The sequence below is a fragment of the Callorhinchus milii genome, unplaced genomic scaffold, assembly GCF_018977255.1.
Source record: "Callorhinchus milii isolate IMCB2004 unplaced genomic scaffold, IMCB_Cmil_1.0 Scaffold13, whole genome shotgun sequence".
In the NCBI taxonomy this organism is placed as follows: Eukaryota; Metazoa; Chordata; class Chondrichthyes; order Chimaeriformes; family Callorhinchidae; genus Callorhinchus; species Callorhinchus milii.
Genome location: NW_024704754.1, coordinates 13,267,630 through 13,411,808, shown reverse-complemented (window position 1 = coordinate 13,411,808; position 144,179 = coordinate 13,267,630). Strand labels below are relative to the sequence as shown.

At 42.4% G+C, this 144,179-nt stretch overlaps 4 protein-coding genes across 7 annotated transcripts; 1 reads left to right on the top strand and 3 right to left on the bottom strand.

Moving 5' to 3' along the window:
* Positions 1-33,620: 33,620 nt before the first annotated feature.
* LOC103177386 (matrix metalloproteinase-21-like) lies at positions 33,621-46,138 on the top strand (the record flags this gene model as incomplete). The annotated part of the gene is given in 7 exon segments (XM_042340073.1): positions 33,621-33,689; positions 37,593-38,295; positions 39,477-39,616; positions 41,143-41,284; positions 41,721-41,975; positions 42,774-42,946; positions 45,830-46,138. Coding segments are annotated over 7 exon segments (1,791 nt in total), but the record flags the coding sequence as incomplete, so codon positions are not given.
* Positions 46,139-55,885: 9,747 nt separating this feature from the next.
* On the bottom strand, positions 55,886-74,694 carry ublcp1 (ubiquitin-like domain containing CTD phosphatase 1). Of its 4 annotated transcripts, none has more exons than XM_007891410.2 (12): positions 74,557-74,694; positions 71,607-71,779; positions 69,833-69,924; positions 68,446-68,531; positions 67,414-67,529; positions 66,065-66,163; positions 64,956-64,993; positions 63,859-63,957; positions 63,220-63,354; positions 60,064-60,180; positions 59,355-59,482; positions 55,886-56,236 (listed from the first exon to the last, which is right to left on the bottom strand). In XM_007891410.2, the coding sequence occupies exons 2-12, from the start codon at positions 71,758-71,760 to the stop codon at positions 56,209-56,211; spliced, it is 1,092 nt and encodes a 363-aa protein (XP_007889601.1). In that variant the 5' UTR covers positions 71,761-71,779; positions 74,557-74,694; the 3' UTR covers positions 55,886-56,208. The 4 variants fall into 4 exon arrangements, with proteins under 4 accessions (XP_007889601.1, XP_007889603.1, XP_007889600.1 ...); XM_007891412.2 differs by having other exon boundaries at positions 74,599-74,694; XM_007891409.2 differs by lacking the exon at positions 74,557-74,694 and adding an exon at positions 73,991-74,058.
* A 6,890-nt stretch (positions 74,695-81,584) lies between these two features.
* LOC121850052 (extensin-like) lies at positions 81,585-85,958 on the bottom strand. Its single transcript, XM_042340072.1, has 5 exons — positions 85,936-85,958; positions 84,658-84,739; positions 83,863-84,123; positions 83,376-83,527; positions 81,585-81,806 (listed from the first exon to the last, which is right to left on the bottom strand). The coding sequence occupies exons 1-5, from the start codon at positions 85,956-85,958 to the stop codon at positions 81,791-81,793; spliced, it is 534 nt and encodes a 177-aa protein (XP_042196006.1). The 3' UTR covers positions 81,585-81,790.
* Positions 85,900-143,319, bottom strand: adam19b (ADAM metallopeptidase domain 19b). Its single transcript, XM_042339960.1, has 19 exons — positions 142,768-143,319; positions 140,479-140,597; positions 137,078-137,148; positions 109,606-109,684; positions 106,447-106,523; positions 105,852-106,041; positions 104,132-104,197; positions 102,339-102,410; positions 101,273-101,439; positions 100,609-100,693; positions 94,045-94,184; positions 91,938-92,115; positions 90,984-91,073; positions 90,345-90,540; positions 89,994-90,102; positions 89,561-89,765; positions 88,691-88,768; positions 87,348-87,456; positions 85,900-86,211 (listed from the first exon to the last, which is right to left on the bottom strand). Exons 1-19 carry the CDS (start codon positions 142,886-142,888, stop codon positions 86,060-86,062), a joined length of 2,304 nt encoding a protein of 767 aa, XP_042195894.1. The 5' UTR covers positions 142,889-143,319; the 3' UTR covers positions 85,900-86,059.
* Between the last annotated feature and the right edge of the window lie 860 nt (positions 143,320-144,179).

Sequence of the window (144,179 nt, the reverse complement as noted above, 5' to 3'; positions counted from 1 at the left end):
TTATTATTATTAACACTAATAATATAATAATATAATAATCCTTGCATTTGATATAGCGCTTTTCACGTCGGGAGGTCGTCCCAAAGCGCTTCACAGAACACACTGTAAAGTGAATTGACTGTATATTTGTGGGCGAACGCGGCAGCCAATTGCGCACAGCAATGTCCCACAAACAGTCGTAGATTGAAAATGACCAATTTATTATTGTTTTTGGTTTTGGAGGGATTACTAATAATATATAATTTAATAATTTTAATAATATATAATAAATAATTCTTGCATTTGTTACAGCGCCTTATCACTTCGAGACGCCTCAAAGCGCTTCACGGAATATACTGTAAAGTGTATTTGAAGAATATACCGCGTATTTTGCGAGCGCAATTATTACTTTATCTTTCATACGTAAATTGAAAGAAATATGTTTGGAGATCTGTCAGGGAGAAGGAGTGACTCTGATGTTCCCTTTTAAAACACGGTCCTTATAATAAAATGACTCCATCGAACCGCGAATTAATCCAGGAATGTTTTGTTGTTTTGCTAATATTTTTTGAGGACTCTAGATTTTTTTCTCAGCTCCCCCCCCAACCCCCACCCCCCTTCTTCATCCTCCCTTTTTAAAAAAAAGTCACTGTTACAATTTGAAATGACCAAAATCACTGGGAAAGACAGACAGAGAAATGTACATTTCACTCTCTGAAAGGTTAACAATGACAACACATTGGCTTATGGTTGTGTAAAAAAACTATGTGGTTGCTCACAGCAATCCAACTCACATCTGTTTCCCTCCAATTATGTGATCTGAAAGGGTGTGATCTGATTCAAAAAAAAGTTTACAGAATGAGAGGGGAAGTCCCGGGAAATATAGCTTCGAAATTATTTTCTGTAGGAGAGCCACTCCATAAACACTGCCATTACCTCCACCGTTTTCATATCACTCTCGGCAATTCGAAAAATATTTATTTATTTGCTTTTCGTTTTCAGTTCTGTTTTTTTTTCCCTTTAATATAAACCCAGAGGATCAGCCTGATGGACATCACAGGTGAAAGGCAACAGGTGAAGAAGCGACTGCGACTACCAGCGAGGAACATAGAACAAGGTCAGCAACACCATCTGAATGATTATTATAACCGATGTTATTATTAATAACAACATTATTCTTATATAATTATTAGTAATATCATTAGTAATGATTATTAACTGATGTTATTGTTAATGCTAGAATACTGTACACCATGAAGTCGTGGTATTGGTTAGATGTTAGTATTAGAATTCAACACGGATTATTAATAATATTAGAACAACTGTTATCTTTAGTCTTTAAACTGGCAAGATTTATAAATTGTGCGATTTGTGTTTATTAAACGGGAGAATGTGTATTTATTCAGAAACACACAGCAGCAACAGCATTTTAGTTACTTGGGGGATCTGATAATTCGATGCACAATTCTTTAACTATGGAAGTTTTGCCCTAATAGTATATAGTGACTGTGAGTACTGTCTGTCTCTGCGTTTTCCTCTTCTATGAATAAGAAGCCGAAATAACATAGATTCGTTCGAAGTCAATATGGTGTGTATTTCCAAGTGTGACATGTGCTCAGTCCACCAATATTCACTTGGATTTATGCGTCAATTGTGCATTCAATCTGATGGACATTAATTAGGGGAGAGTTTATTACGAGAATAGATCAAGTCTTCATCACTCAGGGAATAGAAATGCCTTGATTTGTAATAACAGCAAATACAGGATAAACTGATTTCTGAGAATAATATGTCAATTCGAGAGGAATGTTTAGTCTTTCAAAAGACTCAATTAGTTCATCTTTCCTCATTTATAAACTTCACTTGGAAGTATGAGTTCCCCAGACAGCTATATAAGGTGCGATATAAATGTAAAGTTCTATTGCACTGTAACTCACGATGACCAATAAATTAGAGCAAAGGTTTTCATTCATTAATAGGTGTCCCCAGTAACATAAGCGCAGATTGACGAACAAACTTTTTTTTAACATAAAAGCTAATGTGTGCAAAGTACAATTAGAATTCATTTCTTCAGTGTATTGGCTGCACTAAAAGTTTAAACAAATACTTTTTTTTTGAAAATAACACATGCTTTTGGCTGTCAAACGTGGCCATTCCTTGTTTATGTCTGTTACGTTGTGTTGAGGCTCTTTCTCTCTCTCTCTCTCTCTGTTGGTTAGTGCCAGAAAGAGTATGTAAAATTCCTGTTTTTGTGGTAACCCCCTTAAGCAATCCCATTAGTAATTTGCATACAAATCTTGGGTGTATAAAGGGAACGAGAGTGATGCACTAAGTGTAGATTGAAGCAAGGGACTGTTAGGAAACAAATAAAGGTAAGACTGACTTATATTACTTAGGGTTGAAATCGACCATCAAAATCTAGATGCATTCAAATAATTGTTGCTTTGCTTTTTCCTAAATCCTTTAATAATATTCCTGGCAAATACTATCGTTTTATATTAAACTTATATTTGTATTAATTTTTCCTGTTGATCCTTTAACAACTGTCACTGTTATAGCATAAAACGAGATTTTCTCCTGTGGAGAACTGAACGTTTGATCACAGAATTAATTATACAGCACAGAAGGAGGCTATTCGATGCCAGCTCTTTCAAAAGAGCTATCCAATTCAATCCCACCGTTCCCGCTTTCTCCCCAGAGTCCTGCAAACGTGTCCTCCCCAAATAATTATCTACCTCTCTCTTAAAAAGCTGTTATCGAATTAAACAGGTGATCGCGCAGGATTGAGGCAATGAAACGAAAAGAATATCTTTTGTTTTTAAAAAGAGTTTATTCCTAACTTGTTTTTATGTTTAAAAAAATTTATTTGTATTTACGTTGGTTAATACTTTTGGGAAAAAAAGTAATACTTAGTCGGTCTGGCTCAGTTGGTAGAACTCTTAATAATAATAATAATTATAATAATAATAATAATCCTTGAATTTGATTTGGCGCTTTTCACATCTTCTGGACGTCTCAAAGCGCTTCACTGTATGTTTGTGGGCGAAACGCAGCAGCCAATTGCGCACAGCAGTGTTCCACAAACAGTCGTGGATTAAAATGATCAATTTATTATTGGGTTTTTTCTTGAGGGATTATTATCAGGCGTGTGAAGTAAGGAAACTTGGCCAAGGTTTTGCCCCGTCAGGAATCGAACCCAGGTCACTCGCTTGCGAGGCAAGTGCACTAACCACTGAGCTACAGGACTCCACTCTTGCCTCTGAGTCAAAAGGTTTTGGGTTCAAGCCCCCAATGGTTGGGACATTGAACTCATGGACTAGGCTAACACTTCATTGCAGTGCTGGGGAAACGCTGATGTGTCAGAGATGTCGTCCTTCAGATAAGATCCCATTTGCCTGTTCAGGTGGATGTTAAAGATCCCATGGCACTATTCGAAAAGAGAAACTAGCTTCTCTCAGTGCCCCGGTCAACAAATTCCATCAGATAAAATAAGTCACTGAGTAACAAAGTGAAATTATATCCTTAAAGCACCTATATTTGGTCCTGATTATGTGATAGGGTCTAAAATGCAGATTGGGCTAATAGCCCATGTGTTAACCATTCTCAAGCACATTCGGGAAACCATAATTATGAGGTTAGCTAACAAAATAACTAGATTGTGAATTATATAATTAAAGACACATGCATGTTTATGAGCATGATTTGTCCATGGGCTATTAGGCCAACCTACATGTGAGATCTGTTTCATGGCCATGGTTTTTTTACATAATAAGATTATTGAATGATCAATAATTGCTGTCTCATTTGTACAATGATGAGTTAGCCATTGTGCTAATATAACCAATTTCTAATTATAATCAATACATAATTCATATTTATTATAGAACATTTCAAACCTTTGCCTTTGAAAAACAAATCAGCTGTACAACTTTATCTGTAAACTTTACAAAACTTTCATCAATGAATTGACAATAATAGGATAACATTGGTTATAAGCTATCTTATCTATAAAATGTACACATTCGGAAATATTAACATGCTCCAGCATTTTATAGCTATTTTGGGTCACCTGTATTTTTTAGAGGTAGATCGAAATTCATGCATAACATTGCAATTTTACTTTTTTCATTGTTGTTACTTGTAACAGTCTAATAACGTCCTGAAATTAGAATCCATATTCACTCTGATATCTGTATCACTTTGTTATTTCATTCTGATTCTGGATTTTACCTGGCCACGTGCCACATTAGAATAATAATAATAATCATTGCATTTGAAATAGCACTTATCATGTCTTCTGGCTTCACAGAATATACTGTAAAGTGAATTGACTGTATATTTTGTTATTAAACTCTCCCCAAGTAACAGTAGATATTATTATACATTCCTGAAATAAATAATAGTATTGACACATTTTATTACAAAAATCAACAACAACAAATGACATTTGTATAGCGCCTTTCACGTCAGGAGGACGTCCCAAGGTGCCAGAGAGTCAGGTATTTGGACCTGACTTCAAGCTCAATAATAATATCACTTTTTAATCTGCAAGTTTCATTTCACAAGCCCAGCTTGAACTGAGAACAAACATCACCAATTCAAAAGTACAGATTCATTCACTAACAGAAAAAAACTCAAATGTTTGATTTTTAATGTTTGGTTCTTAATCCATTAATGTATCTATCCCTTTTTCTGGCAGATGATTTGGCATTTGTTACTTTGTGTGTTACTTTCGTCTCTAAATGTGATGGCCAACGCAGTGTTTCATGGAAAGTGTAAGTACAATTTTATTTTCCCTATTTAACTCGCACCAAAACCAAAGTTGATCTCATCAGCATTTCAATTAAAAAGTAGAAGCTGCAATGTTCTGGTTCCTTAGGGACCTGTGACCAAAATGAATATAATGGTACTCTGAAGGCATTGAGACTAGTAGCTATTTGCCACCAGAATTCCTCTAAAAAAAAGCAAATTTCAAGATTAGCTCAGTTGGTAACCCTCTCTCTCACCTCTGCATCAGAGGTTTTGAATTGAAACCTGGGACCAGGCTTCGAGATGTAAATTCTGTGAAGTGCTTTGAGATGTCTCGAAGACGTGATAAGGCACTATATCAAATGCAAGGATTATTATATTATTATATTATTATTATTATCTTAAGAGGTATAGATTGGGAGAAAGCAAGGATTAGTATCACAGAAAAAATTACGTTCCACTATGACTGATGAAATTGGCATTACTGCTTGTAACGGTTGATTTCAATCTCACAGATCATGTTGTAAAGAAGGGCAGTTCAAAGATCATCAAGTGCAACACGTACACAGATGAGCCGCAGGAAGGCATTGAATGGAGGCTGAATAACATACCCAAAGCACATGGGAATAAACATGAGGTGGTAATGATTGACCGGCCAGATGCTGGCAATTACACTTGCTACCTCAATGGCAAACTGTTAGCTTACCATTACGTGCTGATCGATGAGCCTGAAGAGGCCAAAGAACAAGGTGAGTCAAATTATCCAAATCTCTTATGTTCTTGCAACCTGAACAGTTAGTTCCATTGGTTTACACTTACAAACCACTTACTTATGCCTAATGACATGTTTCTGCACATAAACCTTGTAAATGTTATGTAAACCTTTGGATACCAGCCAAATTTGAAATGAAATCTGAAAATGTACAGCAGATCACATGAGATGTTCACATTTTTAAAGTGCTGCCAAGTCAAATCTTGTCCTCGCCCCAATGTCCCTATGCACTTCGAGTGAACCTACCTGACCCAGGGAGATTAAGCCAATTTTAGTTCCAATTGCTCCCCCAGGTGAGATAAGATCCACCAACAGAGCATGTATGAACCTAAGTCTTTCTTCTCTGTCTGGGCTGGCACTGCACCCGGAGAGTGGGGAGATCTTTACTCACTAGGTCTTTGATCTTCGCAATGATTTGTGAATAGTATTGCATGAAAATGGTCTTATTGCCTATTTTTGAAAACCTTTTGCTTCTGTCTTAACCTTTGTACATCTTCTGTTTTCTTCCCTGTGCAGTAAAAAAGGACATCAGCTGTGAAGCTAACAAGTTTAACGGGACATTCACCTGCACCTGGTTCAGAGAAATTAAAAGTTCCCAGTTTTCAGCGAGTTTCTACAGAAAGTAAGGAAAACGTAGGAAATTGATCGATTGTCAACAGTTGAAACAACAAATCATTCGTTGGCTGTTTGACCATGAAAAAAATGTTTGTTCGTAAAGTTTCAGCTGTAATTTAAATTAACTGCTCCTTTCTTTGTAAATCATTGTAATCAAACTCTTAACCCCCGTTTGAGTTCAGCTATTGGTATGAGCAGCACCCTTGTTATCCTTTGAAGATTGCAAGAAATTTTAGGAACAGGAAAAGGGTTAAAACAATTGATAGATTGCAACTGTGATTACAATCCAATCTCCAAACTCCCACATACTTTACAAAGATTTACAAACATTGTACATCATGGAAACAGGCCACTCAGCCCAAGAGGTCTATGTCAGTGTTTATACTCCACAGGAGTGAGTGCAGTACAGTGAGTAGAGATCATTATGACCAGTGATCTTCAGTAGCTTTTCAATCAACCTGCATAACCTGCTGGTTCTTCTAACCATTTTGCCTGCTCCAAGTGCCTTCCCTGATAAGTTATTTCACAATTGGTCTTATCACCATTGCTCAACCTCAAGGTAAATCAAGCAGAATTCCTAATCACGATCGAGTGTGCTCCCCTCCACTTTTGTATACATGTCAGAAATGTACATGTTAGGTAGGACTCAAATTGCCGACTGACATGTGCTGCCTAGGATCACAAATACAATTTACTGGGATTTGCAAGTGTTTATGTTATAGGCACTATATCAATTACAATCTTTATCTAATTTGTGCATGTTGTATTGCAGAGGTTCAAGTGGTGAGATGGTGAGCTGCAAGATAACTGATGATGCCAAGTGCATGAACGCAATCTGCAATGATACCACCTATTCCCCATATGCGGAAGAGTTCCAACCGGTTATATTCATTTTAGAAGCAGCTACTAAGACTAGATACGAAAGTTACTCCAAGACTTTCTCTATTCGAGATATTTGTAAGTATTGACCCCCCCCCCCACCCCCACACACACACAGACAAAAAAAATCAATTCAGAGTTTGTCTGTTTTAATAATTGGGATTATTTTGCAGTTTTTTTTAATAGGGATAATAAGCAATCTGCCAGTATTCTTGTTGACCTGCAGGAATGCCACCTGTCCAGTAATGTCCTTTAACCTCTATGATGGAGATTTCAATGCAGTGCAGTAGATCAGTGCAGTTGACCGTTGCTCAGATTGGTAAAATATACTCAGTTATTGGAAGGTGTTCTCCCATTTGCACAGTACAGATTTTTTATTAATTAATCCTGTTAAGGAATACCGCAAATTAAGCTTATTGAAGACGAGGTTTGGCCAGCATGGTTGGCAGGTATGTGGAGCCTCATTCTGTGAGTGAATAGCGGCTAATCCTCATCAGCCACTTTCCATGCAAGTGATAGGGTGAATGATTCATTAATCAGTTCTAATGGTATAACTTTTGTTTTTCAGTGAAACCTCATCCACCAAAGGCAATAAAGGCAGAAGAAGTAAACAATAAAGGGAAAAANGTGTCTGTGAATGTCAGTTGGGAGTATCCTGACTCCTGGAACAAACCTCATTCCTACTTCCCTCTGCTCTTTAAAATGTACATAGAATTCCAGAATTCGGATGCGGTCTTACAAGATAAGGTACGTTCTAATAATTTAGCAGCAATATTGAAAGCTGGATGCTCTAGTGGTGAGTTGAGCATCCTCTCACGCTGTTACTTCTCAAGGTGCGGTGAGCAATGCTTTGGGGCAGTCTCCAAATTTATTATTTTTCCATAACTCGATGGAAAAATATCTGAAGACAAACTAGTTTCACAGGTTAAAACCAGGTGAATATGGAGCCTCAGGAGCAAGGCACCTCGGCTGATTTTCATGAACCTAATTCAGAGATGCCGAACTTAACAGCAGCCCTAAAGTCAACAGTCAGCAAGATTGAAACCAGCAAGCCTTTGATTTTACAGCCTAACAATGATTTCTTTACCCAGTGCCTATAAACCTGTAAAGAGATGTACCCTGTGGCAATTTAACTGAGATAGGATTTCCGCAATATTGTTAATTATAACCATATAACTGTTCACACACACACACAGACACTGTAAATGGATAACAACCCATTTACTGCACTGAAAAGAGATTTCCAGAATGATCCTGCCCCCTTTGGAGAAACAAAATGTATTTATTTTTGATCGGAGTACTGTAGCTCAGTGGTTAGAGCACTCGCCTCGCAAGCGAGAGACCTGGGTGCGATTCCCAGTCAGGGCATAATGTTGAGCACGTTTTCTTGCTCTACACACCTCTGTTTACCTAGCAGTAAGTAGGAACTCGGTTGTTTGTCGATTGGCGGATCGCTTTTCCAGGGGTAATAATTCCTTCAAAAAAATAAAATAATAACTGTGTGACACTGCTGTGTGCAATTGGCTGCCGCGATTTCCCTCACAAAATATACAGTCAATTCAATTTATAGTATAATTTTGTGAAGCACTTTGCGATGTCTCGAAGACGTGATAAGGCGCTGTATTAAATGCAAGGATTATTATGCGTAAAACTATACTTGCAAACAGTCAGCAGGTGGCACTAGGCACACATCAATGATTGCTAAGTGTCTTCTAATTTATGATGGGATTCCTTAGTTAGAAAGTTTCAATAATAAGGTTAGAATTAAAAACTTCTGTATGTCAGCTACTCTGGGGAAATAAACTTAGGCAGCCTGCCTCAGTCGGGAGTACACTTAACTCTGAATCAGAAGGATGTGAGCTCAAGGCCAATTTTGGTCATATGCAGTGCTGAGGGTGTGCTGCATTGTTCAAGGTGTCATCCATTAAAACCAAGGTCCCGTCTGCCTGTTCAGGTGGACATTAAAGATCCCATGGCATTATGTGAAAAGAGGAAGGAGTTCCTGCTGGTCACTTCAACCCAACTTCATGACTGTATGCAAACTGTAGCATTCAGCTAGAAAATATACAGTCACTACACTTCACAGTAAATCCTGTGAAGCACTTTGCACCATCCTACCAAAGTGAAAGGGTTTCAAAAGTGAATTGGATATATAAGTGAAAAGACTCAAAATTGCAAGGCTATGGGGAAAGAACAGTGTGGGATTAATTGGATAGCTCTTTCGGCACAGGTACGATGGGTCAAATGGCCTCCTTCTGTGCTGTAGGATTCTATGATTCTAAACATATTAATTGGTCATTCATCTCATTGCCATGGGCCAAACATTGCTGGCACAGATTAGTTGCTTCATTTGACTACAGTAGCCAAAGGGTACTCATTGTGTGGATTGCTTTTCAAGATGATGATAAAACACTGTATGAGATGAAGGATTATCTTGCATAAGATTCTTAAACCAATGTTTTTCTCCAATTTACAGCCTGTGGCCTTGTGCAGTGATGTCACCACCAAACTCCACAAACTGAAGCAGAATAGGATAAGCTGTCAGTCGGAGGACAGGAAAGTTGTGTTTACAGTCAACAAGAAGGAGGCGCGCAAGATCAAGATCTGTGTCCAAGCTAAGGAGATGTACTTTGAATCGTCCTGGAGTGAGCCCAACTGCACACAAGGTAAGAAAGGATCCGCCAATGTCAAGTGCTCTGGGACGCTACCCTGCTAGAGATGCGCTATATAAATGCAAGTTGTTATTGCTGTTGTTGTAAATGAGCTCCCTGAGTTGTGTTTGCACTTGGCACTGGAATATTACTTCCAACAACAGTAGAAGAACAGTGTAATTTCCTCGCAATGTATAAACTGAGTGTAAAACCCCACTAGGCTCCTTCTCCCTACACAACACCAAACTTTACAGTGAATACAATACAAATACAAATTTACATTTATATAGCATCTTTCACATCGGGTGGACAACCCAATGGGCCAAAGAGGGAGTGAGAGCCAATGGGGGGTGGTGGCAGGAGGTGGGGATAGTGCTTTGAGACGTCCTCCTGTCATGAAAGGCATATTACCAATTGTAAGGATTATTCCGACTATTTATGCTTCATTAACATTCTGGTGGCAAATCACTGTGTACATAGCAAGGCAGGGGAATTATATAGTGCCAGTTGCACTTAAACCTTGCTCCTAACTCAATATAGAAGAATTGTGTGATTCACTCTTAATCACATAAACTGGATGTGATTTGTACACAGCAGTGGCCCACAACCAGCCATGAAGTGAATGACCATTGAACTTGATCTGGCATTTCATTAAGTTAGGACAGAGTTTTTAATCCCATTCCCCGCCTTTTGTCCATACCACTTATTGCTTTTACAATTCCCCAAATAAAATTGCAGATCGAGGTCAATGGGTTGAATAATCTCCTTTTTGATGGTGTCAATGTTGTATTGATTACATCAGTAATTGAGTTTTTTTCCATATTAATTCTATCCCTGTCATTTTATTCTTACTACAATGTATGTAAGCACAACTTTGCAGCAAATCTCAAATAATGCTTTGAACAGAACAATATGAGGAAGTGCATGGCACATTACAGGAGAAAAATTAGATGCTGTATAAGGGTTTCATTTGCTCAATTTAATGGATTTCTTAATAAGAAACACAGAAAATTAGGGTCCATAATTTCTTTACTCTTGACTAATCCTTGTATTTATGATCAGTTTCTTTCAGAGGAAAAAGAGGAAAGAGACACCAGAGGAACAGATATTGAGCTGCATTCATGTCATCTACTGCTTTTAAGTGAACCCAAACACTACCCTCCGCACAACTGAAAATAAGCTAGAGTTCTGTCTTGTTAACAACAAGTTACGATTCTTATTAAATTAAATATATTTTGGGTTATTTGCTAATTTATTCAAAGTTTAGTCTATTTTGTAAATTTATATATTTAATGAAAACATGTACAGTACTTTTTTCTCCTAATTGTGGTGAACATAAACATCAGTTCAAGACTTAACTTAAACATGTTATTTCAAGTCAATTATTCTACCATACTGAAGTTGCAAAGTTCTATATTTATTCATCACTGTTTCCAACCTTAGGTCAAAAAACTGTAATTTCCAGATCTTTGTTGTTATGCGTTGCGTGGGATTGTGCTTAACATTGGAAGCTTTGTGAAGTCCTGTCGCTCAGTGGTTAGAGCATTCACCTTGCAAGTGAGAGACCTGGGTTTGATTCCCAGCAGGGTGAAACCTTGGCAAGTTTCCTTACTCCACACGCCTGATAATAATCTCTGAACAAAAAAAATAATAATTTGGTCACTTCAATCCACGACTGTTTGTGGGACACTGCTGTGTGCAATTGGCTGCCGCGTTTCGCCCACAAAATATACAGTCAATTCACTTTACAGTATATTCTGTGAAGCGCTTTGAGACGTCTAGAAGATGTGAAAAACACTATATCAAATGCAAGGATTATTATTATTATAAGCTGCTCGTCCCAATCTTTTGTGCCATCTACCTGGTTTCTGAAATAATTTAGGTCATGAATTGGAGTCTTTATAAACTGTATTTAATGTCAATGGATTTTAGGAGGCAAAAGTTATGCCTTGTGATATTTATTGCTAACCATATAAGGACCAGCATCTATTGTAATTTTTTAAAAAATGAATTGAATTAATAATAATTGTATTTAGTAAAAATATTCTGATATAATTTATTCTATTTAATTTATCCATATTTAATATGCTAATAAAAGAATTGCCAGAGAGAACTGTGTTGTTGTTTTGTCAATTAATAACAGGGAATAAAAAGCTTTCCATCTTTACACTGCTGTTTGCCAATCTTAGTGCTTTTTGTAAAGCACTTTGAGATGTTTCAGCTTAATGAGCTGCAACAAAAATGCAAGTTCTTTCCTTTCTCTCTTTCTCTATCTCTTCAGCGCCAGGACACGATGCTGTGTGAAGAATGCTATATAAATGCAAGTTGATTTCTTGTTTCCATTTCTCTTATTCTAAGCCATCCAGGCTCTCCCAGAAGTTAGGATCTTCCAGAATTGAGCTAAGATCACACATTGTGTTATTTATTCTCTTGCATGGAAAAACTACAGAAAATTGCTTTAGTTCTGTTCAGGTGTTGGTGTCCTTGGTGGAGAATAGTTATTAACTGACACGGAGAGGGATTGGTTTGTTCAATTGAATGGAGAGGAAATTGTGATTCAGCATGTGAGCTTTACACTGATTACAACAACAACAACAACAAGATTCCATTTATTGAGCGCCTTTCACGTCGGGAGGACGTCCCAAGGCGCTGTACAGTTGGGTCAGACCTGAGCAGGGGGGAAATGGTCAGGGTGAGGGGAGGGAGGGAGCGAGGAGGGGTAGAGAGTCGAGAGGGGAGCTGAAGGCACGGTCAAAGAGAAAGGTCTTGAGACCGGCCTTGAAGGAGGAAAGGGAGGAGGCAAGGCGAAGGCACTGGGGAATGGAGTTCCAGAGCCTCGGGGCTGAGAGGCTGAAGGCCCGGCCACCGATGGTAGGGCGGTTGGGGCGGGGGATGTGGAGCAGACCGGAGCCAGAGGAACGGAGGGTACGGGCAGGTAGGTAGGGGGATAGTAGGTCGAAGAGGTAGGGGAGCAAGGCCGTGAATGGCCTTGTAGGTGAGGATGAGGATCTTGAATTCGATTACAGGTATTCACAGCTCCGATGCACAGTTGGAAGGCCTGTTGCACGCAAAGGAATCAAATGCACGGAGAGTTCAGGCTAACACATTTCATGTAAGTGTAACACATTCGTGCACACTTAGCTGAATCCAGATTATGCATTAAACTCTGGTTTAACATCAGCTCCCAAATCAGTCCAATTGTCCTAAAGCAGCATTTTGACACCTGTATTTTCTAAAGAAACCTGTGCTTTTCAAATTGGTTAATCTGACAAATTAATATCAAGAATTATTCATAGATTCATAGAATGTTACGGCACAGAAGGAGGCCATTCGGCCCATTGAGTCTGTGCGGCTCTTTGACAGAGCAAGTCACTTTCACTAACCCCAATCACCAGCTTTCTCCCCATAACCCCGCAAATCCGTCTTCCCCAGATACCTATCCAGTTCTCTCTTAAAAGCTGTTATCGAATCTGACTTCACTACCCCTTCAGGCAGATCATTCCAAATTCGAACAACTCGCTGAGTGAAAAAAATTCTTCTAACCTCCCCTCTGCTTCTTTTGGTAGATATCTTAAGACTGTGACCACGAGTCACAGACACACCTACCAGCGGAAACAGCTTTTCCCTATCTCACCTGTCGAAACCTTTCATGATCTTGAAGACCTCTATCAGGTCCCCGCGTAACCTTCTCTGCTCTAATGGGAAAAGTCCTAACTTCTCCAGCCTGTCCTCATAGCTAAGTTTCCCATTCCTGGTATCATTCTCGTGAATCTCCTCTGCACCCTTTCCAGTGCCTTAATATCCTTCCTGAAGTAAGGTGCCCAGAACTGGACGCAGTACTCCAGCTGAGGCCTAACCAGTGTTTTGTATAGATTAACCATAACCTCCCTACTCTTATACTCTATGCCCCTACTAATAAAGCTCAGTACACCAAATGCCTTTTTTACTGCCTTATCTACCTGCCCCGCTACCTTTAATGATTCGCTTACTTGAACACCCAGATCTCTCTGTACGTTCACCCCCCTTAAGATTGAGCTACCAAGTCTATATTGCCTCCTATCATTTTTCCTACCTAAGTGTATCACCTCACACTTATCCACATTGAAATCCATCTGCCACATGTCAGCCCATTCCACCATTCTGTGTATGTCTGTTTGCAGTTGGTCACAGTCCTCCTCACTATTTACTACCCTCAACCCTAACTTGGTATCATCTGCAAACTTGGAAATAGTGCTCTCTATGCCCAAGTCCAGATCATTAATATATATTAGAAAGAGCAGTGGTCCCAATACCGATCCCTGGGGGACACCGCTGCACACCTCCTTCCATTTCGAGAAACACCCATTAACCACCACCCTCTGCTTTCTGCCACTGTCCCCTTAATACCGTGGGCCTCTATTTTTTTTATTAATCTCTTATGCAGTACTGTGTCAAAAGCCTTTTTGAAATCCATGTAAATAACATCCACCGCATTTCCCTCATCAACCCTCGCAGTCACCTCTTCAAAAAATTCTATTAGATTTGTTAGGCAAGATTTGCCTTTAACAAATCCATGTTGGCTGTCTCTAATTACCTCATGTTCCTCTAAGTAGAGATTTATTCTGTCCCGGATTACGGTCTCCAGTAGTTTTCCTATTACCGAAGTTAGGCTGACTGGCCTGTAATTTCCGGGTTTGTCTTTCTGCCCCTTTTTGTAGAGGGGGTAACATTAGCCACTCTCCAGTCTCTTGGCACCACTCCTGTGTCCAATGAAGATTGAAATATAATGGCCAAAGCCTCCGCTATTTGAACCCGTATCTCCCACAGCAACCTTGGGTGAAACCCATCTGGTCCTGGTGACTTATCAATTTTGAGCCCAGTCAATCTTTTCAGAACTTCCTCTCTGTCTATAGTAATCTGATCTATTTCCTCTACCCTCTCATCCAATACTGCGGCATTTGGGGCATCCATTTCCGTTGTGAAGACAGATGCAAAGTACTCGTTCAGTACATCAGCCATCCCTCTGCCTCCACAACAAGATTGCCATCATTGTCTTTGATTGGCCCCACCCTACCTTTAACTAACCTTTTTTCCTTTATGTGCTTGTAAAATATTTTAGGATTCCCTTTTATGTTACCCGCTAACCTCTTCTCATGCGATCTTTTAGCCTGTCTTATCACTCTTTTAAGATCACTCCTGCATTCTCTAGAATGCGCTTTGCTATCCTCAGTATCTTGCGTCTTCCAATTGTCGTACGCTGTCTTCTTTTTTTTCATCCTAGACAGAATATCCCTGATCATCCAGGCTGGCTTGGTTGTCACACATTTCTCTTTTGTGGGAATATATCTATTTAGACCTTGAGCTATCATATCTTTGAAGATCTCCCATTGCTCATGAGTCGTTTTACCTGCTAGTCTTACTTGCCAGTCCACCAACTCTAGGTCCCTTTTTAGCCCATCAAAATTAGCCCTTTTCCAGTCAAGTATTTTCACCCTTGACTGTACTTTGTCCCGTTCATGAGTAATCTAAATCTAATAATATTATGGTCACTATTACCTAGATGCTCCCCTACCGAAACCTGTTCAACCTGACTTATTTCATTCCCCAGGACTAGATCCAGCAATGCTTCCTTCTTCATATGACCGGAGACATACTGCTCAAGAAAATTTTCCAGTACACAGTTTATGAATCTTTCTCCTGCCTTGCCCTTAGTGCTGCTATTTTGCCAGTCTATATTGGGATAATTGAAATCCCCCATTATCACAACTCTGTTCGCCTTACATCTATCCGCGATCTGGTTGCAGATCTGATCCTCTATCTCCTTCCCGCTGTCTGGTGGTCAATAGTAAACCCCGATCAGTGTAACCACTCCTTTCTTATTTCTTATCTTTAATCAGATGGATTCTGTTGTCGGGCCTTCAAGAGCCTCGTTCCTTTCTGCAGCTATAATTTTATCCTTAACTAATATTGCCACCCCTCCTCATTTTCTTCCTTCTCTATCCTTTCTGAACACATTATATCCTGGAATATTTAACTCCCATTCCTGTCCTGGCTTGAACTATGTCTCAGTTACTGCCACCACATCGTAACCCCCTACGGCCAGTTGAACCTGCAGCTCATCAACCTTATTATAATAATAATAATAATAATAATCCTTGCATTTGATATAGCGCTTTTCACGTCGGGAGGACGTCCCAAAGCGCTTCACAGAACACACTGTAATGTGAATTGACTGTATATTTATGGGCGAACACGGCAGCCAATTGCGCACAGCAATGTCCCACAAACAGTCGTAGATTGAAAATGACCAATTTAATTATTGTTTTTGGTTTTGGAGGGATTATTATTAGGCTCTGTGTGGAGTAAGGAAACTTGCCCAAGTTTCGCCCTCTGCCTGGAATTGAACTCAGGTCTCTCGCTTGCAAAGCGAGTGCTCTAACCACTGTGCTACAGGTCTCCTGAATGGTCTGATGACTGGTTCAAATGTACAGAGGTACATTTAGCAAAGGTTTTAATGATGTTAACCTATTAAAATACTTTAATTGGGAGATGTGTAACAGGTCTTCTTGTATTAGTGAAAATATTATAGTTTTTCAATTGAAATATGTTTGTTCAAAGCAAATTCTATCGGATGATGTCTAGATAATGTGCCTCAGGGTAAAGACGGTTGATAAGAACAGCTAATAATCTGTTGGTGTCACAAAGGCAATAGCTTGTGTCTTTGATGAAAACTGTACCTTGTAAAATCTCTTCTTGATAGCTGGCATACTGTTTGCTTGATGACATTGATTCAAGTATGTTTAATGCCTGTTGTGCTTTGTTTATTCCCTAAGCTACGTGCATTTAGGTACATGCATTTGAGGAAATTATCCGCTTGTACCTGCTCTACACTTCCCACTTGTCTTTTTCCTCTAATCTCTAATCCATTGTTTATCCTTGGATACCCTCTCAACACTGGTTTAAATCCACCCCTACAGCATTTGATAATCTCTTGGCAAGGAAGCTCACCCCTGCCTTGTTTAAGTGCCTCAAGGTAAAGATCCCACCTCCCCCAGTAGTAGTCCCAATTGTCCAGATTGCCTGTTGCCCGAGGTACTGGGAGTAACCCAGAGATCACCACCTTGGATGTTCTGGACTTGAGTTTGCTCCCCAGCTTTTGATACTCGCCCTGGAGCATCTCAGCCCTACCAATATCGTGGGTCCCCACATGGACCACGACTTCTGGATATTCTCCTTCCCCCGAAGAATCTTGTCCATGCACTCTGTGAAGTTCACTACCCTTGGACCAGGAAGGCTGCAAACCATCCTAGCCTCACGATTCTGATTAAAGAAGATCCTGTCAGTGCCTCTTACTGTTGAATCCCCTATCACAACTGTATTGTCCTTGTGAACCATGCCCTTGTCCTGTTGGACAGAATGTCCACTGCTGTCCTCACGAGAGGCTTCCACGCTCTTGATAGCTAATGTTGAGTACTGATTAGAGACTGGTACTCTGTTGGGGATGCTCTGCCTTGAACAAGCCCTCTTCTTGCCCCATTGCACTGTCAGTCAATCACTTGTAGATTGAATGAAGGGTGGCTGTGTGGGAGTGGTCCTTTTCTTGAACTCGGTCCTCCCGATAGCTCCAGTATCCCTCTCTCATGGCTCCTATACAGCGATGGGATGCTATAACTGAGTCCAAGGGGAGTGAGGGTCTCCTCCACCATGCTGTCCAGGAACCTCTCACTGTCCCTGATGGAGCGCAGTGTCTTCACCTGAGACTCCAGCTCAGCTATTCTAAGTTGGAGCTTGCTCAGTTCAGATCCTGTGATACAATTACTGTGATATATCCATCAAAGTTAAGAACCAAGTCATTATCTAAACATTTCTAAAGTATTCCAGGAATAAGATCAATGGGTTTACAATTTATTATTGGACAGGGTCTGCTGCTGGTAGATTGATTGCCTTGGATCGTTTTCATATTACAAAACCACAAGATCAGTTCGAATAAAAAAGGTCTTCAGCCTATTTGACCTCATCCTTCCAGATTCCTCCCACCCCTCCATCCAACTTACAGCTCTCATCAAAGGATCAAACACCCTCACTGATTTACAATTATTTTAATTTCTTCTGGAAGTTATACCTCCTCTGGGTCAGAAAGTTATGGGTTCAAATCCAACATCAAGACTTGAGCTCACAATCTAGGCTGACTCTCCAGTGCAGTACTGGGGAATTGTTGGAAATGTCATCCTTCTGATGAGATGAGATCCTATCTGCTTGGTCAAACGGGTGTTAATAATCTGATGACAATAATTAAAAAGAGAAGGGTACTTCTCCTGGTTTCCTGGCCAACAATCCCCTGGATAAGATTTATGGCTGTTTTGGGACCATGCTCCAAAACTGGACTGTATACAATTTGGAATCCGGTAGCGTATTGGATAGAGCACTCGCCTCGCAAGTGAGAGGACCAGGGTTTGATTCCCGGGCAGAACGAAACATTAGGCAAGTTTCCTTAATCCACAAAATATACTGTCAATTCACTTTACAGTATATTCTGTGAAGCGCTTTGAGACGTCTCAACAACATGATAGGGTATTATTTGAAGCATTTTAAGATTTTATAACGTGTAGAGGCACTATACAAAACGTAAGTTCTTTCCTCAACAAATGCTTCTGTGTTAAGTACTAAGCGTGACTGAGCTGCAGCTGAGCTCGGATTAGTTTTGTGGGTTTGTAATTGAGGAAATGTAACTTGACACCAACTGTGTGATGCAAGAGCAGCTGAAGCTGTTATACTGAGGCGAGAAGAGGCATGTGTTGAACTCTCCAGTAAAGTCATCCCACATTTTGAGACAGAAATAAAATAAGTATCCTTTCTAAGACTTGAAACCGCCTTGAGTCTAGTCACGCAAGAGGAACAAGACTTCCACCAAAGGCATCTCTGCTCTTTGGCCTCTAATACTGTTTGTGAAGGATTAGAGGCATCCCCTGGGCTGCCTCCTCCTCCCCTCACCCCTCATGTCGCCTACCACCCCACCTATGCCTCGCTCACTACTCTCTCCTCCTACCGCAGCAAACACACCACTAGCATTTGCCCCCATCTCTCCTGCCTCTCTTTCCCCCACTATCATCAAAATGAAGCTCACCTGCCTCGACCCCCTCCCCATCCAGCTTCTGGTCACACAACTCCCCCTCCTCTGCCCACTACTGGCTGATATAATTAACCAGTCCCTCTGTTCAGGCTCTGTTCCACTCCCTCTCAAAACTGCTGTCATCAGTCCTCTCCTTAAAAAAACCCACCCTCGATCCTTCTAACCTCACAAACTTTACACCAATCTCAAACCTGCCATTCCTGACCAAAGTTATAGAGCACGTGGTTGCCAATCAACTTTGCTCACACCTCTCCCTCCACTCCCTAATTGAACCCCTCCAGTCCGGTTTTTGCCCAACCCACAGCAGAGATAAAGCTCATTAAAGTAACAAATGACGCCCTCACTCTCTCTGACCAGGGCTCCCTGTGCCTCCTCGTCCTCCTCGACCTCGCCACTGCATTCGACACAGTCGATCACGCCATCCTCCTCCACTGCCTCTTCTCTATCATCCACCTTAGTGGGGGTGCACTTACCTGGTTCAAGTACTACTTGACTAACCGCCAACAACTTATCTCAGGAAACGGATTCTCTTCCCACCCCCACCCGGTCACTTGTGGGGTACCCCAAGGCTCCATTCTTGGCCCCCTGCTTTTCATGATTTACACGCTCCCTCTCGGGGATGTCATCTGCAGATATGGGGTCAACTTCCACAAGTATGCAGATGACACCCAAATCTACTTCTCCTCCTCCAGCTGCGTCTCCCAGTTCGCTGATGTCCTGTCAGCTTGTCTGATGACATCAAAGCCTGGATGAATGCGAATTTCCTCCAGTTGGCAAGACAGAAGCCATACTCATCAGCTCCCATCAACGTCTTCTTTCCTGCAGGTCCGAACTCCTCAACCTCCCTGGGCTCTCCTTCAGACTCACCAAACCCGTGTGCAATCTGCCTAGGTGTCATGCTCGACCCACAGCTTTGCTTTCTTCCCCACATCCGTTCCCTGACCACTTTTTCGACCTCCGCCATATTGCCCGCCTCCGTCCACACCTCACACCCACAGCAGCCAAAACCCTTGTCCACGCCTTTGTCACTTCCCAGCTGAACCTTTCAACTGCCCTCCTTGCTGGTTTCCCCAATTCCACCATACATAAAATTAAATTAATTCAGAACTCCGCCGCCCGGATACTAAACGGCACAAAACTCCAGATCCCCATTACCCCACTCCTTGCCGGGCTGCACAGGCTCCCAATTTCCGAACGGATCAACTTCAAGATCCTCTCTCTCGTTTTCAAATTCCTTCATGCCCTTGCACCTCCCTACTTTTCCAACTTGCTCACCCCCCAACTCCACCACCTGCTGCCTCCGCTCAGTCAGCTCCGGCCTCCTGTTCGTCCCTCGCTCCCTCTGCTCCACCACAGGCAACCATGCTTTCAGTCACTATGCCCCTAACCTCTGGAACTCTCTCCCCCAATCTCTCCGCCTTGCTCCCTTCCTGCCTAGAGACCTTCCTTTTTGATTGTGCTTATGGTCACCTCCCCTCTCCCTCTCCCCGGCTCAGGGTCAAACTTCACTTCTGGTAAGCACTTCGGGACACTACCAGGCATGAGGGGCGCTATATAAATGCACGTTGATGTTGTAGATCAGATACTGGTAAGGTTTACAGTCATCAAAGGACAACGAGACAACAACAACACCAACAACAAATTGCATTTATAAACCGCCTTTCCCATCGGGAGGACGTTCCAAGAGCTGGACCGTCAAGGATTTGACCCCGAGCTGGGGTCAGCGCTTTGGGGACGTCCTCCTGACGTGAAAGATGCTCTACAAATGTAATTTTGTTGTTGTTGTTGGAAATAAGAGGGGCGGAGGGTTGGGAGGATGACCAAAGGCATGGTTAAAAAGGAAGGTCTTGAGATGGGCCTTGAAGGAGTCAAGGGAGGGACGAGGTGAAGGGACGCCGGGAGAGGAAAAAGGTGTCATTTGAAGACATCGGAGGGTAGAATGATAGTCAGGGATAGTCAGGGACAGTGCCTGACAGCATTAAATCTGACCGGGCCAGAAGCTGGTCTTTGTGTGTGCTTTTGTACTGCCTCTCAGTATTCTGTGCCAGAGCAAAAGAACATTTGTCTTACAAAATCAAGCAGTGGTGATCTCTGTGTGATCTTTACTAAAATGAACTGCAGGCTCTCATATTACTAATGCAACAGATATATCCTGCACAACAGCATCAAACTAATTCCTGTTGTGAGATCGGTAAATCCAGAGACCCTAAATTGCGACATTATGTGCACTATTCAATCTTACCCTTCTCCAACTTGAACTTAGTCTTTCCCCCTCCTTCTCCAGCTCCAGCTCCCAAGACCGTGTCCCTTGTAATACGCATGTTTCCTTCATTCTATGGCTCAGGTATCTCAGTCTTCTTCCTTGGATTATGTTGCCCAGTGTTCAAGCTGTTGTTTTCTTAATTCTGTCCTGACCGCTTTATTTCCTTCTGTTTCTCAACCATTGTGAGTGCGAAATTCTCTGAACCTCTTTCACTGTGCTGCTTAAACTGCTGGGATTCACTGTTGTAAAGACACGGGAGGGGCACAAATGCCACAAAGCACACTGGCTCACTTAACATTACTCTTCACACCAATATTATGTACTTTCAGATCATAAATTAGTAACAAACTTTCACATTCACTTCCTTACCATTAGCTATAATTAACTCTTCAAACTCTGATCTGCTGCTCGTTTCTCCTCTGTCTCACCATCAGTTGCTGAACCTCTGTCTGGTATGCCTCCACTCTCCTAAAATCCCTTTGCACCACACATTCTTTCTTTGCATTTAAAACCCTCTTAAAATATCTATTTTTGACCATGTACTTATAATAATCTTTGCATTTGATATAGCAACATCTCAAAACGTCTTCTAGACGTTCTCAAAGAGCATCACAGAATATATTGTGAATTGACTATATTTTGTGGGCGAAACCAGCAGCCAATTTCACACAGCAGTGTCCCAGAAACAGTCGTGGATTAAGTGACCAAATTATTATTATTATTATGTATATTTTGAAGGGATTATTACCCCCGGAAAAGCAATATGCCAATCAACTAACAACTGGGTTCCTACTTACTGCTTGGTAAAAACAGGCGTGTGGAATAAGGAACTTCCTCAATATTTTGCCCAGGCATTGAACCCAGGTCTTCTCGTTTGCAAGGAGAGTGCTCTAACTACTGAGCTACAGGACTCCTGTAGTCAACATCCACAAATTCACTCAGATTTCCCCCAAGCTTGGTCACCCCTATCATTGTTGTGAAACACTTTAAGATGTTCATCCTACATGAAAGGTAATATTCTAAGCACAATTTATCATTCTGATTCCCAGATGCTGATTTCTCGCTACCAGCTTTGTTATCTTCCTGCTGTCAAATAATAATCCTTGTAGTTGATATCACATCATCAAGATGTCTCAAAGCACCTCGCAAGATATACTGGAAAGCGTGTGTGTATTTTGTTGGCCACGCACAGCAACCGATTTGTAGGAGTTTCCAAAGAATTTTGAATTTCTGCTTGTGCAAAGCATGTGGAACTAAGTCAAAAGTATTCGTAGTTAAGTTTGTCCTATGTGGAAGGATCCATTTGAGCTACATTCCCACACCAAAGCCTTGACAATGAGATTTGTCAACTTGTTTGGCTATGGGGCCGAAACATATTTGAGGCCGACGCTATCCTTGCTCCACGTCCGTATACCTCACTTTCTAGCAGGATATAGGCAATTAGAGGAATAATAAACCTTATAATATTAGTCATTCTCTTAACATTTAAGATTGTACGAATTTTTTTTAAAAATCTTCAAAAGAACGGCTTCAAAGTTGCTTCCAAATTAAGATAGAATTTAAGAATATTCTGAGACTCTGCATGATCTTAAACTTTGAGACATTGGTTTTAAGACTAAACCTAAATCCACGAGAAATTTCAGAAACAGTTGAGAGTTTTATCAGCCAGGCTGATTGAAGCAAAATAATAATAATCCTTACATTTAATAGCACCTTATCACATCTTCGAGGAGTCTCAAAGGGCTTCACAGAATTTACTGTAAAGTGAATTGCCTGTGTATTTTGTGGACAAAAGCCGCAACTCAATAGCATTTGATTCCAATGTTTTACACTGGGTTAAAGTGACCTGGTTTTAATTGATTGTCAAAGGCCACATTTTGTAAGAAACTTCCGGGAACCGATTAAAAGAAGTTTCAATAGTTATTGTCCTGCTGCACAGCCTTTGACTGAAATTTGGTACATGCGTGCCTTAAGCCATCAAAAACATTCAGGAATACAATCATCATCATTGTCATTGCAGGAAAGAATCTATCAGAATGAAATTGTTGGTGCTATGGTATAATTTAATGCTGTGCAGAGTAAGTGTCAGTATCGAGGTACCATTGCATGCTATCTGAGGGAGGAACTGGGATTTTGGAGCCAATTTGGCCCCTTGAAACAATCAAAGTACTTTTAGGATTGTGAAACTGGATCTTTATTTAATTGCCATTCCTGTCAAAGGCTCAATGAAGGGTTGACCAGAAATTACCTTTCATTAACAGCATAATTCACGCAAGCGGTTCACAAAGTTGTTCCTGAGGTTATATAGAGTTAAAATGTTTTAGAGAGTACAGAAGTTACTCTGAAGCCTGATGTACTTGAACATTTAACTTTTTTTTAGATGTTTGACACAGTTAAGTCAATTTGATATTGTTCTGTTCACAATGTGCTCTAAGTAATCTTGATATTTGGCAAATTCCTGTTTGTTTGTCGGACACTGCTGTGCACAATTCCTGTTATGTTATGTGCTATACCAAATGTAAGGATGATTATTGTATTAAAAATGTTGGGTAGAGTTTCTTAGTGGCTAAGTACATCACATTGATATAGTAGAAAAATTAATAACTTTCATTTTTATGGCAGTTGAAACATCTCAAATTGCTTCAAAATAATTATTGTCATGTGTATTGTTTATTTTTGTAGGCAAACAAGACAACCGTTTTGTGCACAGCAAGTTTCCATTGCAGTCATGAGCTGATTGACTAGTTTATCTGGAGGTTTTCTTCTCTTTGACCGAGCCTTCAGCTCCCCTCTCGACTCTCTTTCCCCTCCTCGCTCCCTCCCTTCCCTCCCCTCACCCTGACCATTTCCCCCCTCCTCGCTCCCTCCCTTCCCTCCCCTCACCATTTCCCCCCTGCTCGGGTCATGACCCAACTGTGCAGCGCCTTGGGACGTCCTCCTGACGTGAAAGGCGCTTTATAAATGGAATCTTGTTGTTGTTGTTGTTGTTGTTGGCCAGGGTACCAGGAGAAACTCTTTCTCTATTCTAATATATCACTGGCTTCCTTAACCCCCATCTCAAGAACAGGGAGACATGACAGACGTGACAGTAACATTTCACTTGAAGGACACTTCCACTCACAATTAAGCAGCACCACAGATCTGCATTGGAGCATCAGCCTAGAATGTAAACTCAAGGTCTGGTGTGGGGATTCTTCTGACCGAGAGGTGAGAGTGCCACCAACTGACCCAAGCTCACAGTATATTATATAATATTGATCTATACCAATACACTGTCCTGGCCAACAATCTCTCAAATAAAATTGGTTATTCACTTCATGGTTGTTTGTGGGTCATTGCTGTGGGCAAATTTGCCAATGTGTTCGCCCAGAAATACACTGTAACTCCACTTCACAGTAAATGCCATGAAGCACTTTGGGACGTCCTCCCGATGTGAAAGGCGCAAATTCAAGGATTATTAAAAAGTCAGCAAAGGAATTTTAAAAATTGTCAATGATCCAATAAAATGGTGGAAGTCTTGATAGGCTACATGACCTACTCCTGTTTCTATTCACTATGTTACTATATAATTTGGAGTCCTGTAGCTCAGTGGTTAGAGCACTCGCTTTGCAATTGAGAGACCTGAGTTCAATTCCAGGCAGAGGGCGAAACCTTGGGCAAGTTTCCTTACTCCACACAGAGCCTAATAATAATCCCTCCAAAACCCAAAACAATAATAAATTGGTCATTTTCAATCTACGACTGTTTGTGGGACATTGCTGTGCGCAATTGGCTGCCGCGTTCGCCCACAAATATACAGTTAATTCACTTTACAGTGTGTTCTGTGAAGCGCTTTGGGACGTCCTCCCGACGTGAAAAGCGCTATATCAAATGCAAGGATTATTATTATTATTATTATAATTGTGACATTCCATGTACTAATGTGTATAACTTTACAGTTAGCTGAGTCAAGATCCACACCATTCACTAACCTGTTATTTTATCCACTTCTATCCTCTGAATACTCTCAATCACCCAACATTGTCCCAATTTACAAAATCTATGTTCATGTATAATGAAGGGTAAACTGGACCCAAGATCACTTTTTTCTGATGCTACTTTTGGGTGATGCAGCTCGGTGTGAATCCTAGCTATTGTATTAAAGATGGGATTTGTACTTGGTCTTATGAATTGAACTGGAATTGCACTGCACAATAGTTGTAGGAAAACTAATTACTTACACTGAACACAAGAACAAGACATTTATATAGCGCCTTTCATATTGGGCGATGTTCCAAAGCACTGGACGGTCCAGGACTTGCACCTGAGCTGGCAGTGAGGAACCTAAAGGTTAGGATGATGATCTTGAACTTGATCGCTGGGGGATGGGAAGCCAGTGGAGCTGGGCAAGGATGGGAGTAATAGGCTCGCAGAGAGCTAGTGCAGGAAAGGACATGAGCTGCAGATTTCTGGATCATCTACAGATTGCGAAAGGAAGAGTAGGGTAGTCTGGCAAGCAGAGAGTTGGTGTAGTCAAGCCTGGATGTGATGAATGAATGGATCTCGGCAGCTTGAGGGGGGAGGTAGAGGCAGAAGTGGGCAATGTTATGGAGGTGGGTGAAGGCTGAGCAAGTCAGAGCACGAATGTGAGGTTTAAAGGATATTTTAAAAGAGCTGCCCGAGACATGTTACTAAATGAATGGGTGTAATAGGGAAAGCAGTTTGAATTTCAGTGACCAATTAGCTGATGATTTTGATTCATGCAGAAGTTTAATTGCACCCCAGCATTTAAACATTGATAACAAGGTAACCAAAGAGCAATTTCATTGCTTTCACCGCACACTGCTTGGGAAGTATGGTTTACTGAGTATTATCTAATTTCGGGTTTAAAGCTAATTGCCCATTAATTATAAGGTCTATTTAGAAACAAGAAGACTTGAAGGAGATTATAGGTGTTATCCTGTTTCTCTTTGTCAGATACAGCGAGGTACTTATTACATTTTGACTGGTAGTTCGTGATCTATTCGAAGTCCAGCAGAGCACGCAATACACACCCCAGTAAATGCACTCATTCAGGTGAATTGAACAGGATGCAATTAATAGACAACAGTAATTGATCAATATTTAACGGATGCCTAAGCAAGAAAGAAATCATTGCACGCTTACAGCTCTGTAAACACAGGTCTGGAATTGCATCGGTTTGTATTTCCATTCGCCCTGCTCTGCTGTGCTGTCCGCCTGCCAATCCATCTATTCTGTGTTTTTTTCCAAGCAGGCTAAAGTCTATACAGTGTGAGGCAGCAATAAATCGGGCAAACAGATATGAGCTACATTGCCAAATTAGCTGTGTTCAGATCACCAGGAGTCATGTCTAAGATATACAGTGCAATTGCAAATATCTCAAACCCATGAAAAGGGTAATTACTGATAAGGTACTAAACAGATGAAATTCAGAAACAATACAGTTCTTTATTTGCAAGACACCTGTAGGATTACTCAGGCACATTGATTGATGGTGTCAGCTTGGTTCAGTGGTGTCAGCCTAGCTCAGTGGGTAGCATTCTTGACGACTGGGCCAGAAGATGGTGGGCTCAAGACCCATCAAGTGATGGTGACCTAATGACCTGAAGGTTGGCCATTGGAAGCTGAGTAGGCTGATCTGTCTTTTAATCATTCTCACACTTTCTTATTTTATTACCCAGAACATAGATTTTCTCTTATCAGAAGTCAGCCGTGTTCAGTTAGTAGCACTCTCGCCTCTGAATCAGAAGGCTGTGGGTTCTAGTCCTATGTCAGGACTTTGTACTCATAGTCTCAGTGCAGTGGAGGCAATGTAAACTGCCTGCACTGTGCAGTGACTCCCTGACACGGCTTGATGTACACAAACAGGTATCTCCTCCATTGACTCAGGCAGGACCACATGCTGAGACCATTAAAGTTTGTGGGGAAACACTTAACTATGAAAATGGGACTTCATTTCCAAGAATCCCAGATGTTTATTTTCATTTCCACTGGGCAAGTGTACATGATGACATTCTAAAACTAGTTTTTTTTCTGAATTGAAGACTGGTGCCCATTACATTTATCTGGGTTATTCATATTCTGTACTAAAATAAGATGACTGTTCCATACCGCGCAAAAGTCTCTACAGCTCATCTCTGACTGTTATACAATGAATGGAGAGGAATCCTTAGAGAGTTTGAGTGACCAATTTATGTTATTTACTCTCTTGGTTTCAAGATAGAAGCTGGCCCATCATGCATGTGGTCAGTTGTGGCTGGGAATGTGGTCCTTCATGTTAAACGAGGAACCTGAACCAATTCTTTGCTATTATGTTTAACGTTTAACTTAATATACTGGTACATCATATTATTTTTTAACTGTCCAACTGTTAAATGTGTCAAGCCTGAATAAGTACTTGAGGAAAAATAACATTGAAGGGTTTGGGGAAAGAGCAGGAGAATAGGATTAAAACAATAATTTGCATTTAGATTGTACCTTTTGTGTAGTGTCTTAGAGCCCAGCACAGTGAAGTAAATAGCTCTTTGATGCTATAGACATTGTAAACAGAAGAATTGTAAGAATTGTAACCTGATGGTTAAAATGAGATTAGAAACCTTCAAGTTTCATGTCGAGAGTGAACTGAACACAACAGTCTGAACTCTGGGATAATATTCCTCCAAAGTTGGCACTCAATATGTTCCTTTGCTTTGATTTGAACCACATAGTTTGCCTTTCACTTTGTTTATTTATGTTTCAACATATTTTCTGAAAGTGTCGTGGGAGGAAATAAAATTAATTTGCTTTTGTGGTTACACCAGTCAAATATTATTCATGGAATTGCATAACCGTAAAATGTTTTCCTTTTCTTTGTAGCAAAATTTAAATGGTCCATAAGCCTTGGGCAACTCATTACTCCTGCCATTTAGTGCAGCAGTGTTAAGGAATTGAATTGAACTTGCTTCCTGATTGTAACCAGACGGTAGGTTAAATTCACAACTGGGACCTAAAGTTGTGGGTTCAAGCATCATGTTGGGACTTAACCACATAGTTTAAGCTGACACTTTAGTGTAATAATAATAATCCTTGTATTTGATATAGCGATTTTCATGTCTTCTAGACATCTCAAAGCGCTTCACAGAATACACCTTAAAGTAAATTGACTGTGTATTTGTGGGCGAATCGCGGTAGCCAATTGTGCGCAGCAGTGTCCTACAAACAGTTGTGACCAAATTGAGTGTCCAAATCATTATTTTTTTTAGGGATTATTATGCCCAGAAAAGCGATTCACCAATTAACTAACAGCCAGATTCCTTCTTACTGCTAGGTAAACAGAGGCGTGTTCTCATAAAATGCTTCTCATCCCGCACCAGGCTCCACGACCCTATCACCCCCACCCTCACCCGGCTCCACTGGCTCCCCATCCCCCAGATGTTAATATTCAAAATCCTCATCTTCACCTTCAAAGTCCTCCATGACCTTGTTCCTTCCTACCTCTGTGACCTGCTAACACCATATCAACGTGTCGCTCCCTCTGCTCAGTAGGCTCCTGCCACCTCCACATGCCCCGCCCAGCCCACCCCACCATTGCCCAGTCGAGCCTTCAGTCTTTCTGCCCCCATCCTTTCAAACTCCATCCCACAGTCCCCTTGCCTCGCACCCTCCCTTGCCTTCTTCAAGGCACATCTCCAGACTCTCCTCTTCGGCCGAGCCTTGAGGGCTGTTCAAAATATGAAGTTAGAGAAAACTGGTGGTATTGATGAGCAATATTTTAAATGTTACAGACCGCCATTGGCATCAGTGTTTATTCGGGATGAATCATTGCAGGTGACCTTTCTCCATAAATCAGTATCTGGTTGTTTTATATGGACTCGAGCCAACCAGAGATTGGAATTCCAGACTATAGCTTTTCACCGGCCCCCAAACACAGCAGATACTTCCAGCTACACCATTTGCATCCAGGCACATCTTTAATATTTCCCAATCTTATTTTAGAGTTAACATTTGAACTGTGATATTAATAAAGTTGGCCCAGTTGCTCAGTTTATTTTCCCATTGAAATCGAAAGGCATACTGCTCGAATAAAAAAAAGCCACACTACAAAATGTAAAGGTCGGTGCACACAGAATTGGTTCCAGTGAAGACAAATTTCTCCCCTTTCATCCTCCTCTGATGAAAGTGTTTGACTCCTTTTTTCTTTTGGCTGGATTCCACTTCACCATATTATCATAGTGATAATATGTAATGTATCTTGACTGTGAGTGTTGACCAAATGGAGACCGCACAACCAGCCCTGTATTCATGAAGATGCTGTACGTAGAGTCTAATTTAAAGTTTCTGAAAAGATTTCTCAATACAAAATGTGCAATTGCTGAAACTGTTGAAAAGTTTGCGAACAAACTCAATATTTTAGAATTTTAAAAATTGCCTTCCTCTATTTCTTATTTGAAAACACTGCAAATTAGACTTTCATATCTGGATGCTGCTGGCTATGATTAAACCTTGACTTTTCAAAGCTATGTTGCTTGATTCACTGTTTGCTATGAATACTATTTGTTTCATCTCAGGAGTGATTAATTGGAAAACTGTAAATAGTTTAATCCTTTTATCAGTTAGTTGCATTTTAAAGACAAGAATTGTAACCTTCAAACATTGTAGGTGCTAACTCAGTGCACAATAAACGTAAGCCAGTTGTCTCAAACTGGTTGGCTTTATGTTACATTATGTGGAGTCCTGCAGCTCAGTGGTTAGAGCACTCGCCTTGCAAACGAAGAGACCTGGGTTCGATTCCCAGACAGGGCGAAACGTTGGGCAAGTTTCCTTACCTCCACATGCCTCTGTTTACCTATCAATAAGTAGGAACCCGGTTGTTAGTCGATTGGCGCTTCTGATGTTGCAGACCCTCTGGGCATTGGAATTGTAACCTTCAGAGGTTGTAATGGTGTACCTGGGAGTTGTGATATTGGCTCTAAGGACTGCAAGTGGACTTTCAGAGACACTGACAACAACACCTTGCATTTATATAGAGCTCCTCACGCAGGGTAGCGTCCCAGAGTGCTTTCAACAACAACAACAACAACAACTGGGATTTATATCATGCCCTCCGGCGTCTCAGAGTGCTTTACAGTAACTTTAAAGTAACTTTCCCAACTGACAGTTGTGTCTAAGGGTGAATGATATCATGGTCAGATTGAACTCTCTTGGAAAACAATGACTGACAGGCAGCAGAAACTCACAGATGTACATTTTCAGTGAGGAGATATTAATTCCTGTTGCGTTTCCATATCCTATTATTTGCCCACAAAATAAGCAGTCAATTCACTTTACAGTGATTCTGTGAAGTGCTTTGAGACATCTCAAAGATGTGATAAAGCGCTATATCAAATGCAAGGATTATTATTATTATGATTATGTAATTCTATATATTAATAGTTGCTACAAAGTGCCCATTGTCCCCCATGTGGGACATTTCCTTGAAGCCTGCACCAAAGTCATTTATTATTGATGTGTTCAGTTGAATTTAACATTGATTAAAGACTGAGGTAACAGAGAATATGGCAACCTTCTCATCCTCCAACACTCATTATCTTTGGCTGCCCTCTAGTGTCTCTAGGTATTGGTGCGTATCTGCTGCTTCACTAACGTAAATTGCACTCTACACAACTGAAGCAGAATATCCTGTTCAAAATATACAGGGTCTAATTTGAAGTATCTCTTTACGGGATTCCCTAATAAAAATTCCCATCGACCTGTGGGAACTCCATCCTGGAAGTAGAATGTATAAATGCAAGTTGTTGTTGTTGGTCGTGGACCCGAAACGTTGACTCACTTTCCTTTCTCCATAGATGCTGCCTGACCTGCTGAGTGTTCTCAGCCACTTCTGTTTTTGTTTTCAGATTTCCAGCATCTGCAGTATTTTGTGTTTTGTTTGTACAACCTTACAACAACAACAACTTGGCGTGGAAGGCGCTATATAAATTATTGGCTATGAAGATACTTTGTACTGGAATAGCAAAACCCAAGGCTCTCATGTCGGTTCCTATCAGCAGTGCCCCTTCACCTCAGGTGCTGATTGCATCAACCTCACCAGTTGCTCATTCCACAACTACAGCAACTTGCATTTACGCATGAATAGCATTTTGAAGTGCTTAACAGTGACATGGTTTGACGCCGAGCCAGAAAGGGAGGGGAGGTGACAAAATGCACAGTCAAGGAGGAAAGATTTCAAGTGTGATTTCAAGATGGGCAAAAGGGGGCAAAACGGAGGGATTGAGGCAAAGAGCTCCAGTGGTATTGTGCCCGAAAGAACAGCTGCCACTTGTAGAGCAGAGGGAAGGAGGGACTACAATTCATGAAGCTATGCAGAACCTTGGCATTTTGTTCAACCATCTACTCTCCTTTTAGTTGTTAATCTAGGCTCTGACCAGGTCCATTTTCCTCCATCTCCACAAGACTGCCTACCTCTGCCAATTATCTTACCCCGATCACAGCCAAAACCCTCATCCATACACTTGTCACCTCCAGATTTGATTAACATTCTGCCCTCCAGGCTCCACAAGTTAGAAATCATCCAGAACTCTACATTCTGTGTTCTCTCTGCCATCACGTTCTGTGCCCATCACCCTCATCCTTATCCAGCTCCCCTGATGGGTCAACTTTAATATCCTTATTCTCACTTTAATTGCCTCCACTGCCTTGTCCCCCTGACTCTGTGATCTCCTGTGACTCTATTCACCGGCCACTTCCTCTGCCCTGCCAACTCTACCCTATTTCATGCCCCTCACCTGTTCTGCTCCATTATTTTCTGGCAAGTTGTCAGCTACTTCTTACCTTTCCTCTGGAACTGCCTTCTAAAAATCCCCCATCTTGTACTTTCTCTTCCTCTCTCTCTCTCTCTCCAAGCATCAAAACAATATTAAAGTCTAAATTAAGCAGCACAAATGAATCTAAATATCTGTTCTACTTCCTCAGTCTAAATATATTTTAACAACCAGCTGTCCCTGGTCTAACTGCATTTAATTAAAGCAGAAATATTTTCTAAATATGTTCTGCATTTGAAGATTTTTGGTAAAGGAACACTGCACAGAAATTGACCTGAATCCTTGCACTTTCTAAGTATGGTTTGACTTCATGTTATGTTTGGAACTTTTCAGTGAATGAACTTTTAATAAATTCAGAGTGGTTCAACTGGAAAAGAGAAACAAACTGGTGACAAGAACAACATTTTTGATGGATCTCTGGATAAATCAACCATATAGCTATTTGGAAAGCAATCAAATTGTTAACATCAATCAGATTAATTGAAATAATTTAATAACAATAACAACAACCACTTGCATTTATACAGCGCCTCTCACACAGGGAGAGTCCCAGAGCGCTTAACCGTGGCGGAGCACACTGCTGAGCTGGGGGGAGGGGGAGGTGACCATAGCCACGGTTGAAGAGGAAGATCTTCAGGCATGACCTGAAGATGGGGAAGGAGGGGGCATAGAGGAAGAGTGTTCCAGATTTTTGGGGCATAGTGGCTGAAAGCACATCCACCGATAGTGGAACAGAGGGCACAAAGGACATCCAGAAGGCCGGAGCCAGTCAAACGGAAGCATCGGGTAGTGGGTTGGGGGTAAGCAGGTTGGAGACGTAGAGAGGTGCAGGGCATGAAAGGATTTTGAAAATAAGTGTGAGGATTTTGAAATCGCTCTATTTGGCGATAGGGAGCCTGTGGAGCCTGGCTGGAACTGGTGTGATGGAGGTACAGAGTTTAGTGCGGATGAGTATGAGGGCGGCGGAGTGCTGGATCTTGTGCATGGTGGAGCTGGGGAGACCAGCAAATAGGGCATTTGAGAAGTCAAGTCAGGAGGTGCCAAATGCATGGACAAGTGTTTCAGTCACGTCTGGGGTAAGGTATGTTCAGAGACGGGCAATGTGATGGAGGTGGAGGAAGGCAGAAGGAAGAAGGAGGAGGAAAAAATATTAAAGCAAATATCTTTAATCCAGTATGGTAGAATAACTGGTTTATAATCAGCAGATTTTGATATAAAAATAGCCTCACCTAGATTGGTTTCTCAATAAAGAATATTTTAAGTGTGATTATAAATTTCACTGAAATACTGTTACATAGAATTACACATGGAATGTTACAGCACAGAAACAAACCATCCATTCAGTTACCTCATGCCAGTGTTTATACTCCACATGTGCCTCCCCCTCCTAATTCCCTCTCCTTATCTCCTTTATTGCCTTCTCCATCATTATCAATGACTATCTCAAATAATTTAAGTAAGATACTCAGCTTGCAGTGGAGTCATGTAGCTGGTTAGAGCACTCGCCTCGCAAGTGAGAGATCTGGGTTCCATTCCCGACAGGGCATAACATTGGGCAAGTTTCCTTACTCAATACACCTCTGTTTACTTAGCAGTAAGTAGGAACTAGGTTGTTAGTCGATTGGCGAATCACTTTTCCGGAGGTAATAATTCCTTTAAAAAAATTGGTCACTCAATCCACAACTGTTTGTGGGACACTGCTGCCCACAATTGGCTAATGCATTTTGCCTACAAAATATACAGTCAATTCACTTTACAGTATATTCTGTGAAGCAGTTTGAGACGTCTCAAAGACTCCCCCAGTGCTGCAGTGAAGTGATAAGCCACTATATCAAATGCAAGGATTATTATTATTTCACTCTGTATCATAATAAATAATAATCCTTGCATTAGATATAGCGCCTTATCATGTCTTCTAGATGTCTCTAAGCTCTTCACAGAATATACTGTAAAGTGAATTGACTGTATATTTGTGAGCAAAACGCAGCAGTCAATTGCACACAGCAGTGTCCCACAACAGTCGTGGATTGAAGTGACCAAATTTATTATTGTTTTTTTCTTGAGGGATTATTATCAGGCATGTGGAGTAAGGAAACTTGCCCAAGGTGTCATCCTGCCGGGAATCAAACCCAGGTCTCTCGCTTGCGAGGCGAGTGATCTAACCAGTAAGCTACAGGACTTCTGTATCATGTTCGAATATCTCATAGAATGTCACACAGAGAGATCCACTTTGAAGTGTGTTGAGTGTTGTCATTTCAGCAAACAGGGCGGCCAATCTGCCCCAGCAAAGCTTCACACACAGCGGTGCGATGAATGAACAGTTTGAACTTTGGGTATATATGGTTGAGGAAGGACTATTGGGCAGAACCCTGGGAAAGACTCCCCTGCTCCTCTTCAAAATAAACCAGCTTTAATGTCCCCCTGGATCACTAGGGCAGGCAGATGGAAACTCAGTTCAACTTCTCATCTGATGATTGGCACCTGTGCACCTGTAGCACTCCCTCAGTGCTGCAGTGAAGGATCAGCCTGGACTGTGAGCTCACCTCCTGGGGTGGGGATAAGCTGGGTGTTGAATGTAACAGAGTCACCAGAGGTGGGGCCATCAGCCAATTTTTTTTATTAAAAAGTAGGCTTGGAGACACTGATCCGCAGAGCCCAGAGAGAGAGAGAGCGCAGTGGAGCTGAGCAGAGCAGAGATGGGGGAGCAGGTTTGCGAGAGGACCTCAGTGTTGACTCTCCTGGTTGCTGTAATGTTGAACCCAGTTTGGACTGAGTTGGATTTCCACAAGAGAGATCGTTCGGATATCCCACAGGGAAGTCAACACGTGAACTCCATCCTCACACAGCAAGAGGCGATGGTAAATGACAATATCTGCTATATTTTAAAAAAAAGCAACTATATTTCAGTGTCAGTCCATCCGATTATGTGTTTAATATTAATCTGAAATTGAACGAATTCACTCGGAGCTCAGTTTTGGAGAAGTGTTATTGACGTGTTATTGTGTGTGTGTGTGTGCGACTTGTTTAGCTGAATTAATAAAGGAGAGGAGAGAGAGCAGCTTTTTAACTTTCATTTGAGAATGCATTGATTTGAGAATGGCTTGTGGGCTCCTCTGTAGCTCCATGTACTGTACTGCACTGTATTTCTGGTTTGGTTTAGTGTGACACTGTGTTTGGGACCTGATGTGCGCAACTAAGTCTGAAATTGACCATCTCTCAGGTCAGTCAGTCAGTCAGTCAGTCAATCAGCTGGTCATTTCACTCTCCTTAAACTTTACTAGTGTAGTCAAGACAGATCAGACCTGCTAGACTTCATGTCTTGTGTCACCGCCAGGATTAAAAAAGATTCTGTGTTAAGCTTCGGGCTTTAAACACACAGGATTTTCTCATGGATGATGTGGAGAATATAGGACTGGTCCAACACTGTTGTAACTCAAAGTGAAATCCTGAAATGTTGTTCTGTAAATATTCCAGATAGCGGTGAAGTTGAAAGTGCCTTTACTCAACCCCAGGGTATTTTGATCAAATGACCCTCCCCTCATCCCCTCAGAAGAATATTAATTGTTGCCCCACACTGCCCTAAAGGCAGGTTGGGCTAATGTGCTCAGGGTAACAGGAGACATCTGTAACTGTGTCCCAGTGATCATTCCCCACTGGAAGTTTGGACACAAGATCACAGACAAAGTTCAGTTGGAGAAGCCCTTTGACCTGTTGGATTTCATCATACAGGACCGAATACCCACTCTACCATTTGCCATCACTGCATCAAGCTTTTTCTTAATAGATCCATCATCCTGTTTGTAATTTCCCTTTACAAACAAGTAAACCTGTTCTAGTTGTTAATTAATAATATTCCTTGCATTTCATATAGTGCCTCATCACGTCTTCGAGATGTCTCAAAGCGCTTCACAGAATATATTGTAAAGTGAGTTGACTGTATATTTTGTAAGCGAAACACGGCAGCCAATTGTGCACACCAGTGTCTCATAAACAGTCGAGAATTGAATGACCAAATTTTTTTTATTTCTATTTTTAAAGGATTATTAGCCCCAGCAAAGTGATCCGCCAATCAACTAACGGGGTTCCTACTTACTGCTCGGTAAACAGAGGAGCATGGAGTAAGGAAACTTGCTTAACGTTTCGCCCTGCCTGGGAACTGAACCCAGGTCCTCTTGCTTGCGAGGCGAGTGCTCTAAACAAAACGCTACAGGACTCTGAATTATCCTGAGTAAAAAAAATACTACCTGGCTTATGTCCTGAAAGTTCCCTTTCCCTACCCTAAACATGTGTCCTCTTGTTCTGCTGACTCAGATTATTCGAAAATATTTTTCTGGGTTTACTTTCTCAATTGCATTTAAAATCTTATATACCTCCATAATGTCCCGTCAGAAATGTCTCATTTCCACACTGAGGCGATTAGATTTCTTTGCTCAGGCAAAAAGACTCTAACTTTTTACTCAGCTGTCAACATATACACTTTCTAATAAGTGTTTACAATAGAGAGACCAGATATGCAAAGCAAATCTTACCTCTTCCCTAACTTGGATATTGAGATAAATTGTACTTTCTGGTAAACTGTATTTTGGTGACTTTTTATGTCCATCAATATGAAAGATGTATGTTCTGGGAATGGAACACTTTCTCATATTGGACATCCAATGTCCCAAGAAACACTCCCAAGTCATTCCCGAACTTGGGCGTGATGCAGAGTAAAGCAACAGTAAACAAGGCAAACGAGATGTTGGTTATAAGATGAGAGCTTTACACTGCTCTTGTGAGGCTATCCCTGAGGTACCTCCGTGCAGTGTAGCATCTCAGAGTGCTTAACAGTGGCGGAGTCTGACTCTTGTGAATGGTGGAGCTGGAGAGACTGGCGAGGTGTGCGTTTGAGTAATCCAAGTGGGAGGTAACAAACGCATGTACAAGGGTTTGGCTACATTTGTGATAAGGCACGTTTGGAGGCGGGCAATGTGGCAGAGATGGAAGAAGGCGGTCCTGGTCAGGGACCTGATGTGGGGGAGGAAGGACAGCTGGGGATCGAACAAGACGCCTAGGTTGCGCACTGGTTTGGTGAGTGTGAGGGAGAGCCCAGGTATTGCAATCAGCTCTGATCGCTGCAACATACCAGACTCTATGGGCAGTGCAGGAGAGTGCAACGAGGATGATCTCCAATGTTAGAGGGTTGAGCTCCAAGGAATGATTGGATTTGAGAGGCCAGTAAATATTTCTTCACAAAGAAGGTAATCAACAGCTGAACAGATTATCAGAATCATGGCTGAGGCCAGGACACTGAACTAATTTTAGGAAATGACTTGATGCTGTGATGGTCTTGCTGGAATGATGAGAATGTGGTGAAAGGCCATCTTCATCTGAACCTTTCTTATTAATTATTAACGGGTTGGCTGATATCCTGGAAAAAAAAATTAAATTGGACATTTTTACAAATTGAAATTCTGTTTTCACATTTTTATATATTTATTTTATATATTTTAAAAATCTACAAATTGAAAAAAAGTTTAAATTTTAAAATTTGACATTTCCAACTGCCCCCCAAAAAATTGGACTGATGGAAAAATATTACAAAAGATAATTGATGGTTATTTATTTTCAGTGCAAGGATAGAACAAAAATAATTATTTCTGAAGTAGTGTTTTGGAATTGGTAACTAAAGGAATTGAAAAAGCAATCATTTTATAATTGTAATAAATATATACAATATATATACACAATAGGGCAAATAAATTGTGCTCCATTGTGGTTCGTATATTAACTGCAGGAATACTTGAGAAGATTTGGCTGGTGTGACCCAGTTCCTTGGGACTTTCAAGGATATGGGAACATCTCAGCACCACAAGAGGAAGATCAGGAGCCCAGTGATTTGTCTCAGACCCTGATGGAAGGGATTTCCAGTGGTACGGTTGAGGAAATGAGACCCAATAATCTCACAGAGGATCCTTTATATGTTGAGGCTCTGAGTAAGTTCCAGAGTGCAAATAACCTGACAGTCACTGGCGTCCTGGATGAAGCCACCAGAGAAATCATGAACAAACCTAGGTGTGGTTTTCCTGACAAAACATCATTGCTGAACGATTCTTTCGCTAACGCACCATCATGGAATGGATCCTCCAACAGCTCCACCAACCATACTGAAGCAATGAACTCCACAGGCCCCAGCTCCAGCACTGAGCCAGAATCTGTCAGGAGGAAGCGATTCCTCGACAGGTTGATGTGGAATGCCAGAAGCAAGCGAGAACTCCTAGGTGAGGACAGAGCAGCAGCCATTGCTCTTGGGTTTGCCAAGAGGTCACTGAAATGGCGCCTGGTGGGGGAGGCCTACAGTGTACAGATGAGCATCAGCCAGCAGAGGACTCTCCTACGGCTGGCATTCCGAATGTGGAGTGAGGTGATCCCGCTGGAGTTTGAGGAGGATTTATTCTCTCCATCCAGTGACATTGACATCAAACTGGGCTTCGGAAGAGGTAAAAATGGTACATACACATAGATACACAGACACACACACATTCAGACATGTATAGACACACCTAGACATACAACAACAACAACAACAACAAGATTACATTTGTACAGCGCCTTTCACGTCGGGAGGACGTCCCAAGGAGCTGGATACACACAGATGCACAGATGACATCAAGTCATGGCATGAACCAAGATGGTTCATTGGCAAGACTTGGAAAGGCAAACCAGTCACTGGGGGCAGGGAGTCAATCCACTCAGCTCCTGTTAACCCTGCAAGCCGAAACCCTAACAGGTAGTGGGAAAGCAGTGGGAAAGCTTGCCAGACAGCAATATCAATGGCAAGCTATGCGGGTTTAGCTGGTTAGACTCCAGCTAACCCAACGCACATCTGGGGTCCCCACGCGTTGGCTCTTGCCAATCGGCAATTATTACTTTCCGCAATTAGGTGAGCAGGATGCGCACCTAATTCAATCCTTTTTTGCCTCATCCAGCACTTCCCTTTATCAGTTCTGTCACCAGTTCTCAGGTTTTGCCAACTGAGCTGAGCTGGCTACTAACCATCAATAGTTCTAAAGAGTCCCAAACTCTCATGTCCCCCTTTAGACCACTTTCTTTATGCAAATTAAGGAATCTGCCGGACTGATCCCATATCACGGTTGACCAACAAGATGGTAACACTGGCTCTCTTTTTTTCCTTTTAACTCCATTGTGTAATTAACGAAGAACAGTGGAGAAACTCACACACAAAACAGTTCATTCAGAAAAAATGTGAGAAGGGCATTCTCACTGCATGCACCACTGCTCTCAGGGCTTGTGGTAATTGATCTACCTGTGCAGATGCTGTCCCAAATCTTCCATTTAATACCCTCAATTACAGCACCCAACCAATTCTCTTTACAATCGGACAATGAACTGTGTAAATCGCTGTGAAATCCACTGTATAATAAATTGGTGCAGACCACAGAAAATCGTCGCCAGCAATTCAGTCTTCATGGAATAGGGCTCAAGACACTAACTATTTATTTTTCTTTGTGTTCTACCAACACTCCCAGCTTCCACACACATTTAGCCATTTGAGTTGGATTCCAAATGGTGCTTGGTGTCAATCAGCACCTTTGTGACAGAAAAAAGTGGTTTCTTATTCTTGTGTTTCAAACCCAATTGATTAGTGTTTGTTTTCTAGGGAAACACATGGGCTGTTCCCAGAGCTTTGATGGAATAGGACAGGTCTTTGCCCACGCCTGGCGCTTAGGGGACATCCACTTTGATGATGATGAACATTTTGTTGCCCCCAGCAGTGATCAAGGGATCAATCTTCTCAAGGTATTTTTTATTTGCTCTTTCTTATATGTGCTCTATGATCTTGGGGTCGAAGATGTGAATGTCTCATCCTGGATTCACATCATGTCATGGCGTGAAACTACTGCAAGCCAGAAACAACACTAATAATCCTTGCATTTGCTATAGAGTCAAAATACACCAAATGCTTCACAATTAATTCAAATATCATGACTGTGCATTTGTAGGCAAATGTGGCATCCATTTTGCACACATAAAGATCCCGCGACCAGTCCTGAAGTGAATGATTGATTTACCTGAAGGAATATTGGTCAGGAAACTGGGAGAAACGCCTTTTTCTTTTCAAATAGTATAATAAGATTTTTAATGTTCACTTGAACAGACCTCGATTTAACACCTGACACCTGGTGAAGAATGTGCCTGTACTTCAATAACTGTTTCAATGGAAATGTCTAAAAACTTTAAGAACAGGTATATAAAGTGTAATGGAATGATTGCTGGTTGAGAGGCCTCGATGGGCCAAATGGCTGTCTGTTCCAAAATTCCTATATATCCCTATAAATGCTCCTTATTTAAGTAAGGGCATTGGCTCCTGTCAATGTCTTCTGTCCTGCGGCTGTGATCTCAACCTCCACGGCTTATCCCTTAGACTCACCGAACCGGTGCACAACTCTAGGCTTTAGGTTTGACCTACAGCTGTCCTTCCAACCACACATGTGGTCCCTGACCAGGAGCGCCTTCCTTCACCTCCGCTACATTGCCCGCCTCCTTACCCTACCCCTTACCTTACCCCAGACGCAGCCAAAACACTCGTCCTTGCATTCGTCCCCGCCCGACTCGACTTCTCAAATGCCCTCTTCACCTGTCTCCTCAGCTCCACCGTCCACAAAATTCAGCTGATCCAAAAGTCTGCAGCCTACATACTGACCCATACTAAACTCCACACCCGCATCACAGCAGTTCTAACGAGGCTCCACTGACGCCGAACGGATCGATTTCAAGATCGTCACACCGTCTTCAAATCCCTTCATGACCTGGCACATCCCTACCTCTCCGACCTGCTTACTCACCAACCCACTGCCTCCACTCACCTGGCTCTGGCCTGCTGCATGTCCCTTGTTTCCTCCGTTCCACCGTCAGTAGCTGCACTTTCAGCCACTATGGCCCAAAACTCTGGAACTCTTCCTTTATCCCTCTGCCTTGTCCCCTCCTTCCTCATTTTCAGGTTGCTCCTGAAGATCTTCCTCTTTGACCGTGCCTTCGGTCACCTCCCCCCTTAACCCCGGTTCCAGCGCCTTGGAATATTCTCCCGACGTGAAAGGCACTATACAAATATAATTTGTTTTTGTGTTCCGTCACTGTCAAGCGCTCTGGGACACTTTCCTGCGCGAGTAACATTACAATGCTGGTTGTTGTTGTTGTAAACCCTGTTCTGATACCTTAGTTAGTTTTCATGATGCAACTGTAATGTAACAAACATAGAAGTTAGCTTCAAACCTTTTTGTGCTGAATTGGGTTTACAGACACTTTCTTTGCCTCCTGTGTTGAAGGTTGCTGTTCATGAAATCGGTCATGCTCTGGGCTTGCCTCACATCTACCGATCAGCCTCTGTGATGCAGCCAAATTACATCCCGCATGACAGATACTTTGAGCTGGATTGGTTCGACAGAAAGTCTATGCAGGAGATATATGGTAAGTATCTCTTACTCTAACTCATTTCCACATTTCTCCTTAGACACTGAGGTCTCATTCACTGATTGCGAACACCAACAGTTAATATAATGGGGGAGAAGCCTTGACCAAACAACCGCAAGAGCTAGAACCTAATATCCAAGGTTGGAGTGCTTGGAGAATGGGTTAGAAATAGAGACAGTTGCATTGAGTTTTTATTCCAATATTGTGAAGCTGCCAACACTCACTGCCAAGGTTCGCACACAAACAGTGGCCACTTGGGCAAGGTAGCAAAGGGTGACCAATGCAATCCAGTAGAAGGGAAAAAGGAATCCAATCACTTCAGGCAAGAAGGGAAGAATATAAGAGAAAATTAGCAGAAAAAAATATAGCGGTGTTGAGCTCAGTGGTGTGAAACCCTCTACAATATAACGTGCTGTTCTTCTTTACTTCACAGGCATTTGTGAGGGAGGATTCAGTACAGTGTTTGACTGGGTCCATAAGCGCTTAATCGCTGGTGTTGTTAGGTATCAGTTCAATACATACTTCTTCAGAAGTAGCTGGTACTGGATGTACGAAAATAAAAGCAAGCGAACACGCTACGGGGATCCACTGCCTATTAGCAGTGGATGGCATAACCTTCCCACAACAGATATTGAGGCCTTCGTCCACATCTGGACTTGGAACAGAAATGTGCAGTACTTCTTCAAAGGTACAAAAATACAATTACTTTAACATTCAGTGAAAAGGCCGAGACCCAAGACACCAGAAAGGGTCAAAACAGCAGGAGAGGAGCTGAAATAGACCAGAATCGATAGTTGGGGGTTGGGTTTAAAGCATATCGATTATAGGAGGAAGTGGAACCTGAGATAAGTGAAGTCTTGCAGCCTCACAGTCTTGAAGTCCTGAGAAACATTGGGATTTGGTAACCAGGGGAAGTGACCATAGTTACATTCAAATAATTAGTTTTTAAGACACATAAAGAGAAGCAAGACTGAGGGGTAGAGGGAGGGAGTTCCAGACCTTAGGGCATAATATCGAAAGGCTCAACTGCTGATAATGAGAACTGCAGCAAGCCCATGTTCTCCCTGGGAACGGAGAGAGCAGTGGGGTAAAGATAAGAGAGATAGGCAGGTGCTAACTACATAATTAAGGCCATTTTTAATTCCCTCTTTATACAAGTCTTTGCCCAAGTTTAACTCAATCTGCCACTGTGATCTGTGCTGATCTAGACATGTGATGCCTGATTGCTAATCTATGCTGAGCATTTATTGAGACGACCTTGATCAGGCATGGATATAATGCTCTCCATGGTTAAATACTAACTCTCTAGGCTTTACCCATGAGGAAAATGTTTAAAACAGAATTAGATAGATGCTGAAGAGAAGGAATGTGTAGAGTGTGAGGTGGAATAGGTGACTGATGTGGAGGAAAAGCATAAGCACAGATCTGATGGATGAATGGATTTGTGCTGTGAAATATTCTCAGATCCTGTGATTCTCTTTTGAAGGGACTCAGTATTGGCGATATGATTCCAACCGGGATATGGGTTTCACTGAAGATGTACAAGGCAGCAGATATCCCAAGCTCATCAGGGATGGTTTTCCTGGTGCTCCCAGTCCCATGGACACAGCCTATTTTGACAGAAGGGACAATAACATTTATTTCTTCAGGGGCGATCAGGTGGGCTAAATCATCATTTGTACGGCATCTATACGGTACACATCAGTTGTAGCTGCAAAAAGCGCTCTGGGACCCTACCCTGTGTGAGGGGTGCGATATAAATGCAAATTCTTGTTGCAACTTGGCATTTCATATGTTAGATAATAGCAAGTCTTTCATTTGATATAAGTGCCCATCAAATGGAAGTGCCTCAAGGTGCTTTTCAGCAGTTACTGTTAAGTGCACTGACATGTATTTGTAGAAAAATGTGGCAGCCAATTTGTGCATAACAATGTCTTGCAAACAGACAGAACGTTAATCATTAATTAATCTGGAGGATTGTTGGCCAGGAGAAACTTTCTTTTTGATAGTGTGATGGGTTGTTCAATGACCATTTGTACAGGCAGATGAGCTTCAACAACTTACATTTATACAGTACTCTTTACACAGGTGCTTGACAGTGGCAAGTTTGATAATAATCCTTGCATTTGATACAATGCCTTATCACATCTTTGAGATGTCTCAAAGCACTTCACAGAATATACTGTAAAGTGAATTGACTGTATATTTTGTGGGCGAAACATGGCAGCCAATTATGCACAGCAGTGTCCCACAAACAGTCGTGGACTGAGTGATCAGATTATTATTATTATTTATTTTTTGAAGGGATTATTACCCCTGGAAAAGCGGGCCAGCAATAATAATAATAATAATAATCCTTGCATTTGATATAGCGCTTTTCACGTCAGGAGGACGTCCCAAAGCGCTTCACAGAATACACTGTAAAGTGAATTGACTGTATATTTGTGGGCGAACGCGGCAGCCAATTGCGCACAGCAATGTCCCACAAACAGTCGTATGGATTGAAAATGACCAATTTATTATTGTTTTTGGTTTTGGAGGGATTATTATTAGGCGTGTGGAGTAAGGAAACTTGCCCAAGGTTTCGCCCTCTGCCTGGAATTGAACTCAGGTCTCTCACTTGCAAAGCGAGTGCTCTAACCACTGAGCTACAGGACTCCACTTGCTGCTGGGTTCCTACTTACTGATAGGTAAAGAGAGGTGTGTGGAGTAAGCAAACTTGCCCCACATTTCACCCTGCCTGGAATGAAACCAGCTCCTCTTGCTTGCAAGGCGAGCACTCTAACCACTAAGTGGTCGGAAGTGGTCTAAGTCGGAAGGTTGTAGGATCAAGCCCCGTGTCGGCATGTGGAACTCATATAGTCTTAAGATAATGCTGTGTTGCGAAGCGCTTTGGGACATCCTTCTGAAATGAAAGACGCAATACAAAGACCAAATGCAAGGAATTATTCCTATTGATTGGCTCAATTGGTAACTGTGTTACCAATCCCTGAGTGTGGTTGACATTACATTGCTCTTATTAAAGAGCCGGCACAGACTCGATGGGCCGAATGTCCTCTTTTTGTGCTGTATGATTCTATGAAGTTTCCATGGCCATGCTCCCCCTATCTCAGCGACCTCCTAACCCCCTACCATCCTGCTCGCTCCCTCCGCTCAGGGAGCTCTGGCCTGCTTCATGTCCCTGGCCTCGCTCACCCCACTGCTGGCAGGTGGGCCTTCTGCCAGTCTGCCCCCACTCCATCCTGCAGTTCCTCTGCCTTGCCCTCTCCCTTGCCTCCTTCAAGACCCATCTCAAGCCCTCCTCTTTGACCGTGCTTTCGATCATCCTGCTTCCCACCCCACCCTCCTCGATCTCAACCCCCAAAGCAGGTCTGAAACTCTGTCTGTCCAGCAGCTTGGGACATCCTCCTGACGTGAAAGACGCTATACAAATGTAATTTTGTTGTTGTGTTACATTGTTGGATGTGTGCGCCATCCTTCGGATGAGATGTGCAGTTGAACTTCCATCTGGTGTCAAGATTCAGGTGAATGTCAAAGGTCCCATGCACTATTTAGAAGTGTTCTGACCAATATCCTCACACTCATTACTAAATAACAGTTTTATTAGCCATTCATCTTACTGCTGAGTGTGTTGGATTTTTCTGGCATTGCTGTGTCTGCCTACATAGTAAAAGCCACTCTTCAGAGTAGTGCAATCTGCTTTGCGGGTTTTCAAGCTCTCTATCAAATGCAAATATTAGCTTTTATTCGTTGGCATATTGCATACTCTTTGTTGCCTTGTGGGATTCAGGATTAAGTAGAGATGGTTTAAGATTGTGACCAAAATAAGAAAGGGAGAGCAGAGGAGAATTTGTTTTACACACAGAGGATTATTGGGACATGGGACGTCTTACCAAAATTGATGGTTGACACAGATAATAGCTTTTATAAGGGAATTGAATAAATATTTGAAAAGAAAAAACTATAAAAGGATATGGGAAATGTAGGGAGGTGGTCAGACTAAATAGATAGCTCTTTCAGAGAGCTAGGACAGGCATGATGAGCTGAGTGACCTTATTCTGAGCTGTAAGATTCTGTGAACCATATTGCTAATTTCAAATCAATCAAATGGCTTCCGATAATTGCAAATCAGAAGTTGCAATCACACAGCAAATCTGGTTTAGAAATATCACAAATTCGAGCCCACTCGTAAGCTTGCATTTTGAGTACAGTAACAGAGGTTTGCCGGGGTTTGACGTAAGTACTTCAAATCTAATAATATTCATGTATTGTGAATACCCTCCACCTCTCTTGATTCCAACCCCAAGCTCGGGTGCAAACCCTTAACTGCCCAGCACTTTGGGACATCCTTCTGACACGAAAGGTGCATGTTGTTGTTGTTGTTTGTGAAACCATAGCACAGAGCAGAGAAAACGTGTGTCTGATGAGGCAGGGAAAAGTACTTTATGCTCACCAAAGCTTCAGAGGAACAAGGTAGTGATTCCAACATCGGTGAGCATTCTATGTTTCTTATCCATTTAAAAAACTTCTCCCTTTCTACAGGTGACTGCTTTCAGCGTGGAACTGAACCGAAAAATCAGTGGATATCCGAAAAAGATCATTGAGGTTTTTCCACCAGTAGATGCCAACGATCATCCCATTGGGAATATCAATGCCGTCTATTACTCTTACACTCACAGGGCCATCTTCTTCATCAAGGACAAATATTTTTGGAAGGTGGCGGATAAAACCGACCGACATCTAAAGCCTGAGTTGCCACAGAATGGTTTACATCCCAGGAGGAGAGTGGCTGAGCAGTGGGTCGACATTTGTGATGTGCATCCGTCAATGCTCACATTATCGAACAGCTAAGCTCATGTTTCTGAGCATCTGAAAGTTTTCTCCTGTTAGAGACATCTCCGCCGTGGTGAAAACTGAATGAATCCGACTTGAAATGCATCTCAGAAACAAATCTACTTGGACTATTCATCTTTTTTTTTGTATCATGGGTGAATTAATGGGTTTCAAGAGTGACTTAGAAAAACAAGTAGCAGTGGCACAGACTCAATGGGCTGAATGATTTCTTCTGGGTTGAAGTATTTTGTTTCTATGTTAATTACCAATAGGACTGAAGGCCAGGTGGCTGTGGTCAAGTCGTAGTATATTGTAGTGTTTAGAGCACTATTACTGTGCCGCATACACTCTCAGGATTCTAAAGTTCAGGCATTGAGCAAAATTAGTGCAGCTGCTGTTTTTACTTTTTGTACAATCCCCAACTTCCCACTGTTTGGTTCTGTGCACGCAGGTAGCTATATCATATGCACGGATTATTATTATCTTGCATCCCAGCCTGGTTCAGTTGGTAACACTTGAGTCAGAAGCTTGTAGTTCAAGTCCCTACATTGGGATTTCAAGCTCAGAGTCTCTGCTCACACTCAACTCGAGGGTTCTCCTGATATCATAGCCAACAGTCCCCAGATGAAGTTAGTTGTTCACTTCATGAAGGTTTGTGGGACATTGTGGTGCACAAGTTGCTACCGCATTTGCCGACCAGATGCACTTACACTCAGTGCACTTTACAGTAAATCTTGTGAAGCGCTTTGAAACACCTTCATGATATGAAAGGCACTATTATTATTTGGGGAGACCAAGTTTGCAGGGCTATGGGGAGAGAGCAGGGGAATGGGATTTGGGTAGCTCTTTTCAAAGAACCAGCACAAGACACAATGGGCCGAATGGCCTCCTTCTGCGCTGTATGATTCTATGATTATTACATCTGCCTACACTTGGCAGTCAATTGATACAAAGTGCTTTCAGATATTTCCTTCCTTCCTTTCCTATTCCCAGCTTATCTGGAAAAGTCTTGAGATCCAGGGTTACTCTACAGTCATTCTAGACCAAGGTCACAGCATTGGCTTGGCCTGGATTATTTTGTTCTCGCATAGGAGAGGTGTTCTGCTTTCTGTCTACCAACATCGCCACCTGGCAGTACAAGTAAGTAAGTAGAGGCAGCAACAATGTTTTCAATTTTGCTTTTGGTATGAGGCAAAAAATCAGAAAGGTACAGGGGAAGTAGGATAAAGAGGATGGAATGGAAAATATAGATGTAGAATTTGCTAAATATAAATTCCTTTAGAAGGAATAGGATTCTAAGCTTTATAATTTCATTATCCTGGGTCTTTTGATTTAAATTGGTCTTCTGGTTTGAACTCCTTTGTGATTCTGATGGTACTCTGCAGATGTGTATGGACTTGTTTTAATAAAATGGGTGGTAGGTGAGATCTCTCTGGAACAGAACTGGCTCTGAGGAAACAGCAATCCATAGCACTGTTGAACATCCTGACTAAATCGTCAATGAGACTTGCAGGAGTGGACATCTTGCCAAAATCTTAATGGACTTGTCCTTTTTGGACAAGTACCAAACTACGACACCTCCGCATGTGGTTTATGATCTCTGTTAGTGCATGCTGAACAGAGATATTTATTCCAGATTTGTTGATGTATTTACGTCTTGTTCAGCATTTTCCCTTATTACATTTGGATAATTTGCGATGTTAATCAATTGTCTGTCAGCTCCCATCTAGTACAAGTTACACTGACACGCTGATTGATTCCATCAGTTTAATTCACTGTTTAAGGTTACATTAATTCTGTTTTCTCCAGATTGCTGCAGCTCAGAACAGAGTCATCTGTGGGGGTCAGTGTGGTTTGAATTTACAACAAGTGACATGTCAGTCACGCCATCTGTATTTTTATTGTCTGATTGAAAGGAACTTTATTAAAGTCTTGCTTGGCAGCTATTGCGTGATCTCATATGGTCTGTTGGTCTATGTTTTGGATTTTGCATGAATGTGTTTACTTTCTGGAAGGTTCTAGATCAATTGGACAGTACAACTGTCTCTTGGGACGACCACTTTTTAAAATGCACAAGAAAACATTGGGTGAAGAAGACTTTTTGATACGTTTGATATCTTTCCAGAAAACCCATCTTCCCATTACACCATGACCCTATTTCTTAAATGAGTCCAATTCTGGCTCTCACTGCTCTCCCTGATTACCTCTTCCAGTTATTAATCAGCTTATGTGGGAATGATCAGTTCCTGGTTTCTGTCCTAAATGTCCTTCACACACCTGATCACGTGCCCGCTTGTCTCGCTGTTAATTCTGTAGCCCCAACACACCAGTTCCAGCCAGGCTCCACTGACTCCCTATTGCCAGCACCATGCAACTGTACTCCAGCATAAGTCAACAAGGTGGGAGAAAATTGATGATAATATACCTCCTGCTGCCTGCTATTTGATCTTCAGAATATAACTACTGTAAATGTTTCTCGGGGGGAGGGGAGATCTCTTGGAAAATATTTTTCTGTAGACATCATAGATAATCCCACAGGTAAGAGTTACAAAGATTCTGCCTAACTCACAAGAACCTAAGTAATGCCATAGCCGAATGAGCTAAGCTTGGCTTCCCCAAGGCAGTGTGTTTACATTCTCTCTGTCATTATTCCAGAATGAACCCCGTTCACCAATAGTTGCACAAGCCGGAATAGTCAATCGACTGTAAACGTCAATCTGGTATATAAGCATCCTCTTTCACGCTTCTCAGTCACAAAATCTCTCGGCTCACATTAGAACATTTCTCAAGAAAAACCTCCCCAAGCTCTTGTGTGTCTGTCCCTTTTGAAGTGACATTTCCCCAGTCTTCACTGAAGTAACTGATGAGAAATGACTGAGGCTACTTTACACATGGCTACCTTCAGTGTGGAGTCCTGTAGCTCAGTGGTTAAAGCACTCGCTTTGCAAGCGAGTGACCTGGGTTCAATTCCAGGCAGAGGGCGAAACCTTGGGCAAGTTTCCTTCCTCCACACACCTAATAATAATCCCTCCAAAAAAACCAAAAACAATAATAAATTGGTCATTTTCAATCTACGACTGTGGGACATTGCTGTGCGCAATTGGCTGCCGTGTTCGCCCACAAATATACAGTCAATTCACTTTACAGTGTGTTCTGTGAAGCGCTTTGGGACGTCCTCCCGACGTGAAAAGCGCTATATCCAATGCAAGGATTATTATTATTATTATTATTATAGTGTGAGCAACTCCCAGCCATTGATTCACAGAGTGATAGTTAACAGGAAGAGATCAATAAAAACACCTGAAATGCCACAAAAGAATGACTACACAGAGATACACAAGTTTTCTCTTTGTAACTCCCAGTCAATTCCAATCTTAAGCATTTGAATTAATTTTTGAAAATAGAAGATTTAATGAAATGCAGTCAATACCTCTCAGTTTCTAATGCATAGGGTGAGGTGATCAAGCTCAAGTGTGAAGATGCCAACAAAGATTTAATTCAAATGAGGTTAACAATTTCAGTGATCATTCTTGTTGTATTATTGATTATCAATAACTATACTTGTAACAATTAGAGCAGGTCTAATTTACAGGACTGTACACTTGTTTTTTTGGTGCAACGTGCCCAACTTGTATTCAGATGTTTTGCAAAGATTGCAAATGAAAGGGTGAAATGCAAATAGCAATTAGTGCTTTCACCCAGCTGCCAATATCGCAAATTAGAAAGAAGGTCTCATTTACAACAAGCATTTCACATCAATTACTGACTATTTTGTAGATATATTTGTAGATAAATTCTCTTTTTTTGCCCATTTACTCAATTCTTTGTATATTTAGTAATAATACTTGCATCTGATGTACCATATACAACATCAAAATATCTGAAAAACCTGCCTCGAGTACTACTGTTCTCACTCTGTCTGTGTAGGCAATCATGATATCCAATTAGTGCAAAACAGAGCCCGATAATCTGCCATGGAGTGCAGGACTCTGTGGAGTCCTGTAGCTCAGTGGTTAGAGCACTCGCTTTGCAAGTGAGAGACCTGAGTTCAATTCCAGGCAGAGGGCGAAACCTTGGGCAAGTTTCCTTACTCCACACAGAGCCTAATAATAATCCCTCGAAAACCAAAAACAATAATAAATTGGTCATTTTCAATCAACGACTGATTGTGGGACATTGCTGTACGCAATTGGCTGCCGCGTTCGCCCACAAATATACAGTCAATTCACTTTACAGTGTGTTCTGTGAAGCGCTTTGGGATGTCCTCCTGACATGAAAAGCGCTATATCAAATGCTAGGATTATTATTAATGCAGTGATCATTTCGTTTGGAGGTTTGCTGAGCAGGAAAATCCCTCCTGCTTTCAAATACTGTCCACTTGAAACTGGCATAACAAAGCAGCATTCCCAACACAACGCTCCCCCAGTTCTGCACTGGAATGTGAGCATAGATTAGGAACAAACATTTTGATGTGTGGCTTGTACCAACCTTACTGTAAACCATTGTCTAACTGATATACTCCCTGCTACTTTCCTCTACTTGATTTTTTTTATTACTTTCAATGCTCAGATTACACTGTGCACTTTATGACAACTTGGCAGGTTTTTTGTGTAGCCTTCCATAATTAGATGATAAAAATACAGCTCCTGAAATGTTATACTCATTATTTGTCACGGATTGTGTAACTCCACATGTCTGATTAAACACAAAGCCTTTAATTTGCCTTATCAGGTGACTGGTAAAGTGGAGTTGTGTTTATTTCTTATCCCCTTCAATTTGTGCAGAAGGTATCATTTCAATAGCCAGGAGCATTCATCTGAGCAAATACATCAATCATCAACACAATGGGCAATTTTGAATCTCTCACCCAAAATTAAGATCAGAGGAAATCAGTTTCAAAAGGGTTATGTTCTCAGGATCCTTTGAACTCATTCTAGTGAACTCAGAATACTATATTGCCATTGCATGTTGTCTAATTTATACTCACTAATGTCTATTTGGTATCCTATCTACCTTTGATTTAATGGAACTAAGAGCTAACCTTATATATTAAGTTTAGCCTATTGGTATTTGATCCAACGTTTGTTTGTTTGTTTGTTTGTTTGTTTGTTTGTTTGTTTGTTTGTTTGTTTATTGCACATGTGATTGGGGATAGATTGGTCTAGAGTATCATTTAAACTGTGAGCTCAAGTCCTGATGTACAGCTTGAACCCACAACCTACTGACCCAGTAGTGAGAGCACCACCAGCTATAATAATATAATAATAATCCTTGCATTTGATATAGCGCTTTTCACGTCGGGAGGACGTCCCAAAGCGCTTCACAGAATAGACTGTAAAGTGAATTGACTGTATATTTGTGGGCGAACGCAGCAGCCAATTGCGCACAGCAATGTCCCATAAACAGTCGTGGATTGAAAATGACCAATTTATTATTGTTTTTGGTTTTGGAGGGATTATTATCAGGCTCTGTGTGGAGTAAGGAAACTTGCCCAAGGTATCGCCCTCTGCCTGGAATTGAACTCAGGTCTCTCGCTTGCAAAGCGAGTGCTCTAACCACTGAGCTACAGGACTCCAGCTGAGAGAAGCTGAGCAGAAAGAGGTGATATAAGAAGCTGTGGTTAGGTGATACCACACCTAACTGTAGACTGTAGGAGGAAGGTATGATCGAGGGAGGTAAGAGTAGGAGAAAGTGCATATTGTCTTCTTGAATGTCAGCCTGACTCAATTGGTAGTACTGCCACTGAGTCAGAAGGTTATGGGTTCAAGGCCCTGTAGACTTTGAATTGAGTCTACTCTGGTACTCAAGATCCTCAACCTTACTTTTAAATCTCTCCATGATCTTGCCTCACCTTATCTCTGTGACCTCCTCAAATCCTTCCAACCCAGCCACTCCCTCCACTTGGCAGGCACAGGCCTGTTTCATGCACCCCACCTACCCTGCCATCGGATGCTTAGGGTTTTCCAGCGCCTTGGGACGTCCTCCCGACGTGAAAGGTGCTATACAAATGTAATCTTGTTGTTGTTTTCAGCCTCTTTGCCCCCATTGCGGAATCTCTTTTGTGGACTCACCACTTCCCTCACGGTCTGCCTCAAGATATTCCTCTTTGACTACATTTTTGGGCATATTTCTCCACCTCAGCTCTGTCCTCCACCTCGGGTGCAAATTCTGGACTGTCCAGCAGCTTGGGACATCCTCCTGACGTTGGAGGCACTATATGAATGTAAATTTGTATTGTATAGCACTCTGTCCGTGCTATGAAGACCTGATGGTTTAGTCCCATTCCCTATATAATATTCTTTTACAAATAATTGTTCAGTTGACCTTTAAAACCTATCATGGATTCTGCTTCAATCACCATAACCTAATTACCTTCTGTATAAAATGAACTCTCCTAATTATCATGGAAATAGTTTCTCCCTATGTATTTTATATAAAAAATATTTGAACACCTCCTCTCAATCTCCTCTCCAATCAAATGCTCTTGCAGAAGTTCACAGAGAGTTCTTGATACATACCATCCACCCAGTGAGGGCTCAAACCCACATTTGTCAGATGTCAAACAACCAACGAGTGACTATCCTCCTTGGTGGGGGAGGTAAAGGTAGTCTCCTTAGAGCTGAACTGGTTGCCAGATGACATGCCTGGCAACGGAATATTGGAATCGAGCCAGCCCTCTGTAGCGGTCTCAGTAGTCCGGTTCCTGAGTCAGGAGGGTCCGCAGTATCCCAGGGCACTGCTAATGGCAGCACAGCCAGCCTGGCTCATCTGCAGCATCTAGAAGGGCAGACCAGTCACTGGGGTCAAGGAGTCATCCCACTCAGCTCCTGCAAGCCAAATCCTGAAAGGGTAGGGTGGTCCTAGCTGGACAAGCAGCGGGAAAGCTTGCCATATAGAGCTATCAATGGCAAGCTATGCTGTTTTAGCTGGTTAAACTCCAGCAGTACCCCAACACACACACCTGGCTTCCCAAGTTTTAGCTCAGCCAGCCCGCGCCGAATACTTTTCGGAATTAAGTAAGCAGTGTGCAATCCAACAATCTATCTCTGGAATCTCTCATGTGTAGGTGGGATGCATGGAATTATCAGTTTGGTTTGAATAGTCTTAAGCACGATGATGGGTTTTTGCACGTGTCAGACACCAGGCTGACAAAAAAAAATCTTCTCCACTAAAAATAGCCCGTTTCTCTCTTCTCACTTCATAAAATTTTTTTCATCCACTTTATCCGTTCACCTCCAAAATTACGCAGTCACTACACTTCACAGTACGTTCTGTGAAGCGCTTTGAGATCTTTCGATGAGGTGATAAAGTATTATTTCAAATGCAAGGTTCATCATCATCCTCTGGAATCTCCTCTGCACCCTGTTTAGACTCGTTGTGAAACAAGTGGCTGAAACCCAGTCACTTGCATTGACTGCCATCTGGTGTTTCTTTTGGAAAAGGCAATTTAATTTCACAAATCGGGTTCCCCACTCTATCACAGTTCAGCTATGAAACTGTATATTTCTGAAAGCCTTCTTACTTCCTCCCAGGTGCTTTACAGCAGGAAAGTGGACGTTGATCAGGCGTGTAAATTCTGTCTCACCTGTTTCTTCCCTTTCTCTATCCTGTACCACAAAAGCTGACTCAGCACGGGTCAAAATATTAATCTTACCATCCACATGGCTCAACACCCCTCACCTTCCCCCTTCTGTTGTGTATTAAATCATTGTAAGTACATGTTTAAAACATAATTTTAAACATAAAGTAAAAATTTTCTGTTCTTATCTCAGATTCTCACTGTTCAGTGGAGCTATTGCTTTGGCAATTGGCAAATGATCCAATTTAATCTTTCCCCCAAATTTGAAATAATTGAATATACTTTGATTACAATAATGTGACAGGAATTTCCTTTGAATTAGCAGAAAGGAAGGACCCCAACTCCCAACAAGTTGATTTCCAAGTAAATATTTCCAAATATTGTCTATTTTGTGGGCGAAATGTGGCAGCCAATTGCGCACAGTAGTTTCCCTGTGCATAAGGTGGAGTGTGCATCCATGGATGGTGATGCTGTCAGCGCCTGAGGCGTGGAGGCGCTGACGGAAGCCAATCAGGAGAGCCTCTGTCTTGTTGACATTCAATTGTAGAAAGTTAGCTCTCATCCAGGACTCGATGTCTGACAGACATTCTGTCAGGACAGCAGTGATCGCGGAGTCGAGGATGGAGGCAGAGAGGTACAGTTGGGTGTCATCTGCATACAGGTGGAAGTTGACCCCAGGTCTGTGGATGATGTCACTAAGCGGGAGCATATAGATACTGAAGAGGACGGGAACAAGGACAGAGCCGTGAGGAACGCCACACGACACAATGCGGGATTAGAGAAGAAGCCGTTTCTGGACATGAGATGGTAGAGAGAGGTACGATCTGAACCATTCAAGGACAAACCATCAGGGTTGAGGTGAGAGGAGGCAAAGCAAGTTGGCGGCTAAGTAGTTAGTGTACACAGAACATATATATTGAAGTTCAATAAAAGGAAAAACATTGACAATGAACAAGCAGCAAGTATTGTACATGTGGGGCACATGAGAAACTGCCAGCCAAATGTTTGCCAAATGCATTTCTCTTCATCTCATTAAACACACATTCCTAATTGTCCTCTCTCTCTGGTGAGAATCCTGTTCTCAATTTCTACTGCTGTCAAAAATATCCAAGTTGTCCAGTCAGTTGGGTTTATAAAGAGCCATTAAAAAGCCACTTTTGGATCAAAGAACCTCAGCAGGTTATTTTATTTAATATTTACACCTTTGATATGTTCCATTGAGAATCAAGTTTGTGGTACAGAATTCAACCTGGAATGTCTGCTTTATGTTTTTAATGAATGGAAATAAGCACACACACTAGTAATACATGAAAGCCGAGAATGTGGAGAAGCCAACACAAACCATCAAGTTGGGCATTTGTGTTCTTTTAGACTGACTGGCTGAATGGTAAACAGGTTATTGGACCTCTTATTCATTTCTCAACAAGGTAGCCTCTAACTACAACACACATCATTGTTCAGTTCTACTGTTTGCATGGGGAGAGCGGCAGAGGAAACTACACAGCTGTTCACTCACCAATTGTCTGGCTGCTCACTTGCACAGATTTCTTATCTTTTTAAAAGGTTAGATTATAAATAATAAACCAACAGGACCGATGTCAGGCTAACATCGAGCAGATCAGGGTCAGGATGTGCCAATTCGGACTCCTGTGGTTATTTAATATGAAGTACCCTCGCAGTCTGCATTGCAGTAACAGTAACCAATAACATCATCAAAGGTAACGGATGGTTAGAAGCAGTGCGGATGAGCAATCCACAGGAATACGAGGCAGTGTATCCTCTGGGCTCAAGGTGTGCTGCTGCTATACCTGTAAATCCAGGTCTGATCCTGGTCTTTCAAAAGGCATCAATGGGAAATAGCTGCACCAAAACGAGGAAGGTTCTCAAACAGTCTGAACTCTGGCTGAAAGCAGGAGGGCTCCGCGACCTGGTCGCATTGGCCAATGAATGCACTACATATCCACAGATATTGAGGATAGTATGGATATCCATAGATATCACTGGTTCATAATGATTCCACTCAGAGGCAAGCCAATAAATAAAATCAAAACTCACTTAGGAACGCTCTGCTTTACATAACTGTTGGGACGTAACTTGGAGAGGGGGGCGAGAAACAAAGCAATTTACTGTTACGTGAGCAGAACCTGAATTTGATTGACATACTTGTGTTTTCAAGCCAGTTTTACTAAAAGGCAGTGGAGCTTTATTTAGACATCCGATAGATAAATGGTAACATTGAAGAATGCACACAGTATGAAAGGAATTTGCTGAAGCACAAGGTGTCTGTCCTATGTTCTATTTGCTGTCTTCACTGAAGGACTCGTAGTGCCGAAGACTGCGGAGAGGTGAGGTGGCAGGTAGCATGTGCATGTCAGTTAAGTCCCTTTGGCGTTTCTGATTGTTGCAGTGCTCAGCACTTGTCCCTTGTTCAATCACAGTTAAAATGTCCCCATGTACTTCCAAATTGGGCGTGGACCTACATCAAAAAGATCCACACTTGTTTTGCTCCTCACTGCCCTTGCTTCTTTGAGAGATACCTAGAAAAATGGGTAGTTAAAGAGAGAAATAAGTTATATTCTCTACTATAAAAAAGCAGACAAGTCCTGGAAGTTAAAATGATTCAGGGTTATTAGATGATGAAATAGATAGGAACATAGAAACAGGAATCAAACAGGAGCTATTTGGCCTGCTGAACTTATTCAACCACTAAGTTCATGGCAACATGGGAATTATTCTGTCACTATGGTACCACATTGTGCCACAGCCTTCTCTATCTGATTCTCTTTTACCTCAGTCTGTCGGGTTTTCCTCTTTCTTTCTGTGTATGCCTCTCTCTCTCACTTTCTCTCTCCGAGTCTCTCACTCTCTCCTGGACTATACCATACACTGTACCTGTAAAAACACTGCTTAACAAATCACTTACTCTGCATTACAGGTCAGCCACGTTGTGGAGCCACATTGCATATTCAGGAACCTTGTGGGCAATTCTTTTGCCCCAACTCTCACTTATGCACCTGACTCTGATGTGCATAAACCAACATGCAGATAGTCTGTGTGTGGACATGCGACATTCTATTGTACAATCGTTGCATTTATACAGAAACAATATTTACATTTAAACATTACCTGAAGTACAGAAAGACAAAATGAAACAAAAATAACTTTGTTATAGCACCTAGCACACTGAAATGTCTCAAAGAACTTCACAAAGCAATTAATGTCAAGTCTACTGACTGGATTTGCAGGCAAGCAAAGCAGCCGTGATGTCCCCCTCCCTAACAATCAAACAGCTAGGAGGGGTACATTGGGGTACATGGTACTGATAACTTCTGATTCCTAGTCCTGGCCACATGTGTAGGAACATTTGCCGACAGTGAGTATATGCTCACATTGGCCTATTTACCTGTCCATCAACCTGCACCATACTCCCGTTGGACTGTCCCCCTGTCCATTAACCATCCTGCACTCTCATGGATCATCCACCTTCAGTAGGATGAGAGCGCGGGATAGATTGATGGTGGGACAGGTACTCACTTCACTCATTAAAAGTTGCAGCAACTGTAAAAAGTTGTGGTTTCTGCCACAAATCGTGGCCCGCAATTTTCTTGCAGTTTTAATTATAAACATAGGAACAATTTCTCATCTTCAGCTCAACAACAACTTGAATTTATATAGTGCCCTTCACACAGGACAGAGTCTTGGAGCAACAAAGGCAAAAAGGAAAACGTCTACTAGGACTGGGCTTAAAACCCATGTGTCCATTAAATACAGTGAAGCTATGGATATTAAACAGACAGTAACTCTGACAGCTCACAGTATCTATACCGTACAAAATGTATGTAAAGCATTCACAAACAATGAAGCACAAAAATGTTCCAGAGTCAATCCCAAGATACATTTAAAACAGCTGATCTTCGGAATACTAGACGCCTGAGAGTGATCAACCTAATCCCAGGGTTCAGATGCCACCATTAAACCCCTTTAGCTCTGCTCACAGCTTCTGATAACCGTATCCACAAACCACAATAGTTGAGCGTTTTCAGAAACTCCATCTGAATTCACAGATTATGTTACAGGATTAAATTTCAAGCACCCATGCAAAATGAAATTTGCTCTTAAACGTTTCAATGTGTCTTTTTTTCCCCTTCTCTCTGTTTTCTCAAATTCAGATGTGATGTCAATGAAATGATGTCAAGCGTCAAGCCTGGCTCAGATGGTAACACCCTCTCCTTTGATCAGGACACTGTGGATTCAAGCCCTATGGTGGAGTTGAGACTCCACTACATGGCAGATCACTGCATTGTTAGGGATGTCATTCTTTGAATGAGTTGTAATTATAAAGGTCCAATCTGCCTGTTTAGGTGGGTGTTAAAAGATCCTGTAATAATATTTGAAAAAATAGAAAGGAATTTCTCCAAATGTCCTGACCAACAATCCCCGAGAGAAAATTAGTCATAATAATAATAATAATCCTTGCATTTGATATAGCGCTTTTCACGTCGGGAGGACGTCGCAAAGCGCTTCACAGAATATACTGTAAAGTGAATTGACTGTATATTTGTGGGTGAACACAGCAGCCAATTGCGCACAGCAATGTCCCACGAACAGTCATGGATTGAAAATGACCAATTTATTATTGTTTTTGGTTTTGGAGGGATTATTATTAGGCTCTGTGTGGAGTAAGGAAACTTGCCCAAGGTTTCGCCCTCTGCCTGGAATTGAACTCAGGTCTCTCACTTGCAAAGCGAGTGCTCTAACTACTAAGCTATAGGACTCCACTTCATTCACTTCATGGTTGTTTGTGGGTTATTGTTCTGTGCACACCGAATGTGGTGTTCATTTACAAAATAGTTCATCTATAAATAAGCGCTCTGAGCCACTACCCTGTATGGAGGGCGCTATATAAGTGCATGTTGTTGTTGTGCTGCAGTTACTACACCTTACAGTAAATTTTTGAAGTGCTTTGAGACATTGACAATATGATAAGACACTACACCAAAGGCAAGGAATTGAAGATCAAAAGGAGAACTTCTACATATAGAGGGTGATGAGAAGATGAAACTCACTGCCAAAGGCTGTGATTTTTTTTCCTTTAGTGAGAAATAACATTGGTTATTATTAATACTTGAATTTGATAGTTCAAACAATCGTGTAGTGAATGGCGATTTAGCTGGAGGATTAGTTATTGGCTCGGACATTGGGAGAAACTCCCTTCCCTTTTCAAATAGTACAATGGGATCTTTACCAACTACTTGAACAAGTAGACCGAGTTTCTGTTTAATGTCTCATCCAAAGAACAACATCGGTGACAGTGGAGGGATTCGTTCCCAGCCACACACTGGAATGTGGACATGGATTACCAGCTAAGCCAGAGCCACTCCATTATATTTGGGACGGGGAAGAATTGGAGACACACACAATGTCCAATCAGTAACGATATATGAATGATTCCTGATCTGAATCATTTCCCTGCTGGACATGATAACAAATGCAGCAAAAAGAAATCCAGTGCCAATCGTCTGGTGAAAACTGCAGCATAAGGTTTTCTGCTCAAGGCATAAATGCATTGACCACATTTGCACTGTACAATAGGTACATGGACAGAAATACTCGCATTAGCATTGGTCAGTCAAATACCAAGAACAGAATTCTTACTTTTCCCAGTGTTTATGATTGAGATCTGTGAAATCATCTAACTTTGCAATCTCCTTTAGATATTGGGACAGTTTCAGCAACTCCCGGTCTTTATCTCGATTCAGATGAGCCTTCATGAATGGTCTTATCTGCAAACAAATCATAATAAAAATAAAAGACTGTAGTAAGTTGTTTATTAGAGACTAAATAAAAAAACATTAACTCTCCCACAACAAACTTCCCCCGACAAATGCACCAAAACAAACAAGATATTTCATAGAAAGGGACATTCCAATCGCAAAGTATTTGTCCAATCAAATAATGTTTTCAAAGATTCAGAATTGTGGTAAATCGTCCGTCCTAAACGCAGAGAAAACATTGTACAGTGAAGACTCTTTAAATTTTAATTTGATAATGCATTAAAAATGCACTGCAGGCACTTTTCCAAGTTTAATAGCCTTGATGCTCTTTTAAAGGTGGGATGGAAATTTCAAGATCTGATGTGAGGTTTGAACCCACAACCTTCTGAATCAGAGGGGACGGTGTTACCACCTGAGCCATGCGGACACACAAAGACACACATTTACCTAATAATTAAATTTTACTGTTTTGCAAATAAATAAATCAATGTAAAAATATAAAATAAACATAATGTATATTGGAAAACAACCATAAAGCAAGATTTAGTTGTTCTTTTTGATATCTTGCTGCTCCAGAGGATAGTCCTTACCTTTAGCCCGTTCTGGGGATTCATGAGAAAGTTCCGGCCAATGTCGTCAAACATTATGGTGTTTTTCCTAGTATAGAACTCGGGAAATTTATCCCAGATCACTCCTAGTGGTTTGACCTGTAAATAAGAAGTTCTATAAGTTACTTTCCTACAACATCAATTCTTGGGAAGACCATTGTGATCAATCTGGACCGAAGTATATAAAAAATACCTTTGCACTATTCTGTACCTCTTACGCTCCTCATTCAAGTTCTTTGAGAAACAGTGATGTAATTCTCCATGAATTTGCTTATAACAACGTTCTTGCCAAATATTCATATTCCCCATATTCACTACACTATGTAAAATAATTACATTATGACCTCAAGTCTGTATCTCCTTGTTCTAGAGCTGTTGACTATATCAATCATAATACATAATCCACCACTGTCTATGGGACACTGCTGTACATAATTGGCTGCCACGTTTCACCCACAAAATATAGTCAATTCACTTTACAGTATATTCTGTGAAGCAATTTTGAGACAGCTAGAAGACGTGATAAGGTGCTATATCAAACGCAAGGATTATATTATTTCAGGGAATCTCAAATATTGTTGTTGGACTCCAGGAAATACCACCTGTGTTATACATCAGGCTCTAAACAGTCGCGGCTGATTACCGCTTCCAGTTTTGTGAAATCACCAATAATACACACACGAAACCAGCCTTTAGCTCTCTCCAAATTACTGCACTAGTCTTGTGATGGGCATCCTAAGCTACACTTGAAATCCATCCACACCTTGAAATCCATCCACACCTTGAAATCCATCCACAGTCTGGTCCTGTCCATCTCTGTGACCTCCTCAAACCATACTGAACTGGCTGCTCCCTTCACTCAGTGGGCTCCAGCCTGCTTCATGTCCTCTGACTGCGCCTTTGGTTATCTTTCCCCTCCCTACCTCCCTCAGCTCCCACCCCCAACTTGGGTGCCAAGCCAGAGCTGACAAGTGCCTTGGGACATCCAACATGAAAGGCGTTATATAAATGCAACTTTGTACTGATGTATTGTACTCGTGCTATTGTGGTATTATTTTGGGACATCAGGTCTTTGTGTGCTTATGTGCGCAGAAAACTACATCAATGGTGGCCGAATCATCTGAAAGTCAGCCACTTTAAGACAAATGCCAGCTGGCACACATACATACACAGAGAGACGCACACATACATACAGAGAGAGGCGCACACACTCACAGACACAGAGAGAGGCACACACACTCACAGACACAGAGAGAGGCACACATGCATACACAGAGAGAGGCACACATGCATACACAGAGAGAGGCACACATGCATACACAGAGAGAGGCACACATGCATACACAGAGAGAGGCACACATGCATACACAGAGAGAGGCACACATGCATACACAGAGAGAGGCACACATGCATACACAGAGAGAGGCACACATGCATACACAGAGAGAGGCACACATGCATACACAGAGAGAGGCACACATGCATACACAGAGAGGCACACATACATACACAGAGAGAGGTACACACGCTCACAGACACAAAGAGACATACACACTCACATACACAGAGAGAAACACACATACAGAATGGGAGAGCGACACACTCAGAGACACAAAGCGAGACAACCACACTCAGAGCCACAAAGAGAGACATATTCATAGACATAGAAAGAGACATACACACTCACAGACACAGAGAGAGACACACACACATACAAAGACACAGAGAGACACACACTTAAGACACAGAAAGACTGATTCTCAGAAAGACACATACACATACACACACACTCATAGACCCAAAGAGACATACACACACACAGAGAGACACCCATTCGCACAGAGACACTCATATACACACACATATAGAAGACACATACACACTCACATAGACACACACACAGACAATCACAGCAATAATTTGCTGCTTGTGCCGCCCTGTCCGGAGCTGCTCTGCCAAGTGACGTCAGGTAAACAGCGCGAGCAGCCCCTGGGCCAGAAACTACGTTTGTGGTGGGTTGTAGCGGGTGAGGGTCGTTGTGGCGGGAAAGGTGCAGCCGCTTTTCTATTGGCTCAGGTTATAACCAAACCCATGCTATCACAGTACTGCACTGTGCATACAAAGTCAATTTAGTTGCCCTTCACTGTATCCCCTCTAATGTCCAAGATCATATTCTCATAGCAAATGGATTATTCACGTTAACAATGGCTCAGTAAATCTCTGTTACGACATATTTGGGACTCATTTGTCATAGAGCCAGGATTATACTGACATATTCTTCACTGTGGGAGCCACTACCCCCTACTGTGCATTACCACACAGTCACGTTCAGGCTGATTCACCTCACCGACAATATATCAAATAGTTCTCTGATATCTTGTATTCAGAGTTCTTATTCAATACTTATTTGTGTTGGGTGGGGGGGAGAGAGAGAGGAAAGGGGAGAGAAATGTTTCCCTGGTAGAGGGCAAATGAATTTTGTGAGAAGCTGGAAGGCAATTAAATGGCACCAGTCCAGATGATCAGCTGCTTGCTATCAGCTACAGGACAGTGCATGGGACCAGAGAAACTGCAGCATTAACATTTCACAAATCCATTTTTCAAAGGCACAAAGGAAAATTGCTCACAAATGTTCATTTTAGAAACTGACATAATGGGACACAGCTGCATGTACCAGGAAAGCTTCTGCTGTCTATAGCTTATAAGACCGCTCTCTTTATTAAAGTATAATATCATGCAAAATTGTGGAAAATTAGTAAAGTCGGTCTTGAATTTGAAGCCAGTTCTTTTGAAGAACTACAGGTTTGAAGAACAGCTTCGAAATGAAATCTAGATTGAAGAAGTTTCTAAAATTCTGTACCTTACATTTTAAGATGAATTTTAAGGATGAGGCCACATATAATGTCAGGCCTCTGAGCTTCAACAGCATGCTGGATTAGTCTACTGGAGTGTCAATAGGCTTTGGTACCAAGGAGACACACCCCCCACACTCATCCACCATACCAGCTCCTGTTCCAATTTCTGTGGTGAAAGGAGAGCAGGCGCTTCCCCACAGCACTGCTGCTCATCCCCACAGTGAATCAGGTGCATGGCCTGAAGAATGGTGCAGGGAATGGCAAGAAAAAGAGGGAGGCTTACCCTCAAGTTGGCAAAGCCACCAGTCAGCGTGGAACTGAGCCACACAGCCCAGGAAGGTCCCCGCTCTGTGCTGAGTTTGCTGATCTCAACCAGGGCAGCGAAAGGGGCGCTAGGATTGGCCTCAGCAACCCAAGGCTAGGGAGGAGAAGAAAAAAATCAGCCAGTTTGCACACTGATTATTATCTAGTGGCGTTTGCTGTGCATGTGTGTATGGACAGACATGGGTGAGGATAGATTTGAACTTGGCTAGAACATCTCATCATAGTATCAGAGCATGTTGATATTTACTACCTGGGCTTTCACATTAAGACTGCTTACTGGAGGGCACTCAGTGCCATACACCAACATGCATCAACAGTTCAGGGAAGAAAGAAAATTGGGAGGAATGGTTGGTGGCAGGAAGAGAAATGCGACACTTTAGGGCATAGATACAATATAAAATACAATCTGCTGAGTTATGAAGTGAGTGAACAGTACCAACAGCAATGGATAGTTATCACCAGCTTTCTCTCCCTCCCCGCCCAACACACATACTTATGCCAAATACCTCAGTGGAAATGTGCAAAACTGTCAGTCTTCATCAGCTTAAGTATGTATAATTCTTCCACATCCTTAGCTGTTGATATATCTCCTCCTTACCTCCACCACTCCTCGCTTGGGTGTGTGCACTGTGATCATTGCCGCACTATCCAACATGAAGGTGATCTTGTAGCTAGAGTTTGTTGTGACTCCTAGTTCCTGAAAGCACAGCAGGAGAACAAAAATCAAACATCCACGTCTCTCACTAACACAATTGCCCTTTGATTGTCACTAATAAGTTCTACAACATCCAGACAGATGAACATTAAAGTGGCAGCAATGGCAGAAGGTTATCTACTGACATACAAGGTCATTTTGCAATTGAATAAAACCTAGGAACAATATAATAGAACACAGGGAACAAGCATGGGACTGGGTAGCTAACTTAAGAACATAAGAACGCAAGAAATAGGAGCAGAGTAGGCCATTCGGCCCCTCGAGCCTGCCCCGCTATTTAATAAGATCATGGCTGATCTTCTAACTTGATCGGTTGAACGTCTTTCTGTGCTGTAATTTCTATGATTCTATTATGAGGGTGGAAGGTGAGTTCTTTCTTCATTTAGCTGTTTAGAAATAATAATAATCGTTGCATTTGATATAGTGTCTTATCACATCGTCGAGATGTCTCAAAGCGCTTCACAGAATATACTGTAAAGTGAATTGACTGTATATTTTGTGGGCGAAACGCGGCAGCCAATTGTGCACAGCAGTGTCCCACAAACAGTCGTGGATTGAGTGACCAATTTATTTACTTATTATTTTTGAAGCAATTATTACCTCCGGAAAAGCGATCCACCAATCGACTCACAACCGGGTTACTACTTACTGCTAGGTGAACAGGAGTGTGTGGAGTAAGGAAACTTGCCAAACGTTTCGCTCTGCTGGGAATCAAACCCAGGTCCCCTTGCTTAGCGAGGCGAGCGATCTAACCATTAAGCTACAGGACTCCACAATTAATTCAATGTTAAGGTAAATAATGGCACGCACAAGAGGCAGAAACGTGTCCTGTGGACAGGGGTTCACAACTGGCTTGCAACACAATAACTCCAGAAGTGGAGCGCTTCCTACTGCCACAGCACACAAATTAAAACCATTCCACCAGCATCACTTTCAATCTAAATTCACACCAAAAGGAAAAGACCCGGAGACAAACTTACTTTCATTTTTACTTCAATCCACTTCATGCTGGTAGCAGCTGTGGACAGAGAAAACACAAGGTCAATCTCAACACACCACAGCTACCTCACAACCTGGAATAGAAGGAGGCACAACTCGAATTGCTTTAGTGAGAATTAAATTAAAAATATTAGCTCCAAATTGTTAATTAGATAATTTGCTCTGAAAACTTCATCATATATCATCAAAAATGTGCAAAAATGCTAGAATTATTATTATGAAATAATAAATGTCAGGTATTTGTTGTAAGAAGATTCTTGCTCCAAATTTCCCATTTCACAAGATCAATTGCCACTGAGGCTAGAGACTGTAAATGAGTGATAATCCATACATGCCTGCACTGCACTCGGTCTGAATGAATTCTATTCATGCACTTTCTAATCAAGTTAAGAGTGATACCAGAGATAAGGACTGTTCAAACCTCTGACAATCCAATCAAACAATTTCTTGATTCTCTATTGGTTTTTATGCAAATGATGTTATTGTACACTTACATATTAAATATTGCTGTTCATACAGCACAAAATAGACTATTACCAGTTTCACCAATAAGTTCTGGTTAATTTATAAGGTATGCAATGAAGGTCGTGCGCTGCCTCATTTTGCTGTAACTGAAGTACATTGAAATATAGCCCTACACTGAGCTTACGCCAATACTTCTTGTGGGAGTCCTGACTTCAGTGACAGTACTATTATCTCAAGGTATTGTCTCATCATTATGCCTCTGGAAGGCACTAGCTGAGGAAAAAGCATCCAGAGGTGTATACTCTTGTTTTTTCAAAGGGTGTTGGACTTCGTTATCAATTTGCTCTGACAGGACAATGTACTTTTGGCTCTGCTGTGCAGCCCAGACCTTGTCCAGAAACAAAAAAGAAATCAAACATTATGAAGTTGCACTTAAAATTGCACATACATAGTAGTTTCCAGATTGTAGCTGGATCCTTAGACTTTCCCCATAGTAAATGGGACAGTTTTCTGTATTACTTTTCAAGCATCGTTAACTGATATCCACACCTCCCTCTATCATGTGTTTTGTCAAGGGTTATGATGGGAAAGTGAAAGGATTGATTTTGTCCATCGGATTACTTACACCATATAACAATGTCATAATCTTCATACGCAGATGTAAGGAACTCGTGTAGATAGGGCCTCATTAGTTCATGTCCACTTTCAGCACAGGACCTGTGATCTTAAATCAGGTTTACGAAAATCAATAGCCAGATATAGTTCGATTTAAGAAGCATACATAGACCCCAGTTAGTAATCATAGACATAAACTATTGAGTTTCTGTGGCCTTTACTGAACACTCTTGGGGGACCAGGTGGAAGAGAAGGTTAGTACCCTGTTTTTTCACCTCTGCCATCTTCAGTTTCAATCCAGTCTTTTATGATATGTGGATCTTAACTGAGTTGAGGCAGTCTTAATGTACTTCTTTGTTTGCACGGGCCTAGAGAACAAAACTGAGCCAAATTTCGTAATTGCACTCAAAACCACATGAACGTGTGAGAAATGGAATTGTTTTAATGGTAAAATTAAGGACTCTTATTCTATGAGTATAAAGGAAACTTTATCTTGCATCTAAATGCATTAATAAAACAGATAGATTCACCATTTGCCTCACTGCTGTTTGTCGATCACTGCTGGTAAAAATTTGCTGCCACATACATGTATGTAACAAATCACTAAGCAACAAAGCAGCTTAGTATGTAAACACCTTGAAGGCACTGATGTGATCCAGTCCATCTGTATTTATGTAACCTGTGCTCTCTCTCTCTACCCCAGACTCCACACTGGAGTTTTGCATTACATCTAATTCATTGTTGTTATTGGTAATATTTACATGGGAAATGTCTCAAATAAGATAAGCTTCCGTTCCCCAATCACGACTCCAATGAGCAGCAATATAAAATCTCAAGTGCATTCTTCGAAAACTTAAAGGGCCATTTCAGCAGCAAGAAACAGACGGAGTCAAGACAATTACATTCTCAGAACATCACACACAAACAAATTGATTAGATTAAATACCATTAGAAATGTTCAGATGCGGAAATGATGAGATTTGTCGGATTTTGATTTTCTTTAATTTAGACGGATAACAGACATTTATTATGTTTTTATTTTTAGTGAAATTTGCCAGTAGAAAAATGCTGGAGTTTTGAGTCGTAAGATCACCACAGATATCACGTCCTGTGCAGTGCACAGGCAGCCCCCGCCCGCTCGGGTCCAAATCCCTGACTGCCCATGTCCAGTGCCTTGGGACGTCCTCCCGACGTGAAAGGCGCTATACCAATGTAGTTTTGTAATTGTACTGTCCTGCGCAGGAAGTGACATCGATGGCAACAAAGAGGTGATAATTATGCACTTGACAGCTGACAAAGTTCTGATTTACAGTTAATGTAAAAAAACAAATTATAGAACATAAAATGAACAGGACTTACCAAATAGTGTGTAGTCAACATCTAAAACGAGCAGCTTTTTTCCTTCACGAGGTGGATTTAAAATATCTACTTTGTAATCTTTTACTCTGCGTGCAATTTTAGCCAAGTTTTCTTCTCTAGAAATGAAAAACCAAGTAAAAATATTATTCCTGGCCATTCCTATTTCTGGGTTTCTCAATTCCATTTAGAATCTTATATACCTCAGTAAGGTTCTCTTTTTTATTTTGAACAACACCGGGAACATGCTAGTTTCTTGCCTCTAAATTGCCTCTAAGTCCTTAGCTGACCCCTTAAATCATGGCAAACAGAAATCCATGCAGTATTCTCGCTCTGGCCTGACCAAAGTACAGTGCAGTTTGCGCGTGATGTCTAGAGATCTGGACTCAACTAATTTGGGTCAGCCTGGCTCAGTTGGTAGCACTCTCATCTCCGAGTACCAGAATTTGTGGGTTCCAGCTTCACATCAGAATCTGAACTGAGTCTAGTCTGACACTCCAACATAGTTCTGGGGGCGCACTGCATTGTTGGAAGTGCTGCCCATCAGACGAGATATTAACCGAAATCCTGGCTGCCTGTTCAGGTGAATGTTAAAGGTCCTACAACACTATATGAAAAGGGGATTTATCCAGGTGTTCTAGTCAAGAATTCCCCATCTCAATGTGGTAAGGCACTATGTCAAATGTAAGGATTATTATTATAATATAGCGCAGCATTCTGCTTGCCTTTCTTTATTGCTGCCTATTTGGTGAGTAATGAGTCATTAAACACTTCTGCCTCTGTTTCAGCTTACTCCTTGGCGCATTCCAGCCCGTCCACATACACATGTGCTTCCTATTTTTACTTCCTATAGGTAGTTTATCTGCATTGAACTTCTGTTACCAATCATCAGCCCAATCGCATTACCTGACCTTTTTCTAAGACCTTTTCTGCCTCCTTCGATTCCACAGTTCGCAACAGCCTTAAACTAAATATTATCCTTTTAGTGTAAGATGCCCAGAAGGAGTAAACGATTACCAAACACAGAGAAATTACCTGTTTTCTACTTCTATAACATCTTCCTCGATATCAAAGTCATTGATAACATCATCATTGTCAGGGGGTGGAGCCAGTACTTCCTCCTAGCAAAGAAACAGAACCGTTTATTTAAAAAGACTAATCAAACCAACAACTCAAAAGTATTGCAAGCTGCATGAATCTATACTCTAGGCAAATTGTTCTATTGCTGGTGTTGAAGAAAGAAAATATATATGTTATACTGTTTTATCACATTAAAGTACAGTGGAATCCGCTTTTGCCAGGACGTTAACCCCAGACATCGGGTAAATCAAACAAAATGCCCCGTCCCGACTCATTCGTGAAAGGCGCTTTACAATTGGAATTTGTTATTGTTGTAGTATTCTTACCTGATTTAAATATGCCTGTTAATTCAGCCAAAAATCGGGTTAATCCGGACAGAATACAGCGTTGGTCTCCGCTATGTCGAACCTGTAGCCACGAGGGACTCCAGAATGGAGATGGGAGGAGTCAAATTGCAATTGACATTGGACTCCAGCCATTTACAAAGCGGCTGAAGTTGGGCTGTCAATCAGTGAGGGGGGGGGTGGGGGGGGGGCGAGGAATGGGGAAGAATAAGGGAGGAAATTGAGATTGATTGACAGCTGAGGCGTTTGTGAATTGGTGGAGCCCATCCATTCACAAGAGGCTGCAGGGTGTCTATCATCCCAGCCGCCGCTAATTGGCCCCCTTCTTGTCCAAGGGGAACGGCAATGGGAGGGAGGTAGCACCACCACTGGGCAGGAAAGTACTGCACTGTATTTGCAGTCAAACAAAGGTAACTATACTTTACTGAATTCTGTGAGAGTACTTAAAGTTAGTTAACATTGCTTCAAGTGAAACAACATTATTACACATTATTATACGGTGTTGGCAGCGCTCTTCTGCTGGATGGGAACGATATTTTGGTTAACTCGGACTCCTCTTAAGTCGGACAAAATGTCCGTCCCCGATGTGCCTGGCTTAACTGACTTCCACTGTACTTCAAAACACTTCACAGAAATTATTCACCATGCTACGAATGAAAAGTTAAACCAAAATCCTGTCTGCCTGTTCTTTACGTCAACATTAAAGATCCCATTTCACCATTTCAAAAAGAAACAAGGATTTTTTCCACAGTGTCCTGGCCAACAATGCTCCACATAATTTGTTCATTCACCTGATGACTGTTCGTGGAATCCATCTGTGCGCAAAATGTCTATACTTTTCTCCTACAGAAAAATACTCACTACGTTTACAGTAATTACTCCAAAGCATATGGACAATAAAATGCTACAAAAATGCATGTTTTTTTCTTTCTATTGCATGAAAAATATGTGAAGGAACTGCTGCAAATAGTTTTGATAGCTGAATATTGGTTCCCTACCAGGCTCTCCTCCCTGCTGCCCATCATCATGATTTTGGTATTTGGTTTCAGTTTAAGCACGCCAAGCTTCACATCATTTTCTGCAGGTTTACCTACAAGTAGAGATAGGGGAAAAAGTAAAAGGAACTCAGGTTTATCATGAAGCAAATTTTCTGGAACAGAGTATCGAGGCTCCCTGAAGGATGTCTCTTACACAAACACATTCTAATAAGAATCACTGCATTTGATATCATGCCTTTCAAAGTTAGGAGAATGTCTCAAAGATCTTTATAGGATTAACTGTAACATGTAGTGACAGGGTGTTTTGTAGGCAAACACAGCAGCCAATGTGTGCATAGTAATGTCCACAAACCGCCAATGACTTTTCTCTGGGAATTGGTGACAACGTCTGTTCGAGGTAACCAGTAGGGTGCAATCAAGTTATTTGGAAATAAAAATAGCTTGGGCATGCTAATACCAGGTGCTAACTAACACTGTGTACCCAGCCACAGATAATTTGTTCACTGAGCAGCTAGAAGCTACAAGGTTGATGTCACAGTGGCATCCTGTACCAAACATTTTGTAAATTCTAAAGAAACAACATATTTTATAGCACCTTCAAGTCAAACATCTCAAAACACTTCACAATAATTATTGTATAATTATTAGTACTTCTCCACTGCTAAACTGGGCTGTCAGCCTAGAGAATGAGCTCACTTTATAAGGCAGTTTCCAAAACATTGGCTTCATTTGGATAGAAATACCTTGAGGCTGAACAGGTGTGCAATCACATCAAAGGCAAGAACAACAAATAGAAGCCACCTTTACAATTGAGAAAGAGATCACATCCATCCAATTCACCTCATCCATCCAATTCACCTCAATTCCGATAATCTGTGTCCAGATCTTTAAACATGAAGGCTGATTTAAGGTACAAAGGTCAACAACTGCATGATATAGAATTACATCAGATATTTGCAAATGACTATCCAAATTTCCCAGGTCCATTTGGGATAGATCCAGCATGATTCAATAAGAATCTGCTACAGTTTGGATGCACTCAGAAGTAAATTACACTGCCTACAAAAACAAATGACTGCACTTAATAGTCATTAGAATCTGATGGGTTTGGTGTCCACATACTCAAATCCTGTGTTAGAACACAGAGGGTTGGGAGCTATGCAAATGGATACCAATCAGCATTTCCAGGTCATTAGGTCACTGCTGATGTTAGAATGGTTCATTTATGCTGGACATGGGCAACTTTCAGGAAGTCAGCAACCATAGGAACATAAGAATTTGCTGGGCGAAAGAAGACCAAGGTCCATCTAGTTTGCTTCCACTATCCTGTCAGTCGCTTGACATGTCGTGTCACAAACTATATACGGTATCCCGAGATATTGTTTTCTCGCAGAAATCTATCTAATTTGTTCTTGAAACAAAGAAACAACATTTTCTGCTTCCAGTGTTTCCACAGGAGCCTGTTCCATAGGTTTACTACTCGCTCACTGAAGTAGTGTTTTCAAATGTCTCACAACAGACCTGTTGTACCTGAGCACTATACGCAGGAAGTCAGCCCATCAGTGCTGAAAATGTACAGGGTTTCTGGTAAACAGCAAGTCCATGGTGCTATAAATACATTCTATATCAAAGCATTTTGTACCAAGTTCTGACAGTACTAAAGCTCTTTTGAGATATATTGACATGCTCAGACAGTAAACCAATGCAAGCTTTTTTTTCTTGTTACATTTGAACCAAGTCCATCATAGCTACAGAAAATATAGACAAAAGTTACCTTTGATCTTAAGGCCTAATAATTTCTGCCGTTCCGGGAGCACTCCGGTTAGCGTTTTAATCGTCTCCTTCAGATCTAGCACTGTGTCCTCCTCAGTCAGTTTTGTAACTGGATATTCCTGCCCACTCCATTTTATTATTATTGATACTGACATCGTCACAGATAGTGTTGAGCTTTAATCGAAACACAAAACACAGAAAAAAGAACATTTTTTTGATCTTTACATTGCAAAGTATTTTGCTGCAGAATAGAATCAAGGAACATTTACAGGACAGAGAGAGGTCATTCAGCCCATTAAATGAGAACTTGTTAAACTTCCTAACATAAGCAGCAACAATAACAAACCACATTTGTCTCGTGTCTTTCATGTCGGCAAGACGTCCCAAGGTGCTGGACAGTCAGGGAAAAGACAAAGGGAAACCTTGGTCCAATCTAATGAGCAAGGCCTTAACTCTTCACCAACATAGTTGGATAAGCATCCAGGAAATAGGAATATTAAGGAACAGGGAGTAAAAGAGCTAACTTGCATTAAGTTAGCACAAAAAAATCTATATTATTATGAAATACAGCAGTCAACATTCACAGCAACAGTCAATTAATGTCAATTATTATCCTCAATTTGTGTCCTCTACATGCAATGTAATAATAATAATAATATATAATAATCCTTGCATTTGATATAGCGCTTTTCACGTCGGGAGGACGTCCCAAAGCGCTTCACAGAAGACACTGTAAAGTGAATTGACTGTATATTTGTGGGCAAACGCGGCAGCCAATTGCGCACAGCAATGTCCCACAAACAGTCGTAGATTGAAAATGACCAATTTTAATTATTGTTTTTGGTTTTTGGAGGGATTATTATTAGGCTCTGTGTGGAGTAAGGAAACTTGCCCAAGGTTTCGCCCTCTGCCTGGAATTCAGAGCTGTACATTTACACAGGCACTGCGGATACTTCTTCCTCAGAAATCTGTAAGATTACATTGTAGCCCTTCACACAACATTCCCTCACCCCCTCCCAATATAGTAACAGACGAGTTTTCAAAAAAATACTCAAGAATTTGCCAGTATTCACAGCTTTTTCTGATTTAAAACCATGACCCATTTTGTTAAATGTTTATTTTCTTTCTCAAAAGGAAAAACAAAAAACACGTAGACATTTCCAAGTGTTTGCAGTACGCCCGTCTCCATCAGTGCAAACCTCACAACCCCATCTAGGTGCTGAAAAATCTGCAAAAGAAAACTGCAGGCACATTGGGGAGAGAGAGGGAGAGATAGTAGGAATACAATAAATCTGAAACAGACTGAAGATATGATATCCAAGGATATAATAAACCTATACATACATGTTATACATGTAAATAAAATAAAAAAATTGTATTTATAATTATAATTTATAATTTATTATATGAAAGGTAGTATATCTATACATAATATGATAAAGTCTGGAGATGAGAGAGGGACAGACAGAGAACATGATTCTGGGAGTTCAGCACAGAGAAATAGTCATTTAATTACACATTTAAACAGGTCTTTGGTGAAGAGATTTATCATTTATAGTAAGCAGGAGAGAGAGAGAAAACTGTGACATACACTGAACCCCTCAGTCACTGTGAGACTGCTCTCACATCTTTGCTTTCACTGAAATCTGGATCACTCCAGGCGGCATCTTCCCCTTTACTGAGGCCATGACACCTGGGTGTACCTTCCATCATCCCCCGCGAACTAACCATCGTGGCGGAGGTGTGGTCCTCATCTCCAGGTTCTCACTGGGTCCATCTTCTTACTCCTCTGGATCCTTCTCCTCATTTGAGCATCTCACTCTCTACTATACCATATTCTTAGCTCCCCGCTCCCACCCTCAACTCCAGGACCGTTGATGTCCTAGCTAATTATCTGTCTGACACCAAGTCCTGGTTGAGAGCCAACTTCCTCCAACTCAATGTTGGCAAGACAGAGGTCCTCCTGCTTTGCTCCCGGCAGCGCCTCCGCACCTCAGCCGCTGACACTATTACCATTCATGGCTGCACTCTTCACCTCACCAATCCGAAACCTCTGTGTCCTTTTCGACCCTCGGCTATCCTTCAAACCCTACATTCGTGCCGTGATCCGTTCTGCCTTTTCACACTTCCACAACGATGCCCACCTCCGCCACTGCCTCTCACTGCAGGCCGCTGAGATCATGATCCACACTTTCATTACATCCTGGCTTGACTACAACTGCCCGCTCGCTGGACTTCCTAACTCTTCCCTCCATATGATGCAGATTATTTAGAACTCTGCAGCCGGTGTCCTCTCCCGCTCCGGGAACTTATCACCCCCGTATTTGCCCAGCTTCACTGGTTCCCCATTCCTCAGAGAATCGAGTACAAAATCCTCGTTCTTACCTTCGGCCATCCATGGCACTGCTCCCCCATACCTCTCCGGCCTCATAACCCCATATCAACCTGTCCGCTCCCTCCGCTCGGCGGACACCGGCCTGCTTCAGGTCCCCCGCACTTCCCGCCCCACCATGTGTGGACAGACACTGAGCCCCTCAGTCACTGTGTGTGACATGAGCCTCCCAGTCACTGTGTGTGACACTGAGTGCCCCAGTTACTGTGTGTAACAGACACTGAGCCCCTCAGTCACTGTGTGTGATACTGAGCCCCTCAGTCACTGTGTGTAACAGACACTGAGCCCATCAGTCACTGTGTGTAACAGACACTGAGCCTCAGTCACAGTGTGTGACAGACACAGAGCCTCAATCACAGTGTGTAACAGACACTGAGCCCCTCAGTCACTGTGTGTGACAGACGCTGAGGCCCCGCCTCAGTCACCGGGAGGTGTCTCTCGGTTACTCCGTGGCCGCTCTCACCCCTCATCCCCACCCCCTGAGGAGGGCGGGCGGGCGGGAGGGGGTGTGGGGGAGGGGGGGAGTGGGGGAGGAGGGGCTTTTGTCCGCTTTATTTACCTGTTTATATTTTATTTCTGCCTCTTTAAACGCGGAGTTTACCGTCTGCGTGTCCGGCGGAAGTCCCTCTGTGTAAACCGTCCTTCGCGCTCCTCGGTGCCCCTCCCCCCGCGGTCCGCCGCTCCCCGGATCCCCCGCTCCCCGACCAGAGGTTCCGGGGCCGCACTGACTGCCACGAGGGGGAGCCTCAGGGACACGGACACCCCCGCGGCTCCGAGTAAAACTGGAGCGCGGAGAGGCTTTCAACATCGACAACAACAACAACTCGCATTCATATAGCGCCCTTCGCGCGGGGCAGCGCTGGACAGCGGCGGGAGTCTGACCCCGAGCCGGGGGAGGGGGGGAGGGGGGAGGCGCTGGTGAGGGGGGGGAGGCGCTGGTGAGGGGGGGGGGGGGGAGGCGCTGGTGATGGTGAGGGGGGGGGGGGGGGGGAGGCGCTGGTGAGGGGGGGGGAGGGGGGAGGCGCTGGTGAGGGGGGGGGAGGCGCTGGTGAGGGAGGGGGGAGGCGCTGGTGAGGGGGCGGGGGAGGCGCTGGTGAGGAGGGGGGAGGCGCTGGTGAGGGGGGGGGAGGCGCTGGTGAGGGGGGGGGGAGGGGAGGCGCTGGTGAGGGAGGGGGGAGGCGCTGGTGAGGGAGGGGGGAGGCGCTGGTGAGGGGGGGGGAGGCGCTGGTGAGGGGGGGGGAGGGGAGGCGCTGGTGAGGGGGGGGAGGGAGGCGCTGGTGAGGGAGGGGGGAGGGGAGGCGCTGGTGAGGGGGGGAGGGGGGAGGCGCTGGTGAGGGGAGGGGGGAGGCGCTGGTGAGGGAGGGGGGAGGCGCTGGTGAGGGGGGGGGGAGGGGAGGCGCTGGTGAGGGAGGGGGGAGGCGCTGGTGAGGGAGGGGGGGAGGCGCTGGTGAGGGGGGGGAGGGGAGGCGCTGGTGAGGGGGGGGGGAGAGGCGCTGGTGAGGGGGGGGGGAGGGGAGGCGCTGGTGAGGGGGGGAGGGGGGAGGCGCTGGTGAGGGGGGAGGGGGGGCGCTGGTGAGGGGGGGAGGGGGGAGGCGCTGGTGAGGGGGGGGAGGGGGGAGGCGCTGGTGATGGGGGGAGGTGGGAGGCGCTGGTGAGGGAGGGGGGAGGCGCTGCTGAGGGGGGGAGGGAGGCTGGAGCCCGCCCGAGCGGAGGCAGCGGGTGGTGGACTTGGGGGTTAAACAGATTAGGGAAGGAGAGCACGAAGGGATTTGAAAACGAATGAGAGGATCTTGAAGTCGATCCGTTAGGTGATTGGGAGCCAATGGAGCCTGGCAAGGACTGGAGTCTTCTTTGACCATCAACTATCCTTTCTACCCCACATCCGCGCCATGTCCCGCTCTGCCTTCCCCCACCTCCGCAACATCACCCGGCTCCGCTTGTCTCACACCTGGGCCGCCTAACCCCCTACCAACCTGCCCGCTCCCTCCGTGCAGCGGGCTCCAGTCTGTTTTATGTCCCCCGCCTCTCCCGCCCAACCATTGGCGGGCGAGCCTTAAGCTACTCTGCCCCCACCCTCTGAAACTCCATCCCCCAGTCCCTCTGCCTCAACCCTCCCTTGCCTCCTTCGACTGTGCTTTCGACCTCCCTCCTTGCCCCTGTGCCCTCCACCCTCCCCAATCCCGACCCCCCCCCCAGCTCAGGTCTGAAACACTGACTTGACTGTACAGCACCTTGGGACATCCTCCCAACATGAAAGACTATGTAAATGTAACTCTGTTGTTGGTGCGATAGGGTTACAGAGTTTTGTGCAGGTGAGTATCCGGGCAGTGAATTAGGAGAGCCTCGGTCTTGTTGACATTCAACTGGAGAAAATTAGCTCTCATTCAGGACTTGATGTCTGACAGTACAACAGTGGTCCTGGAGTTGAGGGTGGAGGCAGAGTGATAGAGTTGGGTGTCATCTGCATACATGTGGAAGTTGACCCCATGTCTGCAGATGATGTCACCAAGAGGGAGCATATAAATACTGAAGAGATATTGGACAACCAAGCTATGAAGAGTTGTAGTATATGTAATGTAGACTTTTTAACAGTCAAATTACAAAGAATCTACAGCCTTCAGCCCAACCCGTCTATGCCGGTGTTGAAACTCCACAGAAATCTCCACCCATTCCTTACTCCCTCCATCCCTTCTACTCCCCTCTCCCTCAAGGTCTAGCTTCCCCTTCAGGCAGTGAGTTCCACAATCTCACTACCCTCTGGGTGAAATATTCACTTTCAGATCCCCTCGTCGCTGGCTTATTTTTGTCCACTAGTTATGAGTGAACCAGTGAATGGGGCAGAATGCTGAAGGTCGCCCTCCAACGGTGGTATGTATTGGACAAGAGACGTAAGGCAAGACAGGCTGCAATCGGGACAGTAGGATTACAGGTCACAGATGTAGGGTGCAAGGCCGTGGAGCGATTTGAAAGAAAAGATGAGATCTTGAATTTGATCTGCAAGGGGATGGGCAGCCAGTGGAATTAGTGGAAGATGAGAATGATGGACTCGTGGAACCTCGTGCAAGAGAGGACACAGACTAGAGTTCTAGGTGGTGTGCAGTTTGTGTGCGAGGGGCTGGGAGCTGGGTTTTGAGTAGTCAAACCTGGATGTGATGATGGTATGAACGACGGTTTTAGCAGACTAGAGGAGACGTCGTAGAGGTGGGCAATGTTGCGGAGGTGAGGAAAAGCCAAGCGTGAGAGCCTGGATGTGGGATTCGAAGGACTGGTGATGTTGATCAAACCACTGGTTTCTATCCTGTACCAGCTCCATGAGGTGGGGTGAGCATCCATAAGGTCAACATGGTCAGTGCCTAAGAATGAGAAGGCAGTGTTTGGATCCAAGCAGGAGAGCCTCAGTCTTGTTGTCATTTTTAATTATAGAAAGAACTCATCCAGGACTTGATGTCTCACAGGTCCTGAAATTGAGACAGAGAGATAGACAGCGAGATAGAGTTGGTTAGCATCCATGTCTATGTGAATGTGGACCCTATGTGGAAGTGGATGATGTCACCAAGTGGTAGCATACAGATGGTGAAAAGGAGAAGATAAATGATAGGTGAGAGTGAACCAGAAAGGGGCAGGGTCATAAGGATGGAGTAGGGAGGAGAGATGGTGGTGAAGGATGGAGTGATCAATCATGACGAGAGGCCAGAGAGAATAAGGAGGAAAAAGTTGTCTTAATACAGTCAAACACCTACAAAGTGAATAACTAATACTTAATCAATCTGGGGGATTGTTGGCCAGGTCACTGGGAGGAACTCCTTTCAAATGGTGACATCAGATCTTTAATGTTCATCTGGACCGGCAGTTGAGTCCTTGGTTTAATATCTCATCTAAAAGATGGCACCTCTGACAATGAGGCACTCTCCCATTACAGTGTCAGCCAGGACGATGGACTGAAAGTCCCAATGTGGGGCTTGAATCCACAATGTCTAACTCAAGCTGTCACAGAACAATGACATTAACCATTGAGGACAAAAGGATAGATAGCATATTACTTGGTGCAGTATCATTTTTATTAACTTAATAAATAATGTAAACTCGAAGGCACAATTCATGGCATTTTTCAAGTACTAGGTTACCCAGTTACATACAGCAAGTTTACCCAGTTATATACAATAAGTTTACCCAGGTTCATACAGTAAATATACCCAGTTAAATACAATACATACATTCCACAGTTGCAAACACATTGTTTAAAAAATAGCTAAATAATTTTGCTCTGCACCATCAAAACCAGTAAAGGATTCTGTTTTGATTTAATTAATTTCTAGTGAATTCTAGGGGTCCTTTCATCTGACACATACTCTGGAATCTAGTTTGCTAGATTCGCAAAATAATTTGTTTTAAGTGGATCCTACAGGTGCCCAGATGTGTCTCAGGCTGACCCGACGGATTTATGCTCAGACTCCGATCACCAAGCAGATTCCAGGAACCTCCTCCTTTGACCCCAATCCAGTGTTGCGGGAGTTAAAACTAAAATTGCCTTTGAGCACAATTGGCAGGTGACACATTCAGGTACCCGCAGGATATACTACTTCCAAATACTTTTGTGAATATGTCAAATTAGACCGCACTGTTCTAAAAGTCTCAATAGGTCAAAGGGTTTCAATTAAAAGACAGCTCAGAAAAGAAGACTGGGAGATTTCTTTTTACGATCTTATTCCAAGATACCTTCGATAAAGATTTCTTGCATTTTCTCAGACAGGGTAGCAAAGTGAAGTATCTGAGCTGCCTAGCTAGGTCTATCTTAAGGCCATCGCTTCAAGTGATATATCCTAATTTCATCAAAGGTCAACACAGGCTCAGTTTTGAACCTGACACCTAAAACAAAATGGATAGGAATTCCGTCAACCAATTTAACTTCAACCTAGTAAATGACTTTAAATTTAAGATCATCAGCAAAAACAACAAAGGGATGGATAGGTTAGATTTTTTTAAAACATGATTTTACAACTTTCCCTATCAAATGGTGGTTGAAGCATAATTTATAATGCATAATAGCTTTTAAAAGAATGGGATGAATATTCGAAAAAAAAATTGTATTGGAAAAAGTCAAAAGGGGACAACATGGATAGCTCTTTCAGGAGCACTTGCACAGGCAAGATAGGGCAAATGGTCACCCTCTGTGCTATAAAGTACTATGGCTCTATGAGTTCATCTCGGAGACTCATCATTGAGAATTCCAGTGCAGTAACTCGGTTTATACATTACAATATTTACATAACGGCAGCAAAACATTTTTTTAATGAATGAGTGAGTTCTTATCAATGAACCGCATCAATTGCCATTCACAAATACTGAAGAATTTGCAAAATGCTACAACATACACAATATAAGAACTCAAAGCTAGCTGCGCAAAAGAGAAATACAGATTAAATATACTGAGGCAAATGCTCCCTTGAGTGCAAATTCCATTCAACTGAGAAAGGTTTTTTTTTCAATTGAAAGCTGCTATTTGATGGTACAATGTGATCCCATAACTGAAGTCTGAAAAATTACAACATAATGGGAGTCGGGTCTAATCTTCCGTATTTCTTAATAGATTTCAAAGTAAGAAATGTGAATTATCAAATTTCTAAAATATTAAGTGTGCTGAAGAAAGCATTCATAACGCACTCAACGTTTGGAAATTTGAGAACACATTTCTGTTAAGAAATACTTCAAATTAAAGACTTAAGATTTCCTGTAATCAGTGGGCTCATAACATGGCCCAGGAGACATTTGTGGTCCACCTTCCCTTGATTTCTGACCTTCAGTAGACATGCTACTCCAGGTATCTCCTGAGGTGTAACTTTCTAGACCTGAGGTTCAGCACGGTTCCTTCTCTGCTGTGAAGGGGAATTCGAAGAGACCATCTTAACCTAGGATCCATACAGCAAGTCAAAGTGCCTTATTATACTAATAAGACCTGTCTCTTTAATGCGACCGTGGGTGAAAAGTGCGACATTCAATGTAATCATCATCACAGATTAAATTATCACATTGTCAGAAAATACACTACTGTCAATGGCTCAGTCGATGAGTAGCTGCCCCACCCCGACATCATTAAATGGCGGTGGCAATTGTACATACTGTGACATGGACTGCAATATTTCAGCACCATGTTGCAGAGTATTGGCTTAACTCTGAATAATAATTATCCCATTGAATCTCATCTTTTTCACCCCTTTAGCTCGTGTAACTCTCTCCCCGGGGAGAAATGACCAACTACAACTTACAGCGGGAATGACATCAGAAGTTTACCAAGTGAGACACTGAGATCATAGCCCCAAGTAGTCCGCTCTGAGATGCTGAGAGTTGTTGCGTTCAAGAGTGGTCTTCGATGAGATACTGCTTGGAATCGCTGTCCTCGGCAACAAGTAACAATGGTTCAGTCCTTCGATGGCTCAGGTGGTAATGGCACTACCCAGTGTGCAACTGAGCCACATGGTCTCTTGCAAATAATAATAATTCTTGCATTTGTTATATATAGCACCTTATCACATCTTTGAGACGTCTCAAAGCGCTTCACAGAATACACTGTAAATTGAATTGACTGTATATTTTGTGAGCAAAAAACGGCAGCCAATTGGGCACAGCAGTGTCCCATAAACAACTGGATTGAGTGACCAAATTTTTTAAAAAATTATTTTTAAGGGATTATAATTCCCAGAAAAGCGATCTGCCAATTGACTAACAAACAGGTTCCTACTTACTGCTAGGTAAACAGAGCCGTTTAGAGTAAGGAAACTTGCCTAACATTACGCCCTTCCTAGAAATCAAACCCAAGTCCTCTCGCTTGTGAGGCGAGTGTTTTAACCACGAAGCTACAGGACTCCACAAATGCTGCATTGTCTTGATGACAGATCCAAGTAATTCAGTACTTGTAAACAATACTTCTAAAAGTGCATGGAGAGGGAAGTTAGTGCTGTGGATGACATAGGTCTGTCTTCTGGAACCTGTAACTTACACTGCAGAATTTTGGAAAATTATTTTTAATTTTGGAAAATTCAATTTTAATTTGCAAAATGACTTTTTAGGAGATGCAGATAACCAGCTTCTAAATTTGGAACAAATTTAAGAATTGTCCCCAAATTTTGCCTGATCCTAAATGTGAAGATAATGTTTCTGAGGCCAAGACCATGAGCAATTCCACGCTGGTCTTTTGAAACCAAACTGGGAGGGTGAAATTCTCTGCTTGTTGGTTTTAAGAGTTCAGTGTGAAATAAGTATGAGCTGTATTAACCCAAGTCCAAGTGAATGTGAGGGGGGCACAGGTACAGTTAACTCTTCTGAAGTTGAGGCGTGAGGACTGTAGAGAGAACTACTTTACTCTTGTGTACCAGACCTGAGAATACTTGATGCTGACACTTGGTGCCTGAAAGGGAAAATTGTTCCATTCTCTAGCACCAACATCCCTCACTTTGATGAGCACAAAATTCACAAACAAAATTGCATTCCGAGGAGAATACAAATACAAACACAGGCCCCAGCGTTCAAGAATTCAATGAACTTATGGTGAAAATATTCACTCACAAGAATTACTTGAGGCCCAATGCTCCACAATAAAAAGCTGTTACATGCTGTAAAATGGTTCCTCTACATTTAGTGGCATTGAATTTAGCATCACACCGATTATTGCGTTAACCCTGATAGTGACAGATTATGAGATAGCTGCTGGAGGCCCAGTTAGTGCAAATGGTGCTTGAGAAGTTCCAGTGAAATCCCAATGAGCAGAGTTTCCCAAATCCTTCTTCTCCCAGTGCACACTAGGAATGGTCCCTTCTGTAAAAAAAAAGAACTAGCATTTATATAGTACCTTATCGTGTGTTCCAGTTTTTATGGCAAGATGTTGTCACTGTGTCTTTGTAGGCCACTGATGCAGCCATGAGTTGAAGGACCAATTAATCTGGAGAATTGTTGGCTAGGGCAATAAAGCAACTCCCTTCTCTTTTCCAATAGTGCCAAGGGATCTTTAATATCCACTTAAGCAGGCAGTCTGAGCCTCTGTTTAATATCTCATCTGAAGGATGTCAACTTAAAACAATGCAGCACTGCCCCACAGAATTGCACTGAAGTGTCATCCTAGACTCTGAGTTCAACTTCCAGACTTGGGGTTGAACCTGCAACTTTCTGACCAACAGGCAAGAGTGCTTGAAATTGAGGCAAGAGGACACAAAACATATCAAATGGAAGGAAAGCAGATATTATTTACGTTATTTGCAAATGGCGACAGAAAATCTGCTTCCAATTTTAAATTGGACAAGATTTCTTGTTTTCTCAGAGTTTCTGCCTTCCTTCAATATTCTTCTCTCCAGAATTCACTGACTCCTGCTAGAGAACAGAATGTCCACTGCCTGTTCTCTGGTGTCTCATCCAATTGCTCCAGAAGCAAGAGTGCTATCAATAGAGTCAGACTGACATCTATTACAGAAATCATGTTGCGGAGGCAATATAAAAGAGGCATCTTTACATCTCTACTGATAGGTAGTGATAAATCTAATTGAAATGCGACTGCACATTGTTTTGACTATGGTTCACCATGATGTTTGTTTCACTTTAAAAGCTTTCAGTTGGACAGGCCTTCTAACCAGTTACTATTACAGCACACCCAATGCTTGTCCTTGCAAGCAACAAGGATGCCGCTTCCTTATAGCTTCATTCACAGGAATCTGATGCACACCCACCCCTCTTAAGCTGCATAACCGATGTCTGGTCCACCTTCAACAGTGTAAAGGTAGTTTACCTATTGTAATGCAAGAATCAGACGCCTCGAAGGAGATATGGGTTCAAGGGTAGGATTGATATGCCTCACAGAGATATGCAAATTGTGGTTCAAAACAGGAGTGAAGTGAAGGAGTCAGCAAGTCCACAAGGACAAAGGAGCCCTTTTTTAATCCCATCCTTTCAGAATACCATCTCTGTCATCATTCCATTACAGCACAGAGTTGTTTCTGAAATGATTACCCTCTGTGTAAAGAATTACTTCCCAGGATTTGTTCTAAATTCGCTGTGCGGTTCACAACCTTGACCCTGTGCCTCCGATTTACCAAGGCAACAACTAGTCCTCTGCCTTTTATTTATCTGCCAAGCTCATGTATCTATAGCCATATGATCCTGATTTCTGTGGTGTACATTCCTAATTGGCTACTTCGGAGTTTATTGTGATTGTGACATTCACAGTTGCTCTCCATGGTACAGACACTGATCAGTAATTTTACATGTATCTACTAGATAATAATAATAATCCTTGCATTTGATATAGGGCCTTAGCACGTCTTCGAGATGTATCAAAGCTCTTCACAGAATATACTGGGACAAATAGTGCGTAGGGTAAGATTTAGGCATACTTACTTGAATGGGTTGGTTTCAGAATTAATTCTGTTCTCCAGTTGTTTCTGTGCAGTAGGTGGCAACAGAGCTTTCTTACTTGTCAGCATCCTGGGTTTAGGAGCAGGGCTATTATTAAGCGGGTCTTTTGGGGGCACCTTTGGCCTCTGCAAGCCCTTCAACCAAAAAGAAACAAATCATTCATTCCTTTTTGACGTCAAAACGTCTTAAGTGATGCATAGCTGATTATTCTATTACAGTATCCAAGGATTTAGTCGTTTTGAGAAATAGAGCCCTGGCAGTATAGTTAGTCACAGGGATTTCTAACAAGGTTGGCTTCTCTGAAATCTGGAAATTAGAGTGAAAATTGTGCTGGGATAATTGGGAATATTAAAGGGCATGGGGAGTGAGCAGGAAAAGATTAAACTATGTGTCTCATGTGGAGAAAAGCACCAGGACAGGCTTGGGCTAAATGTTTGGCTTCCGTGCTTTGACACTATATGATTCACACCTTTGGAGTCCTCGGGATTGGGTCCACTGGCAGCGGTCTGTTTGGAGGGGCTGGTTTGGTTGGTTTACTGGCAGAATTTCTCAGTGGTGGTGGAGGCCGTTGCCCTGGTGTGGCAGGACTGGGCACCCTGCTGTTCTGGTGACTATTAAGGGCTGGCGAGGTAGGTTTAAGAGCTGGCAGTATTAGGACAGGTTGTGGAGAATATACAGGATAAGGTAGTCGTGGCTTCGGTGGCAATGCAGGGCTGTGCCGTGGTCCAGTCTGAAACACAAAAACTAAGGGTAAATAATCACTTTAATTTTTGGTTTCTTCCCTCTTCTAATTTTCTCTGATCTGGTAGGTGCTGGATCACCAGAGGCACCAGACTCCACCTAATATTTGCCCAAGTGGCCATTCTTCCCATTGAGCTTTAACAATTGTATGCATTATGTACTACTGTATGTGTAACTGCAAATGCATTATGTGCAATGTGTAAACCATGTGTCAATGCAGCCTTACGGGAAACCCATATATGTACAGAGGGAATTACAGGTGCCCTTTATTATTTCATTAATTAAACAATCAATGGAAAGGAAAATAACCAGAATCCTAATAATCCTTGCATTTGGTACACTACCTTTCACATTAGGAGGCATTCCCAAAGCACTACACAGGATAAATTGTAAAGTGGAGTGACTGTGTTCTTGTGGGCATGTGCAGCCGCTAATTTTGCACAAGGCTTCTGATGTACAGGAGCAGTTCTGACTTTCTCAAAACTTTGTTTCTCTCTAAAGATTATTTCTCTCGAAGTCTAACCTTTGCAACGTCGTCCTTGTTCTTGATTTGGAAGGTTGGGTTTGAATGACCGTTGTTAATTTTCTGATCCAGGTTATTACGACTGGGAATGAAAAAGGCCGAGAAATGTCATTATGAATGGATATCAGAGAAGTTATAATAATAATAAAATAATAATCCTTATTACAGCACCTTTCATATTAGGAGGATAGCTCTAAACACTTTACAGGATTTACGGTAAAGTGTAGTGACTGCATTTTGTAGGCAAATGTGGCAACTAATTCGCTTAGAGGAACCTCTCACAATAGCCAAGAAGTGAATGAGTAATTTTATCTATTGTTTTGTTCACCAGGACCTTGGGAAGAAATGCAGTTCTCTTATTGAATACTTATTTAATTTGCACCTGAGCAGGCAGACAGGATCTTAGTTTAACAACTCATCTGAAGGACAGTACCTCCAACAATGCAGCATACCCCCAGCAATGTTCAGTGCATTTCGTGAACAGATTGGAGTAGCTCTCAAAGTGAGAACACTTTTACCAATCAATAATTTCAGTACATTAAAACAAAAAATACTTCATCTACTGGTGACTATACTTTCTACCCCACATCTGCGCCATAACCTACTCTGCCTTCCCCCACCTCCCCCACGTTGCCCAGCTCCGGCACTGTTTCACACCATAGCCTGCCAAAAACCCCATACACGCTTTCATTACATCAAGGCTTGACTATGCAAACTCATTGCTTATCGGCCTCCCCAACTCCTCCCTCCACAGGCTGCAGATCATTCAGAACTCTGCAGCCCATGTCCTCTCCCGCACTAGGCTCCACGAACCCTGTCACCCCCATCCTTGCCCAACTCCCTGGTCCTCACCTTCAAAGCCCTCCACTGTCTTGCTCCTCACTACCTCTGCGACCTCCTAACCCCCTATCAACCTGACCGCTCCCTTCACTTAGCCGTCTCCGACCTGCTTCACATTCCCCTCCTTGCTCGCCCCACTATTGGCGGGCGGGCCTTCCGCCACTCTGCCCCCATCCCCTGGAACTCCACAGTCCCTTTGCCTCGCCCCCTCCCTTGACACCATCTTAAGACCCATCTCAAGACCCTCTTTTTTGACCGTGCTTTCGATCTCTTTGCTTCAACCCCCGGCCCTCCACCCTCCAACCCCCAGCTCGGGTCCGTAGCTCTGTCTGTCCAGTGCCTTGGGATGTCCTCCCGACTTGAAAGGCGCTTTACAAATGTAATTTTGTTTGTTGTTGTTAATCACATGCCAATCATTACAAATAACCATGTTTCTACCTCTTTAACCAGGCATTCGGCATATCAACTGTTCCCATTATTAAGCACTTTGAAACCTTCTCAAGTGTAAATGATGCTGTATGAATTCAAGTTATTGTAAAAGATATAATTAATTTAATCTGAACTACCAGAACTGTTTGTCTTCTGGCTCTGGGTTCCGGTCACCCTTCTGGCAGATTTCGTCTCTCCGCTTGTAGCAGTAGAAGAGATAAATCCCGATTCCACACAATAACAGCAGGATTGGTACCAGGATTCCTGCCACTATCGCTCCACTGTCTGAAAGACAGAAATAAAGACTTATTCCATTTCTTCACTCTGAAATCTCCTGATATTTTATCTTGTGATACTGTGGGTCAAACACTACTTAACATTCACTTAAACATAAAGAGCAAATCTAAAGCATATTTTTAAATATACATTGGGATCCATTATATGGGTTGTGTATGCCTTGTGTAAACCATTAGGAAATAACATTATGGGATATAGTACATAGATAGTTTGGGATATATGTGCATGCGAGCGCAAGGAAGGTGGAAGGCTAACTAGATGGATCTTGGTCAGTTTCTCGCCTAGCATTTCTTATGTCTTACACCTATTTTTATAGCATCCTTCACACAGCATCTCAGGGCCCTTAATGACGGAGCTTGACGCTGAGCAGGGGAGGAAGTAAAGGTGACTGTAAGCACAGCCAAAGCGGAAGGTCTTCAGGTACGATCTGAAGGTGGGCAAATGTGTCAAGGAGGAGGGAGTGAGGCAGTGAGTTATTCCAGAACAAGGCTGACAAAATAAAGCTTTATTTCACCATTTTAGGACAGTTTGCATCTCACCTCACCCAAAAGACAGCACACCTAACAAAGCTGTGTTCCACCTGCACTGGAACCCTAGATTATGAGTTTAAGTTCCACAGTGCAACTTGAACAACAACAGTTTGCATTTATATAGCGTCCTTCACACAGGGTAGTGTCCTGCAGCACTTGACGGTGGCGGAGGCTGACCAGGAACCAGTGGGAGGGAGGGAGGAGGTGACCATAACACGATCAAAAAGGAAGCTCTTTAGGTGGGATTTGAAAGTGGGGAGGTAGGGGCAAGGCAGAGGGAATAGGGGAGAGAGTTCAAGAGCTTCGGGGCGAAGTGGTTGATAGCACGGCCACCGATGGTGGAGCGGAGGGGACGAGGGACGAACAGGAGGCCGGAGCCAGCCGAGCGGAGGCAGCGGGGGGTGGAGTGGCGGATAAGCAAATCGGAGAGGTAGGGAGGTGCGAGGACATGAAGGGATTTGAAAACGAGTGAAGCCATGATCTTGGACGCAAAGATGAAAGTGCTGCGAACTGAAACAAGCAGATACCTGGCAAGACAACAAAGGTAGAGAGGTATTAATTTAGGATTCTGTGAGGAGAGCAATGTCCACTCACTGTCAGGCAATGGCGTTCCACTGTCTATGCTGCCGCCGTGTCCTGGTTTATTGCAGAAAGGAGGAGCCCAGCCAGATTCACAGTGACAATTGTGGTTGTTATTACAAATCTAAAGCAAGAAATAAAAGGTGGAAATAAACCTGAGAGTAACAGTGAACATCATCTGCTTCCTCTTTCGAAATAACTTATGTCCAGTAACAACAGTTAGAAAGTCTGAGTTCTCCATTAAGGTAGTTGATATCCATTGGCCTCAATGCTCCTGGGCAAGTGAGGGGAGAGAATAAATCAGTCAACTCTTCTGCTCAGATTATTGGCCAGCATACAGACAGATGGAGCAATTCCCTTTTCAAATAGTTTCATAGGATCTTTAAAATCAATGTAAATGGGCAGATGAGACCTTTGCCACCATCCTCCTCGCATCCCACTGTGTGGCCTATTGATCAAGATGGTGAGTGCGCAGTGCACAAGATCCCCAGATGAGTCTAACAAATATATAGTCAATTCACTTTACAGTGTGTTCTGTGAAGCGCTTTGGGACGTCCTCCCAACGTGAAAAGTGCTATATCAAATGCAAGGATTATATTTTTTATTATTAACAGCACAATATCAACTGCAAACAGAAGCACTGCAATTCTATTGTAAACGCCTGGAATAGACACACCAAGTCGATCCCTCTTAAACATCCAATTCATCATTGATGTATTTATAGAATGCAATGGGTAATAGTGGATAGCCTTTTGAGAGGCTTAAGATCCATGAATCTCCCATCAACCTTTACATAGATCTTGGAACTCGAGGACACATCGCTGATAAAATCCAACTTTTAGCCACAAAGATTCCAACTTCTTCATTGAGGCACTAGGTCCAAAGCCTTACAGAAATCAATGAATACAATTTAGGTTGGTTTCCCCGGGCTTTGTGACATTTTGTGATTACATAATAATAATAATCCTTGCATTTGATATAGTGCTTTTTCACTTCTTCTAGACGTCTCAAAGCACTTCACAGAATATGCTGTAAAGTGAATTGACTGTATATTTGTGGGAGAAACAAGGCAGCCAATTGCGCAGAGCAGTGTCCCACAAACAATCGTGAATTGAAAATGACCAATTTATTATTGTTTTGTTTTGGAGGGATTATTATTAGGTGTGTGGAGTAAGGAAACTTGCCCAAGGTTTCGCCCTCTGCCTGGAATTGAACCCAGGTGTCTCACTTGCAAGGTGAGCGCTCTAACTACTGAGCTACAGGACTATATAAAGCCATAATCTGTCCCGTACACTCCTCGCGAGCAAAGTATCCATAGAAGATGGAAGTTATGGAAGGTCTTTGTTGACTGCACCTACCCCATGGTTGTGGCACTTTGCAACACATTCATCTGCAGCCAGGAAAGAAGCATTCTGGCACTGTCCTTCGAAACAGATCTGGTAAAAACAAACAAGAGATCTCACTTTTTTTTGTATGAACGAAACGCAGCAGCCTATTCTGCACAGCAGTAGCCCACAAACAGTGATGATTGAGTGACCAAACTATTAATTTTTTTGAAGGAATTATTACCGCTGGGATAGCGATCCGCCAATCGACTAACAACCGGGTTCGTATTTACTGCTAGGTAAACAGAGGCGTGTGGAGTAAGGAAAACTTACCCCATGATTTCCCCTGCCTGAGAAAGCCAGCAATTTCCTCACTCCCCCTCCCGCACCCTGGTTGTATACAAGTGGAATATGAGGGTGAAAAATGCAACATTCAACACAATTAATTCTTACATCACTGAAAATTACAATGCAAACTTGTCATTAACTATAAACAGGTTTCACAGTGAACCCCCAACCTCTAGCTCAACTGTTGGCCCCGAAGATCTACACGCTCCATTTGTTGTTCCCTATTAGTGGCAATTTAGTACAGCTAAAAATAAGTTCCCGGCATAGCTCCCATGAAGGAGAGCTGAACGCTGGCTCTGGGCCGAGAAAAAGCACCAATCAGGACCACTATGGCTCAGTGCAAACCCAAATGGTGGTGAAAAATGTCCTAAAAATGACCTTGAACCAAACCATTGTATTGGAGGAGGGGATTTTCACTCCTAAACCTGTAGTTAGTTAAAATCAACTTTGGATCGCACTTTTAAGCAATTGTTTTCACTGGCAATAATTATGATGTTGAACGTTGCATTTTTGCCCCCCCCCCCACAACAAAGAATTATTTAAGCCACAACCTACATCCTTGTTGCCACACTTTGTTCCAGTCATCACCAGCCCTGGGTCCAACATATCGCCCTCTAGCTCAGGGGTCTTGTATACGTGGGTACCACGGCATTGCACCTTCTTTGTATCCAGCGTTATTGTAGTATCTATTGCGACTGCATTGGCATCCAGAGGCTTTTGGGCCCAACTCTGGCACTGTATTTTCCCACACTTAGCATTCCTTTAAGAAAGTGTAAAAAAAATAATAATAATCCTGGCATTTGCCAAAACCACCATGCACGTCAGAAGGTGGTCTCAAAGCTCTTCACGGGATATATCATGAAGTGTAGTGACCGTGTATTTTGTAGGCGACTACGATAGTCAATTTGTGCATGTCCCACAAATGTGAAGCGAATAACCGATTGTATCCGGGTGGATTATTGTGCATTGTTCAAAGGGAGAGTCTTACCTGGTTTCACACTTGCGGTAATTGCCCTGGTTATCTTTGCCGCAGTTACCGTACGAGTCCCCAGCAGCGTTCACCCTTTCAAAGCAGATTTGAGGAGCGGTACGGGCCCCTGAGACAGAGCGGAAAACGACACGTCTTTGACACGGTTAAAGGGACACAGATGCACACAATCCATTGGGGGAGGTATTTCTTACAACGCTTTCACCCTATTCATCTGAAATCCTAAAACGCAGCGCGGAGGGAGCTGAAGAGAGTGGGGGAAAGATGACCAAAAGCGCGCTCAAAGATTTTTGGGCAGACGAAGAACGCATGATCTAACACAGCTTAACAGGGATTTCTGTTTGTCCTTACCAGATCCCCAGAGGAGCATACACTGATTTTTGTACGTCAAGCACATCCCGTTGTAACAGTAGGCCTCTCCTCTCTCACAGCTGGCACCGTCCATTTGGTAAAAATTAGCTGGACAAAACTCTGAGTTACCACTGCAATACTCTGGGAGATCACATGGTCCTGCCGACTTCCTACACTCTGTACCAGGCATCCTTAACTGTTCAAGAGAAAATTCAAACATATATAAGTGTTTTCTTTCTCCCTCCCTTCTGCTCTTTGCTAGATAAACTACTAAGCCTTGAAAAGACATTTCACAGATGAGTAATTATAGAAGGTGCTATATGGGATAGAGAAAGTAAACCCAGAACAATACTTTCAGATACACCAAAGTACCAGGACAAGAGAGCACAGATTCGGGGTTTATCCAGTAAATTTAGGACAGATACCAATATTTCTTTACACAGATTGTACCTCCAACAACCAACAAAGGGAGGTCTTTTCCCCATCAGATTGGGCTGGCTTGAAAGCCATGCGAGTCAGTGTGTCAATTCTCTCTATCCTTTCATGGGCTCCCTCCAGCAGGTGTGTTTTAAACAGTATTATTTCTGGAGTTATATGAATGCTCTTTAGAAAGTATTTTAAATGATGAAAGGTTCTGACCTTGCACTTGTCACAACAGACACCGTGAGCACATTCCGCTTTCGCCTTTAGCTTGCAGTTGTTGGGGTTACAGCAAGGGTTAACGCATTCCTGGAAAAAAGGAGGAATAAACCTTTTAAACCACTATAAGCAGTAGGAGGCCACTCAGCTTGCCATGCCTGCTTGTCAGTTCATGGCTTATTTTCTAATTCCATTTTCCCACCTGGCCTAATATCTTTGCTTCCCAGGTAACCTAAATGCAAGCTTAAAAAAAAGACTAGCTTGTGGAGCCTGCCATTTCTCTGGAACTAACAGCAGTCTGAGAGGTGGGATTAATTTAGCCCCTTGACCCACTCAGCCCACAGTCCAGACAAAACCTACCTTGTTATATACTTCACCCAGTCACTCTATCCCCTGAAGGCAATTTCTGCGTAGAACCTCCCCGAACCCCAAATTAATCAATCAGAAATTACAGAATGTTATAATATTTATCTGCATTGATAAGCGGCTTTTATGTAAAATAAATATCTCAAAGTGCTTTACAAAATCTAATTGATTACAAATGAAAGGGGCTGTTGTGCAGGCAATAATGTAGGCAAATACAGAAGCTAAGATTAATTTCAATGAGGGCAGAATACAGTAGTCTGGGGGTAAATCATGAATTGTGGGATGGGAGAAGGGGGAGTGAAATCTAAATGTTATATTTACAAGAGGACTAGTGACACCAGCCAGTACATCACCTTTTGAAGTGTTCCCCAGTGGTATTCAAATGCTGGGATCTGTATTGCAATAATTTCAAAGGTCAGCTCAATAGATCACACACGTGGCATTATTTGCACAAAGTCAAAGGGGATGATGATTTTTCATCAGTCATCAATTTAGCCATTGTCACCCTGTCCTACTACGTGATAATTATCATAAGTCCCAACACTCATAGTGCATTCATTCCATCATAGACTCAAGGAGACAATGTACCTCCACTTCCCCACAGTCGCACTCCTCTCCTTCCTCTACATAGCCATTTCCACACCTCTGTCCTCCGTACAATGTTTTTGTGTCAGGCATATTGAAGAGACACATCCCTCCTCCATTGTGTAAGTATTTCTGAAGCTCTTTCTCATTGCACTTGTTAAATACTTTAGGAAATGGATGGCTGTGGAGTAAAATATTCATTGTCAAAATTCAATAAGCAGTTTAGAATGGAGCAGCAAAGAGACACATGCATGTGTGTCAACCGGATTGGTCTGGCTCTGATGTCCCGATCAATGCCTTGCTAATATTTTTTAACCTTTGCTCAAAGAGAAAGGGCACTTGAGCCAAAGCACGGGAGAGATGGAATTTTAATTTGGAAGAAACTTCTTATTAAGAACTGCGGAAACCAAGCTCCCAATAATGACTGAACTCGGGTCTGAAATGCTGTACTCCTTGGGACATTCTCCTGATGTGAAAGGCGCTATACAAATGTAATCTTGTTGTTGTTGTTGTTGTTGAAGTAAGAGTTTTCCATAATCTTAAGACAAAATGATTTTACAGGGTAAGACTAGGAGGAATTTCAGCCACAGGTATTTCACTGAAGGGTTTTGGCAGTAAACTGTTGACATTTAAAATGAGAAGAAAATAGAGTTGATATTTGCCTTGGACTGGTTATGAAAATTGACTTTTGATTACGTGGACATCTTAACGTCATTGGAAAATTTCATCCCACACGTTTTCCGAAATGATACTTGTGGTGTAAATGTACCTCCATGGCAACAGAGACAGGGACCTGTCTGAAGTTTAAAGATGAAAGGCACATGACTCGATCTAATTACAAGCAGTCTTCACCCGCCCCTACCCTTTGGAACACCATCCCACAGTCCCTTCGCCTCGCTCCCTCCCTTACCTCCTTCAAGGCACGTCACAAGACCCTCCTCTTTGACCATGCCTTCAGTCTCCCTCCTACACTCCCTGCCCTCCACCCTCCCTTACCCCAAACCCCCCACCCATCCCTGTTCAGGTCCAAATTCCACTGTCCAGCGCCTTGGGACATCCTCCCGATGTGAAAGGCGCTATATAAATTTAATTTTACATTATAATTTTGTACTGTATTCTGCTAATTCAAAAATGAAATACTGGGTAACTAATCAAACACCCCAGGAAATAAAATGTTGATTCATTTTGGAGCAATAAGATTACATTCAATAAAACACTTCTTAAAAAATAGAAATTATGATCATTGGGTCCCAGGTTCCATTTGGAGCCATCAAGACAGATGGGGGGCCAAAGCTGTATTCTCTACATGGCTTTTCTACGCAGGAGAGTTAAAAAGGCTTTAGAATCTTAATTTGCAGGACTTGATGTTGGTAATTCTAGGGTTGATGAACTTTGGAGCATTGTTTCACAGTTCACTCACAACTGTTTCTGTGTCTTTTGTTTTCTTAATGGATAATGGATTTGGGATCAATGCTGTCCTTCACCCCTTTCACCCTACCTACCTGCCCGTACCCTCCGTTCCTCTGGCTCCGGTCTACTCCACGTCCCTCGCCCCAATCGCCCTACCATCGGTGGTCGGGCCTTCAGCCTCTCAGCCCCCAGGCTCTGGAACTCCATCCCCCAGTGCCTTCGCCGCCTCCTCCCTCCTCCTTCAAGGCCGGTCTCAAAACCTTTCTCTTTGACCGTGCCTTCAGCTCCCCTCTCGACTCTCTTCCCCCTCCTCGCTCCCTCCCTTCCCTCCCCCTCACCCTGACCATTTCCCCCCTGCTCGGGTCATGACCCAACTGTGCAGCGCCTTGGGACGTCCTCCTGACGTGAAAGGCGCTTTATAAATGGAATCTTGTTGTTGTTGTTGTTGTTGTTCAAGACAAAGCTCTCTATGTACATCACGAGACATGACTATGCCAAGCTGTACATAATTGGTGAAATGTGCACTGATATTATTCAAATTAAATTGTGTGTGTGTGCGTATCTGTGAAATGATGTGTGGATATGAGTGATAGTGTGTGTTGTGTGTGAACAAGTGTGTGTCTATGGGAGAAAGAGTGAAAGCGTGTAACACACTGGTATGAATCGTGTGAGTGTGAAATTTCTGAAGCTGGCAGCTCACCCAGTGGCTGCAGCCATTATACATCCTCCATCCTCTGGGGAAGCCTTACAGCAGCCTTTGGAGTCGTGGCTCATCCCAAAATTGTGCCCCATCTCGTGAGCCATGGTGGCAGCCACCCCGATGGCACTGTCAGAGTGGTCCTATAAGAGGAAAGACAATTACTGAGGCTTCGTGATAAACGAGCGGTGGAAATGTATTTATTCAACATGGGATATTTATCATATAGTTGTGATTGTCGGAGTCCTGTAGCTCAGTGGTTAGAGCACTCGCTTTGCAAGTGAGAGACCTGAGTTCAATTCCAGGCAGAGGGCGAAACCTTGGGCAAGTTTCCTTACTCCACACAGAGCCTAATAATAATCCCTCCAAAAAAAACCAAAAATAAATTGGTCATTTTCAATCTACGACTGGTTGTGGGACATTGCTGTGCGCGATTGGCTGCCGCGTTCGCCCACAAATATACAGTCAATTCACTTTACAGTGTGTTCTGTGAAGCGCTTTGGGACGTCCTCCCGACGTGAAAAGCGCTATATCAAATGCAAGGATTATTATTATTATTATTATTATTATATTCCTTTGAGAGTGATGATCAATTTGAGAAACAACCAATGAACTGAAAACAGGCAGGATAAAAAGGACACTGGGAAGGGAGCCAGAATGTGTGCTCTGTTATAGTTGGAGGATTGAATTGTTGTGAGTTGCCAATAGAGAAGCTTCCTAACGCACCAGTGCTTTGCATTGTATATTATTAAGTGCTCCAAGACGCCATCCAGGGTGGAGGTCGGTATATAAATGGAAGTTGTTGATGTTTTATTGCAGGGTGTCAGAAACGAACTGAACTTGGACTGCAAATAGACTAGGAGATTGGAAACGGACATTAAAAGAAGCAAAATGCACTCAAGAGCAAGAGAGATAGATTTCATGTACGTGCAAATACTGTGACCCCAGATATGAATGAGAAAATTAAGACGTAATTGTCACTAGTTGGAGTGGGATTTCTGAATCCTTGCAATAGCCTCTAACAAAGCCAACAGTACTGCTATATTCCCGAATGTAGCAGAAGGAATTACGGAGTACTTTGAAACTTTAGAAAGAGATGTTAAAATGCCATTAGATGATATAACAAATATTACATGGGTGCGGTGTTATGGACAAATCAAGGTGACCAAAGACCAGTACAAATTCGGCACAAGAAACCAAGGGCCTTATGGAACTGTTACACAATATTTTGTGGTATTAAGATCATTAAGCAACTTGTGCAACAATGGAACACTGCATGAAGAAATGATAAGGGGATCAGATAGTGATTGGAATTAGTGATAACAAAATACTTAGTAAACTCTTAAAACAAGAAGCGTTGACATTGAGTACAGCAATACAAATAAATGTGGAGGAAATTGAGAAAGAATGAGATATGGAAATAGATGACTTGGTTCAAAGAAGGAATTGGAATGATTTGGAGTGCAGCAGTGTACAGGCCTCGAAGGAGTGTTAATAATTCCTTCAAAATAAATAATAAATTGGTCACTCATTTCATGACTGTTTGTGGGACACTGCTCTGCGCAATTGGCTGCTACGTTTCGCCCACAAAATATACAGTCAATTCACTTTACAGTATATTCTGTGAAGCGGTTTGAGACATCACAAATATGTGATAAGACGCTATATCAAATGCAAGGTTTATTACTGTTTATTTAAATCGAAAAGACACATAAGAAATGCGGATTAGAATTTCATTTAAGGAGCTGTCCAGTGGAAGGGAGGAAATGCTATGTTTGCAATAAATATGGGAATTAAGCAAGGAAATACAGAAAAAGAACCCGAGCGGAACCATGGTAGGAGAACACAAGAGAGATCACAGGAGAGAAGGATGCCAGGAAGAAAGGAATACCAAAGATCAAGCAAACCTCTGAGAATCAGGATAGAGCAAGTGTGATCAAGGCTCAATTAACTCATGGACAGCTCAGATATGGAAGTCAGTGCGAGTGAAAAGGAATATGATGGAACATGAAGAGTGAATACAAAAGGGAAGAAAAAGAATGGGTGGTATCTCTATAATGATACCAGGCAGGGCGAAACCTTGGGCAAGTTTCCTTACTCCACACAGAGCCTAATAATGATCCCTCAAAAAAAAACAATAATAAATTGGTCATTTTCAATCTACGACTGGTTGTGGGACATTGCTGTGCGCGATTGGCTGCCGCGTTCGCCCACAAATATACAGTCAATTCACTTTACAGTGTGTTCTGTAAAGCGCTTTGGGACGTCCTCCCGACGTGAAAAGCGCTATATCAAATGCAAGGATTATTATTATTATTATAATGTACAAAAGAGAGAAAATAAATATACCGCAAATTAAATACAAGACCACATGGAAGTGTGGTGTCCCTGAAACAATATATAAAGTTGGGAGAACCAGGTAAAGATAAGATGGAAAAGGAAAATTAATGGCCTGTAACAAAGGAGAAATTAAGATGGTAGGCAGAATGGGGATTCAAACAAAGTACAAAAGCGAGTTATACAATATAAAACTTCACAAAGTGAAAGTAAAAGCAGATACTCTAGACTTCATCAACATAATTAAAATGGGATGGATTGAAACAATTAGCTGTGTGAATGAAAAAATAAGCAAAAGATTATAAACTGCAGAAATAGTGGAAAAGTACAAATAGTTTTTTGGGAAACGAGAATTAATGAAAAAATATGAAATGAAGCTCAAAGAAACAGTAAAACCTGTAATACATCCCTTTAGAATACTGGAAACAATAAAAGATTAAAACTTTAATGAAAATAGAAATGGATCAGATCATAAATATGGTAGAAAACCCCACTGACTTGGTGAGTGCTTTAGTGATAATAGAAAACAACACAATAACTGAAAGCCATAAAAAAAGAACACAATGTAATAACTACTCTGTAAGATATCCATGCCTTATTCCATGGAGCAAAATTATTTTCTATATTAGATTGCTCACCAGAATATAAATTAGCAGAGAATAGCATTTACTTGACAACATTTTTAAAACTGCATGGAAGATATCGTTCCTCCCAGAGAACGCAATTTGGCATAAAGTCGGCCTAGAAAGTATTCAAAAGAAATTGGCAGAAATATCGGAAGGAATACCAAATTCATAAATTAAATTGACATACTACAACAATAACAACAAGATTACATTTGTAAAGCACCTTTCACGCCGGGAGGACGTCCCAAAGTGCTGGACAGTGTACAGCATTTCAGACTCGAGCAGGGGTCAGGGGGGGAAAGGGAGGGGAGGGGAAGGGGGGTGGCTGATGGCATGGTCGAAGAGGAGGGTCTTGAGGCAGGACTTGAAGGAGGCTAAGGAGGGAGCGAGGCGGAGTGATTGGGGGATGGAATTCCAGAGGTTGGGGGCAGAGTGGCTGAAGGCTCTCCCGCCAATGGTGGGGCGAATGAGTCGGGAGATGTGGAGCAGGCCAGAGCCGGCTGAGCGGAGGGAGCGGGCGGCTTGGTAGGGGGTTAGGAGGTTGCAGAGGTAGGGTGGGGCGAGGCCATGGAGGGCTCTGTAGGTGAGGACCAGGATCTTGAACTGGATCCTCTGAAAGATAGGGAGCCAAAGGCGTCGGGCGAGAGTGTGGGAGATGGGGTCACGGAGTTTGGTGCGGGAGAGGACACGGGCTGCAGAGTTCTGGATTATCTGCAGTCTGTGGAGGGAGGAGTTGGGAAGGCCGACAAGCAGAGCGTTTGCAAAGTTGACCCTGGAGGTGATGAAGGCATGAACAAGAGTTTCAGTGGCCTGAGGGGTGAGGTAGTGGGGGAGTCGGGCGATGTTATGGAGGTGAGGGAAGGCAGAGTGGGTCATGGCTTGAATGTGGGGGCGAAAAGACAGTTGAGGGTCAAACAAGACACCTAAGTTCCCGACTGGCTGGCGAGTTGCAGTGTGCAGCCATGGAGGTTGATGCTGCCAGAGCCTGAGGTGCTGAGGCGCTGGCGCGAGGCAATCAGTAGGGTCTCAGTCTTGTTCACATTCAACAGTAGGAAATTTGTCCTCATCCAGGACTTGATTCCCCCAGAGGATTGATTTCAAGATCCTCATCCTCACCTACAAGGCCATTCACGGCCTTGCTCCCTCCTACCTCTCCAACCTACTATCCCCCTACCTACCTGCCCGTACCCTCCGTTCCTCTGGCTCCGGTCTGCTCCACGTCACCCGCCCCAACCGCCCTACCATCGGTGGTCGGGCCTTCAGCCTCTCAGCCCCCAGGCTCTGGAACTCAATCCCCCAGTGCCTTCGCCTTGCTTCCTCCCTTTCCTCCTTCAAGGCCGGTCTCAAAACCTTTCTCTTTGACCGAGCCTTCAGCTCCCCTCTCGACTCTCTTCCCCCTCCTCGCTCGCTCCCTTCCCTCCCCTCACCCTGACCATTTCCCCCCTCCCCTCACCCTGACCATTTCCCCCCTCCTCGCTCCCTCCCTTCCCTCCCCTCACCCGGACCATTTCCCCCCTGCTCGGGTCATGACCCAACTGTGTAGCGCCTTGGGACGTCCTCCTGACGTGAAAGGCGCTTTATAAATGGAATCTTGTTGTTGTTGTTGTTGATGTCCGACAGCCAGTCTGTCAGGACAGCAGTGGTCCTGGAGTTGAGGGTGGAGGTAGAAAGATATAATTGGGTGTCATCCGCATACATGTGGAAGTTGACCCCATGTCTGCGGATGATGTCACCAAGGGGGAGCATGTAGATATTAAAAAGGAGAGGGCCAAGGACAGAGCCCTGGGGGATGCCAGGGGCTGGAGGAGAAACCGTTAGAGGCAACAAAGTGGAAACGGTGAGAGTGATAGGAATCGAACCAGGCAAGGGCAGATCCGTGAAGATTGAACAAAGCGGAGAGGCCGTGTATGAGGATGGAGTGGTCGACAGTGTCGAAGGCGGCAGAGAGGTCGAGGAGGACAAGGAGGCAGAGGGAGCCCTGAGCACAGATGTTCAGAATGTCATTAGTGACTTTGACCAGTGCTGTTTCCGTGCTGTGGGCAAACCGGAAGCTGTATTGGAGAGGTTCAAAGAGGGAATTGCGAGAGAGAAAGGACAATGCTAATGCTAAGGACAAGAGAAGATCATGATGAACGTGTACTATAGAAATGTTTCGAAGAAAATGTAAAACTGAACAGAAAAAGCAGAGGATAGGAGTAAGAGGTAAAGTATTTAGGGCGGATAATTATTCATGAAAGGTTAAAAATAAATCCACAGAATGTTGAAGCCAGGACTCGCAGATGAGAGTAAAAATATTAATGGCCGGGGATGGTGAACGGGATGGCTCAATTCATACTGAAGGTGACAAAAGCTATAAAAGCAGATGGAGAATTCACATGGAAAAGAACATCAGCAGGCATATAATAGAATAAAAGAAGTTATTTTGAAATCCCCTGTATTGAGGTTTTATGATGTACAAACACCAGTTTCGCCCACAAAATATACAGTCAATTCACTTTGCAGTAAATTCTGCGAAGCACTTTGAGATGTCTCGAAGACGTGATAAGGCACTACATTAAATGTAAGGATTATTATTATATTAAGATATCTGTAGGTGCAGCTAAAGCAGGGATAGGAGCAGCAAATACTGTAGCTTATGCATCAAGGCCACTATTTGAAACAAAAAGGAAATATGCCTAAATGGAAAAAGAGTGCTTAGCGGGACTGTTTAGGGTGTGAAAGGTTTAAACAGTATGTGTTTGGTAAGAAAATAGTTGTAGAAATTGATCACAAAGCACTAGAGGCTGTTTTATTTTTTAAAAGGACTCGATGAAACACCACTAATTTAAGTAGAAACCAGCAGAGACACTATATGTAGCAAATGCACTAGGTCGAGCTGCCAGTCGAGAGGGAATTGAGGAAGACAAAAAAAACTAAAAATGGAGAATACAATGTGTGGGGAAATAGCAAAAGTGAGACAAGAGAAAGAAATGAGGCAAACAAAAAAGATGTACCGCAGTGAGTAAAGCAATTAAGAATGTTACGAAACAGATGGCCTGAAAACAAAAATTCCAGACGAGGTCTGACTGCACTGGGACTACAGGCATGAAATATATCAACAGAAAGGAAAAATCTATCAGAATAATCCTATGAGAATTTAGAAAAATTCTTGAACGTGCGTGAGAGAAATTGGGGAGTAGAGATAGCAAAAAAGAGCAAGAGAAGTAGTATATTAGCCCAGCATGAATAGTCGAATAGAGGATTGTATTCAAAAGTGTGAGACATTATAATAATAATAATCCTTGCATTTGATATAGCGCTTTTCACGTCGGGAGGACGTCCCAAAGCGCTTCACAGAATATACTGTAAAGTGAATTGACTGTATATTTGTGGGCGAAACGCGGCAGCCAATTGCGCACAGCAATGTCCCACAAACAGTCATGGATTGAAAATGACCAATTTATTATTGTTTTTGGTTTTGGAGGGATTATTATTAGGCTCTGTGTGGAGTAAGGAAACTTGCCCAAGGTTTCGCCCTCTGCCTGGAATTGAACTCAGGTCTCTCGCTTGCAAAGCGAGTGCTCTAACCACTGAGCTACAGCACTCCACAGGTTAAATTACTCACCATATTCACTCCTCCTGACTGATAGTCTGAGCACATTCCCATCAGAGGTGCCAATCCAATGGTTGTTCCATTGAAAGTGATTCCTCTAAACACAAAATCAGAAAGTTGGCAAGTTTATCCATAACTGAGTCAAACAAACTGGAAATGTCCCAGTTTTGAATCCTGTCTTAGGCAAAGCTAATGTCCTAGTTCTGTTTTCTGCTTCTGTTTGTATGTACAGTATAAACACGGCACATTGATGTCACACAGAGCTGGATAGCATGTGTCTCCTGCTGAAGTATATTTCTGTTTCACATTCTATTGCAATGCCACCTTATTCCTTCATTTCATTAACTTCAGTGTTCTACTGTGAAATGGGAAATATTTGGAACTGCACAATTCAGGAGTCTATTATGCAAACTGTGTAAGCCATGTGTAAATACTGTGCTGTAAACCACATGTGCTCTCTGAGAACACGAACCAGTTAGCTGTTCAGTAACACTTGCTCTTAGTTTTAGCCTGTAAGACCATTTTGGCTTCAAATGTAATATTGGTGCAGAATTATGGAAAACTATTCAGTCTTCATTTGGAAATTGACTTTTCCCGGGCCTTCAAAAGATCCAACTTCTATATTAAGATTGAATTTAAGAATGTTAAGAATAAGAATAAAACTTGCTGCACTTACGTCACCAACTGTGCATTGTCATGCTTTTTCATGGCAAGAGCCTTCCGTCTCCACTTTAAAAAGGACCAGAGTGTATTGTATGGGTTCTCTCTTACATCACACATATCCTCGTGGGTCCACACTTCAACATGAACTAAGGCGATCCTGATGTTCAGCGATCTGTAATACTGGATGAGATGGAAGGGTGGAGGGAGAGAATTCTAGAGGTTAGGGGTGTAGTATCACTGACAATAGGAAGTATTTCTTCACACATAGGATAATTAAAGCTAAAATAGGTCATTATGAGAGGTGGTAAAGGCTAGGAAACTGGACTAATTTGACAACCAGCATGAAGTTCTAGTGGAAGGACAATAGGTATTCTGGAAGGATGAGATCAAGATCAAATGGGCCAAAAGGCTTTCTTCAACCCCATCCCATTGTTTTGAGTATTTGAATACTGTGTGTTGTGGGTTTCTCATTGTAATGTCCTACCAGTTGAAGTGCCACTTTACACTTCTCATTGAGGTCACTGGTACCTTGATTGAGCCCCTGCTTCCCAACCTCATTATTGCCCATTTTCCCTATAATTAGCAAATCCCCACGGTTCATCTGTGCTCCGATAGGAATTTGTTTCAATTATTGTCCTAAATTCAGAGACAAGTTTTAATAACTTCTCTTAAGTTTAATAGATTTAGGATAACTCTTGCTTCTGCAAATTAGCAGCTGAGGACAGCTCAATTCTGCTGAAACAACAAGTTAGACTTTCAATCACTTGAGGGTCTGACCTTTTGTACTTTTGTTTCAGATACACTTAAAATGTTATACCACAGCTCATAAAATCGATGCTTTTCAATGTGATATGTTACCATAAAATTCAAGTTCTTTTTTGAAAGAGATAACGAATCAGATATTCTGAAACAGATGTTGATGTTATACATTACTGGTGAATGTTTTCCACAGTACTAACCACATAGCCCACAGTATTTGGTGTGTACCCACCTACAGGGCGTATTCTCGATTGATAACCACAAAAATGGGTGTGTTGCCCTCAGTAGTGGCCTCACTAGACAAATATATCCGGTCTTACCTTATCTACATAATTTGCTGTTTCCTTCAGCTTCAGTTTAGTTTTCTCAATGTCCCATTTATGCTTCTGAAACTAAAAGATGCTTGAATTAGTTACAGGGAAACAGTCAATGTTCTCTCAAGGTCCAATCAAAGTATCTGTTAACATCAACTTTCATGGCCAGACGTTATAATGATCTCAAGCCTCATCAAGTCACTTTAAGAGAAACTCCCCAAGGGTTGAAGGGATTCTTTCAGTCTCTCTCTAGTCTACTAGTCTTTATGTAGTCATTGGAGAAGCATTTGTGGCATTCAATAATTGTGTTAATTAACCCAAGGAACAACGGAGTGCACACATTTACCCCCATTAACCCCTTAAATGTTACTCGCATCTAATTACTCCAGATAGACTGTCATTAACTTTTGTCCTGCAGCAATTCCTTTACATAAAATATGGATCTGTAGTTTTTTTTATTAGTGAGTAAGATTAGGCCCTGCTCACCCTCACTAACCAAATTGAACTGACTGAAACGCTTTCCACTGGGGAACTTGAATTATCCCTGCAGACAAACCCCAAACTCTTCCCAGCCCCAAATTGTCAAAGGATAATAAGGACCTGAAATCTGTCTTCACGACCACTTGAGCAATTCAGGTGACTGGGATGGCCTCTCCAGCAGGGCAAGCCTGGCCTGAGCCTAGTGACAAAGTGCTCAAGTGAGCTCCAAGTTCCAGTATCTCCGCTTCCTCCTCTGAGGGCAGATCAAACGCCTCAGATCAGAAGTACTGCAAGACTGATCCTAACCAATAGAGGGCTGAAGATCAGGAGCTTAATGCTTCCCATTAGCCTCTCATTTATGGGTCAGATTTGTTGTACTGATGTTCACAAGCGAATCTCAACAGAAGAACTTTTCTGGCAGGTGTGAGCCCAAGGAATAGCTGATAAGAACAGATACTATTTAATAATAATAATAATCCTTGTATTTGATGTAGCGCTTTTCTTGTCTTCTAGACGTCTCAAAGCGCTTCACAGAATATGCTGTAAAGTGAATTGACTGTATATTTGTGGGCAAAACGCGGCAGCCAATTGCACACAGCAGTGTCCCACAAACAGTCGTGGATTGAAAATGAGCAATTTTATTATTGTTTTGTTTTTTGGAAGTATTATTATTAGGCGTGTGGAATAAGGAAACTTGCCCAAGGTTTTGCCCTCTGCCTGGAATTGAACCCAGGTGTCTCGCTTGCAAGGCGAGTGCTCTAACCACTGAGCTACAGGACTCCATATGACACTTGATCTTAGTCAAAAGGCTGTGAAGCGATCTCATGGATGAACACATGGATGTGTACTGGAGTCTATCAAAGCAGTCTGGCTCTGAAATGATTATCCTCCTGCAAATCCATATGAAATGTTCCCTGTGTAGTTCAGCATGCCAGCCCCTGTTGACAGTGCGCAAGGTGTTACAGAACATTTCCCATTTAAAATTCAACAGTTTACACCTTACAAGTTGTTAACTATTGTAGAGTGAAACTCCACTCTAAATATTGTAACATGCGCGGATTCTTATAACAAATGACATGGTTCAAGTGGCTACACACAGCAGCAAGAGGAGTTTTTCACCCTGTGGTTTTAGAGCTCTCGTGATGGCTCTATCAGTAAATGCACTGTTCATTGTTAAACTGACCAGGCCGGGCACAGCCTATGAAATAAAATACTTACTGACCCATCTATTGGAATCCTTATTATCGGCTTACAATACCGTTACAGCCACAATAAGTTCAGTCAAGTTGCAAATAAGTTTAACCAAACCTGGGATATACCTCTGCATAATCAGCCACTAAATACAACTCCACATACTTCATGTCCTTTATCAAGTCTCTCTTTTCCTGTAGAGAGTAGAGGAAAATTACATTTATAAACAGTCAGTGTGAAGTCCAAGCATAAGTATGTATAATGTTATTCTAAAAATACAGTGCTGTTATAATAATAATATTATTGTATTGCTGTTGTACCAAGAATGAAATAAACAAATTCTATCAAAGCCTAGAGTAAAATACCCTTAAGTCTTTTTATTTCCTTTGATGTAGTGATAAATAACACGTGCATTAGATATTATGCCTTTTGGTTTTGAAACAACAACAACAAGATTACATTTGTATAGCGCCTTTCACGTCGGGTGGACGTCCCAAGACGCTGGAAACAACCCAAGGTGCTTCACTCAGGCAAAAACAGCAAATATTCAGCACCGGCAAAGTTCCCTTGCAAAAAACCTTGCATTTATATAATCCCTTTGACACTGTGTGAATGTCCCGAAGCACTTAACCACACAGCAATGATCAATTCATCTGTTTCATTTGTGAATTTGGATAAGGGAGGAATATTGGCCAGGACACTGAAGAACTCCTTGCTCTTCTTTCAAATTTAGGCGGAGCTACTTCCTTTGAGATTGTGGAATTCACTGTCTAAAGCGGTGATCGAATCAGATAGTATAGATGCATTCAAGAGGAAGCTAGACCTTCACGTGAGGGGCAAGGGGAATAGAAGGTAGTATAAGAAATGGATGAAGACTCATGTGGAGTATAAACACCGGCATGGACTGGTTGGGCTGCGTGGCCTGTTTCTGTGTTGTACGTTCTTTGTAAATCTTTGTAAATAATGACACAAAAACTTTAACATCCAATTCAAACAATAACAAGAACTTGCACTTATACAGTGCCCTTCACACAGGATAGCATCTCGGGAGCGCTGCACAATGGAAGGGTTGAACACTGAGTGAAGGAGAGAGGGGAGGGATTTGAAGACAGATAAATAGGGGGTGAGGTGGAGGGGTTGAGGCAAGGAATTTCAGAGGTTAGGAGCATCATGACTGAAGGCACTTGGAGAGTTTGGGCAACATACAGCAAAACAGACAGGCAGGGTTTGGTTTACATCTTAGCCAAAGGGAGATACTGTCAACAACCTAGATCTCAATTGCCAGCTTAGAGTTTGAGCTCAAGTGCTCAATTGACCTTGGCAGAATGAAGGGATGAGTGCACCTATTGGATATGAACCCTACATCTCTAAGCTCACAACCGGTGCTGAATTGACAAAGCTACCCAAGATCTTTGTTTCAAAGACGCAACACAATTTAAATTGAGCAGGTCTATTGGAAACTGGTTATCGATAATTGTCAACAAGAATCAAATGAGAGTAATGATCCATGAAGAAAGTGTCTGTGTGAGATGGACAGTTGTGTAGCTCACGTATTAACACCCTGGGGTCAAAACAAACCTGGATTCAGCAAGCGATCATAAATATTGAATCCTGACAGTATCCAGATATGCATCATGCTGATCTGACTGAAAGGAAATCTGCTGTGATGGAATCTTCTTCTATGTATATTGGAATGGAGTTCCTGTGGGTCAGCGTGACCTGCATCCAATGAGTAGCAGGATTTCATATTTACCAATTATTTGTGAATCCAATTTGCAACCCTGCGTTTTTGGAATCCCAGTGACTACTTACTGCAATGCTTTCTGCCAATGGTTACGCAGTTCTTACCCGGTGATGTGCTGGACGTATGTGACTGGTAAGGCCAGTGATCCAGTTCACTTCACTCTGTCCGTGCTGATTTCCACAGGATCCTCCTCTCATCTTCAGATGCTCAGCCCTGAAGATTAGGTGCTGGTCGATGCTGTCTTCAATCGGTTCCATCACATAGCTAAGACTTGAGCTCATAACGATCAAGCCCCTAAAATGAGAGAGAAGTTTTGGAAAATATAAATTAGGATACTTTAAAGCAATTACTATGAGCAGCCAAGCTTTCAGGCACAATACCCCTGATCTCCAGAACTGCCTTCCACACTCACACTGTTTCTCCTTCAGGTAGCCATAGGTGCATTTATAAAGGTAGGATTTGAGGTGGGAATACCCAAAACCCTCATTCATGTCTTCATTACCTCCTCACTCTAATGCATTCCTTTTTGGCTTCTTTAGCTCGACTATCCACAAGCTCTAGCTCGTCCAACACTGGCCCCACTCCTCTGATGGGAGTAGAACTTACAGTGCCATGTATCAATCTGCAGATTAAATCAGGCAGACTTACTAAAATGATTGCTTTTTAAAGGTCACAGTATCTGCATAGCATTAACCTTACCGGAGTCCTTTGCACGTGCTCAGTACCACACTGGAGTGCTCTATGCCTTTCACGTTGCCATGATAAAAACAGTGAGCCTGAAAGAATAACAAAAATGTGAAGATTGGGAATACCCTTGTCAAGTTTCCCCTTTTAGCCGGAGCATCACAAGAGCTCCAGCCACCAACACGTTCCAGTTCCCCTGCCTCATATAACACCAGTGCATTGTCCACTTATTCCACAGTGAATAATAACTGCATAATGCCCAATACTCGAGAATGCCAATTTCACAGATTGCATCATGATGTGGTCTATGTTAGGCAAGCGCACGTGTACGGAGGGAATTGCAGAAATGCAAATAACAACCCTAAAAAAGTATTAAAGACTCTGTAGTCCATTTTAATTGATTTTTAATTGTGTAATAAAGGGAGCACATAAATTGCCTTCATACACATATGTTTGCATAATTGACCTCGATATGTTCATTTCATGGAGCACATCACTTGCCCATTGATTCCAGCACTTCACAGCATTTTAAGATTGTTCTTCGAACCTCCTCAGATAGCTCGATTGATAAAGCCACTATCTGGTGCAAGTGAGCCATACAGAACAAAAAACGCTTCAGACTTCATCTGTGTTATGTCAGCTAATCTCAACTAGGGTATCAGTTGGGGCACCACAATTGGTCTCAGCATTCATTTGCTTTGGAGGCGTGAAAAAAAATTAACCAGGATTCCTGATTGCTTCTCTGTGGAAAGGGCCTGTGGGTGGAGACAGACACTGTTGTGACACCCATACAATCACTTGCTAGGCTTCCGAGGCACCAGAGGGGAATTATTTTATGTCCATTCCTCAGGCATGAGAAGCAAAGTATTTCATCCCTGATACTTGGTGTAGCACGAGAGGAGGATTTGAGGTCTGGCATTTTTAGTCACAAAATCCTTTGAAAGCATTACAAGTAGATTCATTTACAACACAGATTTAACAAGGCAGCCGTGTTTCTCTCTAATTTGTCCTGCAAATAAATCATTCATAAATATCTCACTGCATTTGCATTTCAGAGTGCTTTGCAAGTGCAGTTTATGAATTCATGGAGCCGTGGGCTTTTCTAATCTGACACAACCTTGACCTTATTTTGAGGCAAGTACGATGCTCCAGATGTTTTGTGTTAAAAAAGACATTTACCAACGTCAAAAAAGAAAAGCTTCTCTATCTCCACAAAGTAAACTTGCACCGAAACGGACACGGCTGTTGCTCTCAGAAAAGGCAGCTTGTTTCCCAAGACAGAATGTCCCTTCAGGCAGAGTCTTGCGATAAACCCTATGGTATCTGTTACTGAATTCCAAAAATAATGCTGTGAATTGATTTTTCTCTTTCATTCGCACTTTTGCCCACTCTGCCAGCATATGGTCTGCATTTTTTGGGAGGGGGACGATTCTATATTCCGCACAGCTGAGTTCATTGGAATACGTAAGGGCATGGGAAAGTGGTGGATATTAAACATTTGTTTATCAATGCAGAAACAGGTGGTTTTGGCCCCACTGCCTGTTTCTAGAAATTGATTAATACGCTTGGATACTATGGATTTTACTCCAGAAGAGCATTTGACTTCTTTAATATCCTGTCCACAATGTTGATGCCATATAGGGACAGGAGGTCATTCAGCCCATTGAGCCTGTTCACTATTGTATTACATCATGGAGTCCTGTAGCTTAGTGGTTTAGGCACTTGCCTCCCAAGCGAAAGACGTAGGTTTGATTCCCAACAGGGCAAAACAAAAGCTCCTTACTCCACACACCTCTATTTACCTAGCGGTAAATAGGAACCCAGTTGTTAGTAGATTGGCAGAAGTGCCTTTCTAGGGCTAATAATTCCTTAAAAAAAAGAATAATCATTTGGTCACTTATTCCACAACTGTTTGTGGGACCTGAGCTAACTTGAAATACACCCTGCCAGCTGGGCTCCCTTGCTAAAAAATCCCATCTTCCCGGTCCATAGATCTCCACTGACATCACTTCCGCACACTGCACATGCGCACCACAGATAGGAAGCACAGCTGACATCAAGCGCCTTGTGATGTGCTCCCAATGTGAAAGATGCTTTACAAATGTAATTTTGTATTGTATTGTATTTTGTGAGGAAGACATGGCCAACCCACGCTATAACAAGGTTTCCCTCTATCAAACCATCTCCCTTTGAAACATTCCAATTGTTTCTGCCCCTGTAGCATTCTGTGCCACTGCATTCCATAACCCTCTGCAGCAACAAATGTTTCCTGATCTCATTTCTAATTATAGCAACAGACCTCTAAATAGATGGGCTCCATTCCTGAATGTAGTCTGCACCTAACCTCTACCACGTTTCCCCCCCAATCTTTCTTCCATCATTTTCTCCCTTCTTCTTATCTTGAAAGCATCTGACTCATTTTTCCTTCTACAGGGTACAATTCAATAAGATCGAGGCTCCCTCCAATTCCTCATCCGAGTGGTTATTGGTCATGTGTGACAGCGAGCAATGGGAGGCTTTTGGACTGCATTTCCAGCGGACACCTGATCCAGCCCATTACTACCCTATCCCCCCATGTCTATACACCTTCCAGCAGGTGACAGTGAATGGATCAGGAGCAGGAACCATAGATCATGTTCCTCTTCCCTAACTGAGGGCCACTGAGGCCAATTGTAACACAACTGCTGCCTTGGCTGAGATCAGATAACTAACTCAACACAGACTGGGATTTGAGCACTGACAATCTACTCTATACGGCTCAGTATGACATAATTCCATGTTAACCACTTGCTAATTACAGCTTCTTTCAGTGAAATAGACACATGCTCTTGCTATATGGAGAAGTACAAGTGTGAGCCCATAACCTATCATTCACGAGCATGCAGCACTACACCCTGGGACCATTAAATATAGTAATATCTATCCTGTTGTATCTTGAAGATGTAACCATTCGCCAGGGTATCACTGAGTTGTAAGAACCAGGGAAGGGTGACAGTATGTTCAATTGGGCCAAAGATCAGCTTACTCACATACTACCAAGATATGATACATCGTTAAAATATGGCCCAATATCTGCTGCTCACTCTTATGTTTGTCCAAGGCCTGATATGTCATATTTCCTTGCCACAGACCCTATGAGTCACAGACTCAAATCGTTTATTAAATGGGACTCACCTTGTGGTCAGGGTAACTTGTCTGTGGCTCTCCGGTCTGACTGTAATGTGTCTCAGCATAATTTGGTGCCAGCAGATCTCTGAAACACAATAGGCCCATGATTTGCATCTGAATGAACTTGTATAAAACTGCGAGCTTTCAAAATGAGTTATTTGTAAAATATTAATTTTCATTCTTGGTGCCGAAGACAATTTAAGGCTTTAGTCAATGCAACAAATTTAACTTCAAGCATTCATAAACATTTATGCAGCAAAATACATATTAAAAAATAGAGTAACATAATTCATGGTGACTGCTTAGTTGACTGATCATCTATAGTTTCGGTCATTGTTAGTTCATTGAACCAAACCAAGGCCCGAAATTCCAGCTGGTCTCTAAAACAGTTTTGCCTTAAAAATTAAGGATCCACAGAATTGTGCAGAATTCTTAACTCAACGTGGTGCTGTGGGGAATAGTCTGAGCTCAACTCAACACCTTGTGACAACAATGAGAGGAAGAACTTGCTGTCATTGGGAAGAGGCATTCTGCTACACGTCAGAGGCCTTCATTTCTCCTGCTCTTAGCCTAAGAACCATTATCTTGTGTACACAAGAGGGAGAAGGGAACAAAGGGATATAGGAGAAGAAATTAGGAAGACTGGAAACTCATGTGGGGTATAAATACCGGCACTGACTAGTTGGGCCAAATGATCTGTTTCCCTACTGTAACATTCTGACATTTGTTGTAATGTTAACATGTGCAGATTTGTGGAAAAATCTTAAATTCAATCTTAATTCAGTAGTTGTTTTGCCCCAGTTCTTAATAAGAAACGTCTTCCAGAATAAGTTTGAATTTTCAAAAAAATTCTGCAATTCTATTGGACAAAATGATTCTACAAGCAAATTCAGGAAAAATATCTGCAAGTGGTTCTCTCTGGAAGTTTTCTGAAACCAACTCCACATCCATGTGATCTACAAAATCACATTAAAAATTAAATAAAAGAGATGTGCCTTTTGTTTCCGGACATTCAACTATCACCAACAACAACTTGCATTTTCTAAAGTGTCCTTCACATAGGAAAATGTCTCAGAGCATTTTACAAGGACAGCATCGGATGCCGAGCAAGGAACAGGGGAGAGGGAGGGGGCAAGTAGGGAAGTTGCTGTAAACGCATTTGAAGAGGTAGGTTTTAAATAATATAATAAACTTTAATAATATTCCTTGCATTTGGTAGAGCGCCTTTCAAGTTGGGAAGATGTTTCAAAGTGCTTCACTGTGAAGGGGAGTGACTGTGTATCTGTGGGGGACTTGGCAGTCCATTTGCACACACAATGTCCCACTAATAGCCATGAATGACCAATTTTATTTGGGGAATTGTTAGCCAGGACACAGGGACAAGCTAGGTTGACACATAGACAGACAGAGAGTGTGCAAAATGGAGCAACAGAAAGAGGGAGTTCCAGAGGTAGGAACTGAAGGTTTAGCTACCAATGTGACACAGAGAAGCAAGTGGATCACAGCAAGCCTGAGTTAGCTGAGCTGGGGGGAACAAATGGAGGAGTTGGGTTGGAGAAGATCAGAGAGCTAAGTAGGTCCTAGAGCATGAAGGGATTTATAGGTGAGGGTGAAGACCATGAAAGAGAAGACAGGCTCCAATGAAGTTTGGTGATGTTTGGGGAGTTGGGGGTACGGAATTTGGTATAAGTGAGGATGTGGACTGTGCTGTTTTGCATGAGTTGGAGTTTATGAATTGTAGAGCTAGGGAGATCATCAGTGGGCTATGGACAACATGAAAATTGGTTTAGACAGCTGCAAAACAGACAACAATAGTGGGCAATACATACAATGAATGAAACTATCTGGTAGAATTTTGCCTGCATGAATTCTGAATGTCACCTTGGCTCAGTTGGTAGCACACTCACTTCTGAATTAGCAGATTGTGGGTTCAAGCTCCACGACAGGACTCTGGACGCATTTCATTCAGGTTAACACTCCAATGCAATGCCTGGGGTGTGCTGCATTAATTGAGTTGTCGATATTCAGATGAGACGTTAAACCTATCTGTCAGTTCGGGCAAACTTTAAAGATTCCCGGTACTCCAGGTTGGGATTTTATGGATCCCAGTCACTGCCTTATAAGTAGTCGCCACTGTATCTGATTAGTATGGCTTGTGAGCAATCTAAGACATTCAGTGTCCGCCAGATGCTATTGTTTTAATAACTGGCTGCTAATTCATATTGCAATGTGGATTGGGGGACTCTGCTTTGTACTCTGCAGTTTGAAGGTATCGTGCATTATGACTCATTACTTGACTAGCGTCACTATCTTTTATGAGGCTCATGTTTGAGAATCATTATTCCTCTATGTAAATTCAATGCAGATCATGATTCTTGACACATAAACACACTTTTCAATTCTATGCATTTACACTCCCCGGATTAACTGGGGAGTCACATCTCAAGAAGGTTGCACATGTTTTTTTTGCTCCCAAACTGAAAATGGACATCAGCTATTAAAGGCTTGAAATTCCACGTAATCTTTACCTGTAAGACCATTTTGTATTAATATTTATGATTGCACAGAAATGTGCAAAATTCTTCATTTCAGCCTTAATTTGGAAGTTGTTTTTCTGCACTGCACTTCAAAAGAACCCGTTTTCAGAAACTTTTCTTATATATAAAGCCATGCACCCAATTCATGAACACAATAATGAACTCACAGGATGACTTTTTTAAATTATTAATAATAATCTGGTATTATTTAGTATCACACCTTTCATGACAGGCGGACATTCCAAACATTTAACAGGATTTACTGTACAATAGTGTGTTTTGTTGAATGCGGAATTAGGAACACACTTCAGTTTTGTTATTGTGGCATCACTTCTCTTTTTAAAACAAAGCGAAGCCACTTGTAATTTGAGTATCTGAAAATTTCCCTGAATCCAAACACTGATGTAAGATGAGGTAAGATTGTCATATCTCACTCCACTGCCTGCTTGCTTTGTTCAGCAATAACAGGACTACTGCGTGTCCACCAATCTCTTCGTGTCACCAGATAGGACTTAGACCAGGAGTGACTGTAAGTTCAATTGAAAAATCATTGTTGCAACTGAAGAAATGAGGAAAAGGTCACTTCCTTAAAGTCTTCATTGATTTTGGACAGCAATTACAACAGGTATCGACCAAGCCAAGTCTTTGATCCAGAATCCACCACGCCATCACATCAAACAAAATGTATTGAATTCAATGTGACTTTGTTTCATTTCAGTATGAGTTTCATCTTGATATATGAGAAGCCAGCATGTTGGCAGAGATCCATTACCAGTGCAGAGGTCCCACCATCTTTGCCAACAGATGATCGATCTAATCCCATTAAGAGTTTCTTGATTAATATTTTACTGATACCAAGACTTCAAGTTTGAGACAGGCTTTGGGTTGAAGCCTCAGATATTGACTCCAATATCAAAACTGTCCAGAAAGGGGGGGGCTCACTCTCAGACATTAGAATCAATGGGAACAGAAAAAGACAATTGATCCCAATCAATATGTCAATAAATCAATAATTTATTTACATTATTCATTTTAATGATCGGATCATTTATTTCTATAAACTCTTTGAGTCAAAAGAATCTGCCTGAATCCTTTTTAATTTCCTAATGTTTTATCTTAAGGTCCCTGTTGTTGGAATCCTACAGTGAACAAATTTCCCTGGATCAATGTCAACGATCTTCAGAACAGTAAATGCAATTGCCAATAGAAAATTCATGACAGTTTTTTAGATTATGTGGGGGAGGGGGAGAGAGAGAGACGAGGGAAATAAAATGCTAGGAAGAAGTGAATAGAGACTAGCTAATTCTATTTCAAACTAGATTTTAAAGACAATAGATAGAGAGAAGATAGAATGGGCTGGATTTGAACTCAGATACACAAGTCACAATTTCAGTAGGCTAAACCTCTGTACCAGTCTACACTGTACTATGATTTAGTGTTGATACAAACGTTAAAGATTCATTACGTCTGCTACTGAACAATGTTTCCTGTTTCTATTTCTGCCCCACAAAACTGTAATTGCTCTATCGTTGAACCAAGGTCACAGGTTAAATTTTAGGGCAGCCATTGAATTTGATTTGGCAACTCAGTGGATAGGAATTCAACTTTCAACAGTGTAAAAGGCGAAACTGCAGTTGGTAAGTTAACAGATTCGATTAGGGATCTCAAAATAAGACGGAGATACTTATTCACTATGAAGGAGAAGTAGGAGAGTCATCAGTTGCTGGAGGCTTTACATTGAATGGACTGACCTCAGTGTCTCAACCTTCAGCTGAAAATAAATCTAGCAGCTCACGGCTACTTGCATCTGGCAGTAAGCAGTGAGGGGGATGGTTGGTTAAAATTGTTAGATAAATGAGCGATCAGCTGGAGAGGAGCCAATCTGCCGAGACCAGACATTTTAAGTGGTGCACAGTTATAGCATGCAGTAATTGAGCCGTGCTGTACCAGTGAATGATTTCATTCTCCTACATATAAGCAATCACTTATCTTCATCATATTTCATGTCAAAAGGAACCACTGGATGGCAAGCTGAAGACCGGACAGTATTTTCCTTGTGCAAAATATCAAAATGAATGTTGGATATTTCCTGCTGGGCCACTAAATTCTCACAGGGCAATGTCTTGTAAATTTGGAACAAAACCATAAGTATGTCACTATTACATCACTTTTCTTTTTAAAAAAAAGAGAAACCAGCTGTATTTCCAGAATATGGATATTTCCCTGATTCCGAACATTGACGCAAAAGAAATAAAGCTGACATTCCCCTCTTCGCTTCCTTTTGCCCAGCGGATACAGACTCACCTTACCATGGAGATCAGTGGCCATGCCTCTGGTCAATGTGTCCCTAACTTCCGGAACTCCCTACTTCAATGCCTCCACCTCGCTCCTCCTTATCTATCTTTCAATCCCTCCTTAAGGAGGTAAGACCGGTTAAACTCCAGGTGTACCCAAATGCATACTCTGAGGTTTCCAAGCTTTGGTTCTCACCAACCTGCACTTAATATTCTCAAGAAAAAGGTAAAGTGGGTGCGTCCTCTGGGGAGAGGGTGTGAATTCCATTCCAGACAGGAAAAATTACTGTGTGTAGGTGATATGCGAATGTGGAAGTCTAAGCCTGGATCAGATGCTCTTAATCAAGGTGATGAATTTCCACAAAAACATCTTGTACTTTTCAACTGTACCTTTGGTCATCTTCCCTCCTCCAGTCCCCTTGCCCTCCATCCCTCTCTGATCCCAACCTGCAGTTTGGATGCAAATTCTCATTGTCCAGCACCTCGAGACATCCTCCTGACGTGAAAGGCGCTTTGTATATGCAATCTGATGTTGTTGTTGATGGTTTAGATGGACATTAAAGATCCTATGAAGCTGTTTGAAAAGAGAAGGGAGTGTCTCCAAGTGTCCTGGAAAATAGTCCTCAAGATTTACTGCTTATTCACTTCATGGCTATGTTTGCCAAAAAAAAGCAATCATTAACACAACCTGCACAGTAGTTTTAGATGTTTGGAGTAAGGAAACTTGCCTAAGGAGACATGAAGCCACTGGATTTTGATGGTATGTCAAACACATAAACTGAAGCAATCGCACACACACATACACATGCACTCCTCACACACACGCACACACACACACCTCCCGCACACACATTCATACACCCCACCTCTCAAGCACGTATGCACAGATATACACCCCCCCATATATACATTATGCTTACAGTCCCTACACTCACTCAAACACATACATATCCCCCCAGACCCCCCAATCCCTCCCAAACACACACCTACACTCCCAAAAATAAATAAACATGTGCCCACACACACATGCACATCAAACATGCACCTGTACTGATAATGAAAAGTTAGACATTGCCCTCCCACCAGAAAAGTGAAAAGACAACTACCATGGCCAATCTTTCCTCCAGTTATGAAGCAGCAGAATCAAAAAGACAAGAGGAAGGAGTGAGAGAACTGCATAAATGTTTAGCCCAATTGAAAATGAAGCCAGCTGCACAAAGTACAATATTTCATGCATCTGGAAATAAAGATGCAAACCTTTTTGTTTAAATTGCAGTAAATATCACTCCTTATTCCTGTTTTTATTGAGCATTGGAAGATAAATGGCAAATGATATTTAATGTAGGAAAATACCGTAGTAATTCACTTTCTATAGTATAGATGGTAGGAATCTAAGAGGAGTAGAGAAGCAAAGAGAGCTGGGGATTCAGATCCACAAATCTCTAGAAGTAGCAACACGGGTACGTAGGTTATAAACAAGACCAATCAAGTCTTGGGCTTTATATCCAGAGGGATAGAATATAAGAGTGTTCCTGTTCCTATGTTCCTAGAGTGAGGAGGTGATGCTGAATTCATACAAAACCCTTGGAATACTGTGGGAATCCAGATGTAGTGAAATTGCATTGTTGATCAGTAAATAAAAAATGAGTAACAGACACTGTTGTTGGGCATGTGATCTCAAAACTCAAATTCACATGGGGTATGCATGTGTGCTTTGACCTGTTTGTGTGTTTCTTGGTCAAATGATAAGAAAAGCAACGCGTAAGTGTTTTTTGAACGTTGTATGTGTTTTGCTTCCTTGATTACTGCTTATTGGTTATCTGCTAAAATGATGTTTAATACAAGTGAAAACACTGGATTCAGCACCATGGGAACACCAGCAATATTGCAATGCTATGGGATCTTTAAAGTCCACCTAACAGGCAAATGTTTTTTATGTCTTGTCCAAAAACGTCATGCCCCAAAATGTAACACTCCCTGCAAACTGCACTGGATTGCCATTGTGAAATTATGAATTCAAAGTCCTGACTTGAGACTTAAACCCACAATCTCATACTCATAACTCTCATACCTCATAACTCAGAGGCGAGAGAGCTATCAACTGAAGTAGGAAGATACCTGATGTGGGCAAGATCTTTTGCATCTTTGACATCTTTGCTGCAGGAAATGGAGCATTCAAAATATTTGCACCAGTTATACATCCGTTATACTGAAACAAGTTTCGAGAAATGACTTGCAGCTTTTGTGTATACCAAGAAATCACACTCCTTGTTAAATTAGTCTGTGGATTACAATACAAAAATCTTTTGAAACTTTTCATCTACGAAGGCATGCTACAAATAAATCAACTGTATCTCACCAGAGTTGCCCAACAAAGCAACAAAGATGATCCCTAATGTCAGAGAAATAAGCTTTGAGCTATGAGGTTAAGATGTTTCAGCCTTTTAAAAAACAAGTCTCAGAGATCTTATAGAGGTATATGAAATTTAAAATTTTCAAACTATCCCAGAACACATACACCAGCGCAGCACAACAAGAGGGTACAGGGCCAGGGTTGAAAAGGGCAATTTCGAGACAGACATCAGAAGTATTTTTTTATCCAGAGGAGAATTAATGACTGGAATGAGTTCAAAGGATGATTTGTTAAAATCAGGATGCTGGACTCATTTCAGAACCAGCTTGATGCTGTGATAGGATGACAATAGAGGGAGTATTCTGGAATGATTAAATCCATGACCCGAGGGGCCTTCTTCATCCAAATCTCTGGAGGAATACACAAGACCACGGGTGGCTATAGGTAGGCTAATGGAGTGGGCAGATCAGCAAAGAAAAATGCTGAGTAGTATGTTTTGAGAAGGAGGCGGTGAGAGGAGTCAAAAAGTCTCAAATTGCTTCTCAGCATTTATTATCACATGTAACGGCTGTTTTTAAAGGCAAATATGGCAGTCATTTTGTGCACCTCAAAGTCCAATGAACACGAATGAGTAATGAATCATGAAAAACAGACAGACAATTCTTTGGTTCAATGTCTCATACAAATGATGATCTTCAACAATGCACCTTTCCCCCAGTACTGCACCTGGACTATTTCCTCAAGTCCCAAAGAGGGGCTTGAACTCCCAACCCTCCGATGGTTGATGGACCCATGAAAGTGTCCAGATACACAAAGCCTAATCAGGCACAACTTTCCCACTGTAGACTCGAAGCTTCCCACTCCCTGTTCACAGATTGCAAGCAGCTTCTCGGTATTACAAGGAAATGAGGATTGTGAGTGTAACAAGCCAATGCTTTTGATGGGAGGGGGGTGGTTGGAAACTTCAGCACATCGAGAGGAAACATTTCCTCTCAGGTTCCAGTCCATCACACAGACACCGGTCAGCAGAATCCTGAGGTTTATCATTTTCCATAGACTGCACACAATTAGGAAGTGAACACACCACAGCATCACTGGCCATTACAGAACTATTTTTACAATTTCCTATTCACAAGAACCAAGCCCACGTTTTTATATCAAAATCTGTGAGGAATCTGCAGCCCAGCGAAGATGAGCAGCGTGCAACCACTAACACACAAAGTCAATACCAAACACTAAATACCATGCAAACACACACGCAAAGGCCAATGTCATACAAATGCCAATATCAAGCATGCAACTGCTAAGCAACTCAAATATTAGCACATGCGCCTCATGGCTGTTTGTGGGACTTCTGCTGCGTGCAAATTAACTACTCCAACTGCCTACAAAAAACAATTGCTGCACATGATAGTAATTTCCATAAAGTGGTATGAGACATTTTGCCATTATAGGAGCTATAAAAATGCCTTAGATCTTCCTTAGTAATGGGGTGGAAATTTCAATGATTTTGTGATCACATCACGTCTGTTAAGAAACATCCCAATATTCCCAAGATATTACCCAGCTCCCTCCTGAATTTGCATCCACTGACTTTCTGTAGATCACCGCTTGGTAGGGCTCTCACACATAATCATAGATAAAAGGAAGGAGCAATAGAACTGCGTCGTTATTGAGTAAACCGAAAATTAAGCGAGTTGCACAAAGTATTTCATGCATCTAGAAATAAAAATATAGACTTTATTGTTTAAATTGCAGTAAACATCGGTCCAGCCTCTTGTTTTTATTGAGCGAGTATGAGATGCTACCAAGTGCCGATTGACCCATTGGGAGAACCCTGCTCAAGACAATCTGCATTCCCCCCCCATTTTAACAAAGTATCATCTATATTTTAGTATCCTGTGAACCCACATTCACCAAAACAATGCTACACTCAGGTTTCCATGCAAACAAATGGTCAGCTTCTGTGTCGTCAGATTGCTGCTAATGCCACTTCCTAGCACTGCAGATGTGAGTAACAACTTGATGTCTCAGAGATTGGGCATTTTTTGGTTTCAGTGTATAGAGAAAGGAGTTTCTCTCACAGTCCTGACCAACAATCCTTCAGTTAAATTTATCATCCCGGACTGTGTGTGGAAGGGCATTGCTGTGTGAAAATTGGCTTCTGTGTTTACCTAAAAATATACACTTCATTTTACAGTAACGGAATAGAAGACCTTTGAGACATTTCAACATTATAAGCACTATGCAGAAATATAGGGAGTATTATCTATATACCTTAAAAACATCTAAAGAGTATTGTTTATCCATTGCAGAGTTGTTGGAGTCTTGTTCAGCGATCCCGACATGCTGAATGCTATCCTGGATAGACATCAAAGTTACACTGAAAATTCGCAATGCAGACAGGGTGAGAATTTATTACTAGCAAGCATGAGCGCACAGCTGAGCCTGGGACTAAGGAAATGATAGCAGGAAGAGCATTGACAGCAAACTTCATTAAAGCATAAAGGATTGATTTATCTTGTAGATATGCCTGTTTTACAGGAAAACAATTTGACTTGAGCTGCAACTGGGAACCTTGAGAACGCTCCTTGAGCAGCTCAGTCCTGTTTTACTGTGATGCACTGTGTTTTATTCCATGAAACTAACCCTGGCTTGGTGCAATTCCTAGTAATATCTGCCTGCTGAGAAAGCACTTGGATAAACAGTAGATACCCACTGCAATACAAGACACAGCGATGTTCAGTTTAATCACAGATGTTCCAGCTGTTGAAATTGTTTGCACATGAACTTTAAAGATACAGTGTGTCCCATGTGTTGCAACAGTACATTTACTCCAAGAGCTGGTCTGACGTTCTCTGTTTACATTGGCCTAAGGTTTGGATGGAGAAAGCCCTTTGGCTTACTTGATCTCGCCCTTCAAGAATACTGACTCAAAAAGTTGTGGGTTCAATCCCCACGTGGGACTTGCAAATCTAAGCTGACCACTGCATTGCAGTGCTGGGAAGTGCTGCACTGTCGAAAGCTCATTGTCCTTCAGATAAAATCTTAAACCAAAGGCCCATTTGTCTGTTCAGGTGGATTTGAAAGATCCCATGGCACTATTTAAAAAGAGGAGTTTCTCCGGTGCCCTGGCCAACAATCTTTCAAATAAAATCATTCACTCCGTGGCAATCTGTGAGACACTGCCGTGCACAAATTGGCTGCCATATTCGCCCACAAAATACAGTCACTCCACTTTACAGTATATACCATGAAGCGCTTTGGGACATCCGCCCGACATGAAAGGCGCGATACCAATTGTAAGGATCATTATTATATACCCAATCAATCAATTTAGTATCTTAATTACCTCTATAAGATCCCCTCTGAGACATCGCAGTATATTCTGTGAAGCCCTTTGAGACGTCTCGAAGACATGATGGGGCACTATATCAAATGCAAGGATTATTTTATCTCTTTATAATACTGCAAAATGCTGGCTCAATTAGTAACCAGTTTGACAGTGGAGATCAGCCTTCTTGGTTTCTTTCTCATTATCTTCAAGACCAGGATGGCCCCATTTGTCACAACAACCAGAACTGTACTCAGTACTCCAGATGTGACCTGGTCAGAGCACCATACAGTTTGTATGACTGAACTGAAATGATCTGACAACATGGCCTTGTATCCTGTTTATTGATGCCTCACACTATTTGGACACAGTGAGCAATGAGTCAAGGAACCCCCATAGATCTCTTCCAACTTCACTTTCACTTCCATAGGCAGTCCGCCCTCTGCAGTGTTTATTATCAGAGTGTGAGTCACTGCTGTGCATTCAGTAAGCCAAGATCTGTAAAGTTAACAACTGGAAAGTCACCTCCAACACAATCACATTGGCTGCACTGGTACGTCCTAACATTGCAAAGGCATGAATGCTTTCAATTACTTTCAATCTTGCATTAATATTTAAAGAACACTTTGAACACCTTGGAATTTATCCAAAAACACGTTGGTAATTTGACACATTGCAGCCTGTTTCCTCTCCTCTACTTTCCACCAAAGCAAAGCTAATTTCCCAATTTATTTCCCTTTCCCTGCTCTCCTGAAAGTCTTTGTCCCCTTTCTCCTATCTCCAGTTCCGTGGGTATATTTTACCTTCCAGCACATAGCCCATGTGTCAACTATGCATGTGTGTGAATTTGACAGTGACTGTGGATGGGAGAGGAGAGAGTAACAGAACTTTGTAGCCACATCGAATACTATCCTCATCCAACATCTCGTGCACCTCACCAGTACAGGGAGCAGCAGGTACAATCCAGTACAGAGGGCAAGCTGGAGTGATCTGAAAGAGGTCTGGCCAAGATTTAATACTACGTGCGATGTGGCTTTCAGGTTGATAAGATTCTGAGTTTGACCACTGGTTTGTTCTGAGTCAGTTGGTCTTTGATCGGACAACTGAAGGATACTGCAATTAGCCTCAGTGTCCTTGTGATATGGAAAAGGAACAATTATTATAATAATCCTTGCATTTGAAACAGCACCTATAACAGTGAAACATCTCAAAACTCTCCAAAGATAACCTTTATCAAGTGTAGTGACTGGGTAGACAGATATTGCATGAAGCTTGCATGCAACAATGTCCCACAAACAGCCATGAAGTGAATGACCAACTTAAGCTGGAGATGAATTTCTTCAGTTTAAATTTACTACAAATACACAGTAAAATCCAGTGAAGTGGTTTGGGTAGTTTCAAATATGTGATAACAACAACAAAATTACATTTGTATAGCGCCTTTCACTTCGGGAGGACAGCCCAATATAGTATAATATTATATATTATGATATAATGATATAAGGCACTATATCAGACCCAAGAAATATTATTATTTATTTTACACACCTAGAACTTGCATGATTTTAGATTACATGAAACGTCTGTTGTGATTGCATTTTTCCGTGATAAGTATATCTTTACTTTTAAGAAAATGACAATTTAAACCTGTAATGTGAGTAACTTATATTGCAGTTTCTTGGTACATTGAAAAAGCTGCTTTTGTATAAAATATTTTGAGGCAATACTGTCCTTACTCATTCATCACTCAACCAAGATGCTACACGCCAATTATTACCGATGAGCAGATGGTCCACATCCAGCTTGATGCCTCTCCTGGACCAGTCATCTGAGACAGGGAGATTACCATGTGAGAAACAACAGACAGAAGCTGCTCATCAACCTGAATTGTGTGACTAACCAGCATTAGGGTATTTTAAGCTGTTAAATAGCATAAGATACTTGAAGTAATTGCTGGTCTATTCATCCAACAACCCACCTACTGATATGTTGGAGTAACTTTCCAGTTGTACATAAATGTATTTTATCTCAGTTTTTCTATTTTCTGTTTTCAATCCTGGGAGTCCCAAAGCATTCAGTACAAAACTACAAGAGTGGGTAAAAAGGTCAGGTTTCTATTTCATGGGGAAGAGGTCTAGTTTAACATTAAAAATATTCCCAAGTAGCTGGGCTTAAGACTTCCATAAGTTTAGGTTTTGGGCTGATATTAATCACACTGTGCAAAGTCAGTGCCTCAGTCTGCAGACGCAGCACCACATCAGCAGCTTTGTTTTGCTGTTTTGACTTATATTATTTCTCTCCAAATACTTCTCCAATTCCCTTTTAATGTTGTCACTACCTTAGTTTCAAATGTCACTTGTGGTGAAGCATTACTGCACGTTTTAATAATCTTCCGGTGAAGACCAGGTTTTGCATTTCATTTTCTACTGAGAAAGCTTGATGAAGGACAAAGGGTTATTGGATATGACAACAACAACAACTCGCATTTATATGGTGCCCTTCATACAGGGTAGCATCTCAGAGCGCTTGGCACAACCTAGAATGAACAGAGTAGGAGAGAGGAAGAGATAAATCAAGATGTAGTGGTCAGTTTACACAAAACTAGCATTTAACAGACTCACAGATTGTAGAGAGAAGGGAAGCCAGAGCCAGAAGGAGCTGTTAGCTTGATGTTTGATGTTGGAGCTGAAGTTGGTGCAATGATGATGTAGAGATTGTCTTGATGAACAGTAACCACTAAGTAAGGGTAGTTAACTTCAGAAATTTCAGTTTAGTCAGTGGTTCGGAGCAATAAAGAACAGTTCTAGTCTTGGCTACGTATTAAACCCTTCCAGCTAGATTTTAACAACATGGCTGTGTTTGGCTCAGTGTTGCCCAAGTTCACTCAAATTGCTTAACCTCGCCGTCAGACTTAGTCGTATAATTTAATCATTATAATTTAAGATCGTGTACAATTTTGTAAAATTCTTCATTTTGAAGCCAGTTGTTTTTAAAACCTATGGGAAACCTCCTTCATGGCCCTCCATGACCTTGCTCCTTCCTACCTCTGTGACCTGCTAACACCATATCGACCTGCCCACTCAGCAGGCTCTGGCTTGCTCCACTTCCCCCCCGCCCGGCCCAGCCCATCATCCGCGGTCGGGCCTTCAGCCTCTCTGCCCCCATCCTTTGGAACTCCATCCCACAGTCCCTTCGCCTTGCTCCCTCCCTTGCCTCTTTCAAGGCACATCTCAAGACCCACCTCTTCAACCGTGCCTTCGGTCACCCTCCCACCCCTACCCTCCCTGCCCTGCTCCCCATCTGATCCCAGCCCTCTGCTTGGGTCCAAATCCCTGACTGGCCAGCACTTTGGGATGTCCTCCCAACGTGAAAGGCACTGTACAAGTGTCATTTGTTGTTGTTCAGATAAATAAAGCACCAAAACATTTTAGGACAATGTAATATTCGTGTTGCTCCTACACTTGGAATTCATGTCTCCTTTTTCGCCAAAAGTAGACAAAATATGGTTTGGGTGGAATTGATGGTTAGGCACTGGCCTTCCATCTCGCAGTTTGAATCTAACCCACTCTAATGGAATGAAAGTCTTGTCTGTCTTGTTTGCTGTTATTTGCAGCATTTGTGGCTCAGTCTCAGACCAGATTCTGGTGAGTGTGGGACTATCACTCAATTTGTCAATAAGATGGCAATCTTACTTACAGAATAAAATTGGTCACTCACTCCATGGCTGTTTGTGAGACATTTCTGTACCCAAATGGCTGCCGCGTTTCACCCACAAAATACACAGCGCTCCACTTTACAGTTCAAGCACTGTCCCGCATGAAAGGCGCTATATAAATGCAAGTTATTGTTGTTGTACATCCTGTGAAGCGCTTTGAGACGTCTCAATAACTTGATAAGGCACTATATCAAACGCAAGGATTATTTATTATTATTACAGGAAGACCAGTATAATTTTTTTACTGATGCAATAGGGGACACTCTTTTGAGATTGGGGTTGACACATGGGCCAGAGAAGAGGGAACTTTATTCTGCATAGAACCCTGATGTACCTGATCTGGGAATGCTTGATGCTCGAGAGGGTAGGAAAATGCTCAGCATTAACATCTCTCTCTTTGATGAGCACAACATTTTCCAAAAGAGGAGAAACATTTGTTGCTATGAGAAAGAGAATCTCTGACTAATCATGTTTAACCTCATTGAGTTAATGTTGAAGTATTTGGGAAAAAGTACATTAAACGTGCTCTTGTGCCTCAGTCATGTGATTGCTGCATTATCACATTCCTTCTTTCTGAACGGGTCTGTTTACTTGTGACTGAAGCTCAATTTATTTTAAAATGTAACGGTCCTTGGCAGGAATTCAAACGGCTATCTCCAGTTTTGCTTGAAAGCAGAATGGTGCATTGAGCAGTCGGTTGTGTTGAAATTGGACCAGTTAACCCACTAATCATTCCAAACTCAGGATGTTTATATGTGCCAATTTCAAGTTGCCCGAGGACCTGAAATTCCATCGGAGGTTGAGATTCTGTAACATGAATATAACTGACATAATAATAATAATCCTTGAATTTGGTATAAAGCATTTTCACGTCCCATCACGTCTTTGAGACGTCTCAAAACGCTTCACAGAATATATTATAAAGGGAATTGACTGTACATGTGTACGGTGCTGACATATGTTTAGTTGTATTAAACCAATAATGATGCCATAATATGGTCTGTAAGTATTGGGCTCTGGAACGTTCTAAATCTCTGGCAGTGAAGTTGCTGAGCAGAAGCCAATTTCAGTTCCAGATCAAGGCTCTGCGTCAATTTCACAAGCATGTTGAGGTGATGAACGTCTGTGGGATGCGTCTGCAGAATGTATGCACAATTGCTTCAACAGGAGATAGCAAGGCAAACATGGCTCGTGGGGGAAGTGTGTGTGATGGGGGGGTGGAGCCAGAGAAGAAGGAGGAACCTTCAAGGGGAAGTTGAAGTATTCGGTAGATATCCAGGTGGCAATAGTCCAGGCTGACCGCAATAACTGAGTATGGTATAGCCCCCAGCCAACCAACCAGGGAGGACAGAACAGAGGAAGTGAAAAGTGAAGGCAAAAGGGGTGAAAAGTTAAGGTGATGACAATTTTGTGTTGTGGTAAAACACTCATTGTAACAAAAATGACTTCATTGAAAGTTTCAAAAAAGGCGTACCCAAGCAATGGGACAGTTGGTGCCTGTGCATTATGTTGTGGCAGAGGAAAGCTTATAGAGAAGCTGTCGACGGTAGAGGAAATGATTGTTCCTTTCGTTAGGAAGTGATCAAAGGTCTCAAGGACAGAGAGGTGGGAAAGAGGCAGAGGAATGAAGGTAGATCTGTAAGGGAAGAATGCTTCCAAAAGCAAAGCAAACTGTTCACTGACTGAACGAAAGATCTTACACATCAAGGATACTGTTGGTTTGACCTTCCCTCTATGTCACCCAAATATGTATTAGAATCTCTGTAGTTGCCTCATCCTGGCCCCTTAACCAGCAGCAGCTGACAGCCTGCTCCAGAAGGAGAAACAGGAGGAGGCAGAGGAAAAGGAGAGGATAAAACAACCCAAACAAAAAACAAGAGACACTGCTTGGGAAAGATTGGCTGACATTCTCCCAGCCCCCACATACAGTTTGGCTCAGCACAATGCACGATGCCACTCAGAAAAAGGACAAGATAAATGAGGGTGTATCACCAGGTGAGACACAGGCACTGCTCGGTTAAGGAGGGCAGAGGGAAGGAAGCTCACTCGCAAAATCAGACACGTTGCCAAAGAGGCTGAAAGTTGCAGAAAACGCCTTAAAGAGGGCAGAGGAGGCAGAAAAGAGGAAGGGGTGTCAGGACATGTTAACGGGGCAACTTGAACCTGGAGAAGTACTCATCCTTTGGAACTCCCCATCATTTCTGCTGCTCCTGAAAACCTGGTGAAGGAGATTCCACAGAGGAGACCGTTGAGGGTGGATGTAGCACCATATATGGTGGAGGAGACTGAGATGACACAAGATGATCACCAGGATGAAGTTCCCATGCCATCCACCTCAATCTCCATAACCATAACGTTACTTTTGTGTGTCAACCTAACTTAGGGGTAGGACTCTCACTTCTGAATCAGAAGGTTGTTGATTCAAGCCACACGTCAGGACTTGGAACTCTTATAGTCTAAGAGGGCCCTCTAATGTAGTGCTGTGGGAGCACTACATTGTCCTTCAGATGAAACGTTAAAACAAAGCCCCATCCCCCTGTTCAGGTGGACGTTAAAGATCCCATGGCATTATTCGAAAAGAGAAGGGAGTTTCTCCCTTGGTGTCCTGGTTAATAATCCTTCAAATTACTAGTAATTGGTCAATTACTTCATGGCTGTTTGAGGGACATGGCTATGTTCAAATGGGATGCCGGGTTCGCCTATAATACAGTCATTTTTCAAAATATCCTGTGAAGCGCTTTGGGACATCCAAATGCACAATACCAAATGCAAATTGTTGTTGTAAGGATTATTATCCCTGTCCTTTATTTTTGCTCCTGTCTCCATCACTGATATTGATATTTTATTCCATCATTGATTTAACTTTATTTTTCTTGTTTCTTTCACTGATATAACTAATGTTTGAGCATTACGTCTGTCTGTCAGTCTTTCATCTCAGTAGAGTAAACTAAGGTGAAAAGGTAACAGAAGCAACAAACATAAGTATATTCTCTTCCATGCTCTTTCAGTCCCATTCCACCACCAATGATATAAATCCTTTAACTATGTTGGTCTCAATATTGTCAATCAAGCATCTCTGACAAGCATCTCTGCATGTTGAGTGGCCAGCACCCACTTCATCAAAGGCTGCCTGTCCTTCACCTACCTTACAACACTGACTCCCAATGTAATTCAAGGCTTCCTGAGTCAGGATCGCGCTTCCTTTTATAATGTTGTGTAACATGTAACAAACCACAACAATCTTTCATACTTTTCTTGGCTCGTACTGCCACCCGAGTTCTCCAGACAATGGAATAGTTTTTTCTAGACCTCAATGAGCACAACTGTTTGTGGGACACTGCTGTGCGCAATTGGCTGCCGCGTTTCACCCACAAAATATACAGTCAATTCACTCTACAGTATATTCTGTGAGACGTCTCCAAGACGTGATAAGGTGCTATATCAAATCTAAGGATTATTATTATTAGCTGTGTATGCACATGGACAGAATTTGTACTATTTTTGACATTTGAGTCAGCAATCCTGGATTGAAGCCTTGGCCTCTGTTTAGCCCTTGGAACATGTTGAGTATCTCAGAGAATTTGACATTGTGAACATCGTGGACATCCCCTGGGAAGTGACGATTGACATGAAAAATGTGGCAATTTGATAGAGTTTGGGGTCTGAGGGTCTGACATCACACTGTATGCATGTGTCTATTGGTAGGCACACATTGTGCACATATGTGTTGTGTATGTAATATTGTGGGGTCCAGCATTGTACTGTGTATACATATCTGTGTTTGTTTGTAAATCTGTTCCCATGTTTGTGATGAGACTCACTGCAGTAATCAAATGATGTCAGATACAGTCACTTAACCCCAACCTCCTCGCACTTTACAAGAGCAAAAGCTATGATTCAATATTATAACGATGGCTGGCAGGAAGCATTAAGTTACGCACTGCCAACCATAACATTTAAACTTGGCACTCCTGGTTGGCCAACTGAAGCTTCCCTTTCCCCGGCGGAAGTTCTGCTTACTGTCCACCCTCAGGGGCTGTTGACTCAGCTCTTCCATCCTCTTGAAAAGAGCCATCGTTAGCATCTTAATGCTAAAACCGCAAGATTTTTCAGATCTCTGATGGTTCGCATGCAGATTGATACTCCAACATTTTAGTAACATGCAATGGAGAATTGGATAAATAAATCAGGAAAAATACTGATGGGTACAGGGAGAGGGCAGAGGAGTGAGCCTGGATTAGATAGCTCCAGTGCACACACAGTGGAGGAAGAGCAGGGGAATGGGATTAGAGGAGATAGTCTCAGTAGGGGGAGGGGCACAATATTTAAAGCAAGAGAATGGGAAGAATATCATAATCCTTGACTGTATATTTTTTGGGTGAAACTCGGCAGCAGTGTACCACAAACAGTCCTGGATTAAGTGACCAATTTTTTTTTAAGGATTTATTACCCTGGGAAAAGCGATCCGCCAATCGACTAACAATCGGGTTCCTAGTTACTGCTAGGTGTGTGGAGTAAGGAATTTTGCCAAACATTTCGGCTTGCAGGGAAACGAACTCCAGGTCTCTCACTTGCGAGGCGAGTGCTCTAACCACTGAGCTACAAGACTCCACAGGAATGAAGTAGATAGCTCCAGTGGGGAAGCCACAACGTGTGAATGGACCAAATAACCTCTTTTTGTGTATAATCTTCCTGTGACTCTATGACCATCTGCCATTATTTCTCAAACATTGCTGTATCTCAATAATCTTTCTTCAACTCATTTTGTACTCTCTTAAAGTCTATTATTTTTATGAGACTCTCTTGCAAACATCAGCAACATTTCAGCTGTAATGAGACTGTGATCACTGAAGCTCCCTTATCTCTTCCTCATTATGAAACCTAGTTGTGTCATTACTGAACATTAGATTAGGACATGATTCTATAGATAAGGGATGTACCAGCATCACTGGAGAGGCTCTTTTTCCTGATCTCATCTTTATGTTTTCTGCTTCATGAAAAACAAGGAGGAAAACCAGAAATGAACTCTAGCATCAAATGTCCATGTGGACAAATCTGCAGCATTGATAAGAGATCCAATGTAATAATTATCATTGTGTAATTTCAATTGATAATTACCAATTAGTCTCAAATATGAATTTCACCCACACTCTGACATCAGCAAAATAGTTATGTCCAAAGACTCTTTCCAGCAAGACAAAAATACTTTTTTATGGACCAGGAAGACAATAGTTCAATGGTGCACCACAGAAGAGTAGTTGAGTTAAGAAATATAGGATGCAAGAAGAAGAAACACGTGTACTCCATAGATGGGATACAAGAAGAAGTTGAAAGAGATCCATGGATTATAGTTGACTCATCACCTGATTATGTCAAATGTGAGGCAACAATAACCAAGCCAAACAGAATGCTGCTGGGCTATAGTGCTAAATAGTTGAATGACAAGAGCACTTATATAGCCTTATATATATTATATAACAATGTTCTGGGGGGGATGAAATCAGAACAGACTTCTTCATCCAAACCAATTTTGCGATCTTGTGTTTTCTAAGTAAGTGCACAAGAATTCTATTCTCCATATCGGGAGCATGAAAATCTCCAAGTCTAATAGCTAGCCAAAGTTTGGGTTGTGAAGCGTCCAGAGTCAAAAACCAAGTGAAAATTATTCACCAAAATTCTGCAATATCCTGCATTGACCAAGCGCTCTGGGATGCTAACTTGTGTGGGGGGTGCTATATAAATGCAAGTTTTTATTGTTGATACATCTACATTGATGATTATGAAACATTGAACTCTTATTCTCTATGTGTGTAGGTAGCTCTGAGCCACACAAAAAAAGTGATGTCTACAGAGAGAAAGCAGAAACGAGCTTTTGCAACATCCTATTTCATAACTTCAAGTTATTAGGGACATTTTATTGGTCATGAAGAAATGAGAATGTTGGCCAACATTGCTTTCAATGGGAAGCGAGAGAGTTTTAGCTGGTTAAAAAATTCCTTCAAACAAAATAATAATAAATTGGTTACTCAATCCATACCTGTTTGTGGGACACTGCTGTGCACAATTAGCTGCAGGATTTCGCCCACAAAATGATAGTCAATTCATTTTATAGTCTATTCTGTGAAGCGCTTTGAGATGTCTTAAAGACGTAATAAGGCGTTATATCAAATGTAAGGATCATTATATTATTATTTTCTATTGATTAAACTCCAGAAGTCCTTCAATGCACACTCTGGGGCCCCAAAGCTTTGGCTCTTGACAACCAGTTGGGAAGAATGCTTCCCTAGGGAAAGAGTGCACAGACACGGAATTTCCATGTGGAAGCGGCATAAATGGAACTCTCGGTGTGGTTTGAATGGTCTTAAGCGTGACGATAGATTTCTGCATGTGTCAGGCCAAATGAACATTTGACACCAACTAATATTCACAGAAACACGCAGCCACCCCTCTTGAGGCAGACACATATTCTCGGTCTCCATCATGTGGTTGCAACAAAACGATCTTGCATCACTTGTTCCTTTCTGCAGTAAGCAGTTAAAAGGCTAATAATGGCTAGTTCGATCCTCACAGGGAGACTGGCACACACTTTCTGTAGCTAAGATAGATTTGGTCAGAAGCCTGAAATTGTTTGAAATTGCAGAAAGTTCCATTTTAATTTAGAAACCGTTATTCACTTCTGGAAAGGTACTGGCTTCCAAATTAACGCTGAATATTAGAATCGTCCACAGTTCTGTGCAATCTTAAATGTTGAGACAAAATCGTCTTACATACTACTATTAGATAGAGTATCAGGGCTCAGCTGTTGTTGTATTGCAGTCTGAAAGATTAGATTGGAACAACTGTTCGTCTCTTCAGCAATGTCAGGCATTGAGGCCATCCATACATTATGCAAACCCACTTATAGCAAGCCGATATGCAGTGAAATACCATTCAAAGCTAAAAATTCCCAAAGTCCCAGTTCACTTAGCCTTTAATGGTACACAGAAATACCCGTTATAGTGCACTGAAAAGGTGAGCATGGCTTCTCTATTGATTAGCTCATAAAGAACTGGGAAAAGCAACTTTGTCATCCAGTACTCTCAGTTATAAGGTGCTGAAACTGGGCACTTTGTGCAATAATTGTCTATTGATGTCTATCTGTTTAGGTGGAAGTTAAAGATCCCATGGCATGTTTGAAAAGAGAAGTGAGTTTTGCCTTTGTCCTGGTCAACAATCCCCCAGATAAAATTAGTCATTTATTTTATGGCTGTTGGTGGGACATTGCTGTGCACGAATTGACTGACACGATGGCTTACAAAGTACACGGTCGTTACACCTATCCCATGAAACACTTTAAGATGTCCCCCGGGTGAAAGGCACTATATAAAATGTGTATTATTAACTAAATTAAATAATCCTAATAATAATCCTTGCATTTGATACAGCGACAATAACATTGAATTGTCTCAAAGCACTCTGCAGAGAATTGCTGTCAAGTATAACGACTGTATATTTCTCACTGTACTTCCTTGGCTGACAATCCAAGCTTTATGAAATGGGAAAACCACAACACCATAAGGTTTTAAAGACAGAGTTTGAAGCAGACAATTTAGCCAGAGGCTCATTTCCAATGCTAAGTTTTTTTGGCTTAGCCCATTTTCTGATGGGTGACTTTTGAACATCTAAACTGTTTGCACTCTGTGTGTGTTCCTCATGATAAAAGGTATATTTCTGCATTGATATAGCTGAAATTGCAGAACTATCCCATTAACCAGGTCAGCTCTACATTTTGTTGACCTGCAATATCTTTTTTGGGACAAAGGAAATTAAAATCTGGAAACTCAGCTTTTATCTGCTCCCTATGAAATATTCCCTCTGCGTTAAAGGTTCCTGCAGCACCCAGTGGGACTATCTCATTACAGACACTGATTGAAATTTGGCAGGGAGTCAAGAGGAGAATGATTTAAAGCTGTGTTAAAAGGAATATTAACAATGAAGCCATTGGAGTGGTATTTATTATCAAAATATTCAGCCTCTGTAATGCAAAGCAGAAGCCTTCATTTACTGTTTTGCCTCACACCTTGAAATCCCATCAAAACCCATGGACTATATCCAACACACTCTCTCGACCTGTTGGTGATGGATGTTTTCTGTGGATCTGAGGCAAAGATGAATTCCTTGCCACTGCAAGCAAGAAGCAAGAAGTCCCAGTGGGCAGTTCTGGGTCTCGTTTCTCTCAATAACAGCAAATCCTTGACTCCCACTGCATCACCAACACACCATCACTTCCCAGTGCCAGCAGCCAACAGCTCACAGTCCTTGCCAAGAATGTACTTATTCCCATTTTATTCCTGATTTATTCTCATTTTAGCACTGAACTTTTGCTCTGTGTGGAATTAGTTAACATTTGAATTCTACAAGCTTAACAATTTTTCTAGAAAGCATCGAATTAGTCAAATGAAAATGTTTTGTTTGACATTTTTACGACAGCACTATGCTCAGTTAGTTAATTTCAGCCATGATGACAGCTCAATTTGACCCCTGGTCTGGGAATTAGGAAAATCAGCCAGAGATCCCTTTTTTTGGAATAACAAGACAACAATTGAAGCTGGTTCCCACCGACAAGGAGAAATTGCGTTTGGAAAGAAGGCTGAATTGGAGCAAAGTTCCCCCAGATCACTGTGACTTACTGTCAACAATGACCTACCATTTCCTATCTCTCACACTACACTCCCCAGCTCATCTGCCTCAGGCCTTCTGCGTATCTTCCAACTTCTCCTCTCCAACATTGGTGGCCATGCCTTCAGCCACTATATCCTGAATCTCAGGAACTCCCTGCCTCAGTCCCTCCAGCTCGCCCCCTCTTCACCTCTCTTCATATCTCACCTAAAGACTTTCCTCTTTGACAGTCCCAATAGTCTCCACCCCCTTCTCCCTACCTCAAAGTCAAACAATACCATTATTTAGTGCTCCGAGACACTACCCTGCATGAAGGGCACTATAGAAATTCCTGTTGCTATTGTTGTTATTGTTGAATACTGGAATGAATGTGTTTGGACCTGGTGATTTCCATGATTTGGGTTACCATTTGCGCGTGTGGAAAACAGCCTTTCTGAACTTATTCAGAGGATATATTGCTCTAAATCAGATTGAGTTACTTCTGTACCCAGTGAATCATCTCAGAAAGGCTGCTCTTCAACTCTCATAAATGATCCTCAATAAACATGAATCCAAGAAGGCAGTGCCCAGGGCTGGTTTTCATGCTATTGGCTGTCAGATGCAGGGAAAGCTTCAAAACAGACTTTAAACTTGCTTCTTAAATAATGAATGGAATGTGTTTAGGAATACCATACTTTGACCCCCATCAAATGGTACAGTAGATAATAGATTTTCAAACTGTTTTCAATAAGTCATAGAGAGATCAAAGGGGAAAGGTGCTTTCCCTAACTGGCTGCTGAATAATTCATGTTCTGGTCCATTAGTCTCCATTACAAAGGCTTAAAGTGATTTGTAAGTTGATCCATACAGCTTTGCAAAGAAACCACCAAGATTTTTAAAGCAAACCATTACAAAGGGTCACACAATGCAACAAGAAAGTAGAGTTTTAAACTTAGGAAATTAGTTGCAAGGTCTTTAATTTATAAACTGGAAAATGTTTGTGGAAGATGTTACCAGGAAAGACTACATTTAATGGACAATGTAACAGGTTTGAGGGACAACATTTATTATTGGGCCACTGAAGGAGTGTACTTTAATGATAATATTAACAATAATCCTTGAATTTGACATAGCAATTTTCATATCGGGAGGAAGTCTCAAAATGCTTCACAGGATTTACTATAAATTGCAGTGACAATGTGTTTTGTAGATGAAAATGGAAGCCAATTTGAGCACAGAAATATCCCACAACCAACCACAAAGTGAAACATAAGGATTATTAAGTAAATGACCAATTTTATCTGGGGGATTGCTGGTCAGGCCAGGAGGAGAAACTCCTTTCTCTTTTGCAATGGGATCTTTAATGGCCACCTGAACAGGCTGACAGGAATGCAATAACGCAACCTCAATAATGCAGCATCGCCCCAGCACTACATTGAAATGGCAACTTAGGCTGTGAGTTCAAAGTCTAAGTTGGGATTCAAACCTACAACCTTCTCTTTCAGATGCAAACATGCTACCAACTGAGCAGGCTGACACCTTAAAGGGCCAATGTCTTCACAATAAAGTTCTGGACAAACATCTTTGGGTTTTTTGAGGAGAGGGAGGACGCCCAAACAACTGTCTGTCATTCCTATTATGACGGCATCACTCTCCTGGAATGCAATGGCGTATTCTAATTAAATTATGTCACCACATCTTTCCTCTAGAAAGAAATGGTTCTAAAAACGGCATTGCCTCTTTAAAGGCATTTTGGGGGAAAAAGTCTGTTCCAAAGAAAGTCATATGCACAGACAGTAGGAGAAAGGTAGAGAAATATAAAGAGAGAGACAAACAGACTGACCGACCGACAGACAGGCAGATATAATAATAATAATAATCCTTGCATTTGATACAGCGCTTTTCACGTCGGGAGGACGTCCCAAAGCGCTTCACAGAACACACTGTAAAGTGAATTGACTGTATATTTGTGGGCGAACGCGGCAGCCAATTGCGCACAGCAATGTCCCACAAACAGTCGTAGATTGAAAGTGACCAATTTATTATTGTTTTTGGTTTTGGAGGGATTATTATTAGGCTCTGTGTGGAGTAAGGAAACTTGCCCAAGGTTTCGCCCTCTGCCTGGAATTGAACTCAGGTCTCTCACTTGCAAAGCGAGTGCTCTAACCACTGAGCTACAGGACTCCACAAGATAGAGAGAAAGGCAATGCGAATAGATTTAAAAAATAGATGGAAACACACACACATACAGAAGGAGAGAGAGAGTTCTAAATGTTGTAAGCATGTTCTGCATTTCCCCAGGAGTTCAAGCTATCTATGACAGTTCTCAAGGAGAAAGCAACCTCTTTAATAGAATACCCTCAGACTGAGAATATTTACAACAGGCAATTATTGATGACACTGTTCCTTTAAGCTTGATTAAAAGACAAAGATTAACCATCTTGGCAACAAGATTCGTCCAACACAGATGGATTCCCAGAATATTTTGGAACACTTCCATCTTGCTGGAAAGGCAAAGTAAATTATTTCAATCTTGAAGTTAAACCCTGGACACAAGTTTTCAATTATTTGAACAGTGTACGCTTCCTCTCAAGTTACTTTAAGAGGTTCCTGCCTTCCCTCACCCCTACAGCACCCTTCCCCCATTGCTCAGGTCCTGACCCCTGACTGTCCAGTACCTTGGGATGCCCTCCCGACGTAAAAGGCGCTCTATAAATGTAATTTTGTTGTTTTGTTGTTGTGGTTCCATCCCTCTCTGATTGAAGCAGCTTGCACTGAGACCTCAGTTCTAGGTTGAGCAACTAATTGCTCTTGTGTAATTGTCTGGTTCATAAGTTTATATTTTCTCTCGGGATTAAGAACAACTAAAGAATCACTTTGCCAACCAGTCCCCATTTGTACCCATTCCTTGCTCTACAAATCTGCATTGCTGCACACTCAAATTGTGATCGTCCATCTTACTTGAGACAAAGTACTGTCAGCTTGTTTTACACATTGGACCTTTGGCTTGCAGTTTAAGGACATGTCTACAGCTCTTAAAGGGGTGCAATGTCCAATGTATCACAATATCACAAGAAACATGTGATGAAAATGTCTTCCACTCACTAATTCTCTCAGGCTGCCCTCATACATATTCACCCTCTGGAGTATGACCTGTGTCCTTGCCCAATCCAATGGATGCTATCTTTTGATATTTCACACAATGGGCAAACTCGAAACTGACATCCTCAAGGCAGATTTTACTGGAGGATGGAGGAACACAATTGAATTTAGTTTTTTTCCTCTTCTGTGGTGTATAAATGCTGACTTTTGGCATCAAACCAGAGTTTAAACTCCACCATTGTGCCAAGGCTGTGTCGTGTGTGTGTGTGTGAGTGGTGGGTGGAGGAATACCTTCCCCCAAGGACGTTGTTTTGCTACGTTTCGATATTCATTTTTTTTTAAAAAAAAGCTCTTTCTGGCTGCTGACTTGAATAGATTGCTTTATGGGCCAACTCTGTATTAAGCACTTTGTATTTAACTCATACAGCCTGATTACCAGTTCTCCTCCTTCCCTATTCCACCTCCAGAGTCACTCAAAGTAAACCTCGCAGTTCACTGAGACCAGCATCCATGTCCCCAAAGGCAATCCTGGAAGCTGCCATTTTGCGTCGATGATAGTAACTAAAAGTTACTGTCGCTGGCCAATAGAAAGAAAGACTGAGTTTTAACCTGTATTATCAATTTCCACTTACAACATCAGACTGTTTCTGAAATGTCTCCCAGGGAACTATTAAGAGGTATACGAGCCTTCAAAGGTTCCCTCTGAGACATCGCTTTTCAAAGCTGAATAAACTTAGCTTATCTAATCATTGCTCATGCAGCTAACACAGGGAATTGGTCTTGTTGCTCTTCTTCTGAGGCCTGTACAGCCAATCCTTCTATTGTGGCAACCATACACATACACAGAACTCCATGTAAACCTGCCAGACCAATGACATACTTTATCTCACTCTTGGTGGGCTTCTAGAACTACGAAATCAGCAGATTTCTTTAAGCCGGGCCTAAAGTGTATGTGGCAGAGACAGGTATTCCGTCTGCATGAGGTGTGACATTGACAAGGATAAGTTAGAGTAAATTCACGTCCCAATAAGTATGATGCTGACACTTCCAAAGAGAATTACTGCCAAGGGTCTAATTGGCAAACACAGCATCCATTTTGTACACACTGTGGTCCTATACACAGCTATAAGGTGAATGACTAATTTATTGGGAGATTTTCTGGCGAGGTCAATGGGAGAAACTCCCTTCTCTTTCATGGTGCAAACTCAATGGGCCAAATGTCCTCCTTCTACGCTATAAATTTCTATGATTCTATTAATCATAAACAAGCAAGGAGGAGCTTAGTTTACAGTCTTATCTGACGGAGGACACTTTGACCAATGCAGCACTTGCACAATGCCTCACTGGGTGTCAGCCTGAAGTATGAATTCAAAGTTGCAATGTGAGGCTTGAAACCACATCTTTCTGACCCAGAGCTGACAGTACGACCAACTGAGCCAAGCTAACACCCAGCAGGAATATCATCATTCTTACACCTGCGAAATAGAGATAAATAATTGTACTCACTCATTTCTTGTGATTTCCAGAACAAGCGCTTTGCCCTCGGCCCTCACTTGGATCTCTGCCCTGGCCGGATGCTGAATATATTTTAAAAAAGAAAATGTTATCTTTTCATTCATCTTCATTTGTCCTCTCGCAATACAATTCTTATCTTTCCATTATCTTTCCATAGCCAAAGCTTTATGAAGGAGACTAGATGCAAGGTTGAAACAATTAGGAGAGACGATGAGATAAATACAATAATGGTTAGGTGAGGCCAACTTTGAGTTTTAAAAGACTACTGATAGTAGAATGTGTATTGGGATACTTCTGGAGTTCAAACAGCTAAAACCACCACCAACAAACAATTGCATTTATATAGTGCCTTTCACATTGGAGGGATATCCCAAGTCGCTGGACAATGAGTGACTTGTACATGGTTTGCATTTGAACTGCAGGTTGGGATCAGAGAGGGGTGGAAGACAAGATCTGTGGAGGAGGTTAGGTAACGGAAGACATGGTTGAAATGGAATGGACTGGTTGTAGAGGTAAGGAGGAGTAAGACCATGGAGAGCTTTAAAGGTGAGGAAAAGGATCTTGAACTCAATCCTCTGGTGGATGGGGAACCAGAAAACACATAGTTTTCCATTTAGAGCGCTGTCTGGGTAGTTTCTCACTGCTTGTCCCATTTCAACCAAGCTACCTAAAAGGGCTTTGGCTTGTAGGGTTACCAGGAGCCGAGTGGCAAGAATCCCTGCTCTCTGGGTCCTTCAATGTCCTAACAATGAGCCAGACTGGCCTTGTCTGTCATCAGCATTGCCCTGGACCGGCCTGGCTCAGAAAATGAACTACTGAAATGGTTCACTCGATTCCGACATGCCATAGCCTAGCACATCACCTTAAAGTGAGCTCCGCTACAAAGAGATCCTTTAATCTTTCTCAAGAAGGACTTCACAAAGTAAAAGGAAGGGAAGAGTGAGGGAGGAGAAATGGATGCACAATCTTATGATCTTGGGAAAGAATGAGATAGAACAACAATCGTCAAAGAGTTTTACAAGGGCTGAGTAGAGGCCCGAGATGGGAGGGAGACAGAAAAGATAGGGGAGATGGCTGTAGTCACAGAATTTGTTAGTTACGTTTTGAAAGCTGAAAGGAAGAGGCGGAGGGATTTGAGAAGAGAGTTCTAGAGGAGCAACATTGCTGAAGGCTCAATGCTGGGGCAAACTGGGCAGGCAGGTGACATGAATAAGACCAGAGTGGGCAGAGGGAGTGACTGCTGAACGGGGTAGTAGGAGATTTGCTGAGGTAGGTGGGGAAAGGCCGTAGAGGCATTAAAGTAAGGATAAGGATCTACAAGTTGATCTGAGGGGGGCTAGGGTTCAGGGCATTGTGCAATGTGTCTTGATTTTGAGGAAGAACATGGTTGGAGTTTGAAAGGAATACTTAGAGAAAAGAGTGCAGAGGAACAATGATAAAGACCAGGAAGCGGTACAAGGTGGACAAGCAGTAGGAGATAAGAGATACTATCAGATAGCAAAGGCGGTAATAGCTGCTGGGTATTTCCACCTGTGATGTAAAAGTGACTCATAAACTCTCCAAACTCATTCTCTCTCCTTTCCCTCACATTTTCTAGGAGAGAGAGAGAGAGAATTCATCCAACTCTCTCACCTCTGAACTCATTCTCTCTCTCCTCTCCAAGCTAAGTCTCTCTCTCTCTCTCTCCTCTCTGAGCTTAGTCAATGTTTCTCTTCCTTCTCTGAGATCAGTCTCTCTCTTTCGCTCGCAATTCCAATTGGATGAAGTAAGTACTCAGGCGGGCGGGACAGGGGAGTGGCGAACGGGGTGGGGGGGGGAGGGACGTGCCATCACACCCCGAAAAGGAATCCTTCTCAAGATGACAGATGCCGGTTGCCTGCCTGCAGTTTCATACTATTAGGCCTGGTTCTTGCTCTCAGCTCCACTAACTGCCACATGAGCTTAGGCTCCCTTTTAACGCTCATCACTGAGAATACAATATCGTGCACAAATTCCAACAACCTACCCAAGAATTGTTGAAACTTAGTTTAATACATGGATCTTTTTGGATCAGCTGGATGTTTGACACATGTCACACTATCAAAACCAGACTGAGGGTTCCATACATATGTAAGCCACTTATGGAAGGAAATCTCCTTGTATCTGGAGTAGAACGCATACTCTCTCCCCAGAGTGACACACCCTGGTTACCTACTTCCAGAGAGACGTAGGTGCTGGTTGGGGAGAGCAAATTTGGGGATCCCAGAGGGTTTTGTTGGGGTATTGCTGGAGTGTAACCAGCTAAAACCGCATGGTAAGTCCGAGAAGTGAGAAGTGGCTTGTTGTTGCTTGTCCAGCTGGGACCACCCTGGTCATTAGCACATTGGGTCCCAGAGTTAAGAGGACCCAAGGGGAAAGAACCCATGTACTAGTGAACAAGTCCTGCTCATCTCTACTGCTGGAAATGAAGCGGATTAGCTATGATGAGAAGCTGCATAGATATGGATTGAATCCCTTAGATTTGAGATTAATGAGTGATATCATTCAGGTGTTTAAATAATGAAGGATATTGACGAGATAAATAGTGAGCGACTCTCTTTTTCTGGTAGACAGATACAAAATAAAGGGGCTTCAACTTAAAATTTGGAATTAAAATAGGATGGAAGTGAGAACAGAAAATATTTCTTCATACAGAGAGTTGTGAGAATTATAGAACGCAGAGTCCCTGAAAGACCATACAGTCAGAATCAATTAGGACATTTAAAAAGAGACGGATAGATGGTTGACAAGTAAGGGAATTAAGTTGCAGGGGAATTGAGGAAATTCGGGAAATTTCCCGAGTTCTCCGTGACTGGCTGCTGAGCGCACCCACAAATCAATGCCCTTATTTTACATAAGGATCCCAAATCCCGAGTTTTGGGGGGAGCCAGTCCACAACTGGTTAAGGCTTACTATGAGCTAAAAAACAGTGGCGGAAAAGGCTCGATGGGCTGAATGGCCTCCTCTTGAGTCTATGTTCCTAAACTTTATAAAGTCTTACAGGAGACCTTGTGCTGACATACAGCTGATTGAAACATAGAAACAGGAGTAGGCCATTCAGCCCCTCAAGCCTGTTCCGCCATTCTGTAAGATGGTGGCTGATCTGTACCTCAAGTCCAATTTCCTGCCCTTGCCCCGTATCCCTTAATACGCTGACCAAACAATGGAGATTATTTCCCACCCAGAACTCTGACCCAGATCACATTACTTACTCCAGTTACACTGTACCATCAGGGTCAACTTAATCTTGTAACTGGTCCAACCTGTCATATACCTGATTATCAGACAATGCACAGACCCTGGTTATCAGGCAGTGTACAGTCTCTGTTTATCAGACAGCATACAGTCACTGGTTAACAGATAATGCACTGTACCTCCTTATCCGAGATGAATCGTTTTGACCGTCCTGGGGTCAGCCACTGAGGAACCATTACTTCGTACTTTACAATATGCTGATATGGGTGTGTTGTGGGGTCCAGATGGCTGATTCTCCCTGAGAGAAGAGTAGGGAAGTGAGCTGACAGGCAATAGCGGTAGAGAAAGTAGGCGTCAGTGACTTTGTCAATGTAAAGTAAGAGCTTCTTGTAGCTCTAGTTTCTCCTCTCCTGGAGATGTTGAATCCTAGAATTCACTTCTCCAGGTGATGACAGGCAATGAAGCCAAATTTCATAATAATAGTAATAATAATTATCCTTGCATTTGATATAACGCCTTATCACATCATTGAGACGTCTCAAAGCCCTTCACACAATATACTCTAATGTGAATCCTGTACCTCAGTGGTTAGAATACTCGCCTCGCAAGCGAGAGACCTGGGTTCCATGCCAGGTAGGGCGAAACATTGGGCAAGTTTCCTTATTCCACACGCCTCTGATTACCTAGCAGTAAGTAGGAACCTGATTGTTAGTCAATTGGCAGATCGCTTTTCTGGGGGTAATAATTCCTTAAAAAAAAATTGTTCACTCAATCCACGACTGTTTGTGGGATTTTGCTGTGCACAATTGGCTGCTTCATTTCACCCACAAAATATACAGTCAATTCCCTTTACAGTATATTTTGTGTAAGCGTTTTGAGACATCTCAAAAACGTGATAAGGTGCTGTATCAAATGCAAGCATTATTATTATTATTATTGACTGTGTATTTTGTGGGCGAAACATCTTTGAGCCTAGCTAGGGAGTGTCTGCACACTGAGTTGAGACTGAACCTCTCCTCATCGTCACATCTTTAATAAAAAGTTGTCTTCCTCTATTTGCCAAGTGGGAAAAAATTCCTGCCTTGTTCGCCAATAAGCCATACAGACCAGAAAGCCTCTGTTTTAATTCCCTGTCTGTGCTGAGTTAGCTGTGCTCAGCCAGCAGAACAGCAGCGCCTGATAATAAGTCTGGGTTCCTTCTGACTGGAGACAATTTATCTATTAAATCTGTTTATCCAGAGACCTCGCTGGTCAGTGAATGTCAGTGGGAACAGCATCACCTCCAACATTCACTTGGAGAGTGCAGAAGTTGGGTGCGGAGATGAACATGAACCAATGCGTTGTGTGAACTTGCACCAGGACCTCACAAAACTAACCTACTTTACGGTTAAACATTTAAATGAACACCTCACCTCCCTCCCTCCCCACCTCAGAAAACTGAGTTATTACATTTAATTTCGATTCACTGACTCACAGTCCCATTAATCCACGTTCCCGTGTCCTTTACCCCTCCTACGTCTCAAGTACCCCAGACTTTGTATACAAGTGCTTGGAACTTTCCTCAACAAGCCATCAGACTAGTTTGTGTGGAGGCCGGGAGAGAGGGACTGTGATTTCAGAGTTGACATATAAGGCAGTCCTCAGTGTGTGTTTCTGCTCTGCACTAAACGGCTGAAAAAACTGGTGGAAAAATAAACAGTGGAAAAATATGCGACTTTCATTCATTTTCGGGCTCATACGTCCGAAATCTCTCACTGGACAAACCTCTCGATTTGCATTTGCACCAATGCCCAAAATTAACCTTTTTTTAGCAAAAGAGGCGTCGTTTTTTTTTTGCATGATTGTGAATATCAGACAGTCAGACACCCTGTGTGTGTGTGGGGGGGGGGGGGGTGGGGTGGGGGGTTTAGGGGGGTTGGGGATGGGGGGGTTGTGGGGTGGGTTGGGTGGGGGTGGGAGGGAGGGATGTTGGGGATGGTGGGGTGGGGGGTGTGTGGGGTGGGGGGTATGGGGTTTAGGGGGTGTGAGGGGGGTGGGGGAGGTGGTGGGGGTTGTGGGGGGTGGGGGGGGGGGTGGGGGTTGGGGGGGGTGGGGGGAGGAGGTGTGTGGAGGGGGGAGGGGGTGTGTGGAGGGGGGTGTGGAGGGGGGAGGGGGGGTGTTGGTGGGGGGGGGGGTGGTGGGAGGGGGAGGGGGTGTTGGTGGGGGGTGTGGGAGGGGGCTGTTGGGGGATCAAAAAACAATTTGATGCTTAAAACAAATCCTCTTTTTTAAAAAAAAGCACAACTGCGGTTTTTAAAGTAACTCAATAAAAAAAATGACATTGACGGAACAGCGCGGAGTGGGGGTGTGGGGGGGTGTGTGGGGGTGTGTGGGTGATGGGGGAGTAGGGGAGTCAGATGGCCAGACACCCCCCCACCCCCCCCCCCCACCCCGGACGGTCCCCGACCCTCACCCCCTCACCCCCTCACCTCCTCCCGGTGCCGTCTCTGCGTTGCAGTGGACCGCCGCCAACACCGCGACACACGCCCAGAGATGCGCTCCGACCAACGCGGCTCTGAGCCGCCGCAGCTCTCCCCCTCCGCGGCCCATCGCCCTGAGGGACCTGAGGAGGTGCAGAGGGGCTTCTTCTTCTGGTGGTGGTGGTGGTGTTGTTGTTGTTGTTGTGGTGTTGGTGTTGTTGTTGTTGCTGTGTTGAGAGAGCAGATGAGCGGAGGCTGTGAGCGCCGCTGACCAGATAGGTGTCGAGTTGACTGAGAGAGGTGTGTGTGAGGGGGAACCTGACCTGAGGGCAGAGTCAGGTCCTGGTCCCTGGTCCCTGGTTGTGTTGTTGTTGTTGTTGTTGTTGTGAGGGCACAGCGGCGGCTCTCCTCAGCCCTTCACACACATGATTCGACTTCTCGGCGCTGAAAGATTCCCTTTGTCTTCTTCACTGACACTCTCTGACCAACATGTGATTGGGGGGTTTTTTTTCTCTCTCTCTAAGATCCTTATTTAGCTGTGGCAGAGTTTTGGTCACCACCCACTTTCCTTCCCCACCAGTCAGCCAGGAATTCCTCAGCGGTCTGTGGGTGAGAATAATAATAATCATTATCATTATTATCATTATTATCATTATCATTATTATCATTATCATTATTATTATTATTATTGGCTTGTGATTCCCACAAAGTCTCCCCGAACCGCCCGCCCCAACTTCGGCGCAAAGGCTTTTAACATCTTATCGAATATTTATTTGATATGGGCTTCGTGTTCGATGCGCTGTTTCGATTTTCCGGGGCTGGGCGGGGGGGGGAGGGGGGAGGGGAGGGGGGAGGATAAAAAGGCAATGGATGGGCTCAACCTAGTGGTTCGGTGTAGGAATGCCCCCCCCCCTTTATTTAGCCACACAGCACACCGGCCAGGTACCACCTCCAACACCCACCCACGCGCCCACCCCACCCCACCCGCCCTCCTCCACACTGAGTTGACTGATCTCAGTTGAGTGACACAAGAGGATCATTGTCATTGGCCTCAGGGCTAACGGGCTGTTCCCGACGCTCGTGGAGTCTTGCAGCGGAGTGGTTAGCGCGCTCGCCTCGCCAGCGAGAGGACTCGGGTTCGATTCCTGGGTGGGGCGAAACCGTAGGCAAGTTTACACACTCCACACGCCTCTGCTTACTCAGTAGTAAGTAGGAACCCGGTTGTTAGTCGATCGGCAGAACGCTTCCCAGGGGTAATAATCACTCGAAAAAAGACTTGCATTTGATGTAGCGCCTGACCACGTCTTCGAGACGTCTCAAAACGCTTCACTGGATAAACTGTAAAGTGAATTGACTGTATATTTGTGGGCGAAACGCGGCAGCCAATTGCACACAGCAGTGTCCCACAAACAGTCGTGGAT

Bases quoted from the DNA above. Each gene is read 5' to 3' on its own strand.
- ublcp1 (XM_007891409.2), bottom strand. The intron at 69,925-71,606 runs GTAACTTTTGTC...CTCTACTTGTAG, and splicing joins ATTAGGCCTTAAGATCAAAG to GTAAACCTGCAGAAAATGAT. The intron at 60,181-63,219 runs GTAAGCCTCCCT...TCTTATTTACAG, and splicing joins GTGGCTTTGCCAACTTGAGG to GTCAAACCACTAGGAGTGAT.
- adam19b (XM_042339960.1), bottom strand. From the start codon at position 142,888: ATGGGCCGCGGAGGGGGAGAGCTGCGGCGGCTCAGAGCCGCGTTGGTC. The intron at 104,198-105,851 runs GTAAGAACTGCG...TACTCTCTACAG, and splicing joins TACGTCCAGCACATCACCGG to GAAAAGAGAGACTTGATAAA. The intron at 86,212-87,347 runs GTGAGTGGACAT...TCTGTCTTTCAG, and splicing joins TGGAACGCCATTGCCTGACA to ACAGTGGAGCGATAGTGGCA.
- LOC121850052 (XM_042340072.1), bottom strand. From the start codon at position 85,958: ATGCCGAATGCCTGGTTAAAGAG. The intron at 84,124-84,657 runs GTTAGACTTCGA...TTTGTGTTTCAG, and splicing joins ACAAGGACGACGTTGCAAAG to ACTGGACCACGGCACAGCCC. The intron at 83,528-83,862 runs GTGTGAATCATA...TTTTGGTTGAAG, and splicing joins CAATCCCGAGGACTCCAAAG to GGCTTGCAGAGGCCAAAGGT.